The sequence below is a fragment of the Lampetra fluviatilis genome, chromosome 3 (genome assembly GCF_964198595.1).
Source record: "Lampetra fluviatilis chromosome 3, kcLamFluv1.1, whole genome shotgun sequence".
Lineage (NCBI taxonomy): Eukaryota > Metazoa > Chordata > Hyperoartia > Petromyzontiformes > Petromyzontidae > Lampetra > Lampetra fluviatilis.
This window is the reverse complement of record NC_136277.1, coordinates 8042581-8153078: the sequence shown is the minus strand read 5'-3', so window position 1 is coordinate 8153078 and position 110498 is coordinate 8042581. Positions and strand designations below refer to the sequence as shown.

Below are 110498 nucleotides of genomic sequence, written 5' to 3'. Positions count from 1 at the left end.
AAAGTTCGAATCCAGTGGCCTCTCTGGTGATAACTGCAGGTGTAATACCTGTATGGCAACATATTATTCTGAAACCTAGGCTGATTATGTGCCTCATGTAGTTAGCATGGTGCCTACAGTGTAGTGTTTACACAATGAATGTAAACAGTTGCCGCCTGCCTGACTTACGTGGTTATGGTGGCAACCTGAAGGTAATCTACTTTGAAGGCAATGGGTAAATTCCCCTTGCTACCTTGGGGGATAGGTTGTGAACCAAAGGCTATGGGAGTAGCCATAAATAAATCGTCAAAAAGCAATGACAAACCACTACTGCATTTGCCAAGGAAATCATGGCCATAAATAGAAGTATTAATGGCCATAACGGAGTAGATGGGGCTTCACAGAGTGATAACACCTCGCCCGGAAGAGACTGTTATGGGCAGCAGATCACATTCGACCATTGTCCTGTGACTGAGCACAACAAAAACATTCTAAGCACAGCAACTTGGAATGTAAGAAATGTATACCAACAAATACATTTTAATGCAAGAAATTACAAGACTTGAAATTAATTTTAGGACTGAGTGAAGTTAGATGGTATGTTAGTCGATAATATACAACCAATGGAAAGTTGTGAATCTATTCAGGAGGGAACCTACATGGGAGAGGAGTCTGGATGCTGCGAGACAACCAGGCTACAAGCTATTTCGCATTGTCTGAGTATTGCTTGTGATATTCAGATGTAAATCACTCTTAACATGCATCTACAGCATTTTATGAGGAGATAAGGCTAAAGAACAGTGTAAATCTCAGGAGATAGAATAGATTATAATTGGACCATATGGATTTGGGGAAAAGAATGGGTGGTTAGTGACAAAATGGGGTTTAAAGCACATCCCAGAAGCAATGGCGGAAGCCAGGATTTTCAGGTAGGGGGGCAACCCCTCCAGCCATGAAAAATGATAGGAGTTGTAAGTAAGTAAGGACTTGTCCCTTGCTTTTATTCGACGCGTGTGCGGCAATGGCGCAGCCATCGATCAGGGTTGAATTCGAACCGCGTTGTGTGATCGGCATTGCGCTTGCAAAAGGTATGCCTTCGTGTACTGTATACGCAACTGCGCACAATTCTGTGAGTCACGTATAACTGTTTTGCCGTTAATTATTGCCAATTATGGACTCAAACTATTGTCCTGTCATCTCATAGAGTCCCTGGCACGTAATAATATGCTACACAGTGGCAGTGGGGGTCGCAAAATGTCGATTTATTACTAATAATAAGGGATTTCTATCGGATCATTGGGGGGGAACGTGCCACCCCACTTCCCCTCCACTGGCTCCGCCAATGCCTAGAAGATTATGGGCTTTGAATAGCCCAGGTGACCGTAGTAGGAACCAGACTGATTAAAAAATATTAATTTACGGTTTTGAAATGCAATTCTTCAGTCAAACACATATCCTAGAGCAGATTATGGAAGCGACCATATTTGTGTTATAGGTAAAATGACAGTGACATTTAGGAAGTCATAGAAACTAACTGGGACCCCTAAAATCCTAGTGCAATTATTAAAAACGGATTGAGAAATGCAGAAAAAGTGTGTAGCAGCTGTCAAAAGTAGATTATGCTCTTAAAAATACAGATGTGCAGATAAAATAAATATAAATATATATACTTGTTGAGGTGGCAAAATAAATTATAAATGAAAGGTAGAAAGAAATGGATGGCATCAGAAGTATGTTCCTTATGGAAGAACAGAGAAGAATAACACATTGGTCCACAGTTGCTATCAAGACATTGTAACAGGAATGTAACCCAATTTTTCCTATTGGAACAAGGTTTCTGCATTCGTTAATTCTGCATTCGCGAGCGTTTTCAGGAATGTAACTCTCGCGGATAGAGAGGGTTGACTGTATATGTACATATATGCCTCCTTGTTCCCCATGATGAACATGCCTCCATCTTCTGTGCTGTCTTGAGATGAAGTTGCAGGCAGATGCTGTACAATAACTTTTGATTCTTCTATCTGGATTTGATTGCACTTTGTATTTAACTGAGTTGTGTACATATGTTTTATACCTCTGTTTTGATTTGCTATCATACGTTTTTCATGGCTAAATCACTCTTACAAATTAACTTGACTTAATAAAATAAGTGTTTATGTTGTTTTATACTATGCAATTCGCTTTTTCAATATATTTTCTCTTATAACCGAGATCTCCCTTTAAAGGAAGACTTGTCATCTCAATGGGCTTTCACCTTGCTCAAATAGAGGTTATTCCTGTTAAAAGTCTTCATCTTTGTTACATCTCAAAAGGCCCATTCTTACGGTGAATATATGTTGGTGTATGGCCTAGTAGGTGCATGACAGTCCTTGTCTTTTGATATTGCAGCTACCCAAGGAAATTAAGGAAAACAAAATGCGAGGTATGTGTTGTTGGCTTGTTTTTTTTTACAAATTCACAATAATTGTATTTCTTTGCGTTTGGCGATAGCATCTTACACTTACCAGTATTTACAAGAATTTATTTAATTTCTTACACATGAGCATCGAGCTTTATGGTAAGCTGATCCATGTGAATTTTACTGCAAAATTCCGCAGGGGAGAGCACACAGCTTAACTAGGATTCAAACAGTGCTCTGGACATCGTTTTTTGTTTATTTTTTAAATATTAGTCACGGGTAACCTACCTTTCTCCAAATGCCAGCTTTTGGAGGTTTCACCAAAGTTCTAAGCAATGATATTCAGACTAATACCCATGTATGTTGTCTTCTGAACAATGTTGGGTAGTGGCAGGTCACGCTGCTACACAATGTTTAACACTTACAGAGAGTGCACATTGCCACTCGGCCATGATGGAACCCTCTACATGTATTGCACAATGATTCATTGAAACCAATTCTTATGCTCCGGTGACATGCATCAAATTGTGCGTGTATGAATCAATTATTTACAATCCATGTATAATTATACGCCAATGTTACATTTTACATAATATGCCTGTTACATTTAGGCTAATAGATCCAACAAAAACTGCAAATATTTGAAAAAAATACCATTGTAATAAAAAACCACACGGGAAGGTATTCTTGAATCGAATCGCAACCCTGAATTGAGACAATTCATTGGATGAATGTACATTGAACCGCTTTTGCACCATACATAGCCAACCATACTTTTTGGCGGTGCCAGAGAAAGACAACAAAATAAACACAAAAAGCAGTTTAAACCAAATTCTTTTCAATCTAGACTTAAAAGTGCATAATTCCAGTGGCTTCCTAATATTGGAAGGAAGATTGTTCCAGATGGCTGCAGAAGCGCATCTGAAAGCGTGCGATGCAGTGAGATCACTGGGCCTAAATAATTGCTTGTTATGTCAACACCTGCCATGGGAAGCTGCTGGCACTTCAATACGCCGTGCGTAATCTGTGTAAAATTAATGCTTCATTTCTCTGCCACTCATCTCTCAGCATAGATGCCTCCCCACTGAAGCGATCCCTGGCTTCCCCTATCAGTTTTGAAGTGGCCTGTTTTTGTCTGCTTGCTAGACACAGCCTTTCTTCTGCTGCTCTGTTTTAGGTGCTTTCACTGGGTGTGGAGTCAGTGACAGAGTCTCCGCAAAGAATGGCAGCCGCTGGCCCCAGGACCGGAATGGCAACGTCTACATCCCATACAAAGTGTCTTCAGACTTTTGTGAGTAATTACGTTCATAATTATTAAACAATATGATGAATATATACAATAAGAGATTAGTATAAATATGTAAATGGAACCTGTTACGACATTACATGATCACACTGGTACACGACTCGACCCGTAGAGCACACCTCCATCTATGCTCCCTCACAAAAGACAAACGTTGCCTATTGTGGGTTATCTCATCACAGATGTTACCATCTTACCTATGAACGTAATTTTTGTCTGTCTGTCTGCGCACGCCTTTTATTGTAACGCTTTTAACTGACAAACTGTTGGGTTTGCATTTCAACAAATAACACAGATACAACAAGCTAAGCCCCGGACAAAAAAGTTATTTGTTTTTGCCCTTGGTCCAATGTAAACTAAGAAAATCACACTTTGTAACAATTCACGTTGATCGTAATGATAACTTTGAGTGCGCCAAAAAAAGCACACATCTGCACATGTGCGGAAACGCCGACTCGCGGTAGCCCCTAGCAACGCAAACAAGCTTGGCGAGCGGCGACGATTGGGATGGAGGTTCTTCTTCGCATTAAAAATGTCAAAAAGAAAAAAATTAAGCCTCTCCAAGATAAAAACAAACACAAAGAGAGTGGCGCTGTGGCGCATAAAACAAATAGTGCGGGACAAATAACGAAGGCACCTCAGCAGCACCGGCTGAGGAAACTGAAAAGCAGCATGCACGGAGACAAGCCAAAGACTGCACAGCCACTGCAGCAGCCCAAGATGAGGTAAATCCTGAACAGCGTGCATGGAGACAAGCTACAGACTGCACAGTTACTTCTGCAGATGCACACGCTGAGGTAAATCTTGAACAGCGTGCATGGAGACAAGCTACAGACTGCACAGTTACTTCTGCAGATGCACACGCTGAGGTAAATCCTAAACAGAGTGCATGGAGACAAGCTAGAGATTGCATAGCCACTGCAGCAGCATGGGCTGAAAAAAACCCTGAATATCGTGCATCTCGACAAGCCAAGGACCACAAAGTCACTGCAGCAGCACGGGTTGAAGAACATGCTTGAACAATCTGCATCTCGACAAGCCAGGGAACGCACAGTCACTGAAGCAGCACGGGCTGAGGAACCACAACATAAAAAATGGTGCACAAGAGGCAAGTCCGTTATGCTGCTGCATCAAGAACAAGAAGAAATTACCTGTACTGGAACAGAGCAGCTTTAGATTACCAACCTGAGATCGATAATTAGCAGTCCATGGTGATATTAGGCTCTATGTCAATTACTTGTGAAGAATGTGGTGCTAAAAAGTGGAAAGGAGAATCCAAGGCAATGTAGTGCAGTGATGGAAAAGTCAAACTTTGCCTTGTGCAGACCCCCCCTGAGCCACTGAAATCCTTGGATATCTGGCCATACCTCAGGGTCTAAACACTTTCTGACCAACATCAAGAAGTACAATTCTTGCTTTTAAATTACTTATTTTAGTGCAACAAAGGAGATAGTGGAGCCAGGATTTATGCCCACCTTCAAAGTTCAAGGCCAAGTCTATCATCGAATCGGATACATTCAGCCACTGCCTGGCGAAGAGCATAAGTTTATTCAGATATACTTCATGGGAGATGAAGGTAACCAGCGATGCAGCAATGTTCCTGCTACCAGACTAGAAATTGTCCTCTCCCTCCAAGGGATGTTCAACCAACACCATTTATTGATTACAAGTTTCAAACATGCAGCCCAATAAGTCATATCCAATCATTATCAGGTTGTAATCAGTGCATCCAAGGTTCTAATGGGGGAGCACACGGAGGTTCAATGCCCCAACTTGTGGTGAGGTTGCTGTTCTTATGGTGGGTGAAGAACATGGTAAGAGAGACATTGTGCTTCGATACCAAGACCACACCATCAAGAAAATTCCTGAGACAAACAGAGCATATGATACTCTACAATACCCCATGATGCTGTGGCAAGGTCAAGATGGGTACCACTTCCAGATTCCTCAAATGCTGCTGTCATCATGTCTCCCATGCAGCCCGTCGCGGGTTACAGTTCACATGTTCCAGCAAGCAGTGAAGCAGTGAGGTTCAGCAGCGTGATTTTTTTGTTACTGTAGTAATCATATTTTGCATTACAATACTACGTGTTTCATGTTTGGGTTAATGTTGGGAAACATACAAAAATATAAGGGGTGTTGTATTACTAACCGTAACACAAACCATATTTTCCCCATAGGCCTTTGAGTTTGCGGATTGCCAATTGTACCTGTGTTCAAGAAAATAATCCCCAGAATGGGCGATGTTTGGGTGTACTATAAGTTTTCGTTATTAAATGTAGCAAATAATAACCAGATTAGCATTAACAAACTCTAAAATTATGCTAGAGGCAATTTATATACGATTTGTGTTATTCCATAATTAAAGATCGCTTATAATTAAATTACTCAAGCTCTGTGTGCACTCATTCTCACCTCTCAGTGCACCATGTGACTCTGGGCTATGAGTCACGTATCTGCTGCCTACGTGTGTCCCAAGGAAGCATGAGGCCTGAAGTGTCACCCTCTGCCCTGAGCTAATCGCGACCCAGCGCTCTACATGCCACTATTACAGTGAGGGAAAAAAGTATTTGATCCCCTGCTGATTTTGTACGTTTGCCCACTGACAAAGAAATGGTCAGTCTATAATTTTAATGGTAGGTTTATTTGAACAGTGAGAGACAGAATAACAACAACAAAATCCAGAAAAACGCATGTCAAAAATGTTATAAATTGATTTGCATTTTAATGAGGGAAATAAGTATTTGACCCCCTCTCAATCAGAAAGATTTCTGGCTCCCATGTGACTTTTATACAGGTGTAGGGGTGTTAGAGAGAGAGCCCGTTATGCATGGCAGCCTATGGTAAACAAACACAGTAGGCGGGGCTACATGTGTGCACGAGCAGGTGCCCTCTGCGACGTCCGCGCCAGACACCCTGGGGGGTCGATTCGGTCGTTATGATCCCCCGGGGCCCCACCCCTCAGGGAGGGGTTGGGTATAAAAGGGGAATGTATCGAAGGGCTCGGGAGTGATGTTTAGCTAAAGAAGAGGAGGCGGAAGACGTCTGAGATAGAGCCCTGGACTCCCCCTGGTACGCCGTCCTTATCAGGACCGCGCAGGCTCGAGCCAGTGGCGTGGTACCAGAGCCAGAGCCAGTGCTGGTCTGGACTCTGGGTACCGGGCCCGACTGACCAGTGTCGGGCCAAGATAGCCTCCCCTAGCCCATTAGTGGAGGACTCAGAGGCAGGCTAAGGTTAGCCTAGAGGTGTGTCCTCAGATAGACGGGTGAGGGGGCCGATACCCCCTCAATTGTGTATGTCACAAAGTTGGTGTTCAAATAAACAAGTGTGCCTCCAACTCCGGTGTCAACGAGTCGTAAGCGTTACTACATCTGGCGTCAGAAGTGAAACAAAGTACGAACATGGATACACGCCGGACGACTCGAGTCGGAGTACCAGGGGCGGAGGACACCGCTGCAGTTGGAGAGCCCGAGACGGCTGAAGATGCCATCGAGCAGCCGGGGCTGGGTGCATCCACGCCACGGCAGCTGGAGGAGGGGGAGCCGTCGACGGAGGGGCTGAGGCAGGCGCACACGAAGCTGGCCGAGCTGCTGTACGCCGCAGCCGCCATGCTCGACAACATCACGCGGCTGGGGGCTGCGGGACCGCCACGAGGCGACAGCAGCCAACGACCACAGCGCCTTCCCGCCATTTCAACGGAGCAACATTTTGAAACTCCCGCCATCGCCGCAGCTGCTGTTGAGGGCGTGGCCGCTCTAAGCATCGCGTCCAACGGCGGGAATACAGTACCTGCCGCGTCACCACGGGTGCGACCGGCGATGCCATCGCTGCTTCGGGCCGACGCTGAGTCGAGTGAGGGAGACGAGGGAGCGCGATCGTCCTCTGCAGCCGCTGCCTTACATCAGCGACTGCCGCCGCTCAAAGAATTTGTGGGCGAGGAGGGCGACTGGGGCGGCTTCCAGCGGCGCTTCCTCGCTCACCAGGAGATGGCACAGTGGACAGACGCCGAGGCTCTCCGAGCACTGCCAGCACTCCTCGACAGCGACGCCCTCGCCACACTAACATCGGCAACGAAGGAGAGGCGTTCCACGCTGCGGAAGGCGATGCAAGTGCTGTCCGCTGTGTATGGGCCACCATCGGACTGTCGTCAACTCTTTTACGATCGCCAGCGGGGGACGAAGGAGTCGCCCCTAGCGTACCGTACAAGCCTCCTGGCGCTGGCAAAGGAAGCCTTTCCACGAATGGACGACGAGGGGATCGACGCCATGGTGACAGAAAAGATACTTTTGCTGGCGGACGACTTAGACATCGTCATTGTCGCACAGGACGATGCAGAAATGTGCTCCCTCCAAGCGGCCCGTCTCCTCCACGCAAACCTGTCCTCTCAACGACGGAAGGCCAGCAAGGCGGCGAGCGGGCGCGCCGTCGCTGCGGCCACCCTCCCGGCGGAAGAGGTTTGCGCCGTCAACCATCGACGGCAGCACGGAGCGGGAGCGCGGGAGGACCGGGCCGGTTCAAGCCATCTACAACGTCCATCGTCGCCACCAGCGCTTCCACGCTGCTACAACTGCGGCATCCGGGGCCACGTCGCCTCGGGGTGCCGCTCTCCTCGGCAGCGCGGGACGACACCTCAACGGGACGCCGGCCCTCGTCACAAGCTCCACCATCATAATCCGGCGAGTCGCGGCACCCCTCATGTTTGGCTCACGCACACGCCCGTCGCACACTCAAACACCGCAGCGAAGGGGGGGCCAATATCGCGTACCATGGCACCAACACGCACCGCTCTGGGTACTCACATTGAACCCAGCCAGTGGTCCGTGTTGGCCCATCGGGTTGTAGCCGCGTCGTCGGGGTCGTCGGCCGTTGTGGGTCACATCGATGGGGTGGAGGTGCGCATCCTGGTCGATACAGGAGCATCGGCGACCATTATTTCGGAGTTGATTTATAACATTCTCCCTGCCCAGAGCCGTCCTTTGATGCCTGTTAATGTGCCATTCTTTACTGCTAACGGGGGTTCACTTGGCATCATCGGACAAATTCGAGCCCAAATTTGTGTCGGGGATATTAAATGATCTGGGCCGATTTTTGTTTCCTCCTCGCTGGCGGTTCCGTGCCTGCTGGGGACGGATTTCCTGGCCAAAATGCCGATTAGGATATTAATCGACCAGGGATGCATTGAGCTCCCATCGGGCCGACGCATGGCGTTTTTGCCATCCCCCGCTACGAGCCGGACGGCGTTCGCGACGGTGCCGGCGTTCGTAGATAGAACGGTGCGCATTCCTCCGGGGGCGCAAATGTTAATTCCTTTGAGACTTCGGCGGCCCTTCGCTAAGGGCATTGGGGCTCAAGGGGTTCTGCTGGGACCGTCTAGGGCCGGGGTCAGTGGACCTAATTTACTCCCGGCCCAGACCATAGTGAGAGGGGATGGAGAACCCTTCATCGCGGTCCTCAATGTGGGCTCGCAGACGGTGGTGGTCCCGCAGGGGACCGTGCTTGCTCACGCAACGCCGGTGCCCTGTGAGGAACCCGTCGCGAGTCATGTCGGCGCTGCCCCTGCACCGCGACCACATTCAGACAGCGATGAAGGGTGGCTCGAGGCGCTTTGCGCGGGATCGACGGACCTGTCAAATTTAGAGCGCCAACGTCTTAAGACACTACTGAGGGAATTTTCCGACGTTTTCAGTCGGGATAAATACGATTTGGGCTGCACTCATCTGCTGCGTCACCATATTGATATGGGTGACAGCGCGCCAATACGCCAAAATCCTTTTCGGTTGAGTCCCGCCGAAAAGGACCATGTCAAATCGGCTGTTGATGACATGCTAGCCGCCGACATCATTTCTCCCTCCAACAGCCCTTGGGGAGCGCCGATCATCCTGGTTAAGAAGCAGGACGGTTCGTTGCGGTTTTGCGTTGACTTTCGGCGCCTTAATAAAATTACGGTTGCTGACGCATACCCGCTCCCACGGATGGACGAATCGCTTGACGCCTTGGCGGGAGCGCGATTCTTATCCACATTGGACTTACTTTCGGGATTCTGGCAGCTTCCTCTGGACGATGATTCAAAGCCTAAAACTGCTTTCCGTACTCCGCACGGCCTGTTTCAATTCAACCGGTTGCCGATGGGCTTACACTCAGCGCCGGCAACTTTCCAGCGGTTGATGGAATTGGTTTTGGCTGGATTGCAATGGGAGTCGTGCCTGATTTATTTGGATGACGTCATTGTCTTTGGCAAAACTTTTGAGGAACATCTCCAGAGGTTGCGGGCGGTTTTCCTAAAGATGCGGGCTGCTAATTTGAAATTTAAGCCCCAAAAATGCCATTTGTTACGCGAGTCGGTGCGTTATTTGGGGCACATCGTGGGGCGCTCAGGTATTTCTACCGATCCCGCCAAAACGCAGTGTGTAAGCTCCTGGCCGACTCCCACCTCAGTGGGAGAGGTTAGGAGTTTTATTGGGTTTGCGTCGTATTATAGACGCTTCGTCGCTAATTTTGCGACTATCGCCAAACCCCTACATGCTTTAACATCTAAAGGGGTTCGGTTTTGCTGGGGTCAGGAGGAGGAGGCTGCTTTTTGCTCCCTTCGGGATGCTTTGGTAAACGCTCCTCCCCTGATTTACCCTGATTTTTCAAAACCGTTCTTGCTCGACACCGATGCGAGCAACACGGGTATTGGGGGCGTGCTCTCCCAGGTGGTTGACGGCGTGGAACGTGTGGTTGCGTACGGCAGTCGGGTGTTGTTTCCAGCGGAGCAACGATATTGTGTCACCCGTAGGGAACTGTTGGCAATTGTCCATTTCATCCAACAGTATCGCCCATATCTGTACGGTCGGCATTTCACCGTCCGCACAGATCATGCGGCACTGCAGTACGCCCTGAGGGTTCAACAGCCATCGGGACAATTGTCCCGATGGTTGGAGGTCCTCCAGGATTACGATTTCCAAACCACATACCGTAAGGGCGTTCGCCACACCAACGCGGACGCTCTGTCACGCTTGCCAACCGCCTCCGAGTGTGCATGCCTCCTGGGGTCTGGACGTTGCAGGCCTCCAGGGGACACATCGGTACCTGTCTTGGCAGCCGCCAACGACGACGATGCAGTGGTTCCAAATTCGATCGAACAACAGGGCAAAGATTCCCTGTTGGGGTTGCCCGTCATTGAATGGGGGCGCCTCCAGATGGAGGATGTCTCCCTCCTCGGGTGGCGACGTCGCGTTGGCGGTGCGGCGGGGGGAAAAAGAGGTGGTTCCGACGCATGGGAAATGTGCCAAGGTCTGCTGATGCATTGGGACGGGAAGTCACGTCGACATCGGCTGGTGGTCCCTACTGGGTTGCGGGGTAGGGTGGTATGGGCCGCTCATGAGCGCCTCCTACACCTGGGGACCCAAAAGACTCTCGCCTTGTTGCAACTTGATTTTTATTGGCCTGGCATGACGAGGGATGTTGGGGATTTGTTGGGATCATGCCCTCGATGTGCACAACGCAAACCGTCGGCACGGGAGTCTAACCCGCCTTTGCAATCGATCAAAGTGTCCAGGATAAACGAGCTGGTCGCTCTGGACATTTTGGGACCATTCCCCGCCACCCCCAGGGGGAATAGATATTTGTTGACTGGTGTCGAGTATTTTACACGCTGGCCTATGGCCTGGCCTCTGGCCAACCAGTCGGCAGCAGCCATCGTGGAGGCCTTTGTTCAGGGTTATGTCCTAGACAAAGGTGCTCCGGAGAGGTTGCTGACCGACCAGGGCAGAAATTTTTCCGGGAAACTACTCAGACAAGTCTGCGATCTCCTGGGCACAAAGAAAATTCGGACCTCCCCATATCACCCACAAACTGACGGGATGGTCGAACGTTTGCATCGCACCATCTTGTCCATGTTATCACAACAAGTTTCGGACTCGCAAACGGATTGGGACCTACAAATTCAGGGGGTCTTGGCGGCGTACCGGATGGCACCCCATGCAGCTACGGGGTTTTCTCCATTTTACCTCATGTACGGCCGAGAACCAGACCCGCCTGTTCGTGCCCAGTTGCGGATCCCCGTGCCGCAGGGAAAAACTAATCTGGCTGACCATGTTAAATTTAATCTGGACAAATTGACCGAGGCACGGGATGCTGCAATGCAATACTCTGACCTCCGTCAGAAGGCGAATGAGCGCCTCAGATTGAGTCGAGCGCACATACTGCAGTGGAAGCCGGGGGACAAGGCATGGTTGCACTGCCCCCAGGTGCCACTGGCAACCTCCTCTAAACTGGTGCGGCCGTGGCGGGGCCCTGTGGAAGTGGTGGAGGTGTTACGTCCGCAGTGCGTGCGCATAAAGTGGGGGAAGCGGAGATGGTTCGTGCACCCCTCTAGGTTAAAACCCTTCGCGGCGGTACACAATCCCACTTCACACGCGCGTGGCCAAACGTGTGGGGGGTCGGCCGACTCGCTGGGTCCGTCTCCGTCGCTCTCACCTGATGCCTTGCCGGCTGTGCCACCTTCAGGAGCATCAGGAGTGACGGGCTCACGCCCGATCACCCCGCCTGCGGATACCGAGGGTCACGCGGAGTCGGATGAATGCTCACCCCAAGACGGACATTCGCCACCTGATGGTCCGCCACGCGCGGTTACCCCGTGTGAGGGGCCCGCTGCAAGGACGCGCGCTAAAATGCGCAAACTGTTGTGAGGCCGGCGAAATGTGTACATAGCTGTTGTGTTTATTGGGTGTTGTGTGGGTGGTGTGTTCCTCGCTCCTCGGATGTACATATGTTGGGTTCACCGTGTTTTGTGTGTGCGTGGTGGGTTCCCTGCTGATTGTATATAGGCTGTTTTTTTTACGGAATTCGTATTTATTCGGGGGGGGTGCGACGGGTTGTTTTCTCATCTTGCTGTTGCGTTCTTGTTCTGGTTCCTGTTATTGTTCAAAAATAGTGAGGCACACGCGCGGTCAGGGGGTGAAGGCACCTTTATTGTCAAATTTTTGTATGTTGGCAGCCGGGACGGCTGCATGCTATGCGGGGGGGAGTGATGTAGGGGTGTTAGAGAGAGAGCCCGTTATGCATGGCAGCCTATGGTAAACAAACACAGTAGGCGGGGCTACATGTGTGCACGAGCAGGTGCCCTCTGCGACGTCCGCGCCAGACACCCTGGGGGGTCGATTCGGTCGTTATGATCCCCCGGGGCCCCACCCCTCAGGGAGGGGTTGGGTATAAAAGGGGAATGTATCGAAGGGCTCGGGAGTGATGTTTAGCTAAAGAAGAGGAGGCGGAAGACGTCTGAGATAGAGCCCTGGACTCCCCCTGGTACGCCGTCCTTATCAGGACCGCGCAGGCTCGAGCCAGTGGCGTGGTACCAGAGCCAGAGCCAGTGCTGGTCTGGACTCTGGGTACCGGGCCCGACTGACCAGTGTCGGGCCAAGATAGCCTCCCCTAGCCCATTAGTGGAGGACTCAGAGGCAGGCTAAGGTTAGCCTAGAGGTGTGTCCTCAGATAGACGGGTGAGGGGGCCGATACCCCCTCAATTGTGTATGTCACAAAGTTGGTGTTCAAATAAACAAGTGTGCCTCCAACTCCGGTGTCAACGAGTCGTAAGCGTTACTACACAGGTAACGAGCTGAGATTAGGAGCACACTCTTAAAGGGAGTGCTCCTAATCTCAGCTCGTTACCTGTATAAAAGACACCTGTTCACAGAAGCAATCAATCAGATTCCAAACTCTCCACCATGGCCAAGACCAAAGAGCTCTCCAAGGATGTCAGGGACAAGATTGTAGACCTACACAAGGCTGGAATGGGCTTTAAGACCATCGCCAAGCAGCTTGGTGAGAAGGTGACAACAGTTGGTGCGATTATTCGCAAATGGAAGAAACACAAAAGAACTGTCAATCTCCCTCGGCCTGGGGCTCCATGCAAGATCTCACCTCGTGGAGTTGCAATGATCATGAGAACAGTGAGGAATCAGCCCGGAACTACATGGGAGGATCTTGTCAATGATCTCAAGGCAGCTGGGACCATAGTCACCCAGAAAACAGTTGGTAACACACTACGCCGTGAAAGACTGAAATCCTGCAGCGCCCGCAAGGTCACCCTGCTCAAGAAAACACATATACATGCCGTCTGAAGTTTGCCAATGAACATCTGAATGATTCAGAGGACAACTGGGTGAAAGTGTTGTGGTCATATGAGACCAAAATGGAGCTATTTGGCATCAACTCAACTCGCCGTGTTTGGAGGAGGAGGAATGCTGCCTATGACCCAAAGAACACCATCCCCACCGTCAAACATGGAGGTGGAAACATTATGCTTTGGGGGTGTTTTTCTGCTAAGGGGACAGGACAACTTCACCGCATCAAAGGGACGATGGACGGGGCCATGTACCATCAAATATTTGGTGAGAACCTCCTTCCCTCAGCCAGGGCATTGAAAATGGGTCGTGGATGGGTATTCCAGCAGGACAATTACCCAAAACACACGGCCGAGGCAACAAAGGAGTGGCTCAAGAAGAAGCACATTAAGGTCCTGGAGTGGCCTAGCCAGTCGCCAGACCTTAATCCCATAAAATAATATGTGGAGGGAGCTGAAGGTTCGAGTTGCCAAACGTCAGCCTCGAAACCTTAATGCCTTGGAGAAGATCTGCAAAGAGGAGTGGGACAAAATCCCTCCTGAGATGTGTGCAAACCTGGTGGCCAACTACAAGAAACGTCTGACCTCTGTAATTGCCAACAAGGGTTTTGCCACCAAGTACTAAGTCATGTTTTGCAGAGGGGTCAAATACTTATTTCCCTCATTAAAATGCCAATCAATTTATAACATTTTTGACATGCGTTTTTCTGGATTTTGTTGTTGTTATTCTGTCTCTCACTGTTCAAATAAACCTACCATTAAAATTATAGACTGATCATTTCTTTGTCAGTGGGCAAACGTACAAAATCAGCAGGGGATCAATAACTTTTATCCCTCACTGTATATGCTTCATGTTAGTGTTCTAATTCGTACGGCCATAACTAGGTTCATGAATTTAGTGACCTCAGTTTTATTCCCAGCCACAGCCAATATCAGTGACGTGTGGAATATAAACTAGTCCTGGTAACTACACTATGGGAACCTCATTTGCCAGTAAAAATATGATAATTGGTTTTTTACCCTTCTATCTGGCAACAAAACTGACACCTTTTTACAAGGAGTCATGTTTGCATATACCGCAATACCTGCAGTCATAATACAAACAAAAGACATAACTCTGATAATGTGCACTGTCCTTGACGTTGATTGGTCCACACCCGAGACAGCTTTCCTTAGAGCCTAGTCTCACATGGGTTGGACCAGATGACGCCAAAAGGCGCACAACTCAAAGACAATGCACCATCAGAGTATGAGAGCTCGGAGCAAGCATCTACACTATGGGAACCTCATTTGCCAGTAAAAATATGATAATCGGTTTTTTACCCTTCTATCTGGCAACAAAACTGACACCTTTTTACAAGGAGTCATGTTTGCATATACCGCAATACCTGCAGTCATAATACAAACAAAAGACATAACTCTGATAATGTGCACTGTCCTTGAAGTTGATTGGTCCACACCCGAGACAGCTTTCCTTAGAGCCTAGTCTCACATGGGTTGTGTCAGTTTTGTTGCCAGATAGAAGGGTAAAAAAACAATTATCATAGTCCTGGTAACTCTCACGTCACCATTCTGCACTCACTAGTATGGTGAAGTATGGTCAAACAATCCCCATGCCAGACAGTTTGGGGAGACATTCATCCGGAAGTGAATCCTGGGTCGACATGACGCGGCTCAAAATGTATAATTATTATTTTGATTAAATTGTATATTAATATTACAATATTCATATACATATTACCACCCTAAGAATAGTTAATAACTCCCATTTGTATTATTGTATTTGGTCATATGAATTGCTGTTGACTGTACATGCCATTGAGGAATAGACATCAACATGCCCTCTGTCTCAGTGCTGAGTTACAGAATCGGCAGAGGTGTTCCAGGACCTGCATTGTAACCAGCATCTGTGCTGTTTTTAAAAAAAATATTTCCTTAAACCTCTGTTTCTTTACATTTTCTAGTGAATACTGATGCTTTTTCAAGCATATATCATGTTTGCATTTGTAGTTTTAATGTCATTTGAATTGTAGTTGTATTCACAAACCACAAACTGCATGTTAATTTCTACTTGTGCGTGGTGATGTAGGTTTTATAGTGAGTGGTTATGGACTTTTAAAGTTTTTGTCACACTGTAACACAGAGGCTAAAAACCTGTTGGCTACATACGACGCAAAAGAACTTCAACATACATACAACTGCATGCACTGGAAAGGTCAAACATGTAAACACATGTAAATTATTAAGTATTGTGCTTTCTGGCAGATGACTGTGATGTGGAGACCATCACTCGGGCAGTGCAGGAGTTTGGGTACAAAACCTGTGTCCATTTCAAAATGTACAGCATGGAGAAGGACTTCATTCACATCCAAGCACTGGATGGGTGAGAGTTGCTCACATTCAACATTTAAAACAATACCACAAGTATAGGATAGACAGGAAATTACATCCATTCTGCTCTACACTCTCAGCCATGTTCGGTATGCGGAGACAGCCAACAGCCTTGTTGGCTTGGATTCACGATGACCGTGCTCCCGGGTTGATATCACACGGCTCTGCTAAGCTGAGCTGACCGAAGACCTAGCCCTACCCGTTGCAGTAAGCAGCACATACTGGGATAGATCCTTCACCTCACTGGGTAGGTGTATTTTTAATAACATGTGAAAACTTAGAAACATATCTACTTGTGCTCAAAGTATCCCAGGTTGAGCAGCACGAAAATTACGTTTTTGTCAGAGTTTGTGTTCAACGACCGCATCCTAATCGCCACCCTGCGACTTCACTGAGATCCCTGCTTGGGTTGGTCGCGGAGTCGCGTCAGTCACTTGAGGTAGGCTTTTATCTGAAGGGTGTTAGGAGCCAGGGGCACCAGGGTCAAAGCAGGATAGACGACACCCTGCCCAGTTCGTTCAGTTCTGGCCTAGCTGAAGATCCAGCTTGCCTCTGGTCTGTAATTAACTCATCATGAATACTAGATTTGAAGCTTTCGTGACTGCAAGGATTCATATTCTTAGGTTTTTTCGGTAAAGTCACGTAGGTAAAAAATTTAAATTAATAAAAGTAAAATAAAACAAAATAAAAATCACGACGTTTCGGAGGCAACACAAGCCTCCGTCTTCAGGTGGAGCCGTCACAGCCACGACAGCTGTATCAAGTAAATGAGAGATTACAAAAAATACCACCCCGTATATATAATGGTTGAGGGGGGAAGGGCCAGGAACGTCACACTTTTTATTAATATGGTAAGGTGAGGCTTAAGACTAAGAATAAACTGCATAACAAAAGACTGAGCTTTTGTTATGGAGAGGTGCGGTTTGTAACTAACGCCTAGCCTACATAACAAAAGTGTGAAAAAAGAAAGCAAGTAAAACTAAAACTGGTAAAACAAACTGGCTGTCTATCAGTAACCTGTAATAGTTGTCTGTCAAATAAGATGGTCCAAATTAGTGTAGTTAAATTCTTTTTGCATGGTTAATCACATCTTTCCAATGATTACTCAGTTTGTAACCCTCATCACGGTTGAAATTATGTCTGCGTTTGAATATCTGTATGGCTTTGCGTACAAACCTTTGATGGCAGCCAGGAGGCCTGCAGAGCACCCCGGTCTCGGATAAAACAATTTCATGAGAGCCCACAGAGTTGTAGCAATGATCGGCAACGGCCGAAGAATCAGTTCTGCCGTGTTTCAGATCTGACTTGTGCTCGCGGACACGATCAGAAACATGACGTCTCGTTTCTCCAATGCAGCAATCACCACAACTGCAACCCAGTCTGTAGACTCCACGATACCGCAAGTCAGGAACGACATCCTCCACAGATGGAATCAGATCACGGATTTTATGCACTGTACTGAATCGGACTTGGAGCCTATGTTTGTTTAGAATTTTGGAGATCTTCCTGGTCACGCCTGCTATGTATGGCAACGTGACAGTTTTGGTCGGAGTTTCATGTGGCTGCCTCTGTATGGTGGGAGAAACAGCCTGGCGTATGGTGCGGTCAGAGCATCCGTTCATCCTGAGGGCCCGATGAACATGTCTTAACTCACCGGCCAGGTGGTGTTGGTCAGAAATGCCTCCGAAACGTCGTGATTTTTATTTTGTTTTATTTTACTTTTATTAATTTAAATTTTTTACCTACGTGACTTTACCGAAAAAACCTAAGAATATCATCATGAATACACGAGATTCGAGGCAGTCATGTCCAAGTCATTGTTCTTGTTCTGCTACTTGTTATGGTGGTGGAGTTTTTTTATACTTACAAGGTGAAATATATTTCACATGGTCAAAAGTATAAACTAAAATGTTCAACTTATACTATGTAAGGTTGGGTGGAAATTTATATTATTTGGTGATCCTGTATTGGTAGTGGCGCACAAGAACACATTCATGAATAACACTGCCTTAATTGAAAACTATATAATGGGTGACTTTTGGGCAATGACCCTTTTTTATGGCATATAGAGAGGCCAGAGGGATAGGGTGAATACAAGTTGGAGACCGTACTATACACCATGTGGCCTGATAGGAATTAATGTAAATTTCAGTTATGTAATGAAAATATCAATACATCATTTATAAAACGTTCCCAGAATATGGCAGGTAAAACGTAATAGTGGACTTGATCGTGCAATAAACATCTTATGCATGGGATATATTAAATGTTTTCATTTGTATTATAACAATAGATCATAGTCTAAAGTACCACTTTAAATAAAGTAAAATTACACTTTAATCCATCAGCCTATGAGCTTCTAGACAAATATTTTAGAGCAGCAAGAGTTTAGGCAGGCAGATGCAACATCCTGAGTCTCATCAGCAGTGTGGCATTCTGAACAAATGTTGCTAGATGGTCTGATATCATCATCGACAGCCTTGTACACAATGCACCGTTAAACAATAAGACATGTAAAATGTTTATACTTCACTGAATGGGAACCACAGTTTTGTAGAGGACTCATGTTTATCATCACATCAGTAAACTTGGTAACATTTGTTTAACAGGCCCCACCCTGTTGATGAGATGATGAACCCAAAACCATTCCAGAATGTGCATGAAAATGCTGCTGGGAGCATTAGTACAAAAATCCCGTTGGCCGATAGACCAAAAACATCTTATGATATGTTTCCTTGGTGAGACAGATCGTTGTTTCATCGATTATAAAGTGGCTGGAAATGTCTCTATTTTGAACTTATTGCGGTGCATAATTGCATCATCTGAAACCCTTGTATTGCTACATATTTTCCCGTATAACTCGGATTAGCTTATTTCAACGAGTAGATTCTTCACGCAGACTCTTGTAAATAAACATGTTGACTCATTCAAGCCAATGTTGCTCATATCAATAACGAGGTAACGTGATTTTCCATGTTTCAGGCCTCTTAGTAAGAGCTGGTCACTGCTGGGGAAGCAGGGGGGGGAGCAGCCGCTGTCTCTAGAGCCCGGGAAGGTGACCAAGGGCGTCGTGCTGCACGAGTTGATGCACGCGCTCGGCTTCCACCACGAACACTGCCGCAGCGACCGCGATGACTACGTCTTTGTTCTGAGTGACAACGTCAAGCCCGGTATATAGCACAAGTGTGCACGCACTCAATTCTGTTTATTATTGTGTATAGAAATTTGTTCAGGAGCTTAATACCAATGTCAAGTGCTACCAGCCCTGAGAGCACTTCAGGAGAAAGTTTGTGTAGTTTTGCTATTCCTCCCTTGTAGGAGTGCATACTGCAGTGGTTTCCTATATAGTCCATAGTTTTGGTTGCATGACTTCAATCACATTCTGGCTTGTCATTCGCTCTCCATTTATAAAGGATATGTGTATGTCGGACTGTTGATGTCCTGATGTAGTCAATAATACACGTGTCTTCGAGCAATGTCAAAGCCAGAAAGTGCGATGTTTGGGTCTCGAATTAGGTGTTTATTGTGGAAGTCCACGTTGATCCTCTCTGTTCACCAGCTTCCGTCTGGTTCTGGGTGAGATTCTAAGTTGGTGACATCGTGATCCTAGAAGGGGCATCGGGACTTGAGTCTGTGGTGAGGAACATTGTTGAGGTCGTGGTTGATGGTCAGGTTGTCGTTGGCAAAATGTGTTCTTTTTCAGAATGGAAATGCCAAATGGTGAAAATTGAATCAAATCCTCAGGATTTGTCAGCGCCTTATGACTACAACTCCATTCTTCACTACAGCATGTATGTATGCACCCGCACATAAGCGCACCACCGCACATCCACATTTACATCTGCGCCCACACAATAGTGCTCTTGCATTGCACGCATAATCCATACTTTCACTGTGCACATGCATGTCTTTGTATGTATGGATTGTTCTGCTATATAAACCGTAATATGCCATCAAATTCCACACCCACCTAATGACCAGACTCCGCCAGCCCCGATGTTGCACTCCTCAATCTGATGCTGGATCCCCTCCCTGAATTGAGCTGCCAATCTGAATGCAGTTTCCACACCCTTCAGTCGCTCACTCTGAGTCCCCTTCCCCATGTTGCTTATATAGTGATGCCCCTTATCCATTTGCCCAATGACAGTCCCCCTGCCTAATAAGTAATTGAAACTTCATAACCATTGATTCACCTTGTATGCTTTTGTTATTCTATTTAATAAGAGCCTAACTTCCGCTCGCTTAAATTGCTTGCTTTTCCATTCACTATTTAACTGGAGACTCACTCACTATCTTAAATGGAAAACTCTACCAAACCCCTTCACCAGAGCCTCACACCCATTGTTTCTGTGATTGCCATCAACCTGGTGTTCTGCTCAACCTGAATCTCGGACTTTGTCTATTAGCTTATCAACAAGTTTGTCTAATATTAGAAACTATGTTATATTTGGCTGACAAGGATGGGCATTCACGCACCTCGTAACACATTCAGTGACCCTAATACACACAAGTATACAGTCTCTCTCGGCGCGGCCTAGCTCCGCCTTTAACCACGCCCCCTTCAGGAACTATCCAGAAGATTCCCGGCTACACTTCCCGTGTTCCCTCGGTCACCTTGGCCCCACATTCCTCACCCTGACCCATCATGTTGCTTCACCCGAGGCCAGGGTGACTCGTCCTCATATGCCCCCTTCTGCCAGCAGCCCGCACCACGCTCCCCAGTGACCAATCATGTGGCATTCACTCGCTGTGCTGGCGGAGTGGCTGCTATCCCCTACTCTTGTCGGTAGGACTCATCAGCCTCTCTCTGCAAGCACCCAGTACCACGCACCCTAGTGCTTGCCTCTACACCCATATTTCCTCATTCTACTGTACTTAGCGCTACACATATATGAGTACCTGTGTTTGTTCGTGTTCAGGACGGCGGGCTCGGTGGATGAGCGCAACCCGACCATCATCCCCAAGAACCCGCTCCTCATGCTGCACATGGGGCATGGCAATTCCCTGAGCCCCTGCGACGTGGCCAAGGTGCAGAAGCTGTACGGATACGAGGTGGCAGCTCAGACGCCTCCACCACCGTTGGAGAGACCCTCTGCTCCAGGTGCATTACTCATAATTAATTTTAAGGCGAAGGTTTGATCATTGTCATCTGGGACAATTAAAGATGTATTTTAAATAAATTACGCTACCCCTTTCCAAGAGTTTTCAATGCAGCGTGATTACTTGAGAGAGCAGTTTGAAATTATTTTGCATAATATTTATACCAACTGGAGGCTATTCAGTGCTGTCTGAGTTAGTCCAAAAAAGCAATGCGTATGTCTGTGTTTTATAGATCAAATAGGTCACTAAGTTGCTGCTAAAATGAGCATGGATGTGGTGCTCATCTCCAGTTTACAGCTCTTAGCCAGTGGTGGACATCCTTAATTCCCTAGCACAACCACCCTTGACTTCTCCACAAAATGGTACCTCATTTATTAACTGGAAAGATAATGGGCCGAGTCATCCATCACCCAGGATTTGAACTTGTAACTTTCCGATTGCAAGCCGCTGGCTGGCTCTATATAGGAGGACTACTGAATATTTTGATGAAATCTATATATAATAGCAGACCCAGATGCAGGTGACTTAATTATAACACCAAGAATATCTGAATATTCTTTGAAGATGCCTCTTGTTTTGTTCTCAGTGAGAAATATTTGTCAGTTTTGTGCAAATCATAAAGTCCTGCTTCTTGTTGTCAATCGGCAGTCTTTAGAGTAAAAGAAGAGCAAAACCTGTTTTACAAATTGTGGAATTTTTTAAATTGACTCTACCCTTTCTGGCAATAAAACAGGTGTTAATGTGTTCAAACGTAAAGGGTAAAGACTATTCTTTTTTTCACCATTTTGATTCTGACAAATGGTCCCATAGATATAACTGCTCAACCCGAGCTATTCATACTTTGATAAATCTTGACTTAAAGCTTTCGTGACTGCAGGAATTCATATTCTTTGAGTCTTTCGGTAAAGTTACGTAGATAGGTTCAAAGAAAATAACAAAACTATGACATTTCAACCGCAACACAAGCGGTCGTCTTCCTGATGTCTTCCTGATGACGACCGCTTGTGTTGCGATCGAAACGACGTAGTTTTTTTATATTTTCTTTGAACGTATCCATGTGACTTTACCGACAGACCCAAAGAATATAATGCTTTGGTACTTGCATTTCCTTTATACTCTTCGCCTTTTGGCATTCTCTGGTCTAACACTGGTGAGACAAGGCCATAGAGAAGGCTGTTTGGTGTAGGCAAATCAGTTACAAAGATAATGCATACAAAATCCAGAGCTTGTGTGTTGGCATGTTTTACCACAAGTGTATGTGGTTAATCCAGACTTGATGTCTTGCAATAGGTATCTATTTGGTGTTTGAACATCTAACACCTCCTGTTTTATTGCCAGACAGGGTGAAGTCTATTCTTTTATTTCATCATTTTGATCTTCAAAAAAGGTCCCATAGATATGCACACATTTCCTTTACTTTTGAAAGTGAATATTACCTAATACTATTAAAAAAAAACTATATATTGTATGAGGTTGGCTCTGTTATTCCAGGATAGTCTATATTGTAAAATAAATAATAATTTACCTATGGTTTCAAGTATTTATGCAACTTGCCATCACCCTCAAATCCGTGATGACTTACATTTTTAGGGAGTAAATGTGCCTCTGGAGAGCAGTAAGCCTGCTGATTGCAGCTTTGACTCAAGCTCTCACCTTCCCATCCGATCCCATTCCTGTACTCGGCTTTTTGAGCCAAGACGAGAAAACGGGTGTGGAGGTGTTTCCCCTTGCCTCCTGCACAGTCTTTTAGTTTACACCGGCACATGATGCAGTTACACAGTTGACTGTCATACCCTGGGCAACTATCCCACCTGATAATGCATTTGTGGTAGGATGGACCTTTCATTTTTCACTGTTGTTTTTGTACAAAAAAATTGAGACTAGTCTCACTGAATCCCCAAATATTTTGTTTAAAGGGTCTTGCATTGGGATGTTTGGGCAATTTCATTTTAATTATGGTTCTATTTTTATTTACTTCGTGTTGTATGAAACTGAAGTCCTAGGAAAATGCACGTTAAGGTCTAGTCATTATTATTGTAATATAGAACCATATTACAGTGACTTTCATTTAAAAGATGGAAACCTTTGACATTTTAATATAGATTATAAAGCAACAACTAAGTGCCCCTTAAATAAGCTGATGTGACGTGCTAATGCCTATTCAGTAATAGGAAAGTAACATGTATTCAGGCTGCTCACCGTGAGAAGTGTGATTGAATGGAGTGTGCAGCAGAGCGCACGCCCATGCTGTGACTCACTGAGAGCACTGCTCACACAGCTGGCACTCGTGCCGAAATGGAGGTGGTGGCCTGGAGCCAGGACATTCCCCTGCACCGCCACGTGGGCCTCTGGAGGAAGAAGGTGCGGTGTCTGTGGATGCTCATACAGTGGTTGTGTTAAGTTAATACTGTGTTTTGTATATTTTTGTTTCGAGTACAAACTATAATTATGTTTATATGTAACTGACAACAATTATTTCAGATGTACTATTTCAAGGAAACAGCATTTGAAGATGCTCAAAACGTAACTGTTTTGTTATCCTGCTTTGGAAAGTGCACCTCGTGATATCACTAGGCATGCAAAGGTCAAAGTGGCAAATCTAAAGACCCCAGTAAGGTCAAATCTTGCTTTACTGTTGTGTTGCAATGTCATTGACCAAGTGTGCAGCATGCAGGGCACTAAAAATAACGGTAAATGGTGAAGACCTAGTGATTGTATGTTTATTTTAAGGCTTCACCTCCCTGGGTTTATTCGAATCAAAAGGTGCTTTCAGAAGTGTGATGTGCAACAGTTGCTTCCTGTTGCTTCCTGTTGCTTCCACCTCTCGTAGGAGTGAGGTGAGACGATGGGGAAAGTCAAACAATCGGGGTGAGGGAGACATCCCAGGGGAGAGAGTGAGGATTGGGACTCGTGAGAGTGAAGCGGAGGGAGAGGAACACTGCAACATGTAGAATGGGTCTGATTAGTTCGGTACTCACAATGCGGTCACTATATAATGCCCAGTTTATAGATGCAGCATTTACATTCTTCCAATGTGTGGTCCTTCAGATTTGTAATGTCTAAGTTATACTTGTTTTTATTTAGTCACTACCCTGTCAAGCCAGCGTTAGGGACTGCTACATTTGCAGCCAGTTAGGTTGGGTTTTCATGTGACAGGTATCCCTCGATTTAAGAACGTTCAGTTTATGAAATTTTGCATTCACGAAATTGATAAATTATGGACACTTCTCGATTAACGAAATCGAATTTCCCCATGAACAAAATTCCACACGGCATACGCCACAAGATCAAACAAGAACCACCTGGGACGCTGCATCATCCATCCACGACACAAGTCACAGTATCCCTACAGTGCAACAGTCACGCCTCCATATCACCTTTCCAGTCATTCCACAATGCAGATCATTTGGTGAGTTCCCTGAAAAGGTTAATTATTTTAGTTTTTATTTTGTTATTATTTATTCGTGTTTATACTTATGTTCTTCATTGTTATTTATGTTTTGTGAAAAGTTATTTAGGTATATATATTTTAGGTTAGGAGTAGAGTTGGAATGACTATACAAAACACATCCATAATTCTGTACATTCAATTAATGGAAAAAGCTGTTCCAATTTACGAAATTTCGTTTTACGCTGTGTTTTTGGAAGAACACATCCCTTTGGTAAATCGAGGGATACCTGTATATGTCATTAGTCGCCAGCTGCAGAATCAAATGATTACAATTCAGATTGGGAGTACAAATTGGGTTAATAATTCATATTTTAAATGTTGGATTTGGAATTAGATGTTTTGGGCCCAAATTGTTTTTATTTTCCTTTTGCATTATTCAACATTTTACATTTTAATCCTTTGACCTTTCTTTTTCCATTAGATTTTTTAGGAATTAAAAAATAATATTTACCTAATCCAGGGAAGCCTCACCGAGACTCAGGAATTGTTTTTAAGAAGGGCCCTGCATTGTGATGTTTGGGTGATTTAATTTTAATAAGGAGTGATTTTCTTAGTGTTGAAGGAAACGGAAGTCTCTAGAAAAATCTCACCTTGCTTGCTTAAGAGCAAAATATACATAAAGGTCCACACAAGCCATCTATGAACCCACTTGCTTTGTTGACATTTGTTCTCTACCACTTTTCAGCCTTGCACATCTGGGTGATTCAGGACAATGTGTGTGACCCAAAGCGATGAATCACAGGCATGCACCATACATGCCCAGCTTTAACGTTTCCATCGTCGGTGGCGTGAAGCTATCACTTCTGCACTCAGAGACAAAGATCCCCATATAGCTTTTACAGGCTGTTGGGGAAGTGCTGTTAGCGAGCACCTATGAAGGCCGACATGGCACACTAAGGGGTGGGTGGCCAGTATGACTTGTGGCCGCCTTTGTCTCTCTAGTAGCGATGTTTACACGTAGCACCAAGTACTCATTTTCAGTGAATTTGCTGACTGTCACAGGTGGCCACGTTTGCCAGCAGTTGGGATAGTTCTGCATCTTTCCATAGATGTGGGTCTCCTGATCCCTCAGGTCTTTTGGGCAGGGGCGGTTTCTTCATTAGGGCGATTGGGCGATGCACCACCAATGTCATTCAACCACAGAGTCACGCTAGCCGTCACTGTCAGCCTCTGGATATAGTCCAATCAGCGTCATGTCACGTTCTGTGGAGTACCGCCTCTTATTGGGCGATTTCACTACGGCTGAGAATCGCCCCGAGTGGCCCCATAGACTTACATTCAAAGATGTTTTTTTTCGAACGGGGGCGCTGCAATGCATTCTCTATGGCTTCCGGGAGGGCATGCACTAACGTGCTTACGTCATCATACGTGCTAACGTCATCATACGTAAGCACGTTTCATCCAACAATATAATTTATCGCCACCTAGTGGAATCTTTAATAAAATAAACTTGAGTGGTTTGTTTTAATAGTGAGTATATAAACAAACAAGATGTATTGTAAGAGTCACTTTATTTTTCATTAATATTAAAGATGTGAAGTTGCCTTTACATGCTTACGCTGTTAATTTATTCATTGCATGGGTGGACCTTATCCTTATCAATCATCCAGACATTTGCCCCCCCTGAGAGATTTTGCAGGAGCCGCCACTGCTTTTGGGATATAATTATTTTTCTTTGCGTGGTTCTCAGTTACTTAATATAAGGCATGGGTGAGCCATGAGGGAAGTCAGCTGGCATTACTCACAACACACCACAGTAGTAGCATCTGCCAGCACCACAAAGAGATGGGGGTTGTTTTGCACTCACACAATCATATCCATACACGCACACACACTCGCGTACCCATATACGGCCACTTGTTTGTCAGTGTGATAAAATAATTTACGTCACTTGCAAAAACGTATAATTAACGTTACGTAATGCCTTGGAGTCACTTGCCCTAAATGTTGTTTCCCAGGGACAGTTTTGGATAGTTCATGTTAATCCTAAAATTGGAAAAACACCCCTTATACACAGCTATTGCTGCGTTTATATTCTGACAACATGATATAACCCTGTTATATTGAGATTTGCAGATTAGATATTATCAAATACATGACGATTCAAATGCAAAGAGATAGTGGCATTGCATGTTTTTCACTTGATGAAGCACAACACAAGCCCTGAATAATTATCTATCCCCTAATGTGACAATATTTCAAAATATGATTTAGACAACTTAATGCCATACTTGGATTTACCTACCTGTAAAAGCACAGTAATGGCATTTACAGCTTGGGGCAATAGGCCTTGGAAAATATATTGCTCCTCCAATGATACTTACACTCCCCAAATTAATAATAGTAAATGCAGCAATTATTTTCGTATACAATAATTTATCTCCAATGTATAATACGTCTTCCCTCAAAGACTGCTTAAATTTAAATCCACGAGCATACATCTGCCTACAGTCTGATTAAGGGGCATTGTATACGTTATAATTGTTTTGTATAATTGTAGTTTCATGACCTCAAAGAGCTGCATGGTAAGGTGGAAGGGTAAGGAGAACGACGTTAACCTCACCGATGGCCACATCTGGACAGTGACCCAAGGGATCCTTAAAGATCAGGGGTTCCTGTGCAGTTGCACTTCTCACATGTGCCTTGATCTGAGCGTCTCACCAGATATGCACCTCCTTTATACTGTGGGCCCCTCAGCAGACAGAGTAACTCCATGTGAACTTTCACTTACCAGTAATTACTCAATTCAATCGTAAATTCATGGATTATAATATGTACACAATTTGTGCATTGAAAATGTGATCTTCATTTTATATTCTTTTCTTTAAATCTACAGACTGAAAAAGAAATAAATGAAGAAAAAAAAGAAAAAGGTACACATTGTCTTTGTCTATTAAACAAAACAATGAATACTACACTGCTTGTCTACCCAGGAAAGCCTCACCAAGTCTCGTGACTCTTTTTCGATTGGGAGCAGTGATTGCCAAGTATATTCCGGTTTGATAAAGTTTGATCACAATGTAAGTAAGAAACCATAGCAACAAACGAAAGGTGGGTTTTCCTGTTAGACTCTATAGTATAAAGTTCCTAGACTGATGCCAGAGTGGTTAAAGAATTACAAGTTGTGAGTTGAATTCCTAGTTGGGGTTGACTTGGCTACCTAGCCATTTGGTGTCAAAAAAATGAGTGCCACATCATGGTATTTCATTAGAGGCCACCCTGTGTAAAGACAGGCCCTTACCATGGGGCCATCGATGTGGACCAGCGTCATTCTATGTTCAGTTCAGTGGAACTTGAGGGATGTCTCGATTATTTTCAACGAATTGTTGATTACGGGGTCGCAGTGGAATTCAGTATATGTATATACAGTATGTACATTACGGACAGTTATTTAAGGTGCGCTGAAATCAAATTTATTATAGAAATATGAGGATGAGATCGGGTGTAAAGTGTTTTTGGAAAACTGAACTTGATCATGAAAAGCAACATACCAGTGTGCCTCAAGAAGAATATGGTTAACCAGTGTGCCTCAAGAAGAATGTGGTTAACCAGTGTGTACTACCTGGGGTAATATGTGGCAGAAACATTTACATTGGCAAAAATGGAACAAAGACTGAAAAATATGCAAATAAATAATGGAGAAGTGTATGCTTAGAATTACACTGAAGGGCAACATGACAAACTCATGGATTCCAAAATATACACACATTGGATACATCATGTTGACTGTCCAGAAAAGTGAATGGTCTTGAGCAGGATACATCACCAGAATGGATGATAGAGTGGCAGCCAAAGGAGGGAACACACTGAGAGATTATCTGCAATGGAGATGGAGGAATGAAATTGGCTCCTGTGCAGGTGCTAGAGATGGAGGCAGCTTTGGGAAGTCTTCATCCAGCAGTGGATTGAATGATGATGATCTTAGGATTATGGAAAAATCATGGATTGGCTTGACCCCATCAATATTATGAGTTGTACAAAAGAGGGCTGAAGATAAGAAGAATGTCAACGTGTACAGAATGTGTATGTTGGTGTTGGTGAGGTCTGGAGGAAGTATTCTGGACCGTTTGTAGTTTGGTGGTAAAACATTTGCTGAGGTGGGAAATAAGAGCGTTGTGGTAGTTGAACCGTAGCATAGTCTTGGATAAGGGTACTGGCAATGATGGGGTGAGGAAGTGATGGATACCGGAAATGATGTGCACGTGGGGATATGAGGGCGCGTGATGAGAGGATAATGATAACTCAAGATTGATAATGACCCCAAGCTTTCGCTCACTCATTGGGTTTCCATAACGAGGTAAGAGAAATATCGACTTAAATTTCGATTGAAAGCTTTCGTGACTGCAGGGATTCAAATTCTTGGTTCTTTCAGTAAAGTCACGTAGAATGGAAATAATAAAATGATAAAAATAAAACATAATAAAATAATTCTCACGACGTTTCGGCCACAACGCAAGCAGCCGTCCTCAGGTGGAGAGCAGGTCTGTCGAGTAGACAGAGTCTGAATGACACACTCCAGGCTTGGAGCGACTATTTAAGCTGGGATGGAGGGGGGAAGGGCGCCTTGACAAAAGAATTTGCATATCAAGAGGAATTTAGCATATTTATGGGAAATGCAGATATGCGATTAGTACTACTTGTGAAATGCGTAGGAGGTTTGGCGGGGGGTTTAAAGTCATTATGCCCGTACATTATGCAGGATTAGCAGCAATAAAGGGAGGGGATAGGGGTAACATTAATAAAGGGAAGGAATGTTAATAGTATGTAGCTGCAGTAACTAAACCACCACGTAAACAACTAAAGTATAAACTACATATTTTTCGATTTAAAGCTTTCTACTATGTAGTTTATATAAAGTATAAACTAAGCATAAACTTTATTCTCTTACATCACACGAGTCTACACCGTACTATATACTGCCATAGACAAACCCAACATTAAATTATATACTGTATTACTATACACCTTATACATTGTAATATTACACTATGTATTATTCTACTCACCCTAATGTATATCACACTGCTGTATATTCACTATACAATTACAATACTATATATTACTTTGTACATTGTATTAAACATTACAATTTTATACTGATTATTATTATAAAATCTGCTATACACTGTACCATTGACCGTCGCGTGAGAGATACTAAGAGGAAGCAACGAAATATGTCAATGGGAGAGTAGTGGTAGGAGACTTGCAGCGGAGCAAAGAATCCATTCCCTGCGGAGAATACAAGATATATAGTCAATGCCAGTGAGTGGAACGCGGTCTGAAAGTCACCGTAAACGTGAACACAATCAGTTAAGATCCGAAATGGTTTATTACGTCCTTCCGATGACTGCTGAGCCAGAATCCATCTTCTCAGTTGAAATTGTCTCTGTGTTTGTATATGTGGATCGCCTCATGAACGAATATCTCATGGTAGCCAGATGGCTTGCAGAGAACCTCTGTCTTGGAGAAGTCAATATCATGTGAGCCCACTGAATTGTAACAGTGATCTGCCACGGCTGAGGTGTTTGTCCTACCGTGTTTCAAGTCTACTTTATGTTCACGGATGCGGTCCGAGACATGTCGTTTGGTTTCTCCAATGTAACTGCTACCACAGAGGCAACTTAGTTTGTAGACGCCAGGGTACTGTATGTCTGGAACCACATCTTTTACAGACGGGACCAGATCACGGATTTTATGAACAACAAAATTCAAGAACTACTCAACGATGGCAGCTATACAAAAAAAAAGAGACCCCACCAACAGCCTCGTCATTAAAACCAACAAAATCATTTCTGATTCAACCGCATTAATTGATCAAACCAAACAGTTCTCGTTGAAACCTTCTGCAGCCAGGCCACCAAGATTATATGGCTTGCCAAAGATACATAAAGAAGATACACCTCTTCATCCCATTGTCTCTACTATCAACTCGCCCACATACAAACTGGCTCGTTTTTTGTCTGAAATCCTGCGGCCTTTCACTGGAAAAACCACCTCTGCGGTACAAAACTCTACTGACCTGGTATCGACAATCAAGGGGATTTCCCTGTCCCCAGACGACCTGCTTGTCAGTTCTGATGTGGTTTCCTTATTCACCAAAGTTCCTGTACCTGACACCATCGCAATCATTGAAGACTTGGTTAATCAAGGACTGAATACTGGGGTACCCCCCCCCCCTGGTGAGACACTGTTTAACCAATGCATGCTTCACCTGGAATGGAACTTTCTACAAACAAACTGAGGGCACCCCAATGGGCCCCCCCTATCTCCGGTTGTAGCCAACGTTTTCATGGAGAAATTTGAGACTGACACCATCCAGACTGCCACTCTCTACGCCCGACCTTATGGAAGAGGTACGTAGATGACACTTTTGTCATCTGGCCACATGGCCGGCCTGCTCTTTGACCAATTCCTCGACCACATCAATTCCATACACCCAGCCATCAGATTCACCATGGAAGTCGAAAAAGATGGCAAGCTACACTTTTTGGATGTCCTCATTAAAAGGAGACCTAATGGTTCAATGAGCCACTCTGTCTACAGGAAAGCCACCCATACGGATGCTTACCTAAAACCGGATTCTCACCACCATCCATCCCAGAAGAATTCCCTCATCAAGACTCTATACCATAGAGCCCAATGCATCTCCGACCAGGAACACATTGCCAGTGAACTCAAACACGTACGCCAAGCTCTTAAGGCTAATGGTTACTCCGACTACACAATCTGCCAAGCCATCACTCCAACCATCAAGAAGGATCCTGTTGAGGAGCCTTTCAAAACTATCACCTTACCCTACATTGCTGGGGTCACAAAAAGATCTCCAAAATCCTGATAAAACACAAGATCCAGGTCCGATTCAACACAGTACATAAAATCCGTGATCTGGTCCCGTCTGTAAAAGATGTGGTTCCAGACATACAGTACCCTGGCGTCTACAAACTAAGTTGCCTCTGTGGTAGCAGTTTCATTGGAGAAACCAAACGACATGTCTCGGACCGCATCCGTGACCATAAAGCAGACTTGAAACACGGCAGGACAAACACCTCAGCTGTGGCAGATCACTGTTACAATTCAGTGGGCTCACATGATATTGACTTCTCCAAGACAGAGGTTCTCTGCAAGCCATCTGGCTACCATGAGAGATTCGTTCATGAGGTGATCCACATATACAAATACAGAGACAATTTCAACCGAGAAGATGGATTCTGGCTGAGCAATCATTGGCAGGACGTAATAAACCATTTCGGATCTTAACTGATTGTGTTCACGTTTACGGTGACTTTCAGACCGCGTTCCACTCACTGGCATTGACTATATATCTTGTATTCTCCGCAGGGAATGGATTCTTTGCTCTGCTGCAAGTCTCCTAACACTACTTTCCCATTGACATATTTTGTTGCTTCCTCTTAGTATATTTCATGCGACGGTAAATGGTACAGTATATAGCGGATTGTATGATAATAAATAGTATAACATTGTAATGGTTAATACAATGTACAAAGTAATATATAGTATTGTAATTGTATAGTGAATATACAGCAGTGTGATATACATTAGTGTGAGTAGAATAATACATAGTGTAATATTACAATGTATAAGGTATAGGGCGGTGTATAGTAATACAGTATATAATTTAATGTTGGGTTTGTCTATGGCAGTATATAGTACAGTGTAGACTCGTGTGATGTAAGAGAATAAAGTTTAGCTGGAAGAATATTATATTTTTTGCGACATAGAATTGTAATGTATTACTTACTGTTAGTAGCTGAGCTTATTGGAGAGTATATTTAGTATACTGATGATACTATGTAGTTTATACTTTATATAAACTACATAGTAGAAAGCTTTAAATCGAAAAATATATGGTTTATACTTTAGTTGTTTACGTGGTGGTTTATTTACTGCAGCTACATACTATTAACATTCCTTCCCTTAATTAATGTTACCCCTATCCCCTCCCTTTGTTGCTGCTAATCCTGCATAATGCACGGGCATAATGACGTTAAACCCCCCGCCAAACCTCATACGCATTTCACAAGTAGTACTAATCGCATGTCTGCATTTCCCATAAATATGCTAAATTCCTCTTGATGTGTAAATTATTTTGTCAAGGCGCCCTTCCCCCCTCCATCCCAGCTTAAATAGTCGCTCCAAGCCTGGAATGTGTCATTCAGACTCTGTCTACTCGACAGACCTGCTCTCTACCTGATGACGGCTGCTTGCGTTGTGGCCGAAACGTCGTGAGAATTATTTTATACTGGTAGGAACGAAGTGGACCAGCCTGCAATAGATTATTTCGTCCGTCCGTCCGACCGTCCGTCCGTGTAGCAAGATCGCCCCCTACTGCAAACACTTGGCATGACCCTACAAAAACCTTTAGACTCAGTGACGCTTTCCTGGCTAAACAAGTGTAACATTCCCTTATAATTCCCTCAGATAGCTTTTAATTAAAACATTTAAATTAATGAGGCTTTCTTGGCTAAACACGTGTTACATTCCCTTATAATTCCCTGAGATAGCTTTTAATTAAAACTTTGAAATTAAATAAAAAAACTCACAGCGCCCTAAAGCCTACAGCTAGGCCTAAAGTCTAGAACTAGGCCTCACAGTCTCCCTTCGTATCGTACCCCCGCGTGTGTGAAAGGGAGTTAATGTTTAACAATGTTACATTCCCTGATGTTTTAAAATAGAAACATTTACATTTAAAGCTTTTACATTAATAATTAAAATATTTAAATTATACATTAATAATTAAAGCATTTAAATTAAAAATTTACTCAAAGTGACCTAAAGCCTACAGCTAGGCCTAAAGCCTAGAGCTAGGCCACAAACTCTCCCTTCGTATCGTACCCCCGCGTGTGTGAAAGGGAGTTAATGTTTCAGAATGTTACATTCCCTGATTTTTTAAAATAGAAACATTTAAATTTCAAGCTTTTACAATAATAATTAAAACATTTAAATTAAAAAATTAACTCACAGCGACCTAAAGCCTACAGCTAGGCCTAAAGCCTAGAACTAGGCCTCAAAGTCTCCCTTCGTATCGTCCGATTAGGTGTAGCAACATCGCCCCCTACTGCAAACACTTGGCAGGACCCTACAAAAACCTTTAGACTCAGTGGGGCTTTCCTGGCTAAACAAGTGTAATACTACATTATGTTTATATTCTTTGGTTATTCGTTCCTACCAGCCCACTCCGCAGGGTCCTGTTTATGTTTTAATTTTATTATTTTATTATTTCCATTCTACGTGACTTTACCGAAAGAACCAAGAAGAAATATCGACTTGCTGAATTTAACAGCGACATTTTTATTAGATACTCTTTGGTTCTTTCGGTAAAGTCGTGTAGTTAGAAAAGTAAAACAAAAAATGTATCACGACGTTTCGATCGCAACACAAGCGGTCGTCCTCAGGGAAAAAATGATCCAACAGTGGAACTGCTGAACCAGCGAGAGAGCTGTTACAACAAGGTTATATATGTGGCGATGGGCAAGCAAGCGGGGTCTGAGCTGGAAAGGAATTCCATCCCCGGATGCAAGCACGTCAGTTCTGTTAATGGGGGAGATTAGGGAGAGAGAGATTAGGGAGAAAGATTAGCATGAAATGAGCTTCTGTCGCCGCATAAGAGTATCATCCCAGCATATGCGCACAACAGCAGCGTTAATGGGAGATTAGCACTATGCTGATGGAGAGATTAGGCAGGGAGATTAGGGGGATTAGCAAGTTATTGCCATGTCTGTGTAACGCAAGCTGCGGCGCTGCCAACTGCGCCGTGAGGCAAGCGCGTCCACGCAAGGGAACCACCGCAATGGTGGTCGCGTCAATGAGACACAAAGCCCATCACACAACCAGAACCATCGATACACCAAGGCTAAGGGAGCAGAGGTGGCCATGTTAGTGAGACCCCAGCCCGTTGATGCATAGACACCTTAACAGGGCAATGCAACTCAGAGTGTCAGAGATAACAGCCAAACGGCAGGGAAGAATGGAAGCACAACAGTCAAGATTTTTAATAGAATTTACAAAAACACATGTTTTTTTAAAGCACATTGGCATTAGCATTGTATGAGTTATGTTAAACTATGTTCTTGATTGTTGCTGCATTAGGATGGAATTTGTCACTTATAGCGTTTCATTGTATCATAAAATATTATATTGAAGAACTATATGAGGGGCAAATATATATATCATATTAATTCATTAATAGGTTCCGTTTTTTTAATGCATTATACATTTCTATAATAAAGATCGATTTTACAAATAACCTTGTAATGAATCAATTACAAGTATCCAAATGACAAAGTGAATGGGAAATCGTGTTACTCATTTGCAGCATGATGCGAATAAGACACATTTTAATTGCATTATTAATTTGAATTATAATTATATTGAGAAAATTATAATTATATATTTTATTATTACTCTAATACAGTGCATAGCATTATACAATAACATGTACTTTATGTATAAATATTTGCTATAAATTCAAGATTGAGGTATGAGTACATTGCAATAGCCCTAAGGCTTGATTTAGTCACAGAGAATGTTTATAATATGAATGTGCCACATCCATAAATCCCCAGATATTGATACATATGCATTAGCACTTATTTTGTGTGTGTTTAGTTTGTTGTCCATCCCTGCACCTCTTATTAGCACGGTTTGCTACGTAGGGTGCAAAAGAAGTTCAACATACATACATGCCTCCTCTCCATTAGCACATACCAGATATACATTAGTGGAATACCATGCACATGCACTACAAAGTACTGATTAGTTTTGTTCCATGGTGGAAGCTTGGGTGCCACCAATGTCAGCCCAAAGATTATGCATTTGTAAATGACCTTTCAGTTTGTGGCATCTGACAGAAAGTTGTCAGAAGAAACGTCAGTTCCTCTGCTGCTTTTGCCGTTACATTATTTAGTGTGCTCTGCATCATTCGTCAATCGTACTTTCTCACCGAAAATTATGTATTCCGCTGTCAGCTGCCTAACAGCTACCTTTTTCAATATCTGCAGAAAATAATTTGGAGATGAAAGTGAAGACTGTTGAAAGAATGATAGACAACGCGATCAGCATGACCAGGTGAGAACTGCCCTCTGGTGCAGAGTAAGTATGACGTCACCCTGCTTGCTATTGCAGTTTAAATGACTTTATGTCGTGTAAATTCATCTGGGAATTGTTTATCTATTTCTTCCCAACACCTCTGACTTCGTTGTAATTGTTTTTTTTAATCTACGAGGTGTGGTCAGAGTTATGATGCAAGATGGTAAAGTATTAACATACTTGACTCATTACAATGATCTACTACATTGATTTGGTGCAAAAATGGAATTCAAAGTAAAGATCTCTTTAGACATGTGCCATACAGCCAGAATACAATAACACAAGGGACAGTTTCCTAGTTTCCTACAACTGTTATAGTGTAGCTGTGGTGTCATTAGAGAGGACTGTGGTGTCACTAGAGATCACTGTGGTGGTACAATCAAAGTTCATGCGACTTAGACCTGAAGGGAGCTTCGCGACAGGGTCAGACATCCATGCATGCACAGGCTATGCATTTATGTACTAAATTTCACTCCACCATAGTTAGATGGGAGATATACAAGATAGATAGTGATGGAGCAAAGTTAAATATCGTGAACATAGAAGTATCCACAATAGATGAGATGCATTCATATGGGGTATGATAGAGATAATATTATATGCATTCCAAAATACATAAAAGGTAGAAGGTAGTGGATAGTCAGACGAGATATAAGATAACAAGAGATGTATTCAGATAACATGAGAGGAGAGAGATCTTAGGTAAACGTGTATACATACAAGAAAGTGTTTCCAGTGGACTACTCAGAAAACTGCATTTCACAACCAGGCCCTTCTTAATCGCATGCAGATTTGATATCTGTAATTTGGTTAATTAACTTGGCTCAGGTAATATTCAGCTTTGCATTTTTGGCGAGATTCTAAATGTGAAAATGGCTGAATAGCAGCCATGTTGGATTCACAGCACCCCTAATAGTGAATAATTAGACATCTCATTGTGTCTCCACATGAAGTAAAAGTCTGGACTTTCAGAGCAATATCTTCCAGGAGCATATGTTTAAACAAGAAGACTGTAGACTGGATTAGACCTTCAGGGTGTCATCAGCTGGCAGGCTTGTTAAATAATAAACACTGCTGGGTAGCCAGGTATGATTGGTGAGTTATTTTTCTTCATAATGCTGCCCTAATTGACGAAAAAGTGGTACATTATAAATTCACTCCATCTTATGGACAGAGAACTCTTGCCAGCAACATCAGGTAATCAAGTACTTCTATTTTAATCAAACATGACTGCTGATGAGATCTTGAGGCCATACCTGGTTCAGAGTTTGATAACTTAAACAGATTGTGTTGGAAGTCCCATAGGTTGATGGATTGTACAAATATTTAATATTCACGTGGATAAATAAATGCAGATATGTTTATTCATTACTTTTTTATTAATTGCTCATGTACATTAATGTTTACAAAAATGACCAAATGTTTTGCAAAACATAATGCTGCATGTGGTTTGCTTTGTTCACAGCTTTGACGAATCTACAATCACAAGTCTAGAGTGCCTTCATGAAATGCTGTCAGCTGATGGTCCAGAGGAGGAGACTGCTGCTCTGCACCTGGCTTTCAAAGGGAATGGGGGCCCTGGTATGAACTGAATTGTACCACTTGTGGAAGGGTTAAACGTTTCCCTGGGTTTGAATGCAAGAGGGTTGCCAATTTGAACAACACCTTGTGGTCTAGTCGATGTTACTTCAGACTTGCCTGCTGTCATTCCATATGATATAAATCTTATGAGCAGAGGGATGTCTCATTGGCACCCTTATTATTTCACTGTTGGATGTTAAATTGAGATGGGACTTCATAATAAATAAGGCAAAGGAGAATATTATAAATTTGGCAATTTCTATCATATATTTTAAATTCTTATATGTATCGTATGTCCTCGTTTAAGGCTGTAGATGCATTCCTGAAAGTTCCGCATGAAAAAAAAGCGCATTAAGCGAAAACAATTTCCCCTTAAATGGAACAATAAAGTTTGGCGAGATACGATGAACAATGCACACACAGAAGGTGTAGGGACAATAACTGAGGGTACAGCACCGCATACTGTATAATTCAGCATACTGCCAAAGACAAAGATCCCCATTATATCCTGTAAGAGATTGTGGGGGCAAGTACTGTTAGTGAGCACACAAAGGCTGGCACGGCACACCAGGGGGTGGGTAGCCAACACCATACCTTAGTGGATATGTTTATACATAACACCAGGTACTCATTGAACCTAGGGGAGGCCCAGGACCAGTTCAGTTAATTGTCACTGCTGTTGACCATGAGCAGGAAATGAACCCCGGTTACGCAGGTTCGTAGCGCAGCGCACTAAACACTGCACTACCGCTCCCCACACCACTCAGTCGCGTAGCTCAAGAAAGTAGTTCGCCTTTGACAACTCAGAAACTGCATTATAATGTGCACATTCCGCGTTGTGCGAAAAGTGTTCCCGGATGGAAGAACCGTGTTATTGAGAAAACGCATTGTGTGAACACCACACGTCGAGCAAGGACTTACCGTACTCATTATTTTTGTTGGTTTTCTTATAACATCATCATTAACAGGACATCGTTACAAATACTCATTGAAGATATTCTTATTTCTTTAAGCAGACGTGCCTCTGCTGAGACCTGCTCTGAGTTCATGACGTAGTTGCCTCAGACTGAGGCAACAGGTGCAGCTCTTCACACTGCTGTTGCCCCTTAGTGGAGGTGTAACAGACAACCTTTATGTGCAGTTGTGAGGGCAGCTGGGTGTGTGCCGTTGATGAAGGTCGAAACTTTTTCAGATTTTCAGGCTGGGGCTGAAACTGGTTGGGTTTTTGTGCTATCCCTGTCCATCGCCTGGGCCAGCACTTCTCATTTCAGAGACCTCAGAAACATGAGCAACCACATCAGGGGATCTCAACTGGGGTTTGAGGAAGCATGGGGGTTTGCGACAGGCTACCAGTGTCTTCGTGTACATGTCATACCTGTAAACTTGCATTATTGTACAAGGAAATTGAGTTTTCAGATCCACACGGCATACAGCCGTTTCAATACGGGCACATTTTTTTTTTTAGTTTTTCCCTTGTGATGGAACTTTGTCGGATGAACGTTGTGATTTATAAGGGTACGGGGTGACCAATAAAATCTGAATTGGTCTGTAATAAGGTAGGCACTGATAAGGGGTTGACAGGTATGACACGTACACTAAAATCCAGCAGAGTGTCTCTGTACTTTAGTACCATCTTTCCCTGCTGGTCAAGTAGCAAGCTGCTCTATATATTTTTTTTTGCTTAAACACAAAGACGAATAACGCAGGGTGCAGTAACACGCAGTTGCAGCTCTTTTGGACGACTGCAAACACCAGAGGGGTGAGGACCCATGGTGCGGATCAGGGTTTCCCAAACTCCATTCCTCATGCCCCACCAAGGAACCTCTTCCTGAGTTTACTGACAAACCTAATTTCAAATACAATATAAATTGTTAATGCTGCACTTATCTGATACTTCCTAAACATGTACCCACTTAAGAGAGAACGCCATATCAAATTAAAATACAGAAAGTGTATGTGTTTATTTATCTGCTTGTGTGTGTATACCACACATTGTGTATACCATGTATTCTTATAGACAGCTCTGGTTTAGCAACAGATGTATCACTCATAATCAGTCGAGCAGCATTATCTGTGTGACAACTGCCTGGCTTGTCTTTTGACATGGTGTCTCCCATAAAGGTTTTTCAAGTTATAATGTTTTTAATTCCAACTTGAGTAAATGTGGACTGTGCAGAAGTGTCTTAACCCAATTGCTGTTATTTATCTGCAGAACTGCTCATTAAGATCATGGATTCTCCCAAACCTCGCGACTTAAGAATCCCACTTCTGGATCTCCTCACCAAGATCTCCAGTGCCATGGCGATTCATGATTCAGGGATGGGTAAGAGTTCGTTATTAGTTCTTGGTACTAAACTAAATGATGCAACATTACTATCCCATCTGCAAATCACATACTCTGTCAAGGGTTAAATACCTTCTGTGAATGCTGTTCAGTACAAATTTTGTATGGTAAGGTGTATGGTCCACAAAGTATATAAAAAATATATTTAGACCACATTGTATAAGGAAAGGTGTTAGAGCCCCCATATTGTGACTGAGAATCATGAATGTATGAATTTTGAGGCAGGTTAGGAATGCCTTGGGGATCATCGAGTGTCACAGTGAGAATTGCCACTCGTCACCTTCTGTTGACCACTTTTTGTATAAAATCATAAGCAGAATATGGAAAGCAACGTTTGTGGGGGATAATAGCCATTTTATGTACTTTTGAGGCATAAGAAATTAGAAAATAACACTACCCAGGAATAAACATGTTTTACATAGTGTGATATGAGTTGTCCCCTAGGAAATTATGTATCACACACTCTCATAGGGCCACCTGGCTGAATTAAGGTATATAATATACCTCAAAATGCAAGCCACACGTTTTTGTCATTAGTTTTCAAAGATAGTCATACATACTAGGTATATCAGACACTTTCTTAATGATCTTTTAATGAATACGGTACGATATTTATTTTCTTAAGGGCTTCCCACTAACACATATGCAAAAGAGACAGTGCCTATGAAACACTAATGTTTTTACTTCTCTGTTTAGTTGGTGGAGTTATCTTACTGAAGGCTGGGGACATTGCTGGTGATCCCACAGAGAAAACTGTGGAATGGCCCAAACACCAGGATGGCAACGTGTACATCCCATTCAACATCTCTATTGCTTTCAGTGAGTGCAAATCTATCACACTTGAGATTACATGATCTCACAGGGTTTTTTAGCTGAGTTATATTGCCGAGTTAGGATCGTATATCTACCATGAGATTGCAAGTCTGAGTAGAAGGAGTGTCAAGCTAAATGTGGGCCTGTGAAAATTTTAATTCAGGAGTGCTCACCTGTATATACCTAAGGGTGAAGAAATGCATGTTTTACAGTTCTGTCAAGCGAGCCACTTGCCCTCATGTCCAGTCATATTCACAACGTGCAAGTGTATAATGTTACGCACACAGGATGTCACGTGCATGTGACATCACACACTCTAATTCCAATGAAATTGCCATGTGCAGTACATTGCAATCAATTCTTTAGCTTGCAGCGGCAGCGTCCACAATTCCAGGAGGCAAAATGAGGAAGAGTTTTTGGGATGAACGTCACACGGTGGCTTGTTTGGCTCCTTTGCAGAGATGATCCTTTTGTAAACATAGTATCGGTCAAAATAATACCTATGCTTATGTACCCTGGAGGCTTCTACAACCACTAGGCCTACTTAAATATTCTTAATAATGTATATGTTAAACATCCTGCTGCTATTTACTTTTTGAAAGATGCTTGTCATGAAATATAATCCGGTAATCAAAAGCAGTGCCAGGATGCCCACACACGAGGATTACGTTTAAACATTCTCCTTCACAAAATGCGTATGTTTAAAAATCAAAGTGGGCAATCCTTTGAATGGAGCAAGCGACTGGCTTGATTACTTGTGAGGGACATATGGATGGCAAAATGTGGGACGGCGGGGGTATGAAACGAACGAGAGAGATAATTAAATAAGATAGAGCAAACGAGATGGACAATGCAAAAGGCAGACCGATGAAGCGAGATACACGGCCCTGTGTGTCGTGTCTGTGTTTGAAAGTTGTGGGGAACGGTAGTGCAGCAGTTAGTGCACTACACTATGAACCAGGGTACCTGAGTTCAATTCCCACTCACGGCCAACACCTGTGATGATTATCTGAACCGGTCCTGGGCCTCCCCTAGGTCGACTCAGCCTCAAATGAGTACCTGGTGCGGTGTGTAAACATTGCCACTCGGGAGACAAAGGCGGCCGGGCCTGGTGTTGGCCACCGACCCCCTCGTATGCCGTGCCGGCATTCATAGGTGCTCTCTAACAGCACTTGCCCCAATAGTCTGTTAAGCCAATACGGGGGATCTTTGTCTTCGTGTTTTGGAATGTTATGGGTAGCGGTAGTTGAGTGGTTAGCGCTCTTTGCTACAAACCCAGCAACTCGAGTTTGATTTCTGCTCATGGCTAAAACCAGCTATGATTACCTGCACGAGTCCTGCACTTCTGCGAGGTCGACTCAGCCTTAAATGAGTGCCTGTTGCGGTTTTTCAGGGTGCTTGACCACCTTTTGTCCTGTCCCGGACATCATAGGTGCTAACTCACAGGACTTTCCCAAAATGTCTGTTGAGGCTATATGGAGGATCCTTGTATTTGTGTTGGAACGTACCATGCAGTGACTGACAAGCGCCGTGCAGGTTGAATGTTCCTGATTACCAGTGCTGTAGTAGTATACAACCGGACAAGACTGTGCACTCTGTGACTATTAATGGGCAATCAAGTAACCCTCGTGTGAGGAGCTGATGGGGCGGGCCACATGCATTTTTTGCAAATTGCTTGTGATTGGCTGGGGCTTCCCCGATATTTCCCTGATACACAATGCCTTTCTCCCATTCTGGCTCTGTGGGAGGCATTTGAATTGGCCAATGGGAAGCCGACACTTATCCTTTTTTCTAGATTTGAAGTTTTCGTGACTGCAAGGATTCGTATTTTTTGGTTCTTTCGATAAAATCTTTACCGAAAGAACCAACAAATAATTATCCTTTTATTTGTTTCCTCGACCTACATGTTTCCTGCTTAGCGATTTTCATTCAATCGGTTCTATCTGAAGTGATTCTAAAGTTAAGTATAGTGACTTCAATTAGCCATTTATTTTGTACTTTTACAAATTTTTTGTAAGATTAAAAAATTATGTTTCGTCCCCTATAGCCCAGCCACCACTGTGTCATACTACTTTACATGTATTCAAGTAGCCAAACTGGCTCAATACCATATTTTGTCTATTTATAGATTCTCGAGACAAGAATGAGATGGACAAAGCCTTCGGAGAATTCCAAGAGAAGACGTGTGTCCGCTTTGTTGCAAGAAAACAGGAGCTGGATTACATTAACTTCCAGGCACTGGGCGGGTGAGCACCGATCATTGTTCACACTTCATAATGGAGCTGGCTTCACAGTTCATAGGGCCTATGTGTTAGCCTTGTCAGAACACCCAGCCAACAAACGCGAAACGCTTTCTTTAGATATCACCTAAGAGCTCCATTGAAACTGTGCTTCATGTACTCGAGTCTCCATTTCAAAGCTCTCCGATTTTCTCGACTGCACTCCCAACACAAAATGTTAAGGCCTCAACGAAGACTCCATCTCTGCGTTCTTCTTAAATCGTGAACCTAAGTGTGCCAGCGGCCTTTACGGGATTTTCCTCGACTCAGGTTTCCTTCTTACCTCACATTCATCAGCTCTCTAAGACCTCATATCTGTGCAACAACTCCCATGTATGTCGTCAGTGGTTTTCCTTAAGTGGTAAAGTGGTAAACATAAGTGGGTAAACTGGGTTATGATCCACAAATGAGGGAATAAACTTAACTTGCCTTTGTTTACCATCCACTGCACTACTGTCTCAACAATGTCTCATGTATGTGACTTGGCCCTTTTTTATTGGATTAACAAACTTAAAACTGTGCCTTAACCCAGAAGAACATGATCTAGGTTTTACTAATATTGTAAATAAATAAATTTACCTTAACATTGGTTTGTCTATTCTTAATTTTTTGCATCTGTCTCTTAGTGCTGATCACGTATGATAGCACATAAAAACTCAACAGTGTCCTTTTGTTGAATATATATGTTTGAAGGTGATCTCTGCTGTGATACAAAAGTTGAGTCAATTTATTTTTACTTTGTTCAAAAATGGCAAAGCAAATTATTTTTCCCTTTCAAAACTAAGATCTTGTTTATCAGACTTTATCAAATGTTTTTGATCTTCATTGACCCCTCGAAAATATAGATAAGCGCTATATCCCTGGTTCATTCATCACTTAGATTATTTTAATCAACAGAGAAACGAAACCTGAACCCTAGCATGAACAAATCTAAATAGGTACAAGTGCTAAATTGCAATAGATAAGCTTTTTCATTACTTAAAATAAATTTTCATTGAGTTACAGTTCTAAATGCATTGATCACAGATTAAATTAAATCATCAGTATATTTAGAATTCACACCATTCTTATAGCAGATATAGTCTGCTTCCCCTATGTCGACTCAGCCTCAAATGAGTACCTGGTGTGATGTGTAAACATCGCCACTCAGGAGACAAAGCTTGCTGGGTGTACTGCTGACCCCCACCTCCTCTTGTGCCATGCCGGCCTTCACAAGTGCTCACGAATAGCACTTGCCCCAACATTCTGTTCAGGCTATACGGGGGATCTTTATGTTTTTTGGGCTGATTCTGTTATGTTCAGTCTGTGCGAGTGTCTCCCCACCACGCTCTTACAGATGTGGTGTCTGAATATTCATGAGCACACCACACATAAATAAACAAGAGCATGCTCCACGTAGCATAATTTTTGTTAAAAGTTTTTTCAAACATTAAATAACCATACAAAGTACATACTAAACACACAACAGATAAGACAGCTCGTAATGCAACAAAACAAAATAAGAAGTAAAAACAAACATGGAATAAAATAATCATCTGACTGCTTATGAATGGGATGATTAGTTAGTGAAAGTGAGCTTGGACTTGGCCAGTCCCGTGAGATGGCACTGCTGTAATGTAACACTCTCGGCTCTTAAGCAGGCATTGTTTCACTTTGAACTAGCTTACAGTAGTGGTGTGAACAGGGGCTGTTTTTACGCGCACAAATAACATTGTAACAGGTATTGCCCAAATATTCCATTGCTGAAAAATAATGTGCCAGTTATTCAATTGAGGTGACTATACACAGCAACATTGCCTCCTGCTGTTAAAATTTGGCAGGACCTTCCTGATCTGAGTATTGATACTCAACGAGGTTTTCCTTGGTAAACAAGTTTAACAATAACAATTGCTGCAGTGTAATGAATATCTGCATGTTTGGGATGGCCACGTGTGCCAGAATGTTTGATTGACTCATCCCGGGTGCTGTGTGAGCAGGAGCTGGTCCTTCTTGGGCAAGAAGGGAGGGGCTCAGTCCGTGTCCCTGCAGCCCGGGATGGTGGACAGGGGCACGGTTCTTCACGAGTTGATGCACGCGCTCGGCTTCCACCACGAGCACTGCCGCAGCGATCGCGATGACCACGTCCACATCCATGAGGACAACATCAAGGAGAGTGCGTTGTTTATCTTTAACATGGTTATAAGGAGCAGTATTTTATTTCATGAACTTATGTTTATATGTTTACGTAGATGCACCACATTTGAGGATTCATTTACATGGGTTAAGTTACATACATTTTATAAGGACCAAAAAAGGTCAGTTGAGCAGTGAACTCAGTAGCCTGCAGGTAGGCATTTAGTGATTGTGCGAGGGGTTATTTAAACTTCGCATCACTGACTGGCTCTCTCATAAACTGCAGTAGACATAGTGGTATGCATGGCACGCAAGGGAATTCGCGTGTTTACTCACATAAGCGTAATTTTGTTGACATCACCCATGGTGTTGATGCACTTTCACCGTCTGTGATTGATGGCACTAACCTGACTGGGTAAGACTACTGTGGCATTTCCAGTGCCGATCAGTGATGGCCACTTGCACTGCACTACTTCATCACATCGGAATTATGTCCCACAAACGGAGTCGTCTGTAAAAAGAGAAAGGAATTGCAAGCTTCATGGTCGGTGCTGCAAGTCCGATGCAGTTTTGTCATTCCCGACTGCCTGACTGCTGCAGGTGCTGCATGAGTACCGAGTAGTATTGTGCCACAGCAGAGCTTTTGTCACATCACTTACTGCGTAATCCAGACTATACCGTGGGGAGCTTTGAGTGTTATATTCCTCATTAAGTAGATTTCTGAGTACTACCCCAAAAGCATGAATAATAATCTAAAGCCCTGGCCTACTGATGGTATCATAGGCCTTGACCAGGTCAATAAAGTAGTGATTATAGGTCCAGCTCAAATTCCCTACACCTCTGATGTAGCAGACAGACATAGAATATGGTGTTTGTGCAGGGCTGCTCTGTTATGAAACCACATTGGGGCTCCGCAAGCCTCTCCTCAGCGTGCCTGGCAAGGCAATGTTGAATAATCCTTGCCAGGACCATCCCCCGGCACACTGAGGAGATAGATGACCCCATACTTGTTAAAATCAGTGCGCTATTTTTTCTTTAAAAAGTGGACCACCAGGGCCTCCTATGATATCGAACCCATCCTATGGTCCAGACAGTGGTAATTATATCATATCCGTCAGCCTGCACAAAATTGCCACCCTCCCTCAGCAGTTCACTTAGGAGGGCATCTCTGCTTGCCACTTTTCCGTGTCTCAGGATCTGGATCACTTTTCATAGTTCAACAGATGGCACATCAGCCAGCCACTCACAGGGGGTGGATACTTCCTCCAATATTTGAGGCACAGTACCCCCAGGAGGGTCAACCCCATCTTACCCCATGACGCTATCTGGGCTGATGGGTTTCCCATCCACGAAGACCTCACAGATATACTCAGCAAACCTACAGACATGTTCTTGGGGGTCAGACATCGTATAACCATTATTTCCCTAAAGGACTATAATATATGTGATGCTTGAAGTTGGTTTCTGGATGCAATTAAACAGTGATTTGTGATCGCAAACTGCTGAGTCAGTTTCCATCTCCTTAGCGACCTGCAACCATCAATTATCCTTTCAGTGCCACACGGCTCTCTGAATCTCCAAGCGAAGGCTGTGGTAAGCGTCCTCATTCTCAGATACGGGATGTTGTAGATGGTAAGAGTGGGGCTGCTGCTTTCCCTTTGCGAGCTGGAACACCGCCTCCATCGGCCAGGGTGTTTGAGAAAGGGCTGGACTGCTGATCTAAATGAGCCATAGCAGCTGCATTAGCCAGCACTGAACCTTACCGATTTCCCTCTGCATGAAGGGGAGGGGGGGACGATATCAACCCCAACTGAAAGTGATGAGTTTGAATGGCGTCCTATGTTCATGCCCAGTGCAATAGTGAAAGAATCGCATGCGTATTTTACAGATGACAAGTAGATGGTCAGTTGGCAGATCCGCTCCATGATAGGTGCTGTTGTCAAGGATATGTGCCTGAATTTGCTATTACATAACGATATATAGGCCAGGAGATAGGTGTTTGCACCAATACCGGAACAGCGTGTTTGTAATTACGAGTACATGAGCTGCACAGAAGTATAGCAGCCTCCTACCATTGTTATTTAACTGATCTGGGCCTGCCAAAGTATTATTGACATGAATCACCACAATAAAATTATTCTCCTGATGGGCCACTTTAGCCAACACATTGGATAGGAAGTCATCAAAAGCATATGACTCGACAGTCTTTCCTGCATCTCTCCACGGATATTCATCTTCAGTGAGGACATAAGCCACCAACCACCATTCGTCATCTCTCGATGTGGAGGCAAGCCAACAATATTCTGGAACTCGCAGCTTTCCACATCTAAACTAAAACTTAACTTTTTTATTTTACCATGTAATGCCCACTGAGCAAAAACATTTTTTTTTTTCAGAAAGCGACCTGACCACGAATGATAGCCCAACGAAGTGGCTTATGTAGAAATTATAGCAGCCAAATACTCTAAACACATGTTTTTAAATGCGGCGTTAAAACTGGAGGATCTGGAGAAAAATCCAGGTTACCACAGGGAGAACATGCAAACTCCAAATATACAGGTGTCAGGGTCGGGATCGAACCCACAACCATCCTCTATACCAGGCGAGATAGTTAACATCTCGCCACTGTGGCACCTCCTATGCTCCTCATGGCTATGCTCCCACACTTCGTTTATTATAGTGTCCTGCCTCAAGTGGAGGACTTACTTCTAACTGGAGCCAGTACTGGTTCACTGGACCTCCTGTATTCCACAGAGGTGTCAACAGATGATTAGTCTTTTTTGTGGAGGAACCCCAGTTGGTAGGTGGGGTGGGGGGAATTCAGTCTCCTGGCTCTGCATGTGAGGTTTGGCGAAGATATGTCATATTTGCCCGTCCCCTGTAGGCCTCCGGCACATGCTTAGGCTGGTGTTTTGTATTTCTTTCATTTCGTAATAAGTTAATAGATGAAGGGCCTTCCACCCCCTCACACATATCCAGCACCCCCACGTTCAGCACTGTTGTGGATATAAGCATGACATGAGGGTAAACAGCTGACTAGCATCAGCCTTTCGACCTTTCCGCAAATGGTATTGCTCAAAACACATCAGTGTTCCCATGTGACAACATCGAGGAGATGTGGGTTGTTTTGCTAAACCCAGCATCCGTGTCTATGTGAACTCCTGGTTGGAGGGATGGAATGTTATGCAAGTGGCTAGGGTTTTTGTCAACTTGGAATTGCTGTAGTTTCCCCTTTCCACACATCTATGCTATGATTGGCTAGGCACATGGTGTATGTGTGTGTCACATCCATCCCACTGGATGGCAGAGTGCTCAGTCACAATCATGAATTACCTGCCAGGTATGTAAATCTGGGCCAATATGGTATTCATGATGTTCTTAGGAATATCTGCCTCAGACCTATCCTCCTCAAATGTCCAGCTCTTTTAATGCCACTAAATACATTTTTATTTTTCAGATGATCTGTGCCAATTTAAACGTCTTGAATTAAGTGAGCGTGACTACGGACTGCCTTATGACTACATCTCCATTACACACAACAGCAGGTAAGCGTTGACATAAGCAGCCACTACAAGATTGGCGTGTCATTCAGTTGGCCAGAAACCAAGAGAAAGGTTCTTGAGACACTTTATCCTATAATGCATGTGAGACCTGGTAACCATGCAAGCTTTTTTTTTCCTTTAAGCTCTTATGAAATTCCATGTATGATACTGCCACAGAGGGCCCACTCTTGTGAGTTATGTCACAGTGTGTGTTTGTGTCCTCTACACAAATACAGCATATATGATGTAGACTTTAAACAAGACATGGAGCAAGCATATGATTGCCTTTGGAGAGGACTATGGGAACTTTTAGGTCGCTTTCACATTCTGGGTAAATAAATCAGACCGCCTAAGAGCATATACTGCGAGATACAGTCCTGTATCTGGGTTGAAAGACAGATGTTAAAGTGGTTTTGAGTAAGGACCGCTGTTGGGTCGGGGTGTATTTTACCACCAGCTTTGTTTAATGTCATGATAAACTCTTGTGTTCAGTAAAACCACAACTTGCAGATGGCAGAACATGCAGGGATCGCAGTGTGCTGTTTGCACCGAGGAGACTTGCAGCATGCAGGCTTTTTGTGCTCCAAGGTTTGCTCGTGAGGCCCTTGGATGTGGCATTGCAGCTCTTGGCTGTTTTAGGCAATGAGGCTGGAAAATGGGATCTGAGTGTGAGCTTCCAAAAAACAAAGTGCATGGCAATGGTTAGGAATGGGTATCTTGTAACTTGATCACAGCTGTCAAGAGATGAGAGAGTGAATGTAGATGAGGACTTGATGTAATTAGGTAGAATTTATGCATAATACAGGTAGGTAGTTGCAATGACGTTAATATATATTATGTAAAGCTACCAAACATCCCACTGTGGTTGAGACAGCTTTGGTTTCAGAAAGGATGTCCCAGTATCCCGAAGCTTATTTGACATTAACGATTTTGTCCCAGCTTCAATTGGTTGACCAATCAGGGATGGTTAAACAGCACATCAGTGGACACGCTTCATTTGCTTGACTCATGATAGTCGTGGATGAGGTTGGTAGTGTGGCTGTGGCCTATCTATGGGCAGTGGGAAGGGCCAACAGAGAGAACAAGGAGGTTCACTGTGTGAATTGGGCTTGTGATTGGGTGGGCATAATTGTGTAAAAGTTGGCGAGGATAACATGAGACAGGTTGCCAGCTCAAGTCCATTTTGAGTCTCCCAGAAATCTGGTAGCCTTATATATTGTATTGCCGATGGCTTTTGACAGACAATATAAACCACTTTGGAAGAGTAAAGCAGCCAACTTTAGTGTTAAGAGAAAGGTGATTGAGGCACCAGCAATATCCTTCTTACTGTATTGGCCATAGAGCTGTATATTAACAAAGTAACAAGAACAAAAGCTTCTGATAGAACACACGTGCTTGCCTTATCTGCCACCATACAGAATATTTCCTATATTTGGTTTTCCCATGGACTTTACCACTGAAATGTAAATAAATGGAATTCTTCATTATTATTTATTGTCCCTCATGAATATCCATACTATGTGGGTGGTGCCTTTCCACCGACATCACTGTGCAACATACACTTCATATTTTCACACCATCTTCTTAAAATGTTGATAACATGTGAAACTATAACCTGAATTCATCTATTTTCTGTGCTGTGTAATATACATTGATTATGTTTGATGTAATCTTGCCAGAATCCACTAGAAATGTTGATGTGAATTTCAAAGGTTAATTCTGGTTCAAAAACAATTTTTAATATCATCGTCAGCCAATACACCCACACTTGATGAAAACCTCCCCACACGTTCACCACGGCCCCCACAGCCCCCACTGCCCCCATTGCCCTGCTATGCCACAGTCCGTCTCACTCCTGTGCCTGCACTGATCTCAACGCCACATCTAATGGTGGTTGTCATGTCAGATATGTTCTTCCCTTTGGCTGCCACCACTAATAATATTAGTAAACACTTTATAGCGTGCACATATTTCATAAATCAGATGCATTTCTCATAGGCCATCGTCCGTTTTAGCTATGGGTCATGCCCAATCCCACTTCTTTATGTTAATAGTCAGTATGATGTCTTTAATGTGTGTGTGTTCTTTGATCCATGTGTTATACTTTAAATGTATCTGTCCCATCATGCATCGCTCCATGATGTGTTTGTTTCATTTTCTTTTTTGAGTCCTCTGATCCATATTTCATTGCAGGTCATGTGTAATCATTGCAAACTTAACGATTTTCATACATTGCTAAGTTGCTTTTTATAATCTAAACCGACTCGGTCCTGCTCTCACTCAACACTCCATCATTGTGTTCCTAGTCAGCCTTCATTAATTACCATCTAGAGACTTATGCTCTGTTGTCCAGTTATGTGTCCCTCTATCAATTATTTAATTTTGTTCATAAAACTTGTACGTGACAATTGTTTATTTATCACTTGAGCTCAAGTTTACAACCTTTTTTGAAACACAAGATTTGCATTTGTTCTCTTATCCATGTGATCTATTTTCTTTCTCTCAGTGTAGTTCCAGGAATACATCTCCCCATGCTTCTTTGTGCAATTATAATATTTTGTTTAATGTTCTTAGTCACTTTCCTAGTTGCTGATCCCAATGCCAAGTAGCTAGCAATATGTACTGCTTGATTTAACTATATAAAAAAATGTGGCAAAAGGCAATACATATTAATGCAATAACAATGTTTCAATCTTAGACAATTTTTCTCATCATATGAGAGTGTTGTTACTGTTACTGATTTCCTCCTCTGTTTGCTTGCCATGTAAAGGCACGCATCATCAATCGATGGAGTCAGCTCCACGATTGTGCCGGTTCAAGACAAGAAAATTCCGATCGGTCAGAGGGACTTCCTCAGCCCACTCGATGTTCTTAAAATACAGCGCATGTTCCAAGGCGTGAGTTTTCTTGCATAATTCTGTGGTTGTACTTTGCAGTAATCAAGCTTCACAATGTATTTCTTAAAAAAAAAAGAACAGGCATATGGATACTAATATGCAAGGGAGTATTGTTGCTTACACTCTATACCATGAATAATGTATTGGAATTAAATACTAACATATGACATAGCCTTAGCCACTATGTGTAAAATGTGTTGCTTAATTTCACTTCCATAAACATATGTCTTAAACACGTGAGCTTTTGCGAATAATATTGTGAATACAAATATATTTTTGGGACAGATTGCATCAGTAAAATGTGTGCCATAAACTCTCCTCCACCCAACACAGCCAATAATGTCGTCACGTGAAATAATGTGCCAATGTATTACTGCTTCAGCACTCACAGTGTGTAAAGGCACGCAGTAATAAATTGGCACGTTTGTTCAAGTGACAACTATATTAATTGTAGTGTGTTCGGTAGTGGAGGGTTTACTACACACATTATATTTGTGCGATATGACCCAAACATCTATTATGAATCACATTTATTCAATAGACGTTCTGCCTCTAAGATATGAGATATACACTGTATGGATGAATATAGGGTGTAGACTAAATATTATATGAAAATAGAGTGTAGACTACTCTAGACATGGACTGGTTTGCCTGACTCAGCTTGAACAACTAATTAATGTGTGATTCATAGTTATAGCTGTTAACATGATATGGCAAAAGGGTGAGCATGTAGATCCTTTAAAACCACATATGTGATAATATTCAGGATTTCCAGGAGAGGTGATTTTTAACAAAGGTTAGTGGGACCTCGCCTGGATCATGAATTAAGGCACATTGGGCGTGCCTTGTAATGACAGCATTTAATGACATTGAGAGAGCCCTCAATGACTCTGTGGAGGGATAGAGAGTGGAACCATGTGCATCTTATAGGAGAGAGTGGGTATGAGTGAGGGAAAGAGCACGAAATAAAAATATGTCAATGCTAGAGTGGTTTAACAAGTTGATTAGAGACTAACGTGGTCTGTTTTATTCAAGGATGCTAGGAATGATTAGCAAAGTAGGAGTCAATTGAACACTGCTGAAATGTGTGTTTTTTATTAAATATTTAATATAATTAAAATGAAAGCTGGCCAGGCCCACATTACAGAGAAATATAGATAACGCGTGCTTTGGTAGTTGGTGATGTCCGGGCAGGTACTCGGGAGCACAGTGTCAGCTGAGGCAGTGAACTCGCATCCCAAGGCCACCTCCTGATGAATCTCAAAGCAGTTTAAGAGAAACGTCGTCATATGTCGACGTTAAATTCGGTCATGAAAAGTCTTCGGCCAGCGGTGAGGAGATGTATTAGTCGGAATGTAATTCAATCATTGCCACATATTAGTCATAGGTCTGTAAAACTTACAATCGTGTCGGGTGGTGGAGGGTTAATGACAGAAATGCTTTTTTTTTTATAAAACTGCCACGTTGCCTTATCCAAAAACTAGCGTGGCATTGTGTCTGAAAACCTGCGTTTTAAGTTAACACTCGACCTGTTTACCTGATACACATTGAACATTTTTGTCCTAAAATGAATTTGCACAAAAACACTTAATTAACTGGAAATTGTTAATGTATTCCAAAATTACTTACTGTTAAAATAAAATTGTATTGAAGATAGGACCTCTAAAATATTAAATATTAGTTATATCATCACATCTAAAGTCAAATTGATATAAAGCATGTGAATGTGAGTTTACATGTGTCTAATTGTTGAAAATTCCTAAATCAAATGGTGGAGCGGTGGCACAGTGGCTAGCGCACTGTGCTATGTAATCCGGCGACCCAAGATTGACTCTGTGACCATGGCCAATATTGGTGACGAGTAATATCTGAAAGTCCTGAGGCCTCTATCTTCACCAACCCACACTAACAAGTTTTATTGCCAGAATAAAGGGGAAAACCCCTATTATTATATTTTGGTACTGGCAAAGGAGGTCTAATGAAGTACGGTGAGGTATGGTCAATTAACCCCCATGACTGACACGATGTGGGAAGCTGTAAGTTATCTTTATTTAAATAGTCTTATGTGACGTGAATGAAAATGTAATTAATGATTTTCACTTCCTTTAAAGGCCATGGCAGCCAGCGGTAGAGATGAAGCGCTGGAGAAGGCCTTGGCCGAGGTGAGTTGGCGCTGCCTGGGGCCTGGGAGAGAGAAGCGGGGCTCCTCGTGGAAGTTAAACTGCCCTTGTCTCATCACACCGTAGTTATGCTCATTATTATTATACAGCATCTTAACTCACCACATCACACTGTCCAGTTTACTTGAAACATTGGTCATGAAAACAGAATAGGCTTTACCCTTTCCAGCAAAAATACAGGTGTTAAGATGTTCAAACACCAAATAGACACACATTGCAAGGCATACATTCTGCATTAACTACACATGCTTGTGGTAAAACATGCAAAAATTATGATTTGATACTGTGGGCTAAATATATAACTGCTCAACCCGATTTGCCAGCATGATAAAGCTCTCTATTACATGGAAAAATACTGAGCTGAGGAACATCAGTTCAGCAAGACGCAACTGCCAACGGAGATAATTTTACTGCTGTGATATCACTTTATCCTTCATGGAACAAAGTGGTCCTTGATATTGTATGTTTTTTTATGAATGCCTTGTGTGTGTTAATTGGTGCCTGCATAAACCATCACGTGAACTCCGGTCGTCCTCGCAGCACCTTTTTGGCGAGCTATCGAACAAATACTGTCACTGCATCGCGCACTTTCAGATGTGCTTCTGCGGCCATCTGGAACTCTCTTCCTTCCGATATAAGGACGCCACTGGAACTATGCACTTTTAAATCTAGATTTAAAACTCATTTCTTTAGAACTGCTTTTTATGTTTAATTTGTTGTCCTTCCCCCGCACCTCCGATTAGCACGGTTGGCTACATACGGTACGGAAGAAGTTCATTATATATACAATCTATGTAGTGCGTTTTATTGATACTTCACTGTTTTTTGGGAGGGGGGAAGCTAATTTCTGAGTAAACTCCATGAGGAATGCTGTTATTGCTTCGGAAATTTGTAGAACATGAATGATCACTCTTTTAGAATAGAAGAATAATTGAAGCACAGTTCAATGATTGAGATTTACATTTTCGTGTAAAAATGTGGTTACCATATCTGCAGATGTTGGTCCAATGACTGATTGTGATTTTTTGATGCTGTCCTTTTTTCATACTATTTACTTTCTGTGTGACACACATTCAGCCTCTCGCAAGTTAAGATCGTAATAAATACATGTAAAAAGAAAATAGTTTAAGTTCGACCGGTTGCAAAAATGTAACAGCTACACTCAGGTTGCATAATGAAACACATTGCATGTTAAGTCAATATACAGACCTTGCCAAAGTTACTCACTGCGACATTAGAAGATGTTTTCTGAAAATGTTATAAGAAAAATCGAGGAATGAACATAGATGAAAAAAGTGTTGTCCATATCTAAGTTATTGACGACATAGCCATTATCACTCCCAATGGGAATGAACGACAGGAAATTATTGAAGAAAGTCACAAGACTACAAAGTTGTCCAACAAGTCATGAGCAATGTGCTAATCAAATGAGATATCTATCAATGTATTCTTCTATTACAAAATGTAATAACACTGAATTGAAAACTTAAACTAGCATTTATTGTTATATTGTGAGAACAGAGATGGTTTTTGCTTCAATTGAGACACCGTATTGTGAAACGAATGTGAATGTGCTGAGGTAATCATGTAATTGTCTTTGTTTTAGACGGTTGATCTTATGCAGTCCATGGATGAAACTCCTTCAGAGGTGTGTGCTTTAGTTAAAACTTAACTGAGGTATATTACAATTGGTTTCGTGATAAACTATTAAAAAGCAGTTGATGTGTAGTCGGTGAACAGGTCAAGTGTGTTAACACTAAACTGTCAGACTTTTACAACAGTAATGTGATTGTCTTGTAAATAGTGTACATGTCGTGGGTGATATTGAATTAGTGCTATTTTCACAGCTGATGCACTCTTCTGTATAGCAGATAATATACACAATGAAGCATACAGTGTATAAATTGAGTGACTAAGGGCAGTATAACTTCTCTGTATTCTACATCATATTGCTAATGTATAACAGTTGCATGATAACATTGGACTTAAATAATTAAACATGTTCACCAGGGGGTTTTCTGTGTGTTGCATTCAGCACGCACAGCTTCACAGTTAGATTATGTTTATGCCCGGTGTTATCGCTGAATCTTATTTTCCTTCTCAGCTTCTGCGGATTCTGGCAAATAACATGCGAGGTATGGATTTGATGCAGCCTCTGTGCAAATGTGCAAGGAGACTATTATTTAAATATCGCAATTAATGTTTGGTTTCATTGGTCTACAATTTTGTAGACGTCGTCTGCTTCAGAGATTAAATGTGCTGTTTATTATGGATTTTCAGGTGCTAAATTCAAATATGACAATTAAAACAAGTGATTGGCTATTGTTCCAAAGATATCAAAGTTTTAACATTTTACGTCTATGTATATTGTGTAGATCGTATAGTTTTACTAATAAATTGTAAACCTAGGTCTTGTCATGTGTTTATGGTTGCTTTACATGATAACATGTCACCTGTCCTATTCATGTAACACTTAAAAAAATCAGCAAAAGGGTTATATAAATACAATGTATTATGAAACAAAAGGCTAAAAACTATTATGTATATATAAGTACATAGTTTAGTCCTTAGTGTTTATGCGGCGCTTTTTGGTTTGTCTCTTGTATTCATTAAATTGAGCATCTCTTGTCACTGTCCATCAATAGTCTGCAAGCACCGATGGGCTCCATTTGCCCTGATAGCGTTTCTCCATTGTTGCAATGTACTGGTGAAATCGCTCGCAATGCTCGTCGCTCACTGCTCCACAGTTCGGAGGGAAAACATCTAGATGAGAGTGCAAAAAAATATATTTAGTGACATGTGGCAATCAAGGCTTTTGTGTGCCTTGAGGAGGTTTTCCACCAACTCCCCTGTAGTTGTCTGCCTTGTCATTTCCGATAAATATTGTTGCCACGAACTGGAAGGCTTTCCATGCCGTCTTTTCCTTGCCCACGCGGTGCACTGTCAAATGCATCATCTCGAAAAATTTCACGCATATGAGGTCCAACAAAGACACCTTCCATTATCTTAGCTTCACTTAACCATGGATATTTTCCACCGAGGTACTTGAAAGCTGCTTGTGTTTTGTCCATAGCTTTGACATCGTTCTTTATCAGACCCAGATTGCTGTGTAAGGGTGGTAACAAAATCTTCCTTGATTCAACAAGTGGTGGATGCTGAACAATTTTCCTCACAGGCTCCAATGACTGTCGGAGTGGCCAATCTATCTTGATGTAGTAGGAATCTCTCACACGACTAACCCATTGGCAGAGAAAACGGCAGTACTTTGTGTATCCAGTCTGCAGACCAAGCAAGAGAGCAACAACCTTTAAATCGCCACAAAGCTGCCACTCTCTAACAATGAACTGTGATGACAAACATCAGCCACACGCTCTGTGATATGGCTACATTTGCCCTGGTCTCCCCATCTCCACCCCCAAACCCCATGTGTCTCCTTTATGACCCCAATTATGACAACTGAGGCCGTTTCATCTGGGTTGTTCTTGTTGTCTTGCTCATATTTGTCTTGTGTTAATAGGACCAGAATTGAAAAAGAAAGTAGATGAAGTTTTGAACATTTTAAACGAAGTGACAAATCTGCCCAGGTAAGATGGTGCTGTTAATATAGACATGTTGGTTTCTCCACGGGAAGGGGTTTCACACTGTTGTAACGGATGTCAGGCGAAGGATTCCCACCAAAAGGAAGGGGAAAGTGGAACGGTGACAGTGGAAGGGGGAGGAGCAGGCGAGGAGATATAAGAGGGAGAACTGGTGGGGAAAAGGGGGAGAACGGGCAGGAAACGGACAGAGAAGGCTGGGGACGAGTGTGGACTGCGGGAAGCAATAAAAGACGAACCCCCTGCAACTTTGTGTCGGCTCTCCTTTACACTGTCACTAACATACACGATGCGAGTGTAACCCTATTTATGCTGTTTTGACACAGACAGAGTCGTGAGTGTGAAGTACATATTCCATAGTTGAAATGCTCTCTTTAACATGCAATAACGTTTTGTTATAAACAGACTCGCACCGCCCGTGCATTTGCAAAGGGTTACACACCTGGGGTGGGTTGGGGAGGCGTTGCATCTGCGCAACACACGGACAATGTGAGATGTGGGTGACGTCATCACACACTTGCCCTCGCGCCAGCCAACCAGCAAAACCTCTTCTATATTTGTAGTTATGCTTAAATATTATAAACTATGTGTGGTGGGTTAAATTTAGGCGCACACTGTACTTTGGAGGCAAAAATATTTATTATCTAAAGACAGCGGGTAACTCTTAACATTAACAAGATAACGACATAGGGTGGTAACCACCATTCATAACTTAGCTAACACATGGGGATACTACATTTCTGGACCGGAGACCGAGAATCGTAGATGGTGGCTTCATCACAGAGTTGACACAGCAGAACAGCACAGAACAGCCCAGCTCTCTGCCAACACCCCGCTTATAACCACTCCGGCGTGGCTGGCCCTGCCCCAGGCCACGCCCCCCTTCCGGATCCTTCGGAAAGGTCCGAACCCCAACCACGTGACTCCCCTGGGGCCCCTGGCACCCTTTTATCTGGTCACGTGTCCTGTTGGGTTCACGCAGAGTGTCACGGCCCGACACAACCCCCGTCACACCTTCAGCTTGTCTTCAGCTTGTCTTCCCTGAAACGCCCCCTTCCCTTGTTTCAGTCCCGTTTCTGGAATGTTCCCTCTGTATTTCCCTCAGCCAATTCCTGTCATTCCCCTCTAACGGATCCCTACTGTCGCCTCTAGGTTCCACTTTGTTTCCCGCCTATTCTCCTTTAACCCCTTTTCTCCAATCACTTTAAAAGCCTTCGTCCCGACCAACCCCTGTGGAAGCCACTTTTGTCCAATCGGGGACCTTGGTTTATTCTCGAATAGCGTTTGGCTGCACATAGGCTTGGGGTTATTTTCCGGTCATTACATATACATATGTATATCACGCTTTATTGAAAAATGTGAAAGCAGATATTTCCAAGGGCGTAAAATTCCCTCAGGGAACATCGTCGGCTGCAGTGGCACGTCGCTATTTGTGAGCAGGCCGGAGCGGCGTCCCAGCCCGCAGAGTGTGCAGCAGAACAAGACCCCTCCATGGTCAAGACTCACAGGCCGGGTGAAGGGAACTCACCATAGATTCATGACGTCACGCTGTACAAACGTGACATCGTTTTACAAAGTTAAGCGAAACTGATATCGTGATAATCGTCACATCGTGACATTTAATGTCCTTTCGTATTATGAAAAATTATGTTGTGTAAACTGTTATGGATAGCAAACGATGCAATTTAGACTTACAATCTTCCCCAATCCAGCACACCAGAGAGTAACATCTCGTCAATCATGCCCTGTATCTCTTGTTGTAGTTCGCGTTCACTGAACTTTCTTCAATATAAGTGTAATCCCACGTAAATAGATCAGTGGCACACACACTTCTTCCGCCGATATTTAACAAACTAACTATTACCAATAGCGCTATCACTGATGGATTTCTATACAATACTGTCAGCCTCTATAACATACAACAGTGGAATAGCATTGGTGCAACTCTGCTATTCAACCTATCAATAAACTTCCAAGGACCTCCGTCTCAGTTTGGATCACTTGTATCATCACTACTGCTGTCCCTGCAGACACTTTCTGTATCACTTCCAACACAGCAGCTATCACAGTCGCTGCCCCTGGCTAAGCAATCATTTTCACAAACTTTATTGAGCTAACTCTTCTGTACTTTCTCGAGTGCGGGAGAGCTTATCTTGCTGCTCTTGTTCGCTCCTGGTTCTCCGGCAGTCTATTGCTCTGTGCACACTCTTGTTCTGTGTTCAGTCCCATCTTGTATAGCCCCAGAGCCCAAAAAACACTTTCGATTCGCTCATTTGCATACTCCCATGCCTTGCTATATATCACCCAATTGGTTGTCCTACCTTCCAAATGGCTATGTTTCCTTTTCCCGTATTCTCACAGCTTTACCTGATTGGACACCATTTGGATCCTTGCCATTAATCAAAACTGCCAATTCGTGCGTTGCGGCACTTTGTAGCTCGTGTGCGCTAACCTTTCCCCTTTCATCTTGAATTTCATTGAACGAATGACCTCCCATGCAACACCAACACCGTGCAACTGACAGCAGCACCTTCAGCTCCTCAAACACACCATGCTGCAACATCATCATTATTTGACTCACAAAACGAGGTCACAAAACTTGCACTATGAAAAAAATTGTTAATGGTAAAATCATCCTGAGCTGTCATTTTATTTTTAGTTTCTGTGCTCTTATTGTATTAAAGTGATGAAACACAAGCATATGAAAGGTAAAGGACAGGATCTCTGTCTTTGATGCTCGTATTTCTAAATTCCAACCTCTTTTGCAGCTGTAACTATGCCATGGTTGAGCTCCTGGAAAGGCTGAAGAAAATTATGACTTTTGTTGATTCCACGTGGGAGGAGAAATTTGCCCTGAAAACAGCTTTTGTCAAGAATGGTGGCCCAGGTTTGTATTAAGAGTACCGTGTGTACGATGTATCTATGCAGTTGCATTACACGCGTTAGACCAGCATATATCTAACATTTAAGTCACAGGGGCAGTCCCCGCCTGCCCGCCTGCTCAGTACTCTACCCACATGCTGTGTTTTTAGGCCTCTTCCCTCTTATTTCGTTAAGTGGAGTAAGAGTCTGCTGTGGTGTGCCACTTCCCTTGATGCCATCTTTCAGGAAATGTCGATACTTTGCATTGATGTAAATTAGTGTATGCATATGTATGGATGTTTGAAGATTTTGTTTCAATATTTACCCATGGAAACTGGTATTGCAATGAAAAACTATAAGCTTACTTAAAATGTAAAATTTTTCTCAGGACAAGACCATGCAACATACAATGTTCAACTATAATTCGGCTAAATGCATATAATTTGCATTATGTTTTCATTATCGTCAATAATCAATTGTTATATATATAAACATATGACCACATTAAATATACCTGATAACTATCGAGAGTGTATGCAATTGGAACAAACATATAAAATGGAACACACGTATTGATATTGTTCTCCTTTGATAACAAGTCTGGTACCCTGTGCAGAGATGTTTGAGAAGATCCGGACGTCTGCCTCCCGAGAGGGCTCAGGCGTGCAGCTCCAAGAGACGACAAAGCTCATTGAGGACGTGATGAAGACGTTTACGCCAGAGCAGAGTGAGTGCTAATTATGCAGAGCGTTCTCACTTTTACAAAGGGCACAGCTTACCTAGACCAGCCAGGACGAATTGCTCGAGAACTCAAACCTGTGACAACAAGCTGTCTGCGCTTGAGGCAATACGCCTCACCCTGCAGCACAAGTAAGAAACATCTGCAGGTAGTTGTAGATAAGTTTGCTCCCATGAGAGTCGACTGAGCGATAGCCACAGCACAAGCAGCTTGTAGACCTGTTATTCCAGTTGGCATCACTGCACCAAACTTAATATGCCCTGTCTTGAGGATTGTGGGTAATACAATAGTCAATTATGTATGTCTCTTTACTTGAGAGTAATATCACTCTCTGTCAGACTACGTTTTTTCTGGACCATTATTTTCTAGTGGCATTTGTGTAAATAGGGAAACACTGCACCAGTTTATGGCAGCTCCAATGAGACAAGGGGATTTGTAATTCTCCTTTTGTTATCTGTGCATGGCCACGGATTTACAGATACATTGCATGTAAGATAAATAGATTCATTGTATCTGCTATGTTAAGCTACCTAAGCCTCTTGGTGAAATTTATGGGAAGAGAAGCATCTGTGGCAAAGTGCACTTGGGCTACTGAGCAATCCCAGAAGGTGATCTCCCTGTTATAAATTAACATGAACACTGGTCACACCGACAGCTTCCATATCATTCCCCACTCGCTCCCCTGCCCCTCCTGCAAGAGAGCAGATGCAGTGGCAAGTCCTCATCTCTGTTTTGCAGTGGAGCTCTGTAGGTTAAGCGGCCGGTACATTCACAAAACTGTCATCTAGATAAGCATAGATTAAAACGCAGATACGTCCTGCCACTCCCGTGTTTTGGTAACTTAACACATGGCAGCAGTGGGACAATAGCGTAAGAAGGCTCTTGACTGTCACGGCTAAGTGTGCAAAGTCCTCGCACTAATGCACAATTCACTACAACACCTTCATAAATTCAGCCAGAGACACTGTTTCAGAGGCATATCACTACTAGCTGTCATGTTAACCTATTACTCAGCTGCCGGTATCTCTCCTATGTTAAGGAACTTAGCGGAGAAGTGAAATAGTGCTGGCATAGTGGTTTGCATACTGCACTATGAATCCAGTCACCTGAGCTCTATTTTATGCCATGGCAAGCACCAGCAGTTCGTGATATCTGATGCAGTCCTGGGTACCCTTCATTTACCATCCTGCACTGACCATTGTGGCGAAATATGGTCAAACAACTTCTGTGACTCAAAGGCAATTGGAGGGCTTAATCCACACGTGGATTGACTAAGACCTGTACATGATTATACGACTTACACATCAGTGTCAGGAAGTGTCTGCGTTCTTTAAACCACAATATTAAGTCTTGACACGTTTACTATAAAACACTGCATGTGTAGTGGTGGTATTGACGTGCGCCGACTGTGACAGTGATGGATCACGGGGCGGCGCGGGGTGCGGGGTTGGGCACGCGTTGTGGGCGTGGTGTGGACGCGCGCGCCGGGAGTGACAGATGACGAGGCGGCGCGGAGTGAGTGGTGAGGCACGATGAGATGTGGGAAAAGAGGATCGTGGCCAGCGCCCGGCGATTGGTCGAATAAGTGGGTGCTCGCAGCGACGTCCGCAGGTGGGGTATAAAGGGGGACGCGCGAGAGCACTCGGGGAGAGTTACCCAGTTGAAGACCCGAAGACGGAGCTGAAGACCTAGTGAAGCCGAGTAGCTCAGTGGCGTTAGTCGCCGAGTAGCTAAGTGGATGTTGGTCATCCGAGTAGCTCAGTGGGCGTTAGTCGCCAAGTAGCTAAGTGGGTGTTTGTCACCCGAGTACCAAGTGGATGTTGGTCATCCGAGTAGCTCAGTGGCGTTAGTCGCCAAGTAGCTAAGAGGATGTTGGTCATCCGAGTAGCTCAGTGGGCGTTAGTCGCCAAGTAGCTAAGTGGGTGTTTGTCACCCGAGTACTAAGTGGATGTTGGTCATCCGAGTAACTCAGTGGGCGTTAGTCGCCAAGTAGCTAAGTGGGTGTTTGTCACCCGAGTACTAAGTGGATGTTGGTCATCCGAGTAGCTCAGTGGGCGTTAGTCGCCAAGTAGCTAAGTGGGTGTTTGTCACCCGAGATACAAAGTAGGTGTTAGTCACCTGTAACCAAGTTTGATAAAATAAAGAGTGTGTTACCCGTGAAGTCGTCTCCCGTGGAGTTACTACATTACAACTGGCGTCAGAAGTAAACCTGTCTTCAAGAAGTATGGACACAAGGAAGACTACCCGTACCCACGAGCGAGGTCGGGATGACGACGGCGTACCGGGGACACCGACCTCGGGAGTAGAGGACGAGGAGTTGCCGCCGATGCAGCACTTCGCGTTGATGGCCGACTCTCCGCTTGCCTCCGACACCGGCCTCCAGGACGCGCACGCCCGCTTGGCGGAGTTGCTACTCGCCGCCGCCGCTGTCTTGGCCGACATCTCCGTTCCGGCGAGCGGAAAAACGGCTGCGGGGGTCGTGGAGGAAGCGACGGTGGAGGATTCCCGCCAAAGGGCGCTTCGCGCCAAAAGCCTGGAAGTTGCCGCCGTTTTTGGGGGGCCGCCACCGATTGGCGGGAAAGACGGACGCCACGTGGCCGGACACCTCCGCGCAGCGCAGCCCACGTCATCGGCGCGCGCCGGAGCCCTCCATTTTGCGCCTGACAACCGAGCCGACATTTTACGCAACTCCAGCGGAGCGCGGGAAAATCTCTCCGACGTCGACGACGATCGGGTCCTCCAGCAAAGATTGCCCGCGCTGTCGGCGTTCAAGGCGGATGGGGGCGACTGGGGAGCCTTCCAACGAAGGTTCCTCGCTCATCAGGAGATGTCGGGGTGGTCCGACACCACTGCCCTGCGTGCGTTGCCAGCGATGCTTGACGACGACGCGCTTGCAGCCTTCACATCTGCTGCAAGGTCGTCCCGCTCTACGCTCCAGGCCGCACTACACCTGATGGCGAAGGTGTTCGGGCCGCCCTCCACGTGCCGCCACCAGTTCTACGATCGGCGGAAGGTGGCTGGGGAAACGACGCTAGCCTACCGCACGGCACTGCTCGCCTTGGCGGACGCGGCTTTTCCCCGCATGGATAAGGAGGGGAAGGACGCCATGGTGACGGAGCAGCTGCTGGTGTTGGCCCACGAGTTGGGGGTCCCCATCAACGTGGCAGACGAGATGGAGATCTGCTCCCTGGCGATCGCCACGAGCATTCACGCGTACGAGGTCCTCAAACGCAAGCCGGGGGTCGTCTGCAAATGGCCGGGGAATGCGGCACTGGCCGCCACGATCGCCGAACCTCAGCCAGCTGCGGTGCAGGAGCGGGGCTTCGCTGCATCGTGTCCGGGGGAGTGGAGAACGGGAGGTCGTTCGCCCACACGTTCGCCCCGCAAGCTGGAGCAACCGAAACCTACGACGTCCGTCGTCTGCTACAACTGCGGCCTTCGGGGTCACGTCGCAGCCGGGTGCCGGGCCCCGCGTCCGCGTGCCGCAGGACCACGTCGGGACGACGACCAGGGCCACAAGTCATCCCAACAAAACCCAGCAAGTCGCGGCACCTCACACGTTCGGTCCACAAACACGGCACAATCGGGTCGCCGCTTCGCGGTGGGGGGTTCGCGGCTGGGTGCCGGGGGTTCAATTCGGCGAGGGGGGTCCGTACGCGGCCCGCAAGCAGTCGAGTGGTCCGAATTGGCCCACAGGATCGTGGCTGCGTCAGCCGGGTCGTCCGTGGTAACGGGGTTCATTGACGGGGTTGAGGTCCGGGTGCTTGTTGACACGGGTGCGTCGGCCACCATCATCTCGGACCTTATTTATAACATTCTTCCCGTCCAAAGTAGACCCCTTCTGCCGGTAGACGTGCCATTTTATGCGGCAAATGGGGGATCCCTGGGGATCATCGGCCAGATTCGGGCGACTATTTGCATTGGGGACATTAAATTAGCGGGCCCTATTTTTGTATCATCATCGCTGGCCGTTCCCTGTTTGCTAGGTACGGACTTTTTGTCAAAAATGCCCATCAAAATTCTTATTGATCAGGCCTGCATAGAGCTTCCGTCAGGTCGGCGGGTTGCCTTCTTGTCGAGCCCTATCAAAGTGCGCACGGTTTGTGCGACGGTGCAGGCGCTGGCGACTCACACTGTACGGGTACCCCCGGGATCGCAAATGTTAGTACCCCTTCGGTTCAGGAAGCCACTCGAGGTGGGTGCGGAGGCACAGGGGGTGCTGTTGGGGCCGTCAAACAGAGCCAGTAAGGGCCTCGACTTAGCGGTTGCTCAAACCGTGGTGAGAGGGGACAGTGAGCCGTTCGTAATGGTCCTGAATACGGGGTCGCGGCCGGCCGTAATTGCGCAGGGAACGGTGCTGGCTCACGCCGCGCCGCTGCCCGTTGAGGAACGGCTCGTGGCTCAAGCAGATTTTACTGTCGAGTCGCATCCTCAAAGTGATGAGGGGACTGAGTGGTTGGACTCGCTGTGTGCGGGTTCTGCTAACTTGTCCGGGGTGCAATTGGGAGCATTGAGGGGTTTGCTCATCGAGTTTGCTGACGTGTTCAGCAAACATAAGTACGATATCGGCTGCACTGACCTGTTGCGCCACCACATAGCTACAGGGGACGCGGCCCCTATTCGTCAGAATCCCTTCCGGCTCAGCCCGGCCGAGAAGGAACATGTGCAATCGGCGGTTAATGATATGTTGGCGGCCGATATCATTTCGCCCTCTTCTAGTCCGTGGGGTGCTCCTATTGTCCTAGTAAAGAAACAGGACGGGTCCTTGCGGTTTTGTGTCGATTTCCGCCGCTTAAACAAAATCTCGATGGCGGATGCGTATCCGCTCCCCAGGATGGATGAGTCGCTGGATGCCTTGGCGGGAGCGCAGTTTTTTTCTACACTCGATCTGCTTTCTGGATTTTGGCAATTGCCACTCGATAACGAGTCTAAACCTAAAACTGCTTTCCGGACACCTGGGGGCCTTTTTGAATTCAACCGTTTGCCCATGGGCTTACATTCCGCTCCCGCCACGTTCCAGAGACTCATGGAATTGGTTTTGTCGGGCCTCCAATGGGATACCTGTTTGATTTATCTTGACGATATTATCGTCTTTAGTCGGACTTTCGAGGAGCACCTCCAGCGACTGAGAGCGGTGTTCCTCAGGATGCGTTCCGCTAAGCTAAAATTTAAACCGGCTAAATGTTTTCTGCTTCGGGAATCGGTCAGGTATTTGGGCCATATCGTGAGTCGTTCAGGGATCTCGACGGACCCTGCTAAGACGCATTGCGTCAGCTCATGGCCAACGCCAACCTCGGTCACGGAGGTTCGTAGTTTCATTGGTTTTGCCTCCTATTACCGTCGTTTTGTCAAGCAATTTGCCACCATAGCCAAGCCCCTGCACGCTTTGACGGCTAAGGGTGTGAGGTTTCACTGGGGGGCAGAGGAGGAGGATGCGTTCTGCTCCCTCCGTGACGCTTTGGTGCAGGCTCCCCCCTTGTGTTACCCCGATTTCACACAACCGTTTTTGCTTGACACGGACGCCAGCAATACGGGTATCGGGGGGGTGCTCTCACAGTTGGTCGGGGGGGTTGAACGGGTGGTCGCCTACGGTAGTAGGGTTCTTTCCCCCGCAGAACAACGCTATTGCGTAACTCGTCGTGAATTGTTAGCCATTGTGTTTTTTACACAGCAATTCAGGCCGTATCTTTACGGCCGTCATTTTACGGTCCGGACGGACCATGCGGCTCTACAATACGCTATGCGCGTGGCGCAGCCATCGGGCCAATTGTCCCGATGGTTGGAGGTCCTTCAAGACTACCAATTCACGACGATTTACCGAAAAGGGTTGCGGCACTCAAACGCGGACGCCTTGTCGCGGTTGCCGCCGTGCACGGACTGCACATGTTTGTTGGGATCAGCGCGGTGCAAACCCCCGGTCGCCGGCACCCCGGGAGTTGCGCTCGCCGCCACTGACACCCCGGGAGAGGACGCCCCCACGGGGAGGGATTCGCTGTTGTCGTTGCCCCTCATTGAGTGGGGCCGCCTCCAGATGTCCGACAGCTCCCTACTTACGCTGCGTCGGAAAGTTGGCGCTCCCGAACAAGGGGAGGCGCGGGTAGGTTCCTGGGTGTGCAGACAGGGCCTGTTGATGAGGTGGGACAACATGTCCCGGCGTCACGTGCTCGTGGTGCCTGTTGCTATGCGGGGTAGGGTTGTTCTGGCAGCTCATGAACGGCTCATGCATCTGGGTTTTCACAAAACGCTCGCCCTAATCCAGCGAGACTATTATTGGCCGGGGATGGGTAACGACGTGGCGAATATTCTTAAGGGATGCGTAGGGTGCGCCAAAAGGAAACCGCCACCATTGGCAGCTAATCCACCGCTGCAATCCATTCAGGTTTCGCGTATAAACGAATTGGTAGCGTTGGACATCTTGGGGCCCTTTCCGGTTACACCAAGGGGAAATAGGTTCCTGCTGGTTGGCGTGGAATACTTCACCCGATGGCCTATGGCATGGCCGCTCGCCAACCAGTCGGCTGCGGCGGTGGCGGACGCCTTTGTCCAGGGTTATGTGTTGGACAAGGGCGCCCCCGAACGCTTGCTGACGGATCAAGGGAAGAATTTTTCGAGCGTTTTGTTGCGCGAGGTGTGCGACCTGTTGGGTACAAAGAAAGTGCGTACTTCCCCCTACCACCCGCAGACTGACGGGATGGTTGAGCGTCTGAACAGAACGATTACGTCTATGTTGTGCCAACAGGTCTGCGACGATCAGGTTGATTGGGACTTACAGGTGCCGGGGGTACTCGCGGCCTATCGAATGGCCCCTCATGCGGCGACAGGGTTTTCCCCATTTTTTCTCATGTATGGGCGGGAGGCCGATCCGGCCATGGACGTCCAACTGGGGATTTCCCAGCCACGTGCAAAATCTAAATTGGCAGACCACATCAAATTTAATATCGCCAAATTGACTGAAGCGCGGGAGGGGGCAAGGTTGAATTCGCGGTCGCGGCAAATTGCAAACGAGAAATTGCATGAGCGGAGGGTGCATACGCATGATTGGAAACCAGGCGATAAGGCCTGGCTGCATTGTCCACATGCACCGTTGGCTACGTCCCCCAAGTTGTTGAGACCTTGGAGGGGACCGGTGGAAATTGTGCGGGTTGCACGGCCCCAGAGTATACAGATTAAATGGGGGAAACGCCGTTGGTATGTGCACCCCTCCCGACTGAAGCCCTATGCGGCACCGTGTGACCCCGTTCTGTGCCGTGACGACCGGGCGTGTGATGTGACCGTCGACTCGGGGAGGGAGGTGTCGCAGGCTGATCCTCACGTGTCTCCACCTGACCCACCCCCAGGTGCCTCGGGCTTGACGGCTGCTGACCGTCGAGAGCCTGAACCCCGGGGCACGCACGAGTCCTCGATGCCTGGCCGATGTCTTCCTGAACCGCCGGCACCACCGGACGTTCAACCGCGTCTGGTGCCGTACGACGGACCGGCAAGGCGGACTCGGGCTAGGTCTCAACAATTTTCATGAGGATGGTTTTTTTGTGCTCTACACCGAGCTCGCCCGGTGTTCCCCTCTGCCGGGGTAATGTCCCGTTGTAGGGACGCTCGGAAGAAAAGGGGACACTGCACGAGTCGAAAGAAAAAAAAAAAATTTCCATTTATTTTTTTTGTATACACATTGCTATTGTCACTCGCCGGTTTGTATATATTGTTCTATTGTCGCGGTGGCATTGGTTGAGGGTTGCGGATGGTGGTGTTCGCGTCGTGTTGTGTTGTTAGCTTAGTTGTTGTTCTTGTTGTTGTGTTGGGTTACGGGGCACACAGGGAGGGTTTGTATATTTTTGTAGCAGCCGGGGCGGCTGCGAGCTATGTGGTAGGGGGTGATGTAGTGGTGGTATTGACGTGCGCCGACTGTGACAGTGATGGATCACGGGGCGGCGCGGGGTGCGGGGTTGGGCACGCGTTGTGGGCGTGGTGTGGACGCGCGCGCCGGGAGTGACAGATGACGAGGCGGCGCGGAGTGAGTGGTGAGGCACGATGAGATGTGGGAAAAGAGGATCGTGGCCAGCGCCCGGCGATTGGTCGAATAAGTGGGTGCTCGCAGCGACGTCCGCAGGTGGGGTATAAAGGGGGACGCGCGAGAGCACTCGGGGAGAGTTACCCAGTTGAAGACCCGAAGACGGAGCTGAAGACCTAGTGAAGCCGAGTAGCTCAGTGGCGTTAGTCGCCGAGTAGCTAAGTGGATGTTGGTCATCCGAGTAGCTCAGTGGGCGTTAGTCGCCAAGTAGCTAAGTGGGTGTTTGTCACCCGAGTACCAAGTGGATGTTGGTCATCCGAGTAGCTCAGTGGCGTTAGTCGCCAAGTAGCTAAGAGGATGTTGGTCATCCGAGTAGCTCAGTGGGCGTTAGTCGCCAAGTAGCTAAGTGGGTGTTTGTCACCCGAGTACTAAGTGGATGTTGGTCATCCGAGTAACTCAGTGGGCGTTAGTCGCCAAGTAGCTAAGTGGGTGTTTGTCACCCGAGTACTAAGTGGATGTTGGTCATCCGAGTAGCTCAGTGGGCGTTAGTCGCCAAGTAGCTAAGTGGGTGTTTGTCACCCGAGATACAAAGTAGGTGTTAGTCACCTGTAACCAAGTTTGATAAAATAAAGAGTGTGTTACCCGTGAAGTCGTCTCCCGTGGAGTTACTACATTACACATGCATTAATGTGTAGCTGACTCCTAATATTAGCAAATTGAATTGTTTTCTTTCTAGCATTCCCTAACGCTAGTGCAACTGTGAAATAATAATGGAGAATGGATTCATAAGTATTGCTAACTTGCCTGATGTTGTGAAAGTTGCCATTTGCAGGGACTCTTCTACTTACGAGCGAGTTAGGTTCCAGAGGTCTGTTTGTAAGTCGATTTGTTCGCAAGTCCAACTTAACTCCTGTCGATTCCAAACATGGAGTACGGCGTGTACACTAAACATGGGGAATGGCTTTAAAAGTTGTATAATCTCCTGTAGATGTAGATGCCACTAGTTATTCATGTTCTTCAGATGTAGATTCCACCACCACCATCTATTGCACAGCGGTTGAACTAACGACTCTCAGTCCGAACAGGTAAATGGACATACGGACAGGTTTGTTCCTATCTCTGAAAGTTCGTAAGTCGAGTGTTCGTAAGTAAAGGAGTCCCTGTATAAAGCTTTATGATGCAAGTAAATAGAAAATGGTAGCATCAGATTTCGATTTAAAGCTTTCGTGACTGCAGGGATTCATCTTCTTGGTTTTTTCGGTAAAGTCACGTAGAAGGGAAGTAACAAAATAATAAAAATAAAACATAATAAAACAATTCTCACGACGTTTCGGCCACAACGCAAGCAGCCGTCCTCAGGCGAAGAATGAGACATTATCAAGCTAGGAGCTTATATAGGTGTAGCGAGGAGGAGCGCCTTAACAAAAGAATGTGCATATGAAGAGGAATTTTAGCATACCAATGGGCAATGCGTAGGAGGGGGGGCGGAGGGGTTTCAAAGTCCCATTATGCCCATGCATTATGCAGGATCAACAGCACCACGGGGGGGCGCAAGGAACAACGTTAATAAAGGAAAGGAATGTTAATGATATGTAGCTGCATTTACCAAACAACCACGTAGAAAACCAAAGTAAAAACGACATAAAAAAAAAACTAAAATATAAACTGATACTTACTATACTCTACAATAAGCTGAGTTACTAACAACAAATAATAAATTACAATTCTACGTCGTAAGAAGTATATAATATACTTCCATCTAAACTTTATTCTCTTAGCATATACAGTACTATATACTGCCATAGATAAACCCAACATTAAATTATATACTGTATTGCTGTAAACAACCCTATACTTTATACATTTTAATATAACACTATGTATTATTCAACTCACCCTAATGTGTATCGAAATGGTTTATTACGTCCTTCCAATGATTGCTAAGCCTGAATCCATCTTCGTGGTTAAAATTGTCTCTGTGTTTGTATATGTGGATCGCCTCATGAACGAATCTCTCATGATAGCCAGATGGCTTGCAGAGAACCTCCGTCTTGGAGAAGTCAATGTCATGTGAGCCCACTGAGTTGTAACAGTGGTCTGCCACGGCTGAGGTGTTTGTCCTACCGTGTTTTAGATCAGCTTTATGTTCACGAATGCGGTCTGAGACGTGTCGTTTGGTTTCCCCAATGTAACTGCTACCACAGAGGCAACTTAGTTTGTAGACGCCAGGGTACTGTATGTCTGGAATCACATCTTTTACAGACGGTACCAGATCACGGATTTTATGTACTGTGTTGAATCGGACCTGGATCTTGTGTTTAAGATCCAGGTCCGATTCAACACAGCTTTCTTAAACATGTGTTTATCTCAATGCCCTCTCTTTGTTTCAACAGAAACAGGTGTGAAGGACAATACATATCTACTGAAGGAGATAACCAGCCTAAAAAAGCTCTCTACGTAAGGATCCATTCACAAAATACTCAAAAATCACACACACACAGTACATCTGTAAGCTGTGTTCTAAGGTATTTCAATCATCTTCCAATTTACGGCTTTTTATCTACCATTTTTTCTGGAAGTAGCTATCAAGCCACCTCTTTCACCAAATCAGGCTGACCAATGTGGGGAAGTAGGTATGTTGAACTTCATTTGCACCGTACGTAGCCAACCATTCTAATGGAAGTGGCTATGTTAATGTGAGAGATTAGGATGTTCATGTAAGAACGAAGAGTGGTGCAATCCAAAGGCATGAGAGCGCAATCCAAAGGGCATGTGAGCATGAGAGTGCAATCCAAGGGCATGTGAGCATGAGAGTGCAATCCAAAGGACATGTGAGCATGAGAGTGCAATCCAAAGGATATGTGAGAGATCTAAGAGAGAGGCACAGAGAGACAAAGACACAGAGAGTGGGAAATAACAGCTGACATAGGCAGGTAGGACGGAAACATCACAGTTAGGTAAGACTTTACCTGGTTAATAACGTCCTTCCAATGATTGCTCAGTTTGGACCCATCTTCTCGGTTGAAGTTGTGTCTGTGTTTATATATCTGGATGGCTTCATGAAGGTAGCCAGTATGTTGGCAGTGTACCTCCATCTTGTACCTCCATCTTGGAAAAAAAACAATTTTGTGTGAGCCCACAGTGTTAAAACAATGATCAGCAACGGCAGAGGTATTGGTGCTACCATGTTTCAGATCTGCCTGTGTTCGGGAACGCGGTCCGAGACATGTCGTTTCGTTTCCCCAATGTAACTGCTACCGCAACCACAACTCAGTTTGTAGACACCAGGGTATTGCATGTCAGGAATCACATCCTTTACAGATGGGATTAAATCACAGATTTTGTGTACTGTGTTGAAACGAACCTGGATCTTGTGTTTGTTTAAGATTTTGGAAATATTTTTGGTAACCCCTGCTATCTTCTTGGTTATTTTGGTAAAGTCACGTAGAAGGGAAATGATAAAATAATAAAAATAAAACAATAAAATAAAATTCTCACAACGTTTTGGCCACAACAAAAGCAGCCGTCCTCAAGTGAAGACAGAGCTGTCTGAAAGACAGCGCTCCAATGAACACTGCTAAGCTTGGCAGCGTATTTTAAGCTGGGTGGGAAGAGAAGAGCGCCTTGACAAATTAGTTTACATATCAACAGAAGAATTTAGCATTTAATAAGCTGTGTTAATGTGAGAGAATTATCAGGATGTTAAAGTCAGAAATTAGCATGTAACTGGGAGATTAGCATGATGTTAATGTGATGAATTAGCATGTAACTGGTCACGGAATTGGCTATGTTAAAGTCAGAGTTTACATATCAACAGAGGCATTTAGTATATTGATGCTAAAGAACTGAAACCACCCACTATCATACAATAAACCGATGTAAAAGAACTAAATATAAACTACATCAATATAATCAATGTACTCAATATATTTCCCAATAAGCTGAGCTAATAACATTAAGTAACTGGGTATACATTACACTATATAATCATATAGTAAACCGATAAAAAACTCAAATATAAACTACATCAATATCATCAATATACTCAATATAATCTCCAATAAGCTGAGCTACTAACAATAAGTCATTATACATTACACTTCAATGTCGCAAAAAATATTATAATATGCCTCCATCTAATATTTTTTCTTACATCACACGACTACACCCCATATTATAAACTGCCGTAGACAGACCCCAATATTGAATTATACACTGCGTTACTATAGACTATAATATTATTAGACTTGTAATATTATACTATGTATTATTCTACCAAACCTACTGTATACCACACTGCTGTATATTCACTATGCAATTACAATACTATATATTACCTCATGAATTATATTAAACAATACACTGTTATACTATTTATTATTATACAATCTGCTATAAACCATACCATTGACCGTCGCGTGAAAGGTACTAAGAGGCAATGCCAGCGAATGGACTGCAGTCTGAAAGTCACCGTAAAAGAAAATCAATCAAGACCCGAAATGGTTTATCACGTCCTTCCAATGATTGCTGAGCCAGAATCCATCTTCTCGGTTGAAATTGTCTCTGTGTTTGTATATGTGGATTGCCTCGTGAACGAATCTCTCATGGTAGCCGGATGGCTTGCAGAGAACCTCTGTCTTGGAGAAATCGATGTCATGTGAACCCACTGAATTATAACAGTGATCTGCCACGGCTGAGGTGTTCGTCCTACCGTGTTTCAGGTCTGCTTTATGTTCACGGATTCGGTCCGAGACATGTCGTTTGGTTTCTCCAATGTAACTGCTACCACAGAGGCAACTTAGTTTGTAGACGCCCGGGTACTGTATATCTGGAACCACATCTTTTACAGACGGGACCAGATCACGGATTTTATGTACTGTGTTGAATCGGACCTGGATCTTGTGTTTATTCAGGATTTTGGAGATCTTTTTTGTGACCCTCACAATGTAGGGTAAGGTGATGGTTTTGAATGGCTCCTCAAGAGGATCCTTCTTCATGGTTGGAGCGATGGCTTTGCGGATTGTGTAGTTGGAGTAACCATTAGCCTTGGGAGCTTGGTGTACATGCTTGAGTTCACTGGCAATGTGTTCCTGGTCGGAGATGCATTGGGCTCTATGGTGTAGAGTCTTGATGAGGGAATTCTTCTGGGATCGATGGTGGTGGGAATCCGGTTTTAAGTAAGCATCCGTATGGGTAGCTTTCCTGTAGACAGAGTGGCTCATTGAACCATCAGTTCTCCTTCTAATTAGGACATCCAAAAAGGGTAGCTTGCCATCCTTTTCGACTTCCATGGTGAATCTGATGGCTGGGTGTATGGATTTGATGTGGTCGAGGAATTGGTCTAGAGCCGGCCAGCCATGTGGCCAGATGACAAAAGTGTCATCCACGTACCTCTTACATAAGGTCGGGCGTAGAGTGGCAGTCTGGATGGCGTCAGTCTCAAATTTCTCCATGAAAACGTTGGCTACAACCGGAGATAGGGGGGAGCCCATTTGGGTTCCCTCAGTTTGTTTATAGAAAGTTCCATTCCAGGTGAAGTATGTGTTGGTTAAGCAGTGTCTCACCAGGGGGGGGGTACATCAGTATGAAGTCATTGATGAACCAAGTTTTCAATGATTGCGATGGTGTCAGGTATAGGAACCTTGGTGAACAAGGAAACCACATCAAAACTGACAAGCAGGTTGTCTGGGGACAGGGAAATACCCTTGATTGTCGATACCAGGTGAGTATAGTTAAGTACCGCAGAGGTGGTTTTTCCAGTAAACGGCCACAGGATTTCAGACAAAAAACGAGCCAGTTTGTAGGTGGGGGAGTTGATAGTAGAGACAATGGGACGAAGGGGTGTATCTTCTTTATGTATCTTTGGTAAGCCATATTATATTGGTGGCCTGGCCGCAGAAGGTTTCAACGAGAACTGTTTGGTTTGATCAATTAATGCGGTTGAATCATAAATTATTTTGTTGGTTTTAATGACGAGGCTGTTGGTGGGGTCTCTTCTTATTTTTGTATAGCTGCCATCATTGAGTAGTTCTTGAATTTTGTTGTTATATTTTATTTTGTCCATGATGATAGTGGCATTGCCCTTGTCGGCTGAGAGGATGACAATGTCATCCCTCTTTTTTAATTGAGATAATTCAAAACGCTCTTCTTTGCTGATGTTGCTCGCTGGCATCTTAGCATTTTTGAGGGTTGCAGCGATTTCAGATCTTGCTACGTCTGCAGCGATGTGACCCAGGCCCTTGAGAGCCACGTCCATATGGGCAATGATATCATTAACTGGTATGTGTCTAGGTGTGACTGCAAAGTTTAGCCCTTTTGCTAAAACGGATTTCAGACCATCAGAAATAGAACTGTTACTGCGATTAATTACGACTTTGTTAACGTCTAGCTTTTCGGTGTGAGGGTCCGGTCTCTTGTTGGAGAGGCGGTTGAATTTGGAAATCAAGTTGTCCTTACATTTGGTCAACATAGTGGCAGCTGAAGAGGCAGTCATATTGTCTACATGTTCCCAATCCGATGTGGACATTGTTGCCGTCAATGATTAGTGTGATTTGTAGAGTGTCTTGTCTAACTGGCAGTTTATAATACGGGGTTTAGTCGTGTGATGTAAAAGAAAGATTAGATGGAGGCATATTATAATAATTTTTGCGACATTGAAGTGTAATGTATAATGACTTATTGTTAGTAGCTCCGCTTATTGGAGATTATATTGAGTATATTGATGATATTGATGTAGTTTATATTTGAGTTTTTTATTGGTTCACTATATGATAGTCAATATATAGTGTATTGTATACCCAGTTACTTAATGTTAATAGCTCAGCTTATTGGAGAATATAGAGTACATTGATTATATTGATGTAGTTTATATTTAGTTCTTTCACATCGGTTTATTGTATGATAGTGGGTGGTTGCAGTTCTTTAGCGTCAACATATTAAATGCCTCTGTTGATATGTAAACTCGGACTTTAACATAGCCACTTCCGTGACCAGTTACATGCTAATTCCTCACATTAACATCATGCTAATCTCCCAGTTACATGATAATTTCTGACTTTAACATTCTGCTAATTTTCGATTTAAAGCTTTCGTGACTACAGGGATTCATCTTCTTGGTTCTTTCGGTAAAGTCACGTAGAAGGGAAGTAATAAAAGAATAAACATAAAACATAATAAAATAATTCTCACGACGTTTTTGCCACAACGCAAGCAGCCGTCCTCAGGTGAAGAATGAAACACCACCAAGCTTGGAGCATATATTTAAGCTGGGTTGGAGGGGGGGAGGTGGGAAGAAGAGCGCCTTGACAAAATAATTTGCATATCAAGAGGAATTTAGCAGCCAGGCCCCCAAGATTATATGGCCTTCCAAAGATACATAAAGAAGATACACCTCTTCGTCCCATTGTCTCTACTATCAACTCCCCCACCTACAAACTGGCTCGTTTTTTGTCTGGAATCCTGCGGCCTTTCACTGGACAAACTACCTCTGCGGTACTAAACTCTACTGACCTGGTATCGACAATCAAGGGAATTTCCCTGTCCCCAGACGACCTGCTTGTCAGTTTTGATGTGGTTTCCTTATTCACCAAAGTTCCTGTACCTGACACCATCGCAATCATTGAAGACTTGGTTCATCAAGGACTGAATACTGGGGTACCACCCCTGGTGAGACACTGCTTAACCAATACATACTTCACCTGGAATGGAACTTTCTACAAACAAACTGAGGGCACCCCAATGGGCTCCCCCCTATCACCGGTTGTAGCCAACGTTTACATGGAGAAATTTGAGACTGACGCCATCCAGACTGCCACTCTACGCCCGACCATATGGAAGAGGTACATAGATGACACTTTTGTCATCTGGCCACATGGCCGGCCTGCTTTAGACCAATTCCTCGACCACATCAATTCCATACACCCAGCCATCAGATTCACCATGGAAGTCGATAAAGATGGCAAGCTACCCTTTTTGGATGTCCTAATTAGAAGGAGACCTGATGGTTCAATGAGCCATTCTGTCTACAGGAAAGCCACCCATATGGATGCTTACCTTAAACCGGATTCCCACCACCACCCATCCCAGAAGAACTCCCTCATCAAAACTATACCATAGAGCCCAATGCATCTCCGACCAGGAACACATTGCCAGTGAACTCAAACACGTACACCAAGCTCTTAAGGCTAATGGTTACTCCGACTACACAATCACTCCAACCATCAAGAAGGATCCTGTTGAGGAGCCTTTCAAAACCATCACCTTACCCTACATTGCTGGGGTCACAAAAAAGATCTCCAAAATCCTGATTAAACACAAGATCCAGGTCCGATTCAACACAGTACATAAAATCCGTGGTCTGGTCCCGTCTGTAAAAGATGTGGTTCCAGACATACAGTACCCTGGCGTCTACAAACTAAGTTGCCTCTGTGGTAGCAGTTACATTGGAGAAACCAAACGACATGTCTCGGACCGCATCCGTGAACATAAAGCAGACCTGAAACACGGTAGGACAAACACCTCAGCTGTGGCAGATCACTGTTACAATTCAGTGGGCTCACATGACATTGACTTCTCCAAGACATAGGTTCTCTGCAAGCCATCTGGCTACCATGAGAGATTCGTTCATGAGGCGATCCACATATACAAACACAGAGACAATTTCAACCGAGAAGATGGATTCTGGCTCAGCAATCATTGGAAGGACGTAATAAACCATTTCGGATCTTAACTGATTGTGTTCACGTTTACGGTGACTTTCAGACCGCAGTCCACTCACTGGCATTGACTATATATCTTGTATTCTCCACAGGGAATGGATTCTTTGCTCCACTGCAAGTCTCCTTTCACCACTCTCCCATTGACATATTTCGTTGCTTCCTCTTAGTATCTTTCACGCGACGGTCAATGGTATAGTGTATAGCAGATTGTATAAATAGTATAAAATTGTAATGTTTAATACAATGTATAAGGTAAGATACAGTATCGTAATTGTATAGTGAATATACAGCAGTGTGGTATACAGTAGGGTGGGTAGAATAATACTTAGGGTAATATTATAGTGGAAGGTATAGAGTGGTGTATCGTAATACAGTATATAATTTAACGTTGGGTGTGTCTATGGTAGTATATAGTACGGGGTAGACCCGTGTGTTGTAAGAAAAAAAAAAGTTTAGCTGGAAGCATATTATATTTTTTGCGACATAGAATTGTAATGTATTACTTACTGTTATCAGCTCAGCTTATTGGAGAGTATATTTAGTATACTGATGATACTATGTAGTTTATACTTTAGTTTTTTACGTGGTTGTTTAGTAACTGCAGCTACATACTATTAACATTCCTTCCCTTTGTTAATGCTACCCCCATCCCCTCCCTTTAATGCTGCTAATCCTGCATAATGCACGGGCATAATATGACTTTGAAACCCCCCGTCCACCTCCTACGCATTTCCCATAAATATGCTAAATTCCTCTTGATATGCAAATGATTTTGTCAAGGCGCTCTTCTTCCCACCTCCCCCCCTCCAACCCAGCTTAAATATACGCTCCAAGCTTGGTGGTGTTTCATTCTTTACCTGAGGACGGCTGCTTGCGTTGTGGCCGAAACGTCGTGAGAATTATTTTATTATGTTTTCTTTTTATTATTTTATTACTTCCCTTCTACGTGACTTTACCGAAAGAACCAAGAATATTCTGCTAATTCTCTCACATTAACACAGCTTATTCAATTATGCTTGTGTTGTGGCCGAAACGTGGTGAGAATTTTATTTTATAATGTTTAATTTTTATTATTTTATTATTTCCCTTCTACGTGATTTTACCGAAAGAACCAAGAAGATGAATCCCTGCAGTCACGAAAACTTTAAATCGAAACCCCTGCTATGTATGGTAAAGTGATGGTTTTGGTTGGATCCTCAGAAGGTTGTCTTCCCATGGCTGGGGAGACAGCTTTGCAGAATGTACAGTCCGAGTATCCGTTCATCCTGAGGGCTTGGTGTACGTGCTCCAACTCACTGGCTAGGTGGTGCTGGTCGGAGATGCAACGGGCCCTCTTGTGTAGTGTTTTGATGAGGGAATTATTCTGGGCTGGATGGTGATGGGAGTCAGGCTTTAGATAGGCATCCGTGTGGGTGGCTTTCCTGTGCAATGGGTTCCGGAGACACTTGTAGAGGTAACTTCTTTATTACGATACAACACTCCAACAGTCCTTATACTCCGTTACAGCCTAGGGACACAGCCTAGGGACACAGCCTAGGGACACAGCCTAGGGACACAGCCTAGGGACACAGCCTAGGGACAGAGCCTAGAGACACAGCCTAGAGACACAGCCTAGAGACACAGCCTAGAGACACAGCCTAGAGACACAGCCTAGGGACACAGCCTAGGGACACAGCCTACTCCTAGCATGCCTGACACTGGCTATGCTCTCGGGTCCTCTGGCTACAATTACCCTAGGGGAGGCTACCTGACCCGACCCAGCCACGGTGCGGGTCTAGACTCTGGCTTCCTCAGGACTCGCCCTTACAAGGACGTAGAGCCGGGAGTCCCAGAGTCCCACCACTGGCCCGCACAGCGTCGGCTGGGGAGGTCCCCTTTTATGCCCCTTTGCCCATCGAGGGGAGGCGTTGCGTGGGATCATAGATCCCCCGCAGCCCCCCCCCCCCTTGGCGGTATGGGGTACCCTTGCAGATGGACCTCGTCTACCACTGCCGGTAAGCGTGGCCCATCTACGGCACTACACCTGTAGACCGAATGTCCCAACGAGCCATCAGGTCTCTTCTCGATCAAAACATCCAGAAATGGTAGCTTGACATCCTTTTCCACTTCCATGGTGAATTTGATAGACGGGTGTATGGAATTGATGTGGTTGAGAAATTGGTTCAGTACTGGCAGGCCATGAGGCCAGATGACGAACGTGTCATCTACGTATCTCTTCCACAAAGAAGAACGTAGGATGGATGTCTGGATGGGATCTGTCTCAAATTTCTCCATGAAAACATTTGCTACCACTGGCGATAAGGGACAACCCATTGGGGTACCCTGATTTTGTTTGTAAAATGTACCATTCCAGGTTAAGTATGTGTTGGTAAGGCAGTGTCTTACCAAAGTTGGTACATCTGGATTCAGTCCTTGTTGGACCAAGTCTTCAATGATTGCAATGGTGTCAGGTACAGGTACATTGGTGAACAGAGAGACTACATCGAAACTAACAAGCAAATCATCTGCAGACAGTGAGATGTCCTTGATTAGAGAAACCAAGTGAGCTGAGCTAGGTACAGCTGAGGTGGACTTGCCCGTGAAAGGGAAGCAGAGTCTCAGACAGAAATCGGGCCAGTTTGTAGGTGGGTGAGTTAATGGTGGAGACAATAGGGCGGAGCGGGGTACCTACTTTGTGGATTTTTGGAAGGCCATAAAATATGGGTGGTCTAGCAGCCAAAGGTTTTAGGGAGCTCTACTTGGTCTGATCGATTAGAGAAGTCGATTTAGTGATGCTATTGTTGGTTTTTGTGGCTCGGCGGTTGGTGGGATCTCTGTTGATTTGGTATAGCTGCCATCATTATGAAGGTCCTAAATTTTGTTGGTGTAAGTGGTTTTATCCATGATGACAGTGGCATTGCCCTTGTCGGCTGAGAGGATAATGCCATCTCTGTTTTTTTTAATTCAGAGAGTTCAAAACGCTCGTCCTTGCTGATGTTGCTAATGGGTTTCTTAGCGTTTTCGAGGATATCAGCGATTTCAAATCTCGCAACGTCTCCCGGGATGTGTCCCCCAAGCCTTTGAGGGATACGTAGACCTGGGAAATTATATCATCCACTGGGATGTGTTTAAGGGTGACTGCGAAATTCAACCCTTTAGCTAGCACCGATTTTAGGCTGTCGGAAATTGGGATGTTACTATTGTTGTGTGGGAAGAACGACGCTGAAGCCAGTCGTGTAGGGGCTGACGCCGAACTGTTTATTTAAGGGCTTGCGCCTAACTCGGGGGAAGGGGTTAACACGGTGTATTTAACTAATCTCCCCAGGGGAAGGGTACTGGGAGTTCCCTACACCCTACCAGGCTATCAGGCTCTTCTCACAGCACTGACCGAGGGTTCATCTAACTCGGCCAGCCGGGTAAAGCAGCCCTTTAGCCTGGCTCTCAATCCCTCTATCTCGGAGCCCCCTACTCCCCTACCACTCACTCTCTTGTCTACATCACAGGTCTTCCCTCAAATACCCCGGGTGGCATCACGTCACTTTTCCCTGACGGCATTCCCCCCGAGGCGCGTGTGACCTGACGTCATCACTCCACTCCTCAACACTATGATTGATGACAATCTTGTTAACATCTAATTTTTGTAACGTGTGGCTCTGGCTTCCTTATTGACCCTTGGGCCACACCCATTCAAACCTTTTAAAACAGTCTGCCTCAGCAGCGGATCATGCTTTATTTTATACCTACGTAACTTGACCGAACCAAAGAGTATGGATTCCTGGAGTCACGAAAGTTTCAAATCAATTAATATCTTATCTTACATAGAGAAATATAGCACCTTAATCCATGGCGCTTTAAAACATTTATATAACTGTATATCCGTTGATAGTGGTTGAGATAAATAGTGGGGTTATAAAAAGTAGTTTGTAAGATAATTTGATCATCATCTGTAAAGGGTTTGAGAGTTACCCTCGATTGAGATCTAGGTCTTGATGAACATTTCCTGTGTGATTGACTGAGATAATCTCTTTGCTCTATCCCAGTCGTGGTCATCCTCTCCGGCACGCTCTCTCCTTTGGCTGCCATTCTGTCTTGTCAAACAACATTTCCCACAATGTGTCTTGCCCAACCCTACTTTACTTTTCTTAAGTCAGTATAATGTCTCTAATTTGTGTGTGTTCTGTGATACACGTATTACTCCGTCAGATGTATAATCTGCAGCATGCATTTCTCCATACCATTTTATTTCATTTATTTGTTAGAGTCCTCTGATCCATATACCATGGCAGGTCATGTGTGCTTATTGAACATTAACTTATTTTGGCACGTTGCTTTGTTGATTTTAATCATTCAGTTTTCCCAAGCACTTAGTCCTATTGTCACACACCTCTTCAATGCATCATCTTTTTTTTGGTCTGGCTTCAATAATTGCCCTCTTCACATACTTTTTGTATTCCTATTCTTGGTTCTTTCGCTAAAGTCACGTAGATAAAGACCAAAACAATAAAAAAATCTAAATAATAAAATGCAATTTAAATTAAAATTTTAAATAAATTTAACATAATTAAAGCAAAAAAACCCACGACGTTTCGATCGCAACACAAGTCAGGCAGAGAGAAAAGAGGGGGAAAGCCTCCAAATGCAACTGCTTATAAGGGTTCCAAAGTGAGTGGGCAGGGGAAAGACCTGTGCAAGCAACACGAGCTGCGCATGCAAAACGCTAATACAGGAGCAGAACAATGGGGGAGTTTAGAGAAGAAGAACTTGTGCAGCGCAAACAGCATGGGTGGGGCAGCCAGTCAGCCAGCGCTAATGTAGGAGCAGACAATGGGGGCAAGAGAGGGGGGCAGAGATAGGGGGGGAAGGGGGGTAGAGATGGGGGAGGGGGCATTGCACCTCGCTACACACATCCACACTGCTGACTGTAGAGGTTGACAAGAAAACACAAATCAAGTCATGACCCAAAGTGGTTGATGACATCTTTCCAATGATTGCTGAGTTTAAAACCGCCTGATGAAGACCGCTTGTGTTGTGATTGAAACGTCGTGGGTTTTTATTATTATATTATTTTCAAAACATTTTTGTTATTTAATTTATATTTAATTTTATTTATATTTTTTGATTTTTTTTTCTATCTACGTGACTTTACCGAAAGAACCAAGAATATAAATTCCTGCTGTCGCGAAAGTTTGAAGTCAAAATTTTGGTATTCCATTCATGGAACTTGTTACATGACTTTTATTATGCTCATATTTGTCTTGAGTTCAACTTTACAACCATTTCGTTCAATTCTACTGTTGGTTGTTCATGTTTTAGTGACGATGTTATCAACCAATCTGAGTTGATTAATCTTTCCTCGTTCATGTTTATGCCTTTATTTCTCCAATACATTTTAAATATACGTTCTAATGCCATTGTGAAAGGATGTTTATCTCAGTAATAAATAATGGTGGGGCAGGGACAAAGTGATGACATGAAAAGGCAATTGAGAGCAGGTCGGAATCCTTTTGGATGTGTACAGTATAGTAAACCCATAATAATCGCGGGTTTTATAATCGTGTTTTTTTGCAAATTTGCAAACAATTTCTCGTAGTGCGATTTGAAATCCGCGGGGTTGTATTAAAAATATTCGCAGCCATAACTCCTGATGAGCCAACAGGAAAGAGTGACACATGGAGCTGTTGTATATGTTGGGTATGAAAATTTTGATGTGTTGTATGCGTGCGTGGGTGAAATTATTATGTTGTATATGTGGGTTATGAATATTCAGTGAAAATAATAGTAATCAAATGAAATTTGGCCAAATGTGTAATTATCCGGAAATATGTTAATTTATGTAATTATGCACATTTAATTATGCCAATTCGAGAGGTAATCGTAGTAATTATGCGAGTGGGTGTAATTATGATAATGCAAGTCGTTATGATAACCAGACCCCGCCTCGGTGACGAGGGTGGGTTATCGATCGGAATAAGGCAATTAATCGTATGCAGTTATGCAGGTGTGGTGTAAGTATGCAAGATTAACTTAGATTAACTCGGCATCGTTGTCTAGGTTCGTCTCATTCTCGCTTATCTTTAGGTCCCCGGTTCGCCCCGTTATCGCTTTAACATTTACTGAGTATGTGTTAGTGTGTTTATTAAGGTCACCAAGTTCAGATCTCAACGCAGAAGCAGATCTTATGCATAGACTTCAGGAAAGAATCACACAACCACTTCTGTATTAATCAATTTATTACTAATTCAACCTCAACTATGATATAGTATGCGAACTCTCAATCCCGGAACGTCAACACGGCATCAATACAGTATCATCAATGATTGTCTGATTTCACTTGACAACGGCACATGGATCCCGCGTAACGCGATGGTTGTTAGTGAGAGAGAGTCGTTAAAACATGCAAATACTATGCTAAGAAAACCTTAACGTTAATGAATGAAAGATACTTGAAAGATTATACGGCGATAAAAACACAATCAAGACAGTTATTATTCTTAAAGGCACCAATCTCAACAGATACATCGGCAGGTTATCTGACAACAGAATGGCTCGGAGTAAGGCCTGCGACGGCGCTCCTTTTCCGAAGATCGTTATCTTATACAGAGTTTACTAATTGGGGACCAGATCACCTGATAAGGATCTGGTGGGCCACCACTCCCCACGTGAGCGTTGCTCGGCGGAAGGAGGTGCCAAGAATCAATTCGTATTGATGGATCTGTTGGGAATTTATGCGATTAAGAGTACAGCCCACTAAATATTAAAGATAAAATTACGAATACTCTTATAAACGACGGATGGCCATCACTCGGTCTCGAGTGTTTTCTTCACAGCCACGGATGGCTTATGGGTTCGAGTGGGTTTGAGTGGTAAGAGTTGTCTTCAATAGTCAGTGTTCGGAGTCGGTTCTTTATGTCAAACAGACGCCTGGTGGTCGTGTGGTGAGGGGGCGGTGCGCGTCATACGTATTAGTCGCTCCTCTGTCGCCGTGGGGAATTTGGTTTGGATGCTCGGTCGGTAGGTGGCGCCCACAGCTCGCTCCTGGCGTGCAGTGTTGGGCCGTCACCTCGTCGCCAAACCGCGACGCTGGCGGCCAGCAGAGGGACCTCCGACTCGGCAGAGGTTGGGCTGTCGCGGCCGAGTTGAGCTGTCAAGCGGGTCTTGCCCGCCTGCAGAGGAGACGGGGAGCCGCTTGAGTCGAGCCCCGAGAGCCGTCTGAACTCGGCTGAGTCCCAGAAGCTGAAGAGTCGAGCCGACCCGTTAGTCGCAGCTCGCCCTTGAGTCGACCCGCTCGGTCGAGCTGAAGATGAGTCGAGCCGACCCGCTGGTCGAGCTCGGCTGGTGAGTTGACCCTTCTGGTCGAACTCGGCTGGTGAGTCGAGCCGACCCTTCCGGTCGAGCTCGCTCATGAGTCGACCCATTGGTCGCACTCGTGATGAGTTGACTCTCCTGGTCGAACTGGTTTCCAATGCTCAGAGTCCTTTCTTTTATGCCGAAAAATCCCTTTGGGTCCTGCCCACAAGGCGGGGTTTTCTTTTGATTTACTGTGTCAGGATCTGTCCGTGTGTAGGTGTGTTCATGTGTGTGTCCGTACGTCCGTGTCCTTGTGTGCATCACCCAGGTATTTTCCGTTGTCATACTCCCTCCATAAAATCCATGAGCAAACAATCAGATGTTACAAATTGCCTCGAAGTCGTCTCTCTGTCTGGGTGCAATATTATCTCTTGTCTGGCCTTCTTCATGAACCAAAACACAGACGTTACAAATCGTCTCACAGGCGTCTCTGTCCGTGTTGCACGACCTGGAGGGAGGGGCACACTCCCTCCGATCCTCACAGCACACAAAGACATGGTTAAAAAGTTTTAAATTAACATTTGTCCCTTACCATTTCCCAGTTATGATTCTGTATGTAGCCTAAGGTGTGTCGTTTCCCATCGTGGTGCTTGACCCAAGTGGAGGTGCCTCCCCGAGCACATACACACTCCCATCCCGCGCTGCGGGGATACAAAGACGGCCGGGATCTCCCTTTCTCTCCGACCCTGGGTTTAACATCGCTCTCTTATTATGTATTTTATTTCGACCTGGTGGTGATTTATCCCGCTATCCTGGCTTTTCATAAGTTTTACTTTTGTCTTTTCATGCATAGGCTTATTATTATTAATTTATTTCCGATATGTTAGGTTAAGGGGTAAGTTTCTTGATCCTAGGAATTCGTATTCCTTGGTGTCTGCATGGTTATATAAGCGGAATATAGTTGACGGTGAATAGCGTTAACATTGATGTTATGTACGATATTATGTATTGTGATGTCTTTAACTTAACTTGTTGGTCGGCTTTACTGACATGAAGTTGTATTTCATAGCCTGGCAGTCTTTGCCTCACTCTGTCTCTGCTCGCCGGTGTTGTTGCTGTCCAGCTGACGCCGTTAACTCAAGGCCTCATTAATTTCCGTCACTCCTTGTAGGTGAGGGCGGTTGAACCTTGGAGTCAGTTCTGGTTTTTGTCTGCTTGCTTTTTCTGATGTCCCCTGACCCCGGGAGTTATTATTCCTACTTTTATGGCCTGTCGAAGCCCGACTCGCTGTTACTGGGCTGGTGTCGCTCCCGGCTTTTGCTTACGTTTGCAGTTCGCCGCGCTCTTATTGTTCATACCCTCTTCAACCTTATATCGACTATTCGCTCCTGTCTGGGTGCGATTCAATTTTGACTTAGGAAGGTTCTGATTGTCATATGCTTTGGGTCGAGTTGTATATTAAAGTATGGAAATAACATTTCATATTGACTTAATGATGGTGATGGTTCAGTAGGCGTAACTTGTGGCCTGGTTTAATTGGAGTGGGTGTGAATATCAATAACTTTAGCCTACCCTGTTGTTAAATTCTGACTTTAACGTTACTTTAATAGCAATACAGAATAATTGAGCTTTTCGACTTAACTAGGCGAACACGAACTTTTGGTGACCTCCGCAGCCTTGTTATTCAGCTGAGCCTGCAGCCTTGAGAGAGGCACAACACCCCTATTCTCGTCTCACTGTGGTCATCCAACCTTCTGCTCTGGGAGTGTTATTCTTAATTTCAGGTCAAAGGCCCCCTCACGTTCAGACGCGCAGGTTGTTAATCAGCTCCCTCCCCTGTGCACCCAGCGTTGCTGACCCACTTCATTTGACCACTCACCCTGGATTTAATAATTTAATTCCTTAAAACCATGCAGGATGGTTGGCTTTTTGCCTTAATTATGTCTGGCTGACTCTCCCACTGTCTCTGCCGCCTGCACGGGTGACATATGCCCGTTCATCAGGCCCCCTCCTTCCTTGAAGCAAGGTTGCAAATTCTGCCATCCTAGCCCTCCTCCAGTCCATTACTTAGTGACACCTGGTGTTTTGCAGTCTGCTGTGCTTTGGGGTGTTTTCATTCATTATATATCAATGATGATAATATATAAAAATATCAAGTTTGGAAGAAGGGTTAGGATACAACATGCCGCCCTTTTAAAAATGACCAGTGGTCAAATGGCCACGGGTTATTTTAAAAAAAAAATGTATACCCTTCTTCCATCATGAACCATCGATTGTCCTCAAGTTTTGCTGCTATTTCCTTACAACGCGCGCGTACGTGTCACAACTTAACATGGTTATATGTGACAAGAGAGAGGAAAAAAAAAAATATTCTAAAGGAAGGTAAAACGATAAGGGAGGGAGAAATTATTCTATTGACTACGTGTTATAGGAGATATCGTTAAAAATATAGTTTCTACGGTTATTCTTGGGTGGCATCATCAGGCCTTGGCTCCCTTCTAGCTTGGCAAGGTACGTTAGCAGGAGCGTGAGCAGGAGGCTGCCATTCCTGGAAAACATGTTACACATTATCGTAGTGTGATATGCCCATTAGTTTAGTTCCCCAGAGATTGGTGTTTTATTCTGAGTTAATTTTTATGTCCTAAGGTTAAGCGTACTATGCACTTAAGCTTTCTGGAATTCGTACTCTTTAGTTTTTCGGAAGGTCGTGTAGGAAGGTCGTGTAGGTAGGAAACATATAATAATAGAAAAAAAAATATTATTGTTTGTTGGTTAATTATCTTTGTTAAGTTTCTACTTTTCGGTACGGAAAACGTTAAGAAACGCGAAGTTTCAACCGTTATTTATTCTGCCCTTATCTGTATATCTCCAGATGTCTTGGGAGGCTAGTCCATACATCTTTTGTCCATTTGGATGTCCATGACCTCTTTGTGACTGAACTCTCAACACTTTAACCGCCCTCCATGTTTCATGGATTCCTGGTGTTCTTGTGAGGAGAAGTGAGTTGTTTTCATTAATTAATTTAAAAAAAGGTATATATATAGATTAAAAAAAAATTATATATTTTTTTGAATTGTTCTTAATTAAAAAAAAATAGACACAACAATCCGGCCGTTTGAAATTATCAGGGGTCGATTTGGCCACTGGCGAATTTCCAAACCAAGTAAATGCCCCTTTTTTTGTGTTATGAATCTATAAGCCGCCCTCACTCTCGGCGGTTATTTCTTACGACGCGCGCATATGTATCACAATCGTAACATGGTTACATTTGAAATAAGCAAAAAAAAAATACCACAAACTTTAAACATCGGTACTAATCCATAACGCATTCCTTCCAAAGCGCGCATATGTATCACAATCTTAACAAGGTTACATTTGAAATAAGCAAAAGAAATAAACTTTAACATCGATATCCCCAGTTACATGGTTCTCATCCCTCATAACTCCGACGGATATTAATTTTTTTTGTTTTTGTTAAATCCTGGGAAACGATAGGTAGCGGTTTCGAACGCATTTTTGCGTTATTTCCTCCTGTTACATCCTTGCAATCTTTTTACCAAGTTCCGAGTGTCTGGTTTACCACTTATCACTTTGATCATTCGATCACGGTTTTCCGGTTCGTTTTTGTAATTTCCCCTCTCACTCTCTCGCGTCGTGGGAGTGTGGGGTGTAAAATTGTGCTGCACATAATCAGAATTCGCGCACACAACCAACTTCGGTATTCCGTCATCACTGGCATTCGCTCTCTCTGCGATTACATGCACATTTGCCGAGTCAGTGTGTCGGTTTAATTCTGTCCCTCGTAATGTTGCCCTCTTTGTTTTTACGAGTGTGTTGGATTCCAACACCATTCCCGATACGTCATGGACATTCGTCTCCATTTTAGCACTCCGACCCACATAAATTTTGGTTTCCCTTGGATATTTTCCATTCAAAGGCTCATGCCTGCGCTCCTCAGGGCGTGTCCCTGCTGTCGGTTTTTGTACTGTCCGATCACGCTTCAATGCAACCCTGTCCTTGTATTCGATCCGCGCGTCATTTACGGGAGTACTGTCCACGTTTCTGCCCGCCCTGTCACTTGTATTCTGCCTGTATTTCCCTTTGAGCTCAGGGTTTAATACCTCGGCGGGTGGGGCGCGTGTTGGCCGCTCGCTCGCGCTCACTGTGGGTTGTTTATCATGTCTTTGGACCGCATTCTGTGTTATTCCTCTATTCCCTCCTGGTATAGCCGGTGGAGGAATTGGTCGGAATTGGATCGATTGTGTTTGACCTCCCATCCTGCGATTACTCTGAATGTTCGCATCCATACCTTCGCGGTCTGTGTACCTTCCCGCTGGACGGTTATCTTGCCATCTCTCTGCGTAATTTGAACCTGGCGTGTGTCGTGGGATGGGGTGTTGATATGGTTCTGTTCTGAACCTCCCCCTCCTGCGATTCCTCTGAATGTTCGGCTTTATGCCGCTCTCATTCTCGTGCCAACCTCTCTCTGGGTTATTTTGCCATGTGTGCGTGTTTGTTTGCTCCGTCCTGCATTGTGGGACTGCTCGGTGATTTTTATTCCTCTCTGAGAGGCTGGGTTCTTTATCCCTCTCCCTGTGTTCTGGATCCGAATTATGATTCTTAGCTCTGTATAACCATGCCATGTACGCCTTGCTCTCTATGCGGCGTAAGGATGCGGTTTCTGGATTCACAACCATTCTTACCCTTTCGGTAATCTCTGGGCTCAAGGATTCATAAAACATAATTTTGAACATTTTATCTCCTTCGTGGTATTGATTCACATCGCCTGCGTAATACGCTCTTTTAAATTGTACGAGGTAGTCACGTGGATCTTGGTCCATGCCCTGGGTCATCGATTTTACAGCATAAAACCCCTCAGTGAGTGTCGAATATTCTCCAAACTTCCGAATCACTGCCAGGCTCAGTTGTTTAAAATCATTTCTAACCTTGTGTGGTAGTGACTTTACCCATGGGATAGAATCTTTATTTAAGCTTCGTTTCAACAAACTCGCTTTTTCATCCCGTCTCATCAACCCTCTAATCATTGCCTCCTCTTCCACTGTCGCGATATGTGTGTGGATATCCATGGACTTATTGTGGGGGTCAAAATCGGGAATTCTGACTAGAGCCTTGTCCATCAATTTAAGGGTTTTACTGTTGAATAGGTATTCCGAAAGTTGATCGCCGTCAGCGTCATCATCAAACAAGTTATCATCAGGCAATCTGTCACTTTTATCTGTTCTGTGTGGGGCGTGATTAAGCAGTGTGCATTTCCTGTGTGCGCGCCCAGTGCCGTGTCGCTCGTGTTGCCATTTCCCTTCAGTTTTTGCCTCTGCCCTTAGCGGAGCACGTCCTGTCGACTTTACTTTAACATTTTGCTTCCCTCTATCTGTGAAGTTGTCAATCTCACATGTTTTTGTTTGCATATGTATCTCTCCATCCCTTCTCTCGAATGAGTGTGATTTAATGTTACTTCCATATTTATTCTGTGGATTCACGTCTGTGAGTTCCGCTGGTGTCGCGAGCACTGATTTCTCCTCCCTTACGATGGTGTGAGGACATTTTTCCTCGTTTATTAGAGACGATTTCTCTCCTGTTTCCTTTCCGAATTTTCCTTTATTCCACCATCCCTGACTGTATGCCTGTGTGAGAAGGAATGAGTCCTGTCCTGCCTTTCCTGTAGTTTTTGCATCGTGTTCGCCTCTGTTACATTTTATCCAGTCAATTAGTTTCCCCCGAGGTGTGTTCGTGTTATCGATACAGCTCCCTCCCCATATGTCTCTCTGACTGTACTGCTTTGTAACAGATTGGTCGGTACGTTTTAATACGAGTTCCCCGTACCCCATCACCAATTCAAAAATTATTCTTAATCCTATCATCTCAAGTGGCAGGAGTTACTTTGACATTCCTTTTCAGAGTACTTATAAACAATTGTATCACAGGATGCGTCAGTTCAACTCGAGCAAATAATCTCAGCCCAGCTGTCTTTGTTATACTCTGCTACTCTGGTATTTCCCTTCAGAGCGCGTGTATACCCCCGTTTATAATCACAAGGCAACGTTAGTTCACAACACTTTGATTAACACAACAGTGATTCGTTCCTGAATTCATGCATAAACTGTCTGCGAGAAATCCCGGACAAGAGCCCCCATTATGTTGTATATGTTGGGTATGAAAATTTTGATGTGTTGTATGCGTGCGTGGGTGAAATTATTATGTTGTATATGTGGGTTATGAATATTCAGTGAAAATAATAGTAATCAAATGAAATTTGGCCAAATGTGTAATTATCCGGAAATATGTTAATTTATGTAATTATGCACATTTAATTATGCCAATTCGAGAGGTAATCGTAGTAATTATGCGAGTGGGTGTAATTATGATAATGCAAGTCGTTATGATAACCAGACCCCGCCTCGGTGACGAGGGTGGGTTATCGATCGGAATAAGGCAATTAATCGTATGCAGTTATGCAGGTGTGGTGTAAGTATGCAAGATTAACTTAGATTAACTCGGCATCGTTGTCTAGGTTCGTCTCATTCTCGCTTATCTTTAGGTCCCCGGTTCGCCCCGTTATCGCTTTAACATTTACTGAGTATGTGTTAGTGTGTTTATTAAGGTCACCAAGTTCAGATCTCAACGCAGAAGCAGATCTTATGCATAGACTTCAGGAAAGAATCACACAACCACTTCTGTATTAATCAATTTATTACTAATTCAACCTCAACTATGATATAGTATGCGAACTCTCAATCCCGGAACGTCAACACGGCATCAATACAGTATCATCAATGATTGTCTGATTTCACTTGACAACGGCACATGGATCCCGCGTAACGCGATGGTTGTTAGTGAGAGAGAGTCGTTAAAACATGCAAATACTATGCTAAGAAAACCTTAACGTTAATGAATGAAAGATACTTGAAAGATTATACGGCGATAAAAACACAATCAAGACAGTTATTATTCTTAAAGGCACCAATCTCAACAGATACATCGGCAGGTTATCTGACAACAGAATGGCTCGGAGTAAGGCCTGCGACGGCGCTCCTTTTCCGAAGATCGTTATCTTATACAGAGTTTACTAATTGGGGACCAGATCACCTGATAAGGATCTGGTGGGCCACCACTCCCCACGTGAGCGTTGCTCGGCGGAAGGAGGTGCCAAGAATCAATTCGTATTGATGGATCTGTTGGGAATTTATGCGATTAAGAGTACAGCCCACTAAATATTAAAGATAAAATTACGAATACTCTTATAAACGACGGATGGCCATCACTCGGTCTCGAGTGTTTTCTTCACAGCCACGGATGGCTTATGGGTTCGAGTGGGTTTGAGTGGTAAGAGTTGTCTTCAATAGTCAGTGTTCGGAGTCGGTTCTTTATGTCAAACAGACGCCTGGTGGTCGTGTGGTGAGGGGGCGGTGCGCGTCATACGTATTAGTCGCTCCTCTGTCGCCGTGGGGAATTTGGTTTGGATGCTCGGTCGGTAGGTGGCGCCCACAGCTCGCTCCTGGCGTGCAGTGTTGGGCCGTCACCTCGTCGCCAAACCGCGACGCTGGCGGCCAGCAGAGGGACCTCCGACTCGGCAGAGGTTGGGCTGTCGCGGCCGAGTTGAGCTGTCAAGCGGGTCTTGCCCGCCTGCAGAGGAGACGGGGAGCCGCTTGAGTCGAGCCCCGAGAGCCGTCTGAACTCGGCTGAGTCCCAGAAGCTGAAGAGTCGAGCCGACCCGTTAGTCGCAGCTCGCCCTTGAGTCGACCCGCTCGGTCGAGCTGAAGATGAGTCGAGCCGACCCGCTGGTCGAGCTCGGCTGGTGAGTTGACCCTTCTGGTCGAACTCGGCTGGTGAGTCGAGCCGACCCTTCCGGTCGAGCTCGCTCATGAGTCGACCCATTGGTCGCACTCGTGATGAGTTGACTCTCCTGGTCGAACTGGTTTCCAATGCTCAGAGTCCTTTCTTTTATGCCGAAAAATCCCTTTGGGTCCTGCCCACAAGGCGGGGTTTTCTTTTGATTTACTGTGTCAGGATCTGTCCGTGTGTAGGTGTGTTCATGTGTGTGTCCGTACGTCCGTGTCCTTGTGTGCATCACCCAGGTATTTTCCGTTGTCATACTCCCTCCATAAAATCCATGAGCAAACAATCAGATGTTACAAATTGCCTCGAAGTCGTCTCTCTGTCTGGGTGCAATATTATCTCTTGTCTGGCCTTCTTCATGAACCAAAACACAGACGTTACAAATCGTCTCACAGGCGTCTCTGTCCGTGTTGCACGACCTGGAGGGAGGGGCACACTCCCTCCGATCCTCACAGCACACAAAGACATGGTTAAAAAGTTTTAAATTAACATTTGTCCCTTACCATTTCCCAGTTATGATTCTGTATGTAGCCTAAGGTGTGTCGTTTCCCATCGTGGTGCTTGACCCAAGTGGAGGTGCCTCCCCGAGCACATACACACTCCCATCCCGCGCTGCGGGGATACAAAGACGGCCGGGATCTCCCTTTCTCTCCGACCCTGGGTTTAACATCGCTCTCTTATTATGTATTTTATTTCGACCTGGTGGTGATTTATCCCGCTATCCTGGCTTTTCATAAGTTTTACTTTTGTCTTTTCATGCATAGGCTTATTATTATTAATTTATTTCCGATATCTTAGGTTAAGGGGTAAGTTTCTTGATCCTAGGAATTCGTATTCCTTGGTGTCTGCATGGTTATATAAGCGGAATATAGTTGACGGTGAATAGCGTTAACATTGATGTTATGTACGGTATTATGTATTGTGATGTCTTTAACTTAACTTGTTGGTCGGCTTTACTGACATGAAGTTGTATTTCATAGCCTGGCAGTCTTTGCCTCACTCTGTCTCTGCTCGCCGGTGTTGTTGCTGTCCAGCTGACGCCGTTAACTCAAGGCCTCATTAATTTCCGTCACTCCTTGTAGGTGAGGGCGGTTGAACCTTGGAGTCAGTTCTGGTTTTTGTCTGCTTGCTTTTTCTGATGTCCCCTGACCCCGGGAGTTATTATTCCTACTTTTATGGCCTGTCGAAGCCCGACTCGCTGTTACTGGGCTGGTGTCGCTCCCGGCTTTTGCTTACGTTTGCAGTTCGCCGCGCTCTTATTGTTCATACCCTCTTCAACCTTATATCGACTATTCGCTCCTGTCTGGGTGCGATTCAATTTTGACTTAGGAAGGTTCTGATTGTCATATGCTTTGGGTCGAGTTGTATATTAAAGTATGGAAATAACATTTCATATTGACTTAATGATGGTGATGGTTCAGTAGGCGTAACTTGTGGCCTGGTTTAATTGGAGTGGGTGTGAATATCAATAACTTTAGCCTACCCTGTTGTTAAATTCTGACTTTAACGTTACTTTAATAGCAATACAGAATAATTGAGCTTTTCGACTTAACTAGGCGAACACGAACTTTTGGTGACCTCCGCAGCCTTGTTATTCAGCTGAGCCTGCAGCCTTGAGAGAGGCACAACACCCCTATTCTCGTCTCACTGTGGTCATCCAACCTTCTGCTCTGGGAGTGTTATTCTTAATTTCAGGTCAAAGGCCCCCTCACGTTCAGACGCGCAGGTTGTTAATCAGCTCCCTCCCCTGTGCACACAGCGTTGCTGACCCACTTCATTTGACCACTCACCCTGGATTTAATAATTTAATTCCTTAAAACCATGCAGGATGGTTGGCTTTTTGCCTTAATTATGTCTGGCTGACTCTCCCACTGTCTCTGCCGCCTGCACGGGTGACATATGCCCGTTCATCAGGCCCCCTCCTTCCTTGAAGCAAGGTTGCAAATTCTGCCATCCTAGCCCTCCTCCAGTCCATTACTTAGTGACACCTGGTGTTTTGCAGTCTGCTGTGCTTTGGGGTGTTTTCATTCATTATATATCAATGATGATAATATATAAAAATATCAAGTTTGGAAGAAGGGTTAGGATACAACAGAGCAGCGGGGATCGCGAGAGTGCACGAGCTTTACCCCCCATGCGACGCGATCCCCCTCTGAATCGGCCTTCACCTACGGTGTAATATTATTTTATTTAATACATTTTTTATATTTGCGCTCTTAAATATCTGTATGGTCATCATCATTAAAGGTAAGTTAAATAACAATACAATGTTTTCCTTAATATATTTTTAGAAACGCTGATAATTTCTTGAGATGGTCTTTATTCAAGAAGGTATGAACACACAAACAGGCAGAGACCCCAGCTTCTGCAGCCCCTCGCCCCTCGCTTCGACCCTTTATTCTTCTCCCGTGGCTCCCCCTTCCCCCGTGGCCACGTCCCCTTTCTGGAACCTTCCCATTAGTTCTCGATCCCCGATCCACACCTGTTCCCTTCTGTCAATTGGCCACGCCCCTATTATCGATCCTTCCTGTAGACCCCAGATCGTTCGCACTGTCCGTTAATTACCCTATCATTACCCCCCGTGGCCCCTAGTCCCTTGCCATGCTAATTCCCCTGTCATCCCCCGTGACCGCTAGTCCTCTGTACTGTCTTTACATATGTATGTTACCTATAAAAGTATGTTTTTGTCTGTCTGCGCACGCCTTGTAACGCTTTTAACTGACAAACTGTTGGGTTTACGTTTCAGCCAAGTACACAGATACAATGTGCTAAGCCCCCGGACGAAAAAAGCGTTATTTGTTTTTCCCCTCCGTCAAATGTAAACTAATGAAAAAACTTTTTAATAATTTGCATTATTACTATGCTGATCGCGGTGCCAAACCACGCATCTGCGCATGCGCAGAAACACAGACTTGCAGTTCCCCCTAGCACAGGGGTGGGCAAACTTTTTGGCTCGCGGGCCACAATGAGTTCTAAAATTTGACAGAGGGGCCGGGCCAGGAACAGATGGATGGAGTGTTTTGTGTGAACTAATATAAATGACATGTAAAAATCATTACATGAAGGGATTTGGCCTTTAACAGGTAACAAAGCATTTATTTGCAAGGCAAATTAACAAATTGCACGAACATGAACAATACAAAAACATGTCGTAACGTGACTGATCAAACATCATGAAAACATCTGAGGCCTGCGCCAAACCAATTACCTCACTTGAACTTCTTTATTATCTACATTAACAGGTTAGAGCAGCCACGAAGGCTGTGTGTCGGAGATTTGGCTCCAACCTCGCTGCAGCAACACATCATCACTTTCAGTATCAGTGGGAACAGTGTTGTTGTTCTCCCATTTTTGCCAGTGCATCCAAGTCTGGAGTTATTTTGGTTGTGGCAATTCTCAGGATAGATCTGAGGTGCTAATCCGTTAAATTTGATCTGTGACGGGCTTTGTTGGCATTCATGACGCTGAATGTCTGCTCACACACATAAGTCGAGCCAAACAAAGTCAGTATCTTCTGTGCAGTCCTCCGGAGGTTTGGAAACGTGGCTCTGTTAAGTGAAGCATAAAAGTCATTCAGTTTAACTTCTCCTTTAGGACGGAGTCAAACTGAAGATCTATCAGTTCTAACTGCAGCTCCTGTGGTGCTGTTTCAGGGTCTTGTGACAGGAGACAAGACACCAGCCGAAGTGACTGTTACATTTTTTCGAAATCAGAGAACCTACGGCAGAATTCTCCGTGCAGGTCCTCAAGTGATTTGATGTATTTTTTTGTGTTTCGCGGTGCCTCTTCCTGCATGGAAAGTGTGGGGAAATGAGCAAAAGATTTGTTCACAATTTGTCCGGAGAACAAAGTGAGCTTGGATTTGAAGGCTTTCACATGTTTGTACATGTCGTGAACAAACTGATCTTTTCCCTGCAGTTTCACATTCAGCTCATTCATGTGTGAAAATATGTCCACAGCAAACGCAAAGTCACTAAGCTAGTTCTTGTCGCTTAGCTCAGGGAATTCGACAGATTTCCCCATCAACTCCAAAAATGCGATGATGTCCTCTTTCAGCTCCCACACTCGTTGTAACTCTTTCCCCAAACTTAACCAGCGGACACGAGAGTGGTACAGCAAGTCCTGATGATCCGCATCAGTTTCCTCCAGGAACGTAATAAACTGAAGGTGCTGAAGTCCCCTTGCTCATACAAAGTTCACAAGTTTTACGACTGGATTCATGACATAATTAAGCTGCAATACAGACTTACACAGGGATTCCTGATGGATGATGCAGTGAAGGAAATAAGATCCTGGACAGGGTTTTCCTCTTTCACTTTATCCTGGATTCTTTTCAGCAGCCCAACATTTTTTCCAATTAAATTTGGCGATCCATCCGTTGTGACATTGACAAGTTTACTCCAAGGTAGCGTCATTCTTTCGATGACAGCAGATACCTGGTTATACAAGTCCTCTCCCCGCGTTGTTCCTTTCAGGGACTCCATGGTCAAAAACTCCTCTGTTATCGCAAAACTGTCGTCAATGCCTCGGATAATAATGAGGAGCTGAGCAGTGTCTTTTACGTCCGTACTTTCATCCAGTGCTAGTGAATATAATTCAAAGGAATCAGACTTTTTGTTTAATTGACTGGCTATATTTTTATCAATCAGTTCCACATGGCGAGTCACAGTCCTGCGTGATAAACTGACTTTTTCAAATTTGCTTTTGATCTCCGGACACAAGATGTCTGCTGTCTGTACCATGCACTCTTTTGCAAACCTGCCTTCGGAGAAAGTGGTAATGAGTGGTAATGTTGGTGAGAAGAAGGTTTTAAAGAAAATTTAAATCGAAGTGAAGAAGAAAATTATTGAAAAGTTTGTATAATTAATGATTTTTCAAACTTTAATTATGTTTTCTGTGCTTAAAACTCTTTAAAAAAAACTGTGGGGTCTAGAACGGACTCGTGAAATTCGGAGAGAACTCGGAGTTAAGTTTTGTTTGTTTTGTTGAATTACACAAAGCGTAACAGTTATGTATATAACTTTTATTATATAAAATTCCTAGTAAGATATTAATTTTGTGAGTGTAGTGATACCCCTCCCCCTCATTCAAGCCGTAATTTAGAGAGCGAAAGCGCCGAGTACGTAAATCGCTAACATAAGAACCCGTTAATCTCTTCTCGCATCATTCATACGATGCGGTGAAGTAAACGTTCATACAATATTACGGTGAATGCTTCCAAAAACAATACTGTACCCAAATATTACTGTTAACTTACTTTCAATAGAAACATGAATTGCTCATACGAATATTCTCTCTCTCTCAGAATCGACCGACTGATGTAGCAGACGAAACAATCATCTTGTTGAACGATTCTAAACCTTGATGCGGCAATGTTAGTTTTCTCTGTTAAAGGTTTTCTCAGTGTTATTCAATGTTTTTACATTTAGTATACTATTACACTGAATTATATGGCATAATTAACTATGTTTGTGCTTAATAATCTTTAAAAAACAATATTTATATACAGTTTGTAGGAGTCTGGAATGGATTAATAGTATTTACATACAATCCAATGGGGAAATTAGGTTCGAGTCACGACCAAACCGGTTGCGACCAAAGTTATGGAACGAGTTATGGTCGTGACCAGATGTTCTACTGTACACCACACTCCCGGTCAAAGTGCGCGCGCCATCTATTTGGGAAATGGGGGCATTACAGGAGGAAGGTAACATTTTGTTTAATAATATTTGGACAAGTTCGGCGGGCCGGATTAAAAAGCCCAACGGGCCGTATACGGCCCGCGGGCCGTACTTTGCCCATGTCTGCCCTAGCAACACACACTGCCTCGCTCAGCGGCGACAGTGGAGAGGTTCTTCGATGCATTAAAAAGGCGAAAGAAACACAGAAGCACACACTGAAACACTGAGATAAATTCTGAACAGTGTCATGTCCTTTTCTCCCCCCCCGCACCCCAATGTGTGCAGTTACTACTAGACTACACAATCCGTAAAGCTATCACACCAACTGTTGGGAAAGAACCATCCGAGGACCCAATCAAAACCATCACCTTGTCATACATAGCAGGGGTCACCAAAAATATTTAAAAAATCATGAGCAAACACAAGATCTAGGTTCGATTGAACACAGTACATACAATTCTAGATCTGATCCCATCTGTGAAGGATGCAATACCCGGCGTCTACAAACTAAACTGTGTCTGCAGCAGTAGTTACATTGGGGAAACTAAGCGACATGTCTTGGACCATGTTCGTGAACTGAAACACGGGAGGACCAATACTTCAGCCGTGGCTGATCATTGTTTTAATGCAGTTGGCTCACACGAAATAGATTTCTCTAAGACGAAGGTACTTTGCAAACCCACTGGCTATCAACAAAGATTTGTTCATGAAGCCATCCATATATACAGACATAGACACAATTTCAACCGAGACGATGGTTACAAACTTAGCAATCACTGGAAGGACGTTATCAACCAGTTTAAGTCATAACTGGCTGTAATGTTTCCATTTTAGACCTGGCAGCCCTTTAATTGGTGGAAGCCCACTACCAGGACCATCACTATCCACCACTACCATCACCTCTTGCAGCAACTTCCCTTACATTAACATTAGCTACCCCGCCCATGCTGCTGACACTTGGGCTACGCCCATTTACGGTTTACCTTTAGAGCCTAACCCCCTTTTCCTGATGATGACCGCTTGTGTTGCGATCGAAAAGTTGGAGTTTTTTGTAATTTTCTTTGAACCTATCTACGTGACTTTACCGAAAGACCCAAATAATATAGGTAGATACTACTATAAAGTCGGGAGAAACTACTGTAGAGTCGGTAGATACTACTACAGTCATTAGACACAACTGTAGAGTAAATAAATACTACTGTAGAGTCAGTGGATACTACTGTAGAGTTAGTAGATACTACTGTATAGTCGGTAGATACTACTGTAGACTCAGTAGATACGACTATAGAGTCAATAGATACTACTGCAGAGTCGGTAGTTACTACTGTAGTGACGTCGTTGGATGTCACTGTGTGAAGCCGGCCTGGGAGAGGCACGGCACGCGATGTACTGACATCGCGGACACCACTGAAGGTGGATGCAGTACCGGCCCTAGCGGGGCTCGGGGAGCACTGACCGACAACATTGGATGGCACCATGCTTGGCAAGCAGTGCCAGCCCCTACAGGATGGGGTGCGAGGGTGACGGCGACGGAACGGGGTTGCAAGGGGCCATGGCACGCTGGTTGACCCCGGAGGACACGTGACCGGTTGTGTCTACCCGGGGACCCCCAAAGGGGGGCTGGGGGACCACGTGTCTAGTTGGAAATCCTCGAGGATTCGAGAAGGTGGTCGTGGCTTGGGGCAGAGCGAGCCCCGCCACACAGGATATAAGCTGGGCCCCCAGTGGGACCAGGGGCGGTTGTTAACCTGAAGAGTCTACGTTCTACGTTCGACATCGGAGAAGAGTCACCAACACGTGAACTGGGACCCGAGTTGGGGTCCGGTCCATTGTAGCCAGTTACGGTCTAATTAGCGTAGATAACCTGGTGGACCACCATCCTAGGATGTTATCTGGTAAAGGGGCAGTTACCTCTTTGTGTTAGTGTGTTGGTGTTAATGAATGTGTTGCCTCCAAGAGTACGTCTGAGTCTCCGTTTGAGCCCACTACACTACTGCAGAGTCAGTAGTTACTACTGTCAAGTCGGTAGATACTACTGTAGACTCAGTAGATACTACTATAGAGTCAATAGATACTCCTGTAGGGACGGTAGCTACTACTGTAGAGTCGGTAGATACTATTGTAATAACAGCCATAGAGGGTTCACGTGGGGATTGGCTTGCCGGTCCCGCTTTGTAGCCAATAAGGGGTGAGCCAGGGAGCATGGCCTCGGCGTGATCACGGCATGTTAGCAGGGGTGATTGGCCTGGCCTCAGCTAATGGGAAGCTGGATCAGAGGCGTGGTCCCGGGATTGACAGGGAATCATCTGGAACGGTCAACGCTGTCTATGGAGGATTGGCTGGGGGGTACCACATGACGAAGGGATTAAGAGGGAGAGAGAGAGAGAAGTCGGGAGCAGACTTGGGAACGAGAAGAGCAGGAGTCACGCACGTACGGGGCTCTGGGTGCCACGTGCGCGGTGGGGACTTAGCGGGGAGTCTGCCCGCTTTCTGTTGTCTGTCAGCAACGGGGAGTGTGTGAAGTGTAACTGTGGAAGTTGAAAATAAAAAGGACTGATTCCGGAAGCCGTCTCAAGAAGGTTTATTACATTGGTGTCAGAAGTTCTTCTGCGACCGTTTGGACGATCGTCAAGATGTCCAAGCACCTCAGAAAAAAGAACCTGCCCGAGCCTCCATCGGAGGAAGAGGCCGAGACGGACGAAGATGAGTTGTTGGGGGCTACAGCCCCTCTGCCGCCTGCTGATAATGCTCTCCTCGACGCCTCTCAGCGTCGCCTGGGAGAAGATACGACCACCTCAGGGTTGAAAGACGGATGGCGGCTGATGGCGGAGCAGATCGAGTCGTTACGCGCCATTCTGTTGAGTCTGGTGACCGCGGTAGCGTCCTCACTAGCCGTGGGTCGCCAGATAGCGGATCAGCTGGACGCCACGGGAAGGGGTCCTGCAAAGGAATCGGAGTCCGCCATTGCTCCTACCACGCGGGAAGAAGCCGACGTTTTGGGCGGGGCGGCTGCGCCGGAGCCGTCGGCCGCCATTTTGGGCGTGCCTACCGCCACGCGGCCGCCGGACGCCATTTTGCCTGCGACGGGTGGAGCGCGGGAACCGAAGTCGGAGACGCCCGCGGCGCATACTTGCCACCGCGGACATCGCCTTCCACAGATTAAAGAATTTTTCGCCGGGGGCGATTGGAGTGCTTTTACGTGGCGCTTCGAGTCAGCCTTTAGATCCATGCATTGGACAGAGGATGAGGCGCTGGGAGCGCTACCTACACTGCTTGATGATGTTTCTCTGGGGGTCTTCCGCTCCATCCCGGCGTCCAAGAAGAAGACGCTGCGAGATGCGTTTGCAGAGATGGCGGAATTTTACGACCCACCGACGTCAGCCACCAGAAAATTATGTCGCGTCGCCGAGGATCAGAGGAGTCACCTTTGGCTTATCGGGGGGCGTTGATGGCGCTGGCCATGGCTGCCTATCCCGACGCGACGGCCGATCATTTGGATCCTCTCATCCTTTCCCGTATGCTGGAGTTGTCTCAGGAGCTCAACATTTCTCTACCAGTGTGCGGCCACGAACCGCTTACATCGCGATGGGTGGCGCGCTGCCTGGATGCTAAGTTTAAGATCAAGCCTTGGGACCAGATGGCGGCGTGGACGGGGAAACCCAAAATCGACGGGCCGCCCTTGGGGTGGTCTCCACGACGGGTTGTCCACTGCTCCGACGACTCTGGCGACGACGACTTGCTGGCTGCTGCTGTTCCGCACGGGATTCCGGGACGGCGACTGCGCGACCAGCGTGGTGACTACGCAGGCCGTCCACGTGCGGGGGCCGGGTCATCCGACCGCCGGCCGACGACGGCCGCCTGTTTCAAGTGCGGCAGACGAGACCATTTCGCCCGCTACTGCCGCTGCCGACCTCTGCTTTCGCCTCTTCCGCCGAGGGGACCTCCATCTCCTCCACCTGCTGCGGAACTGCAACAACCTCGGGCGAGTCGGCACAAATCGGACACCCGGCAGGTCGTGTCACATCATTCATCCACTCGCACTCATTCTTACACTCCTAATGATAATTTTACTTCTTCTCCACCATTTACACGCTCTGCTACTCAGTGGAAGAAATTGGCTCGTAGGGTTGTGGCTGCGGCGTCGGGCTCATCGACAGTACGGGGTACCATCGACGACGTTGACGTCCGTATTTTGGTGGACACTGGCGCATCTGCATCGCGGATATGCAGGGTTAATGATGCGTGTGTAGCCGCAAATGGGGGTAGCATGGGTATCTGTGGTCAGGTAGATGTGAGTATCGCTATCGGAAATATTACCGCCGCAGGACCTGTGTTGATCTCTCGCTCGCTAGCTGTCCCATGCTTGCTTGGTACTGATTTCCTGCGCCGGATGCCGCTGAAAATACGGGTCGACCAGGATTGTTTGGAAATGCCGGGGGGTCGTAGGATGTCGTTCCTGCCTTCCCTGCTGGCCAGTGCGCCTACAGGTAACGCAGTTACTGCCGTGGTCGCTGCTACGGTGGAGGTTCCGTCGGGAGCGCAAGTGCTCATTCCGCTGCGTTACCGAAAACCCCTTCAAGTTAAAAGGGATGCGAAGGGCGTGCTATTATCCCCATCAAATTCGGTAGCTAAATCTTTTTCCTTGGCGGGGGCACAAACGATCGTGCGACCAGGTCAGGCACCTTTCATACAGGTGTTGAATGGGGGACCTGACCGCGTTGTTGTTCCGGAGGGATCGGTGTTGGCTCACGCCACTACCGATTTCGCCTCTTGTGACGAAACGCCGCGCGCCCGGATGCCCGCTGGTGGGCCTCCACGCGATTGTTCGCAAGAACGCTGGATCGCAGATTTATGCGGGGAAAATTCTTCCTTGTCGAATGAGCAAAGGAATGCTCTGCATTCATTATTGCTACGGTACGCGGATTTTTTCAGCAAAAATGATTTGGACCTCGGCCGCACGTCGCTTTTGTCGCACCATATTGACACCGGTGCGACACCTCCCATTTGTATGCACCCTCATCGCATGAGCCCAGCGGAAAGGGAACACGTGCGCGGAGCAGTAGACGAATTGCTGGCGGCGGATATTATTTCGCCGTCCAACAGCCCTTGGGGCGCGCCCGTCGTTCTGGTTAAGAAAAAAGATGGTGGTACAATATTTTGCGTTGATTTCCGCCGGTTGAACAAAATTTCGGTGGCGGACGCGTACCCTTTACCGAGGATGGATGACTCGTTGGATGCTTTATCGGGTGCTAAATTCTTTTCCACCCTCGATCTGTCCTCGGGCTTTTGGCAGCTTCCCCTCGATGACGAGTCAAAAGCCAAAACGGCATTCCGCACGCCGCAAGGTCTCTTTGAATTCAATCGGTTGCCTATGGGCTTGAATGCGGCTCCGGCGACGTTTCAACGGCTCATGGAATTGGTGTTGGCTGGACTACAGTGGGAAACGTGCCTCATATATTTGGACGATATCATTGTTTTCAGCCGCACGTTCGAGGAACACCTCCAATGCCTAGAGACGGTTTTCCAAAGAATGCGGGCGGCTGACCTGAAGTTTAAGCCTAGAAAATGTCACCTTTTGCAACACTCCGTCCGTTACTTGGGTCATATTGTCAGCTCGGACGGCGTGTCCACTGACCCTCTGAAAACCAAATGTGTTCGAGAGTGGCCCACACCCACTTCCGTGGGTGATGTTCGGCGGTTTATTGGATTCGCTTCCTATTATCGCCGCTTCGTTAAGAACTTTGCGACGTTGGCGAAACCATTACACATTCTAATGGGCAAAAATCAAAGGTTTAAATGGGGAGCGGAGGAAGAAAATTCTTTTCGATCACTTCGGGATCACCTCGCCACGGCGCCTATGCTCGATTACCCAGATTTCTTACAGCCGTTCATCCTTGATACGCATGCTAGTGATATCGGCATTGGGGCCGTTTTGTCGCAACGTAAGGACGGGGTTGAGCGAGTGGTGGCGTACGGCAGCAGGGTTGTCCCCTGCGGAAACGCGATATTGCGTGATGAGGTGGGAACTTTTGGCGATTGTGCCGGCCGTACCTGTATGGGCACGCACCGCTGCGTGGCACCGCCCACCTCGCCCTGCCCGGTTATGGGGGCGATAGCGAATGAGGACGACCAGAAGGTGTCGGTGGACACCGATGATACCTTACGGCTGCCGCACGTGGTCTGGTTACGGGAGCAGGAGGCTGATACCTCGCTGTCTCCGCTACGGAAATTGATAGGGAAACAAAAAGCTCAATTGGCGGGATGGAAGTGGCAGATGTTCCGAGGCAAGTCGGGACTGTTAATGTGTACCGACGGGTTGTCTGACTGACCACGCTTGGTCGTGCCTACTTCGCTTCGCTACGACCTGCTTCGCGCTCTGCACGCTGATTAGTTGATGCACCTCGGCGTCCAGAAGACTTTGGCCGCGATGCAAAAGGATTTTTTCTGGGCCGGCATGACGGCAGACGTCAATGACTTTGTCCGCTCATGCCATGATTGTGCTAAGAGGAAACCGCCTCGGAACCAGTATGTACCGTCGTTACGTTCCATTGAGGTGTCCCGCATCAACGAATTAGTTGCTCTGGACATTCTTGGCCCGTTTCCCCCGTCGGCTAGGGGCAATAAATATCTTATGGTCGGGGTGGAATATTTTTCTCGATGGCCGATGGCCTGGCCTCTACCCGACCAAACGGCTGCGTCCATCACCGACGCTTTCTTGAACGGGTATGTCATGGATAAGGGGGCACCTTAGAGGCTGCTCACAGATCAAGGGCGGAACTTCTCCTCTAAATTGCTTAAGGAGGTTTGTGACGCGCTGGGCACAAAGAAAATTCGCACTTCCCCATACCATCCGCAAACGGAGGGTATGGTGGAACGATTCAACCGTACCCTCTCGGCTATGCTTTGTCACACGGTGAGTGAAAAGCAAACCGATTGGGACTTGCACATACCAGGCGTCTTGGCGGCATACCGCATGGTTCCACACGCGTCCACGGGATACTCACCATTTTTTTTGATGTATGGCCGTGAGAACGTCCCACCCATCGATGTGCAACTGGGTAAGCCGAGTAAACAACCGTCCTGCTCCTTGCCTGATCACGTGCGGGACTCACTTGAACGAGTTACGGAGGCGCGAGAGGCTGCCAGGTGTGTGACAGCCCGTGCCCAGGCAAGGAACGAACGGTATGTGCGTTGATCGCGTACTCGCATGCCTTGGTCAGTGGGAGACCTGGCATGGCTCCACTGCCCCTAGGTGCCGGTGGGCACATCCCCTAAACTGCACAGGCCATGGCGGGGGCCCGTAACGCTGGTGGATATTCGGAACTCACAGAGTATCCGTGTTCAGTACGGAAAACGTCGGTGGTACGTTCATTCCTCGCGACTTAAACCTTATGTTGATACGCGTGTCGGTCCCTCATCCCCACTAGCTGACCTGCCGGGTTCTGCTGGGCCGATTACGCCGATTGCCATGCCCGTTGATCCCAAGGGGGACTGTGTTGTGCCTCCTACAGATGGACAGGTTCTGAGGGCTGAGGAAGCCCCCGCTGCCCCCCCTCCAACGGGGCCTGCCCTGGACATGACCGAGAACCAACACCCGTCTTCTTCAAGCCTACCACCTCCTGTCGATCTGGCGGCAAAGCGACCATGCGCTGGAAGCGGAGAGGGTCCCGCGTCGCGTACGCGATCGAAATCTCTCCCGTTTCATTAACGTTTGATCGTCTAGCTGTCTCTTCCCTGTCGTTATCGCGCTGCAGGGGCGCCCTAATGTATGTCAGGTTTTTTTTCATGGGTGACTCTGTTTTTAAGTGTTGTTCGGCGCAGGGACGCCGTTTCACCCTCTATTGTTAAATGCACCTTGGTGCCCTAATAAGATGTTTTACGGAATTGGTTGATCACCCTTTTCCCAGCCGAGACGGCTGATTTTTTTCACCGGGGGGGGGGGGGGGGGGGGGGTGATGTAATAACAGCCATAGGGGTTCACGTGGGGATTGGCTTGCCGGTCCCGCTTTGTAGCCAATAAGGGGTGAGCCAGGGAGCATGGCCTCGGCGTGATCACGGCATGTTAGCAGGGGTGATTGGCCTGGCCAATCGGGGCCTCAGCTAATGGGAAGCCGGATCAGAGGCGTGGTCCCGGGATTGACAGGGAACCATCTGGAACGGTCAACGCTATCTATGGAGGATTGGCTGGGGGGTACCACGTGACGAAGGGATTAAGAGGGAGAGAGAGAGAGAGAGAAGTCGGGAGCAGACTTGGGAACGAGAAGAGCAGGAGTCACGCGCGTACGGGGCTCTGGGTGCCACGTGCGCGGTGGGGACTTAGCGGGGAGTCTGCCCGCTTTCCGTTGTCTGTCAGCAACGGGGAGTGTGTGAAGTGTAACTGTGGAAGTTGAAAATAAAAAGGACTGATTCCGGAAGCCGTCTCAAGAAGGTTTATTACACTATTGTAGAGTCGGTAGGATACTACTACAGTCAGTAGATACTACTGTAGAGTCAGTAGATACTACTACTGTCAGTATATACTACTACGGTCAGTAGATGCTACTATATAGTCAGTGGATACTACCATAGTCAGATACTACTGTAGAGTCAGTAGATACTACTGTAGAGCCAGATACTACTGTAGAGGCAATAAATACTACTGTAGAGTCACTAGATACTACTTTCGAATCACTAGATGCTACTTTAGAGTTAGTAGGTACTACCATAGAGTCACTAGATACTGACTATTGTATGTAGGGTGGGTAGGTATCTATGCCTCCAAAATAAAAATTGGCTTGGCGGGGGGGGGGTAAAAAGATTTTTGGAGGGGGGAGTCGACATTTTTTGGAAACCTTTTAGATCAACTATGTACCCCCACTTTCTATTACTTTTTTTTCAGGACTTCTGCAGGTCTCTTATAATTTTGTTGACAGGCAAATGGACAAACGGAACGCCGGGCTTTAACAATAGCTCAGTATTTGTGTATGTATACGTTGTGTTTTTAAGAGAAGACAAGTTTTGAAATATAGTTTTCCCCCACGCAACGCCAGGTACTTCCTGCTAGTAGTTTATATCTGTATGTTTAAAGGTAATATATTTATGCCCTTAACTCTTTTTTCCTCATAAGCTTTAAGTATTAATATTCACTGATTTAGTATTTGCGCCATTCCCCAGGAACGAAACCCCACGAACATTAAGGGTTTACTGTATATACAACTTTCCCAGCTGATCTGAAATTGGTAGGCTCTCCCAAAGCCAGAAATTACTAATACAACAATGACTAATGCAGTGGGGTCCTCAATTATGCGCCAGTATTGATAACTTTCTAAGTTTAAATTTGAATTGTGCGTGCGTTCTTTTTTACAGATTTGACTTCACTGTCGTCCAGCCATTGATAAATATTCTGAAAATGCTGAGTGAGCACACCAAAAAGGAGAAAGTGGACGTTAAGGAGGCCTTCCTGCGGCAGGGAGGTGCAGGTGTGTAGAGAGCGTCCCCTCTGTGTGAGCGTTACTGGGACAGCTTTGCAGGGACGTGCACCGTCCTCAAGAGTTTCTCTGGAATATCGCCCCCAGCTATCACTTCAGCTGTCGCTTCATTTATTGCTTCATCTATTGCTTCATCTATCGCTTCATAAATCGCTTTATCTATCGCTTTATCTATCACTTCATCTATTGCTTCTTCAGTTCATGAGGACATGTTATTTCTCATGCTCGCAAAATATGCATAAAATATTTTAAACCTAGTATGTAAATGACATGCAATTTATATGCTAAACTGCCTTTCGACTTGTACAACAAGTTAAGCAATACTAAGAAAATAAAACAAGATTGTAATAATTAGACAGTTCGATTATTGGATCACATTATGACCCTGACATTCACATTCCACGGAGATGAATTTCTACATACCGTCTGCATATTATACTCGTTCATACAAACGCATTCAATTATCGTTGCTGCTGTGCGCCTGTAATACGAGCATGTTGCAGTATTCACCGCCTTACAAGAGCCACATGTGTTTCCTAGAGCTGCTCAAGAAGATCCAGGACACTCCCACCCAAGATGACTCTGAGATCCCTCTCCGAATCGTCACTGAGATCATGTTCCAAATGCTGATGACTTACACTGTGGACGATAGTGAGTACCTGTGCTACGACTACACATTATGTACTCTGCTAAGTGGGTCTGCACTAACACGGCCTTCATTCGACAGGGCAGCTCACCAGTCGTGTTACCATGAGTTCTGGTAATGTCATTTTTGGCAGTGCCAATGATGATTCATTATGACAGACCAATCAGTCTTGTTTCAAACTATGCTAGACTACATAATTATGTTTATGTAATGTAGTTTGTCACGAAGTTTATTTTCCTTACCAACAAGACTTGCACATCTGCACTTACTTACCTCATACTTATGTTTGAACCTAAAAATATCCAAAATTATGATTTATACATTTTGTTCGCATATGTCCACCCATCTGTCTGGCATACAACTGAAAAAAAAATCTCTTGCCGAGGACATTCCCTGGAAATTGTGTAAAAGTTGTGTGAATATACATAAGAAATGTATACAATTTTGCTATCTTACTTTGAATTAACTTGCTGAGACAGAAAAAAAAGTTTAATATTTTGTGGTTATGATTATAATGTATTGATTATTGTCGTTATAATGGTTGTGGTTATGGTTGCAGTTATAATGTTATTATGGATGTGGTTGTAGTGTGGTTGTGGTTATAATGGGGTTATGGTTTGGTTATGTTGGGTTGTGGTTTGCGCCTATTGTGGTTATGATGTGGTAGTTATGGTTGTGGTTTTAATGTGTTATGGTTGTAGGTATAATGTGGATGTGTCATGGCTTTGATTGTGGTTATATTGTGGTTTTGTGAATATAATGTGGATCTGTTTATAATGTGCCTGTCGTGGTTAAATTGTGGTTGTGATTATATTCTGGCTGTTGTAATGTTGCGGTTATGCTTGTGGTTATGATTGCGATTAGAATGTGCGGGGAGCAGTAGTGTAGCGATTAGCATGCTGTGCTGTAAACCTGACCACCTGAGTTCGATTCCCACTTATGATCAAACACCAATGATGATTATCTTAAATTAGTTCTGGGCCTCTTCTAGGTCGACTCAGCCTCAAATACGTACTTGTGCTATGTGTAAGCATGGCCACTATGGAGAAAGAGGTAGCAGGGCGTGGTGTTGGTCATCTCACTCCCTCGTGTGCCGTCATGACCTTCATAGGTGCTCGCTAACTGCACTTGCCCCAACAGTCTGTGTGGGCTTTAAACGGGAAATCTTTGTTTTTGTCTTGGGTTAGAATGTCGTTTGTGGTTGTCATGCAGATGTTGATATGGTTGTGCTTATACTGTGACTGTTAAAGTTGTTTTAGTTATAATGTGGCTATTATGATTGCGGTTGTAGTTGCAGTTATTAAGATTGTAGTTATATTGTGGATATTATTGTGTAAAATAGATGAATAGCTGGTGCTAAGAATTATATTTGTGGTGTTGATGAAATTGACATTAATATTGTTGTGGATAGGTAATTGTTGATGTTGATTTATTGATATGAACAATGATCATATTGTTGTTGATGTTCATACGTCATTATTGTTGATATTATTGGTTCTTGGTATGTCAAATCATTGTTTGTGTTGATGTTGTGATGTTATATTATTGTTTATGATGGTGTACTTTAGATGAAACTCAACATTAGCACTTGAAAGCTGCATCATCAAGATGTCGCATGTATCACTATGCACGGAATATATATAAGTTCTCTTATGAAAATAACATGACTCCATGGGATGTTATTTTCTTCATAAATGAACTCTTTCGTCTGTGCTGGTGGTTTAACATGACAGTGTGTGTTTCGTTTTTCACAGGTGCAAAACTAGAGAAAGAGATTGAAGACATTTACACAGATTTAATTCCGCTGATGACTTTTTCCAGGTGAGGAGTCGACCACCTCAGGGTTCGTCACAGACATCGAGGGATGCCGGCAGGGTCTGGCTTGGCATCAGGCAGAGACACAGATTGAACACCCCACGTGACCCACGGAAAAATAATGTACAACAGCTGTATGGGTCTAAAATAGTTTTTGCTTCATTGTGGTGAACTCCAGGGCATCACTATCCTTTGGAATCAAGTGACTTATGCCATCCATAATTTACAAATGTGCTCAGTGATCCAAATCTAGAGCTTATCAGCACAA

At 44.9% G+C, this 110498-nt stretch overlaps 3 protein-coding genes and 2 long non-coding RNA genes across 5 annotated transcripts in view; all 5 read left to right on the top strand.

Annotated features, from left to right (window-relative positions):
• The first annotated feature begins 2364 nt into the window (after window positions 1–2364).
• Window positions 2365–16098, top strand: LOC144948921 (uncharacterized). Its single transcript, XR_013640219.1, has 3 exons — window positions 2365–2401; window positions 3555–3668; window positions 16052–16098. It is a non-coding gene; the product is annotated as an uncharacterized LOC144948921 (long non-coding RNA).
• Window positions 16099–16131: 33 nt separating this feature from the next.
• On the top strand, window positions 16132–24113 carry LOC144948172 (astacin-like metalloendopeptidase). Its single transcript, XM_078877606.1, has 6 exons — window positions 16132–16169; window positions 19160–19347; window positions 19881–19968; window positions 21097–21278; window positions 23556–23638; window positions 24108–24113. Exons 1-6 carry the CDS (start codon window positions 16132–16134, stop codon window positions 24111–24113), a joined length of 585 nt encoding a protein of 194 aa, XP_078733732.1.
• A 3458-nt stretch (window positions 24114–27571) lies between these two features.
• On the top strand, window positions 27572–50375 carry LOC144948162 (astacin-like). Its single transcript, XM_078877595.1, has 8 exons — window positions 27572–27601; window positions 35747–35813; window positions 37300–37415; window positions 39628–39738; window positions 40456–40578; window positions 42701–42818; window positions 44828–45110; window positions 50349–50375. The coding sequence occupies exons 2-8, from the start codon at window positions 35761–35763 to the stop codon at window positions 50373–50375; spliced, it is 831 nt and encodes a 276-aa protein (XP_078733721.1). The 5' UTR covers window positions 27572–27601; window positions 35747–35760.
• Window positions 50376–51320: 945 nt separating this feature from the next.
• LOC144948914 (uncharacterized) lies at window positions 51321–55206 on the top strand. The gene is made up of 3 exons (XR_013640218.1): window positions 51321–51402; window positions 53514–53564; window positions 55189–55206. It is a non-coding gene; the product is annotated as an uncharacterized LOC144948914 (long non-coding RNA).
• Window positions 55207–101124: 45918 nt separating this feature from the next.
• The window catches only part of LOC144948151 (uncharacterized), a 16653-nt gene continuing 7279 nt past the window's right edge, over window positions 101125–110498 (top strand). The window contains exons 1-4 of the mRNA XM_078877583.1: window positions 101125–101324; window positions 107648–107760; window positions 108310–108420; window positions 110170–110236. Of these exons, the coding sequence (XP_078733709.1) occupies window positions 101125–101324; window positions 107648–107760; window positions 108310–108420; window positions 110170–110236 (491 nt within the window). The remainder of the gene's footprint in view (window positions 101325–107647; window positions 107761–108309; window positions 108421–110169; window positions 110237–110498) is intronic.

Excerpts from the sequence above, each read along its gene's own strand:
- LOC144948172 (XM_078877606.1), top strand. The coding sequence starts at position 16,132 with ATGGAGAAGGACTTCATTCACATCCAAGCACTGGATGG. Across the intron at positions 16,170-19,159 it reads CACATCCAAGCACTGGATGG|GCCTCTTAGTAAGAGCTGGT; the intron begins GTGAGAGTTGCT and ends TCCATGTTTCAG. Across the intron at positions 19,969-21,096 it reads TCCATTCTTCACTACAGCAT|GACGGCGGGCTCGGTGGATG; the intron begins GTATGTATGCAC and ends GTTCGTGTTCAG.
- LOC144948162 (XM_078877595.1), top strand. The coding sequence starts at position 35,761 with ATGAAAGTGAAGACTGTTGAAAGAATGATAGACAACGCGATCAGCATG. Across the intron at positions 37,416-39,627 it reads CAAAGGGAATGGGGGCCCTG|AACTGCTCATTAAGATCATG; the intron begins GTATGAACTGAA and ends ATTTATCTGCAG. Across the intron at positions 45,111-50,348 it reads TTGAGGATTCATTTACATGG|TCCGTCTCACTCCTGTGCCT; the intron begins GTTAAGTTACAT and ends GCTATGCCACAG.